We start from the raw sequence: 124,927 nt of genomic DNA on the forward strand, positions 1-124,927 counted from the left end.
CCCCTACTCTTCCGCTGGCTCTGATGATGTTTACAAGCATATAAAGGAAGCAGGTGAGGAGTTCTCCTGTGCTCGCCTGTCCACCGCAGCATGACCATCAGGTTTCCTAAGAGACACCTGCCCTAGGCTTGTAGTGTATACATACAGGGCATGGGAACTTCAGATGTCTCCCAAGTAGTCTCCACGAGCCTCTGTTGACATGTGCTAAGGCTCAGGGATGGCACAGTCACCATTTAGGTATTTATATAGGAATCAACCTGAGCACCAAAGTACCCAACTTCTGGTTTGAGGCTCGATTTTAAGACTCATCCGACTGAAATCACAGGACCTTATTGTTTAAAGGGCACTCGTTTTCCTCATTCACAATTAAGTCTTCACAGTGAAATTATTTTCTACTTCCAAGAAAGTTACTTGCAGAAGAAGACAGACAGCTGGCTAATTAATGGTCTTGACTCCTTGTCTCCAAAGTCAGTCATGCCATATGTCATCCCATCACATGATAGTAATATCCTCAGGTAGCACGTCAGAAGCAAAAAAAACAGGATAAATATTTGTGGAATCAGGTACAATATTTCTTCCCCAAACTGTTAACTGATGTCGTGGAGGGCAGACATGGTGCTGGACCTTTGGAAGTTGTCCCATTTGTTACTAAGCATTTCTGTTAAGGTCAGAGACTCTGCTCAGCCCCAGGGAGTTATTGGGGGGCTGGAAAGAGGCGGGTTTCCTTCCACTGCAGGCTCCCTGGAGTTAATTCCTTCATCAAATTCTCTATTCCTACTCCTGTGCCGCTGACGACTCCAGGGAAGTCATGTCGGGGCATCGTAACAGATCTGTGGTTCCTAGCCTCAGCGGGATTCTTGGTGTTCTTGGTAGCATTTACCTTCTCGTCTTGCCCTTCCCACCCTAATTTACCCACAACTCCTTGCATCTTTGCCTCCTCTCCTGCGTCCTGAGGAAGAGGGGTATGTTTTCTGTCCCAGGCTAATTGCTTTATCTGAACCTACCTTCTCCCTTCTCCGGAGCCTGTTTTCTTTCTCTTCCTCTCCTTGTTATCCAAGGTTCTCACTCTCCAGTAGTTTCTCCTCAGCTTACAAGCATGTGGAAGACTACAAAAACAAAACAAACCCAGATCCTTCCTTCTGCCCTCCTTCCTGCCTCCTTCTTCAGTCACGTCCTGGCTCGGTCCTCCCCTTCCCAGCAACCTGCAGGCACACCTCCCTGTCATTCTTCGGCCACCTACACTCTGACTTCTGTCCCATCCTTCCTCAGTTCTGTGATGGCCTTCGAACCACCAAATCCAGCAGCGTCATTTCAGTCTTCCTCCAGACATAACAACCCTGCTGACCAAGCTCCTGTCTTAGCCGCTCTTGTCCTCCACTTCTAATTTCCCTTCAGTCTCTCTGACCACTCCTGGGTTTTGTCACTGGCTTCCTCTCCCTTGGCCCTGCCCAGCCTCTATCTCGCCAGCCTGGACTCTGTGCACTCCCTTCCACAGGCCCTACACTCCAGGCACACCAAGTCCACCCTGGTTCCCAGACATGCCCCCGCTTAGTGCCTTTGCTCGAGCTCTTCTCTGGGGCTGGATCGCCCTTCCTCTGAGCGTCTATGTATATTCCAGGCCCAGCTGAGGAGCTAGCCAGATGTGCCCGCTCTCCCTGGGGCATAATTCAGCACTGCTCCCCCCACCTCGGACCCTCTTTTCCCCTGGGCCTCCTTTCCAGCTCCCTTCTCATGGCATCCTCATTGTTTGTGTGTGTGTATCCCTAGCTAGAATGAAGTGCCACAGGCCATGGCTGTATCTCACCCATCTTGGCAACCCCAGCACAGTCCCTGGTACGTTTGTCATGCTCGTTAAATGCTGGCTGAACATGAGTGTGCTTTCATGGAGGACGATGGGAAGTTAGCTTAAGATGGGAGCCTGTTATCTGCAAAGGCTCTTGCCAGTGCACCAGGAATGGAGCCATTTACCTAGATAGTTTGCACACACACTGTGTCTTGTGGAATTTTTCAAATTATTTAGATATCCGATTTGTTTGCTTTCCATTGGTATCTTGGCTCTGAGTCCTTCACACGCCCCTTTATTGAAAGAGATGCTGACCACATGTACTAAATTACTCCAAACCATCACAGCCTCACAGCCCGAGAAAATCTCAGTGAAATATGTAAGGGCTTGCCATTTGACTTGCTTCAAAAATGGCTATGGTCCGAATGAAAGGTCTTTAAAATTATATCTGTGAATTTGCATTTTCTCGCTCTATCTTATAACAGGCAAGAGAATATAAATCACAAATTATAGGTGCTCTTTTGGGCAAATGTATAATGGAAAAATAGTTTCTGCTCTACACTTACCACCCAACACTTGTCATTTTCCTGAGCTGAGGTCTTCAGTCAATGTCACAGGGTTTCAAATAATCACCTAAGAATGAAAATAGTCATTGCCTGGATTTTTTAAGTACCCAGCCTCCCCAGATTATATCCATTTGGATTACTTAAAATGATAGGTGGGGCAAAGGTAATTACTTCTATCCTCTTATAGGGTCACATGGTTTTTCTTACCCTAAAAATGGAGGTGTCCAAGATGGAGGGGGGCAATATAGTAACCCGAATTACTTAGCTTCTCCATCCACCTTCCTTCATCAGACTACCTTCCATAAACCTCCCAGAAGCCTAATGCTGCCTGAGAATCTTGGAGCAAGGAAGAGTTTGAGGAAGGGATGGGCTGGAATTGGTGTTTTAGCTAAAGGTAGGTGCAGAAGTAGGTTTTTAATGGCTTGGTTTATTTTCTGCTATTTTACTTTCTCCCACACATCTCATCTATAGGCACTGTAGGTACATCCAGGCATACCTTCCTACATACGTTAAACCATTATCTGGCATGGCACAATACTCTGGTTTAATGAGTTAGCGTATGCTTTACTTAGGGATTTCAAGAAGTCTAAGGCACCCCACATTATACCCGAGCTGCCCCCATTGCTGACATCTGCCATCAAAGCCATCTTCCCCCATTCCTGGGGGGCACTAGGAACTCCTATGTTGGTCCCACTATCCCTCACTCTCAGCCTACTGCTGCTACAGCCTTTCCCTGGTACTCACGGACCTTCAGACTTTTGAGGCAGAACAAGCTCCCAAGGGTCACTAACCCAGTCTCCTATCTCTTTGGCATCACTGCCAGCTCCTGGTAGAACTGATGCTTGTACATCTTTCCGTCTTTGGATGGTTTTGACTCTTATTGCTTAACCCATGAATCCCCTGAGTGCATCCACAAGCCAGGAATTGTTGGAGGGAAAATGGGATGCAAATATGAATGAGACATAGCCCTCACCCTTGAGAGAGAGCAGAGACAGACATAAATAATTACACCAAAATATAAGTCTGTGATGGGGTATATAGAGCAGGCTGGGGAGGGTGTCCAGCGGTGGGAATATATGAAGAAGTGTAGCATATTTGCAGAAAATCAACAATGTTCATGTAGTATAGTGTGTGTTGAGGTGAGCACAGAGTGACACTGGCGGGATGGGGTGGGTTTAGACTTAATTCTGTAAGTCACATGGAGCCATATGCCACTCCGAGGCAGGGGAGTGCAGTGAGCAGGTCTCTTGTGGGAAAGGGCCAACTGGGGAGGGGGGCAAGAGTAATTTCTGTAGCAGAACTAACTTAGGAGCCCCCATTTCCACAGATGACAGGAAAAGACACGCTTGGCATTTGAAGTAATTCCGACTCTTCCAGGTTTGCACTTAGACTGTATGGAGTCAGCTTTTGGCCTTTTTCTCCTGGGGTGATCTAAGTATTGGCCTGGCATGGGGTGGGGGTCTGGTTCTTGCTGATCTTTCATTCTGGGGTATCAAGACCTGCTTGGCCATCATCCCTGGCTCCCAGCCCCCATCACAGCCCTCTGGCACTCAGCCACCACCCCCTCTGCTGGACTCCCTTCCCTGAACTACACATGTGCCACCCAGCAGTCACGCTCATCTTAAATCTCAGCTACCTTCAGTATTCCTCCAGAAGGTCCCCGGGAACTTTAAAAATGTCCTCCTTAATCTACTGGAGGGCAGTGGGAGGGAGCCATGTCAGGCCCTGTCTGACCTGCTTACCATAGGAATGCTCTATGGAGGCCTCCCCATGTTGGCAGGAGGCCTCTGTGAGACCATGTCCTCCCAAAGCTCCTGGAGGTAAACAGCGTGCCACCCTCTCTGCTCTGGGCTTTCTAAGGGGGTCTCTTCCCTACCCTTGTCCCTGGGGTTTGAACCTGAGTATGGGCAAGAGACATGCCCTGCTCACATTCTCTCGCTTCCGTTGCTCCCCTCCTGATCCCTCTCTGCCTCTTTCCCTCAAGCCCAGGAGGGGCTTTTCTTCTTCCTGGAGGGCAGGAGACGCCCCGTTGTTAATTTCATGTCTTCCCCACTCCCGGCTTACAGTAAAACCTTCTGTACCCTGAGTCCACTCAGCCTCTGCTTTTTAATAATTAAACGGACGCCTCTGGGATTTAGAAACTCCTTTTGTACTCCTCAAAGCCTGGCTCTTTCACGTGAAAGCCTTACCTTTCCTCACTGTTCTTTTTGAAATGAGCCTGCAAAAGAGCCTGTTTTAGAAGTCGAAAACTGAACATAATCTCCTGTATTCTCAGCTACATCTCCTTTCCCCCTCGGTGATGGGGTCTCAGCATAGGTGGAAACAGGGCCTCAGGACAGACATCATCCCCACAAATGAAAATGACATTGGATAGTATTTCAGAGGATTATTCTGCTACGTATAATGTACTTAGTCTCCCCGATGGTTCACACCCTTTTGGGGCTTGCTGGGGAAGCTCCATGCCACCCCGCCGCAGGCCTGGTGGTCAGGTCTGTACCATCCTCTTAGAAGGGGCTTCCTCGGTGGTCAGGAGCATTGGGTAAGAACAGGAAGTGTGATATTCTCAAACCCCAGTCTTGTTTGTAAGGAGTTCTAAGAAAGGAAACCCCATACACTTAAGACTTGGAAGGCTGCTGAGGAACATGGTGGGGGTGGGGGTGGGGGTGGGAGGGGAGGGAGGAGTGGGAGAGAAACTGGTTGATGCATCATTCACATGATGATGGGTTATGGCATGGGGTAATTATTACCTTTTTAAGTCCTCTAAGATCTGAGCTGTGAGCCAGCTGCTCTTTCCCTAAAATGACCGTGAAGGACTTGGTATAGACCAGTGCTTGTTAAGCGTAAATGTGCCTACAGATCCCTACAGGATCTTTTTGAAATGCAGATTTGGGTTCGGTAGGTCTGGTGGGCCCTGAGACCACCATTTCTAATGAGCTCCCGGGTTGTTAGACACTGCAAGTCCACAGACCTCACTTAGAGTAGCAAGAATCTAGACCCAGGGTTCTGGTTCACTCAGAAGTACCCCCAGGGCTAACGGAATCAGAGTTTCCTGGGGGATATTCCGCAGCTACCTTGTAGAGGAGAAACAAGCATTTGGTGGTGGTTTTATTTCTGGGTGAGTGGCCTCTACCGAGCTAAGAGAAATTTGCCTTCCTGACTGTAGGGAGTAAAACCTCAAGTTCCAGTTATTTAGGTGTAGAAACAGGTCCAGCATTTTTCGAACTCTAAGCAATTCAGCACCCTATTGTTGCATAACAAATTATTCCCTCCGTTACTGGCTTAAAACGGCCACTTTATTTCGCTCAGGATTTGGTGGGGCAGGATTTCAGCAAGGGCTCGGCTGCATGGTTCTTGCTTGGGGTCTCCCAAACGGTCATAGTCAGATGGTGGCCAGGGCTGCAGTGCTCTGAGGCCCAGCTAGGCTGGAGGTCCTGGGCGGTGCACTTATGTGGCTGGCAGTGGATGCTCTTTGTCAACACGGAGCTCAGTTGGGGTTGACACTGAAGCACCTACATGTGGCCTCTCCATGTCGTGTAGGCTTCTCACAGCATGGCGACTGGGTTTCAAGAGTGTGCGTTCTAAGAGGCACCCAGAGAGCTAGCAATCTTGACAGGAGCCACAAGCTTCTTCTGACTTAGCCTTGGAAGTCACCTATTGTCACTTATACCACATTCTATGTTACAAGCAAGTCACTAAGGCCAGCCCAGGTTCCAGGGGATGGGAATTGTGCCCATCTTTAATTCATCACAATTCCCATCTCCAAATTAAATACCCAAGTGGAGTTTTACTTGCCCTGGGAGGACAGACGTAAGACTGTGTGTGACTTGTCACATGCACAAGGACTCTTCCTTGTGGTCCGTTGATCTGCTCTGTTGATTCCTCCCCAAGGGAGCGCCACGGTAGAGATCTGTTCGGGGCTCAGGTAGAGGAGGCCAGAGTTTTCTTTGTGGGAGAAAGATGCTCAGAAATGACCTAAGCATCCACATTTGGCTTTTATACTCTAATCAAGGTTTATTTTGAAAGTCAAAAATCACTTTAAATGAAGCCAGAGATATGAAGGGCATGAATTAAACTTTACAGCACTCTGCTCTGCCTGTCAGAACCACATGTCAAAATCCTCCCGCAAAGCTGGATGAAAAGATGGAACTTAAACGGAGTAGACTGTAAGGTCCACATTACTCATCATCATTCTAATATTGCCTACTACTGTTGAAAGTTTCCTTCATTAACATATGCTTCGCTGCTTCTTAAAATAGCTCCATAACCAAACGCTGCAATTCTGAAAAGCATAATAAAAAAGGTTCTCTGATCATGCTCATTACTGAATATTTTTAGCAGAGCAATAATTAGGACTTGGAGGAAGCCGAGTGCCTCATTATGTCAGCAGAGGGCTTGGCTTCTTTCAGAGAACTACCTCCCAACCAGCCAAAGCAAATCTCTCCCCAACCCCAGCCTTCAGTTACTCAGCCACAGAGACCTCACCCTGTGGCTTCAAAGAAAGGGTGAGCTCATGTCACCAGTGTCGAAGTGACTTGCTAAACTCCGTTAGTAGCTAGAGAATCTTCTTAACATTTCAGCAGGCAGGGGCATGGGCGAAATATCTGCCTGCTGAAAGATGGAACATACCCCTCACCAGAAAGTTCCCTGCTGCTTCCACCAAGGTGAGGATGTTTTCTTAGGCTCTCCACCTTGGGACCACCCCGGCTTCCGCGCCCACCAGAGCCCCCTGCACAGCTGGGTCATTTGGGTGCTATTTACATCCATGCGTTTAGATGCTGGCATCCTCTGCCTTCCATTTGGTTTTCTATGTTTGAGTCCACCTTCTTATAAGGTGATACAAGAAGTTTTTGCTTAGTGGCAAACCCCAACTCTGCTCTCTGAGCCACAGAATATTAGAATATTAGAAACTGGGTGCTTTGTCTCTAACATCAGTAGCACCACCCTGCTGCTGACACTGAGAATGTGCAGGTGATATCAAAAGAAAGCTCCAAAGGGACACCCTAATAGGGGCCAGAAGACTGAAAATTTCACCAGTGTCAATAGAATCAGAGAGAACTGGATTTGGAGATAAATATTCATTGAGTCAGTCATTCAGCAAATATTCCTCTGGTGCTTGCTTGTCAGCCTTGCTGAGAATATGGAAGAGAATAAGAAGGGAACAGTTCTTCCCTCATGTAGCTTATAGTCAAGTGGGGAAGGCAGTTATTGAACAAATTGCTTTATAAAGACCTTGGAATATTTGATGAAAAAGAGCAGTAGACCATGGGAGAGAATAACAAGCAGGAAGACCCAGTCTGGGGGTTGAGAGATTTCCTTGAGAATGTGACACTAAAGGTGAAACCCAGTGGATGACTAGGAGTTAACCAAGTGGAGAGTATGTTGTGGCAGAGTAAGGGGAGGGGGCCAGCCGTTTCAGGACACTGTGGCTGGGCTGAGGCAGGGTCAGTCTGTTGCCCAGCTCCATAGAATACAAGGAGAACAGTGCCCCCTGCAGCTGTGCAGCACAGGGGCCTTGGCTCAGGGAGTGAAGGGAGGCAGGGAGAGGATCTGAGATGCAACTGGAGAGAAGCACAGGGAAGAGATAATGCAAGCTGCTGCAGAGCCAAAGCAAGGCTTTGAATCTAAATACAGAGGACAGTAGAAAGCCAGTGAAGGATGTTGAGCAGGCATCTAACTTGCATTTTGAAAGACTGCTCTGTGGATGTTGCTATGTGGAGAGTAGATTGAGGCGACAAAAAATGACATCACTGGGGACTGGTTTTGAAGCTCTTGCTGTAATCTTTGAACAAGATGGTGTTAGATTGGTTTATATGGAGGATGGAGAAAAGTGGGCGAATTGGGGAGACATTTAGGAAGTAGATGGGTGAGTGGAAGGAAATTGATTGGACGTAGAGAGTGTGGGAGAAGGAAGTGGCATGGGTGAGCCCAAGGTCATCTTGTCCAGCCACCTCATTTCTCAGCTTTGGAGACTGAAGTTAAGTAACTTGCCTTTTGAGGCTTGAGTGACTTGCCCAAGTCTGCAAACCGAGAACCCATCACCTTTGTCCTAGGCTCTGTCCATCATGTCATCCATGCCTGATGTCTCTGACTGAGTGGCCGTAATCATATTGGGTAGAGAGATCTCAACTGCCAACACGTCATTTCGGTTGACAGCAGAAATGTAAGCATAAACCAGATTCTTGTCATTGATAACATTTGTGACCTCTTTATAGCTGTATTGGTACACCCAAATATATCTCTGAAGACTTAGGAAGTTCTATTACAACTTGGCATCCTCTGTGCTTGTTTATTTTTTACTCAGTCCCACGTATTCTAGATAAAAGGGCCTTCGAGTGGTGAAACAACCATCCAGAGTAGACTGTTCTTAGGGTGATAAAATCATCTAGCACCCCACAGGCATGTCTTCAGATCAGAGACAACAAAAATAGTACACTTTTTCCTCCTTTCCTTTGGTATAAGGTGACACAGACTTCCTCGGGAAAGAAGGGGAGTTGCCATAATCTGACTAATTCATTGACTCAGTTGTTATTCTCCATTCACTTATTCATTTAGTTTGCAATTATTGAGCACCTTCCATGTGCTAGACACAGGGGCACTGAGCTGGGGTGCTGGGGATGCAAAGACGAGGCATAATCTGTGCTTTCAGAATGTTCCCTTTCTACGAGGAGACAGATATTTAAAATACTTTTGTTAATGGAAGACAAGTTTATGTCCTAAGTGTTAAGGATTCTGCCTGGTGATGTTGGGAAAGACTTCCCAGAGGAATAACCTTGAAGTGGACCCTGCAGAATGAGGAGGAACTCTGTAGCTAATGTGGGCAAGGAAGGGGGAGCCAGGGCAGAAAAGGAGAGCTTGGTAGGAGCAAATGCCAGGAGCCGGGCGAGTGTGTGGTACATCCAGGAACCAGATCCAGGATGACGAACACACAGTCTTCACAGCAGGGAGGGAGTGTATGGAACTGAACCTGGAAGAGACCGCTGGGGCCAGATGCGAAAGCCTCACTGACACCCCCAGGAGCTGCAACTTTGTCCTGGAAAGGAGGGCCATTAAAGAAAATGGGTCAGCCAAGGCCATCTTCGTTTTTTCTCTTTATCTCCTCTTTCCTATTTGAACAGGAATGTTTGTTCCAACGCAGAGAACGGAAGGCATCTCAACATCAGATATCATCACCAGAATTGTCCGTGACTATGATGTTTATGCCCGACGTAACCTCCAGAGAGGGTACACAGCCAAGGAACTGAATGTCAGCTTTATAAATGTAAGTGTGCCACTTGGTGCCCTCTGAGGACCACCACATCACACCACTACTACCACCATTTATTGAGTGCTTACTATATGCCACGCAGTGTTCTTGATGTTTTACATTTATTGTCTTTTTCAAATCACGTAACAACTCAATGATGTATTATATCCCCATTTTACAGACGGAGAAACCAATGTCCAAAGGGGTTACCTAAGTTAACCAAGGCACATAGGTCGTGAGCTTTGCATTTTACAAAGGAGCTGCCTTGCTTCCCTTGCCTCGCCCCATCTCCCTCTGTAGAGCTCTCAGACTTGAGTGAAGCCTTTCTGGGAGGTCTGCCTTCATGACAGGCAAGAGTTGTCTTCTGCTCAAGGGGAAGGAAGGAGGGCAGAGGCCATGAAAGCTAAAGCCAGAGAGAGTGCTTTCCTGTTTTAACATTTTTAAATGTTCATTTTAGTAAGGCCTTACAGATGCTCATTAGAAACTTTAACAGCCATTTTTTACTGTGCAGAGAAATTACAGCTGCTTAAATAAAAGCTAAAGTCTTTGGCTTCCTTTTGTATTTCTGCCGTATTGTTCCCACAGAGCTGCTGTTAGTTTAATAATAGAGCAACTGTTAAAACAATCTTTAAAACAAGTAAAACAAGCTGTTAAGAAGCAAAGAGGGGAGCCCAGTTGCTGGAGGTGATGTTAGCGAGTCTGGACTCCCAGGAGCTGAGATAGTTGATTGAAACAAGAACTCTCCATAGATACAGACTTTCAGCCCCTAAAAACAGATACGGTATTTGCAAAGAGTGATTTTTCTACAAAACTAGAGGCTTATAATTATGTGCAGCCATAATTATCGAGCAGCTTACACAAATCGATCATTGGTACCTTCAAAATGAGGAGGGGGTTCATTCGCTGTTAATCAGCAATGATTAGTTGTCCTCACTAATAGGCAGGGATGTTGGGGTCCAGGCTCTGTGGCTTTGTACAAGCCCGGCAACAAAACGGAAGATGTCGGGTTCAAGTGGCACCAGAACAAGTGGCTGAAAAGAATTCAGTCAAAGTGATTATTTGGTATCTTATAGAGACAAAGCCCTGGTTATTTCAATAAATTAAACTGTCTGTTCTTTTAAATTGAATTCAGTCACCCATCCAAGCATGTTAAGCCATTTCCAAAAGTTATTGCTCACTCTCTTTAAACAGCCTTTAGATAAGCCACTTAGCTCAAGGAACCGTGTAGTCAGTGTGGATGCGCTCGTTGTCTTTCTGTGATAACAAACCTGGCCGCAGCCCAGAGGTGAAATCAAATGCATGAGATGGGCATGTAGATGAATCACAGAACCTCAGAGGTGGCAGGGACCTGACCAGGGTCAGTCACCCAGTCCAAGTCCCTCCATTTAGAAATGAGGAAAGCTGAGCTCAGAGAGGGGACCTGGCCAAGGTCCCTCAAGCAAAGTAGAGGTGGTGGCAACAGCAGCCTCCCAGCCTCATGACTCCCAGTCCAGTGCTCATTCTACTATTCCATGCTGCCCCTGAGAGCTGCGCATAATAACCATATACTATATATAGCCGAGGGGCAGCACGTATAGCTCACAGCCTACCCTGAGGCTGTAGTAAGGTTTGGAAGGCCTAATTCAGGGAATCCTCACCCAGTTTTGCAATATTCCAGGTGTCTCAAAAAATTCTGAAATATGAAATAAAATTCAGTCCCATATAGTGAAGAAAAATGAAAAACCTTACTACCCCTTTAGGAGAAAACGTATCATGATTTTACGGAGGGGAAGACCCTTTATTTCGTGTTATTTTCATGGTTTTGATACCACTGTCATCAAGTAACACGATTAAATGCCTATACCACTTAATAGTAATGAAACAGCCAACATACACTGAGCTTTTACTAAATGCTAGGCTTTGTGCCAAGCATTTTATGTGCATTATCTTATCTAGTTGTTACAGCAAGCTTGTAGTGTAGGGATCATAATTATCCTCATTTTACAGATGAGGAAACTGAAGTTTAGAGGTGATATGTGACTTGGCCAACATACAGTGCCTTCCTGGCACACAGGTATAGCCTTGCTGCATAAAGACTATAAGAAGGACAGAATTCCAGTCCAGAGAAGTTACCAGAACAAAAGCTTTCTTCATCACCAAGGAAATCGATGCAGTTCAATTAGCTTAATAGAAAATATTGTTACAATGAAAATTTTAGTCTAACACGTGGGTCCTAAGACCCAGCCAATGGCCCACTTATTTCAATCAATATTGGTTTTAACAATGTCCCAGTAAAACAGAGAACTCAGGCAGCCTCTGAGTGGCCATTCTATGTACAATTCATACTTTTGTCTAAGTCCCAGCAGAACTGAAGGGGTATAGTTGCCCACTATTGGCATATAATAAAGAGCAACTATATTTTTTTGGTTCTTCTCTTACATAAGTGAATCCAACTCAGATGTTTACAAAGAAAGAGAATATTAAAAACACTTGTTCTTCACCTTACTATCCAAGTGGACTAATGACAAATGACGTTTCTTACAAGAGATGTGCCTTGTTGTCAATCTAGCCCTTGGGAAATAGCAGCATCCTGACTCTTCGGGTTAAGAAAAAACACAGTTGAAAACAATCTGACCATTAGTGTGAATAATTGATCTCTCCCTTGCCCTCTCGGATAAATCCATTTCTTTCTCCTTTAATTTTTGACCAGGAGAAGAAGTACCGCTTCCAAAACCAGGTGGACAAAATGAAGGAAAAGGTCAAGAACGTGGAGGAAAGATCAAAGGAATTTGTTAACAGAGTAGAAGAAAAGAGTCATGATCTCATTCAAAAATGGGAAGAGAAGTCGAGGGAATTCATTGGCAACTTCCTAGAACTTTTTGGGCCTGATGGAGCATGGGTATGTAATTATTTCACTCGGCCCCACAATGACAGGTGTTTTCAGTTTATCCTGCTTTTCACGGAACCACTCAAGAGTGTCCCTTATCTCAGTCCAATATGTGGCCTCCGCTTTGGGCATCAACCCAAGTGATTTCAAGTCCATGTCACTTCCTTATTCAGTTTCTGCTTTATCCCTCAGTATGGCACCCAGTAGCACCCAAAGCCAGCTCTGGTCTATGTTTTTATTTCTTGTCCAGAGCTTGATGCCATTTGGTAATTGTTGAATGTCTATTACTGCAGAGGTTGGTTTCATAGCTCATCCCAGTCTCCCATTTGGAGATGATGCAAAACTTGGGGGTAAGGGTGAAGTGGGTCAGTGGCATCATGGGCCTTGTAAGGCTCTTGGATCAGCCAGGGGAGGAGGATGCAAAAGAAATGTGGTTGCCTTGGTCAGCTTTTGTTGTCAGGAACCCTCCTCTTTCATTGGTTGGAAGAGAGAGAGAAGGGATAGGATTCTGCCTTGAATCTGCCCACATGCCCTGATTTTCCCGTTTTTCTGTGGCATGTGTGTGTTGGAATAAGGTACAAAAGTCTTAGGGGACTTAGGCCATGATCTGCATCTTAAAGCTGAGAGAGAAAAAGGGAGAGGATCTCTTGCCTAAATTCCACAGACAATTCTGGGTGAAAACTATGGAAAGGAGAAAGAAAATTCTGGAAACCACCTTGTACGCCATTGGTATTTCTATTGTGCATGCACTTCCAGAGTAAATAACCAGTATTGTCAGCAGAGTTAATGAGGGTTCTATGAAAGATTTTTTTAAAGGTAACTTTCCTTTTAAAACAAAAAGAAATGATTGATTCCCCTGATTTTAAGTAGCCTAGATTTCCTATTATGACATGAGAAGTCTCTAACAAAATCCACTTTGGCTTAATTATTTTATTGATGGGTTGTCACTGCTGCGTCTCTGCTCATTTGAGCTGGTTCATTATAGGATTATCTAAAAGTAAAACACTCAATTAGTAACAGAAAAAGAATAATGTTTGAGAAGTTGGAAGAGATGCCTTGGTTAAAGTCTAGAGGCCTCTAAGTAATTATAGTGGTCGGTGTTGTAGGCCAACCATGTCCTATTGGCTGAGTCTGAGAGGAATGGAGGGTTTGCAAAGGGCTGCTTGAGCCCTCGATGACTTCTAGAAAGAGCTAGCAAGAGCGGAGGAGCCAAGGGCTTGGTCCCTTTTCATTTTCCCTGGGCCTCTTAAAATTTTCAGCTCAGATCAATTTAATTCACGGGACATTTATTAATGTCCTTGTATATGCCCAGTACTAAGGAAGAACGTGAAGATAAAGTACAGACCCGTTCTCTGGGATTCCGTGGCCTCTATAACAAAATCTGAAATTCCCCATTAATCTAGTGTGTACTTTAATAGTTCACATTTTCACAACTAATTTTTGGGCTCTGAAGCAGCAGCTAGCGGCTTTTGAATGAAACCATGTAGGAATTCATTTGCTTACAGGGATTCAGAAATGTCTCTGTTGAGAAACCCTGGTGCTGTAACTCAAGGGAGCGGATGTTGTCTCCACCTGGGGTGAGCAAAGGCGGGGAAGGAATGTAATTTCATAGAAAAGCGGTACACCCCAGTCGTTTCAGGCTCCCAATGAAGGTGAAATAGTAGCTGAAATTGTTCTAGGGGGAGTCTGGTGACAGCGAGCTGAGGTGATTTTTAAGAAACGAAACCTAGCTTAGAGACTGGAGGTTTTTCTTTTCAAAACTTGCTATTAGTGTCAAAACTGTTATTAACATTAATTTACCATATCAGCCAGACTTAGACATTGCTTTTTTTCTGTTGACATTAAAAGTACAGGAATAGTTACAAGGATGTTAAACGCCAAGATAAGTAATTTGCTTTTCATGAATATGCTATTATTATAATAATTCTTTATTTGTGCATTTGGGACTGGAACTCATTTCTTAAAATAGAGGATCTGCATTGCCTGCAAATACAGTACTGATACAAATAACCCAAACTTGGAAAGGCACAAAATAGAGGGTTTAAGGTACGAAATTTGGTACAACAGGATTGATATTTTATATCTACTGTACCCATTTTAACCACACAAGAAGGTAGTACGGTAGTATTATAGCTGTGTTATAAAGAAGCAAAGGCCTAGAACAATTATAGGAGTTTGGAGGTACTGGGATGGATGTGGAACCTGGGGCGAAGGCTCTTTCTCCCGGCGATCACTGCATCCTTCATGATAGGAACGTCCACGGGCTGCAGTCACTTTGCTCCCTCTTCTTTGGCATTGTGGAGAAACTAAGGTCTACCAAAACCCCTCTAAAGCTTTGTGACAAAGCTGGTTGCCAAAAAGGTACTTTAAACCAGGTCATCTAGATTCAGGAGAGGTACTGTCAGCCTTCTTACTAAGCAAGCAGAAATCATGGTGTCCATGGCTGTATTATCTGTGTAACTGTATTTGATGTATTTGATGACTGTATTTGATGTGTAACAAATTACTCCAAAACGTAGTGACTTAAAAACAACAAACATTATCTCACACAGTTTCCCAGGGTCAGGAACCAGGAAGCAGCTCAGCTGGATGGTTATGACTCGGGGTCTCTCATGAAGTTGCAGTCAAGATGTCAGCTGGAGGATCCTCTTCCACGTTCACTCACGTGACTGTTAACTGGCTACCTCAGTTCCTCACTATGTGGGCCTTTCCACAAGGCTGCCCAAGTGTCCTTATGACATGGCAGCTGGCTTCCCCCAGAGTGAGTGAGAGAAAGGATAAGCCAAAAACTAGTCTTTTATGACCTAATATTAGAAGTGACAAACCATCACTTCTGCCATAATAGACTAACCCTGGTGTATTTTAGGAGGACACTACACAAGGATGTGAATAACACGTGGTGGGGCCACTGGGGGCCATTTTGGCAGCTGGCTACTGCACTTGCTTTTGAGAATTTGAAACAAGCAATCTACTTCTTGATCGTTATAATAGGTTATTTGTTCCCATTTATTCAGTCTGATTGGTGGATTGTCAGAGCCCAAGATGTTATTTTTCAATCTCATTACCTACAACTCTACTTATTTAACTACTTGTTTGATTCTTGTAACTCGTCTTGACTTATACTCAGAAGATAGCCTGTAACCCCAACAGAGACTTGATAGTACCTCTCTTTGGAGGGTGTCTCTCTGAAAGGGAGGGACTTTAAATTTTGAAGCTTTGTTGCCATGTTGGAGGTGACACTATTCATTTCCAAGGTCTTGAGGGTCAAGGAGCCAGGATTGGGGGATGCTGAATCAGCTTTCAGAGTTTTGTTTTGCGGTAGGGTCTTCCTAGTGAAACTTTGTTATTTTTGTTTAAAGGGCCTGAATTCCCAGAGCAGACACATGTTTTTAAAGAATAGCATAAGTGGGGTTGGGGTACTAATGTTTAAATAGAATGTATCATTTTGAATCATCTGCCACTATATTCCTTCACTGACTCTGAAAGCAGGGAGTCATTTCCTGTTTGAAATGAAAGTGGGTCTATTCTATTTTACCATGTGGACATGGACCCTTTCCTGGAGTACCAGGAGAGAATGGCCTTAGGTCAGGTACAAGGTTTTAGTTCATCCTGGACCGTGAACCCCCTCTGCTCCAATCCAAATAGGCATTTGCCATCTGATATGAGATTATCTTTTTTAAAAAAACCTTAAAGATGAATACATTTTTTAGAAAGAACAGATTTATGTGATGTGATGTGAGGACCATTGCTAATTTTTTCAAACTGTGGTGAAATATCATAACATAAAAATGGTTAAAATGGTAAATTTTAAGTGTACAGTTCAGTGGCATTAAATAACATTCACATTCTTGTGCAACCATCACCACTATCCATCTCCAGAACTTTTTCATCATCTCATATTCAAACTCTGTACCCATTAAATAATAACTTTGCATTTCCCCCTCTCCCACCAGTCCCTGGGAACCACCCTTCTACTTTCTGTCTCTATGAATTTGACTACTAAGGTTCCTCATGTAAGTGGAATCATAGTCTTTGTCCCTTTGTGTCTGGCTTATTTCAGTTACCATAATGTCCTCAAAGTTCAACCAATGTTGTAGCATGTGTCAGAATGTTATTCCTTTGTAAAGCTGAGTGACATCCCGTTGTGAAAGACTTTAAGATAAGCAAATAAGCCTCTTTCACATAAAGCATTGGCCCAAGGGGCAGCCATCTAATTTAACACACATCTAGGGGCCTGCTGGGTTATTCTCTGGGTTGGAGGCTGGTGGGCATCATCTTTGGGCTCTCCTTCTGCCTTGCTCCAGCTCACTGGTGTCTCCCAGAAAGAAGCTTGTACTCTTCCTCTGGCATCCCGATTTTTGTGGCTGCCACCTAGGGGACACCTCTGGATTGGACCTGGTGGCCAGTGGGGCTTATGCTCCAGGGTCCAATGGAGAAAGAGTTCTCAACCAGCTACCACCCCCCAGGCACAGCAAGAGGCAACAGACTCAGGAGCCCAGTCTTTCTGTGAAAGAAGCCTATTAGTTTATCTTCAAGCTGAGGGGCAGACTTCTAATTAAACATCTAAGGGCTGACTGTAATCCTCTCCAGAGACCTCTGAGGGCAGGTGCTATCTTCACACTCTCCCTCTGCCATGCTTCAGAGCACCAGTATCTCCCAGAGAGGAGCTTGTACACATGTCTGGTGCCCTGGTTTTTTGGCTGCCACCCAGAGGATGCCCCTTGATTGCCTAGCTCTGGTGGCCAGCAGGGCTCATGTTCCAGGGTCCCATAGGACTGTAACAAATGGAGAGACAGTTCTTGGCTGGCTGCCACCCCCAGGGCACTGTGTAGACAAAAAGACTAGGGTGTGTCTCAATGAAAGTGAGCTATTTGCTTGTCCTGGAGCTTTGGCCTGAGGGGCAGGCATCTGGTTTTTCACACATGTTGGGACCTACTGAGGTGGACTCTGAGGACAGAGGCCAGTGGATGCCATCTTTGTGCTCTCCCCTCTGCCTTGGTCCAGGTCATCAGTATCTATAGGAAAAGAACTTGTACACTGGTCTGGCACCCTGAGTTTTACAACTGCCACCCAGGGGACACCTCTAGATCACCTGGCTCTGGTGGCCAATAGGACTTATACTTGCAGTCCCATAGGACTGTATATATTTGCATTCTTTAAAAGCTGCTGGCTGAAGGTCTGGCTTCCAATCAGCTTGAATCTAAGTGCTGACTGAGATCCTACCCTTTGGGACACTGACAGGTCTTGGAATACCCTCAACTACTGGGAGCCACTAAATATAGAATAGGCTGCTTGGACAAACACAAAGGTCTGAGAGACAACCAAGAGCTAGGGCAGGGTTGAACGATAAGGTTGATTTCCTACATAAGGCCACTCCTTCAAGACTGGGAGAGGTGGCTGTTTATCTAATGCACAGAAATAAACAGGGAATCAAGAAAAATAAAGAAACTGAGGAATATGTTCCAAAAGAAAGAACAAGATAAAACCTCAGAAAAAGACCCTAATGAAATGGGGATAAGCAGTTTACCTGATAAAGAGTTCAAAATAATGGTCATAAAGATGCTCACCAAACTTGGGAGAAGAATGAATCAACACAGTGAGAACTTCAACAAAGAGAAAATATAAGAAAGTATCACATAGAAGTCACAGAGCTGAAGAATACAATAACTGAACTGAAAAATACAGAGGGGTTCAACAGAAGACTAGATAAAGCAGAAGAAAGGATCAGTGAACTCAGACAGGGCAATGGAACCCACCCAATCAGAGCAACAAAAAGAAAAATGAAAAAAGTGAAGATAGCATAAGGGACTTATGGGACATCAAGTGGACCAACATTTGAATTACGGGGGTCTCAGAAGAAGAGAGAGAAAAAGGGGTAGAAAACTTATTGGAAGAAATAATGACTGAAAACTTCTTAAACCTGGGGAAGGAAAAAGATCTAGATCCAGGAAGCCAAGAGAGTTCCAAACAAGATGAACACAAAAAGACCCACACCAATCACATCATAATTAAAATGTCAAAAGTTAAAGACAAAGATAATCTTAAAAGCAGCAAGAGAAAAACAACTTGTTATATACAAGGGACCTCCATAAGACTATCAGCAGATTTTTCAGCAGAAACTTTGCAGGCCAGAAGGGAGTGGCATGATATATTCAGTGTTGAAAGAAAAAACTTGCAACCAAGAATACTCTACTAGGTGAACTTGTCATTCAGAATTGGAGGAGAGAGAGAGTTTTTCAGACAAGCAAAAGCTACAGGAGTTCACCACCACTAAACCAGCCTTAGAAAAAATGTTAGAGGGACTTCTTCAAGCTGAAAAGAAAAAGTGCTAATTAGTAACAGGAAAACATGAAAGTATAAATCTCCCTGGTAAAGGTAAATATATAGTAAAATTTAGAATAATCTAATGTAGTTTTTTTTTGAGGAAGATTAGCCCTGAGCTAATTGTTGCCAATCCTCCTCTTTTCGCTGATGAAGACTGGTCCTGAGCTAACATCCATGCCTATCTTCCTCTACTTTCTATGTGGGACGCCTGCCACAGCATGGTGTGCCAAGTGGTGCCATGTCTGCACCCAGGATCCGAACCAGCGAACCCCGGGCTGCCGAAGTGGAACTTGCACACTTAACCGCTGCGCCACTGGGCCGGCCCCTAATCTAATGTTTTAAAGGTGGTGAATTAATCACTTATAAAGCTAAAATGAAGGGTAAAAGGCAAAAATAGTAAAAATAACTATAACTACAATAATTAGTTAAGGGATATACAAGATACAAAGATATAAAAGGTGGCATCAAAAACAAAACATTGGGGTGGAGGGAAGAGTAAAAATGTAGAGCTTTAGAATGTGTTGAAACTTAAGTTGTTATCAACTTAAAACAGACTGTTATAAATATACATTGTTACATGTAAGCCTCATGGTAACCACAAAGCAAAAACCTATAATAGATACACAAAACATAAAGAGAAAGGAATCTAAGTATACCACTAAAGAAAATCGTCAAATCACAAAGGAAGAGAGCTAGAGAAGAAAGGAACCAGAGGAACTACAAAACAGCCTGAAAACATTGCTATTTTGTTAATTAAGTACATACCTATCAATAACTACTTTAAATGTAAATGGATTAAATTCTCCAATCAAAAGACACAATGGCTGAGTGGATAAAAAGAAATAACAAGACCAATCTATATGCTGCTTACAAGAAACTCACTTCAGATGTAAGGCCACACAGAGACTGAAAGTGAAGGGATGGGAAAAGATATTCCATGCAAATGGAAACCAAAATAAAGCTGAGGTAGCTATACTTATATTGGACAAAAAAGACTTTAAAATAAAGACTGGGGGCTGGCCTGGTGGCACAGTGGTTAAGTTCATACATTCCTCTTCAGCCCAGGGTTCACCGGTTCGGATCCCAGGTGTGGACATGGCACCACTTGGCAGGCCATGCTGTGGCAGGCATCCCACATATAAAGTAGAGGAAGATGGGCATGGATGTTAGCTCAGGGCCAGTTTTCCTCAGCAAAAAGAGGATGATTGGCAGCAGATCTTAGCTCAGGGCTAATCTTCCTCAAAAAAAAAAAAAAAGAATAAAGACTGTAATAAGGGACAAAGGCATTACATAATGATGAAGGGATCAATCCAACAAGCAAATGTAACATTTGTAAATATTTATGCACCTAACATAGGAGCACATAAATATATAAAGCAATCATTAACAGACCTAAAGGGAGAAATAGACAGCAATACAATAATAGTAGTGGACTTTCATACCCACCCTCCTTCATCAATGGATAGGTCATCCAAACAGAAAATCAATAAGAAAACTTTGGCCTTAAATGACACATTAGACCAGATGGACTTAACAGATATATGCAAAACATTCCATCCAAAAGCAACAGAATACACATTCTTCTCAAGTGCACATGGAACACTCTCCAGGATAGATCATATGTTAGGCCACAAAACAAGTATTAATAAATTTAAGAAGACTGAAATCATATCAAGCATCTTTTCCGACCACATTGGTATGAAACTAGAAATCAATTACAAGAAGAAAATTGGAAAATTCACAAATATGTGGAGATTAATCAATATTCTACTGAACAACCAATAGGTCCAAGAAGAAATCAAAAGAAGTATAAAAATACCTTGAGAAATGAAAATGGAATTACAACATATCAAAACTTATGGGATGCAGCAAAAACAGTTCTAAGCAGGAAATTCATAGCAATAAATGCCTATATGAAGAAACAAGAAAAATCTCAAATCATCTAACTTTACACTTTAAGGAACTAGAAAAAGAAGAACAAATGAAGCCCAAAGTTAGTAGAAGGAAGAAAATAACAAAGATCAGAGCAGAAATAAATGAAATAACAACTAAAAAGACAATAGAAAAGAAAGAGCTTGTTCTTTGAAAAGATAAACATAATTGATCACCAAGAAAAGAGAGAGGACTCAAAATCAGAAATGAAAAAGGAGATGTTACAACTGATACTACAGAAATACAAAGGATCATAAGAGACTACTATGAGCAATTTTATGCCAACAAATCTGACAATCTAGAAGAAATGGCTCAATTACTAGAAACATATAACCTACCCAGACTGAATAATGAAGAAATGGAAAATCTGAACAGACCAATTACTAGTAAGGAGATTAAATCAGTAACCAAAAACCTCCCAACAAACAAAAGTCCAGGACCAAATGGTTTTATTGGTGAATTCTACCAAATACTTAAAGAAGAATTAATACCAATTCTTCTCAAACTCTTCCAAAAATAATAGAAGAGGAGGGAACACTTTCAAATTCATTTTACAAGGCCAGCATTACCCTGATATCAAAACCAGACAAGGACACCACAAGAAAAGAAAATTACAGGCCAAGATCCCTGATGAACATAGATGCAAAAATTCTCAACAGAATATTAGCAAACCAAATTCAACAATACATTAAAAGGATCATAAACTATGGTCACGTGGGATTTATTCCAGGAATACAAGGATGGTTCAACACTCACAAACCAAGGTGATAGACCACATTAACAAAATGAAGGGTATAAGTCATATGCTTATCTCAATAGATGGAGAAAAAGCATTTGACAAAATTCAACATCTATTTATGATAAAAACTCTCAAAGTGGGTAGAGAGCAGAACATGCCTCAACATAATATAAGGCCGTATATGACAAGCCCACAGCTAACATTATACTCAATAGTAAAAAGCTGAAATCTTTTCCTCTAAGATTGGGAACAAGACAAGATACCCACTCTTGCCACTTTTATTCAACATAGTATTGGAAGTCCTAGCCAGAGCAAGTAGGCAAGAAAAAGAAATAAAAGGCATCCAAATTGGAAAGGAAGGAGTAAAGCTGTCACTGTTCATAGATAACATGATATTACATGTAGGAACCTAAAGACTCCACCAAAAAACTGTTAGAGCTAAAACAACATCAGTAAAGTTGCAGGATACAAAAATCAATATAAAAAATCTGTTGTTTCTATACACTAATAAAAATTACCAAAAAGAGAAATTAAGAAAACAATCCTATTTACAACTGCATCAAAAAGAATAAAATACTTAGGAATAAATTTAACCAAGGAGGTGAAAGATTTGTACACTGAAAACTGTATGAAGAAGCCACAAATAAATGGAAAGATATTTTATGCTTAAGGATTTGAAGAATTACTATTGTTAAAATGTCCATACTACCCAAAGCAGTTTTTAGATTCAATGCAACCCTATTGAAATGTGAATGGCATTTTTCACAAAAATAGAACACTCTTGAGATTTGTATGGGACTACAGAAGACCCCAAATAGCCAAAGCAATCTTGAGAAACAACTACAAAGCTGGAGGCATTACGCTCCTTGATTTCGAACTATATTACAAAGTTATAGTAATCAAAACAATGTGGTATTGTCATAAAAGCAGACACATGGATCAATGGAACAGAACAAGAGAGCCCAGAAATGAACCCACACATATATGGTGAATTAATTTATGACATAGGAGCCAAGAATATACAAGGGGGAAAAGATAGTCTCTTCAATAAATGGTGCTGGGAAAACTTGATAGCCCCATGCAAAAGAATGAAACAGGACCACTATCTTACACCATACACAAAAATTATCTCAAAATGGATTAAAGACTTGAATGTAAGACTCCTAGAATAAAACATTAAACTCCTAGAAGAAAACATAGGCAGTAAGCTCCTTGACATTGGTCTTGGTGATGATTTTTTGGATTTGACTCTAAAAGCAAAGGCAACAAAATAAAAAACAAACAAGTGGGACCACGTCCAACTAAAAAGCTTCTGCTCAGCAAAGGAAACCATCAACAAAAGAAAATCTGATAAGGGATTAATTTCCAAAATAAAGAACTCATCCAACCCAATAGAAAAAAACCCAATCTAATTAAAAAATGGGCAGAGATCTGAATAGACATTTTTCCAAAGATGACATACAGATGGCCAACAGTACATGAAAAGATGCTCAACATAAGTAATCATCAGGGCAATGCAAATCAAAACCACAATGAGATACCACCTCACACTTGTTAGAATGGCTAGTATCAAAAAGACAAGAAACAAGTGTTGGCAAGGATATGGAGAAAAGGGAACCCTTGTGCACTGTTGGTGGGAATGTAAATTGGTGCAGCCACTATGGAGAAGAGTATGGAGGTTCCTCAAAAAATTTAAAATAGAACTACCATATGATCCAGCAATTCCACTTCTGGGTATTTGTCTGAAAAAAATGAAAACACTAACTCAAAAAGATGTCTACACCTCCATGTTCACTGAAGCATTATTTACAATAGCCACAATATGGAAATGACCTAAGTGTCCATCGATGGATGAATGGATAAAGAAGATGTGGTATATATATATAATGGAATATTATTCAGCCATAAAAAGAGGAAATCTTGTCATTTGTCACAACATGGATGGACCTTGAGGGCATTATGCCAATTAAATAAGTCAGATAGGGGAAGACAAATACTGTATGATCTCAGTTATATGTGGAATCTAAAAAAAAAAAAAAAAAAAAAAGAAGAAAACCACAACAGAGCTCATAGATACAGAGAACAGATTGGTGGTTGCTAGAGGCAGGGCGTGGCGGGTGGGCAAAATGGGTAAAGGGGGTCAAAAGTAACAAACTACCAGTTATAAAATAAATAAGTCATAGGGATGTAGTGTACAGCATGGTGACTATAATAATACTGTATTACATATTTGAAACATGCTAAGAGAGTAAATCTTAAAAGTTCTCATCACACAAAAAAATTGTAGCTATGTGTGATGACGGATGTTAACTAGACTTATTTATTGTGGTGATCATTTCCCAATATATACAAATATTGAATCATTATGTTGTACACCTGAAACTAACATGTCAATTATACCTCAAAAAAATAAACGTGAGTGTAGACTTTTTTTTCTCTATTGTTTACTGCTGTATCCTCAGGGCTTAAATTAATGCCTGAACCCTACTTAGTGTGCTGTCAGTAAATGTTTGTTGAAGGAGTGAATCATTGGTCAACTTTCAGATTCTCCATGCCCGGAAAACCCTCCACGATACTTTGTAATAGACAAAATGTTTCTTTTCAACATCCATAATGGAAATACTCTAGCCCCTGCTACCAAACCACCCCCCCCCATTGTGTGTGTATATACATACACATATACATATATAGACACACACATATACATACAGATACAATGTGATATTTACACATACCACATTTTGTTTATCCATCCATCCATCCATCCATCCATTAATGGACATTTGGATTGTTTCCACCTTTTGCCTATTGTGAATAATGCTGCTTTGAACATTGCTATACAAATATCTGTTTGTCTGCTTTCAGTTCTTTTGGGTGTATACCCAGAAGTGAAATTGCTAAATCATACGGTAATTCTATTTTTAATTTTTTTGAGGAACTGCCATACTGCTTTCCACAGCAGCTGTACCATTTTACGTTCCCGCTGCAGCACACAAGGGTTCTAATTTCTCCACATCCTCTCCAGCACTTCTTGTTTTCTGTCTGTCTTTTTTATAATAGCCATCCTAATGGCACTGCTAATTTTTAAGACTGTTTTGATTTTAAGAAATACAAAATTCAGTCTGTGGATCTGAATTAGATTTCCCATTTGAGTCTTTCTGACAGTTGGTTTCAAAAATTTGTCTTCCAACAAATGCACAAGTAAAACATAAGTAAACATGAGAAGCTTCTGACTGTGGAAGTGGCTAATTACAGAGAGTTGGCCATGAGCAGGGGCTCACTGCCTCGCTGGGTGGCCTTGGGCAAGTGCCTTTGCCTCTCAGCTGCCTCCTAGGGTTGCTGGGAGGGTTAAATCATTTCACACTTTCAAGTCCTTTAACAGCACCTGGCACCCAGGCGAGGGGCAGGCACTGTGTAAGGGTGGTTGTTGTTTCTTGATTTAGCCAGAACTGAAACACTCTCCTTGAGTTCCTTCTTGCTTACCAGAGGCCCAAGCCAGATCTAACTAGGATATTTCTGTCCCTTTTTTGGCAGATATGCCAGAATGTATCTGAAATACTGAAACCTTTCAAGGCATTTCTCAAGACATTTACTGCCTCACTAGTTGTTAGAACTTCTTAAAAGGGCAAACTTTGTAGGAGGGAAAATAGAAAATTACCTTCATGTGGACAGGACTATAAATGGGATTATTTTCTCAGAAGAAAAGTTTATACATGGAAACCTCTTAATACAGTGAAAGACTGAATTTAAATACCTTTTCTTTTTGAAAATGCCATGCCATGGTCTTCATTATTTGTTATATTTCTAAAGTGCTTTTCTTCCCAGGAAGCTCATTACAAACTGTCTTCTGACCTGATTCAATTCAGCTCCTTTGCCAGGGAACCATCCTTCAAAATGCAGCAGGAATAGATCAGAGAGTTGCAAATCAAGACCCAGAGTTGTTTTGCATGGATATTGCATTTTATGAAGTGCGACACCATGGTTTGTCATTAAGGATTCAAATTATTTCACCCCCTTAGGCAGAATATTCTCCGTCATGAGCTTGAGGCAGACTCTAGTAGACATGTTGTAGATTCCTTAGAAAGTGGGCTTCTAATGGAAATGCTGACAATCCATTAACAGCAGGAGGGCTAATGGCTGCCACTAAAAATATACTTAAAGATTACAGTAATAAAAACACATATTTTAAAGTGCCTGCTAGAAGTTCAAGGATTTTTTTTTAATGTTGCTGTTAATAATAGGCCACCCTATCCTTTTGGCATTTGATTTTGTCTCATAAATGGGCTTAATCTAAGGTAATGCTCTTGTACTACAGCATTTTTTTCTGTTTGATTGAGTGGAATTGGATGTCTTTTGGCAGAGTTGTCAATGCCTTTAATGGAAGGTCAATAATTGGTGTATTTGTAGAATTGTGGAATTTTGAATCTGGAAAGGATCTGAGCGATCAGCAAGTCTTCTGTGTTATATCTGCTAGAGGACAATTGAGATTCTAAAAAGTAATGGGCTAGAACTTATAAAGGAGAAATTAGTACCAGGGGAGAAATGATGGTGTCTGAGGCCTTAATGTTTTCTCACCTATGTCATTATTGCACTTCAGCCTAAACTCCTTGCCTCGGTTATCTTTCTCTCCATGATATTACTTTTTTATGGTGATAAAAGTAATCTATGTTCATTACAGAATTATTAGAAAGTAAGGAAAAAAATTTTAAAAAGACTAAAAATCACCTACAGTCTCATCTCCCAGAGTAGTCACTGTTAATATTTTGGGGGTATTGCCCCAATTTTTTTCCATCTACATGTATTTCCTTTTACAAAATTGAGATTATGCAGAACATACTGTTCTAAAATCTAAAATTATGCAGAACATACTGTTGAAATAGCTACATGCTAACCACATTGCCCCTCCCCCAGGCTGGCACAGCACCACACTGCCAAGAGGTCTCTCCCCAGCCTACAGTTCCTCTAATGGGACAAGAGAACCCTGGGTGGACATCCAGCTCCACCAGCATTGTAGGTCACTTTTTGGAGGAGGGGGGAGGGGCTTGAAACACCCAGCACTCGGATCTTGGCAGACGAATTTGCTACCCGCAACACCCAAGTAGTAGTCCCAACCAGCAGCTTTGCTCCTTTGCAGAACCAAGTCATGGTGCAGTCTGACCAGGGAACTTAGCAGGGTGCAGGTCTGCCTGATTCAGGTCCTGAAACAAAGAGATTTTCTAGCCTTGGAGCCTGGTATGCCTCTGCCCTGGCAGGGGAGCTGAGTCATAGCCCCATCCACTGCTGAGTGAAGTTCCCAGCCCCACCTGACCAAAAAGGCTGGCAAGTACACCTGGAAGCTGCATAACCCAGCAACACTCGATCAAAGAGTACAGCAGGCAGAGCTCATTGCCTGCAATGCCAGTGCCAAGTGTGGAGGGTTCCCCAGCTCTGCCCAGGCAGGGGAGCTAATTCATAGGCTACCCACTGCTGAGTATAGTTCCTAGTCCCTTCTGACCATAGAAAAACTGGAAGGCTGCTTGGAGCTGGCCCTCCTGACCTGCCCAGGCAAGGGAGCTGAGTTATGGCCCTATCCACTGCTGAAGGAAGCTCCCAGTGCCACCCAACCAGAAAGGCTGGCCATAAAACCTAGAAAGCTGCATAGCCAGCAGCACTAGAGCAGAGTCTGGCAGAGTCTGCAGAGCAAAGCCAGTGGCTGTGTTCAGGCAGGGAGTTTGGGGCATGGGTAGGCTTGAGTCAAGACTGTAAACAAAGAGCCTTTCCAGCCTTGGATCTAGTTCTTCCACTGTGCTCGGGCATGGAAACTAATTCATAGCCCCACCCATGGCTGAACACAGCTTTCAGCCTGTCTGATCAGGGAACCTAACCAGAGCACACAGGAAGCTGCATAGCCCATCCAACAGTCCTGCTACAGTAGCACTTGAACAGAGAGCACAGCCCATGGCTCTCCCCATCTGCAGAGCAAAACCAGTGGCCCCATCTGGCTGGGGAATTGAGTACACAGTCTTGCCTGATTTAGATCCCCAAATAATGAGGACCAGTCCTGACCATCTAGTAAGTCTGACCAGAGGACCCAGGCAACCACAGAGCCTGTTTTATAGCTGGCTGATGAAGAACTCTCTCTGTCCAAGTGAGCCTGTAAAGTCTGGAAGAGAAGATCACTTACTCAAATGCACAGATACCAATTTAAGGAATCAAGGATCATGAAAAATCTGGTAAACATGACACCACCAAAGGAAACTAATAAAGCTCTAATAACTGACCCTAAAGAAATGGACACCGATGAACTGTCAAAGAATTCACAATAATCCTCTTAAAGAAGTTCAGTGAACTACAAGAACACACAGATGACTGAACACAATTAGGAAAACAATTCACGAATGAAATGAGAAGTTCAACAAAGAAATAGAAACCATAAAAAAAAAAAAACAAATTCTAGAACTGAAAAATATGATGACTGGACTAAAGAATTCAACAGAGCTTCAAAAGCAAACTCAACCTTGTAGAAGAAAGAATAAGTGACTGGAGAAGACAGGATATTTGAAATTATCCAGTCAGAGGAGCAAAATGAAAAATGAATGAAAAAGAGTGAAGAAAGCCTAAAGACTTATAGGATACAATCAAAAGAAACAATGTCTGCATTATGGGAATTCCAGAAGGAGAAGAGAAAGAGAAAGGGATAGAAAGTATATTGAAAGCAATAATGGCTGAAAACATCCCAAACCTGGGGAGAGAAATAGACATCCAGATCCATGAGGCACAAAGGACCTCAAATAGGTTGAACCTAAAGACAAAAGCTGAGGAAGTTCATCACCACTAGACTTGCCTTACAAGAAATGCTAAAGGGAGTTCTTTGAGTCCAAGGACACTAATTAACGTTGTGAAAACATAAGAAGGTAGTATAAAATTCACTGGTAATGATAAATATATAGTCAAAGTTAGCTTCTGTAATGTGGTGCTTAATTTACTTACAACTCTAGTTTAAAAGTTAGAAAACAAAGGTAGTAAAAATAACCATAGCTACAATAATCTGTGGATTGGTTACACAATATAAAAAATATATTAACTTGTAACATCAGTAACTTAAAACGTGAAGGGGAGGAGAAGTAAAAGTGTAAGGTTTAGAAATTCTATTGAAGTTATCAGTTTTAAATAGGGTTTTATAATTTTAAGATATTCTATGTAAGCCTCACAGTAACCACAAGGGAAAAACCTGTAGTAATTAGACAAAAGAACATGATAAGAAGTCAAAGTATAATGATACCAAAAGACATCAAAACACAAAAGAAGATAGCAAGATACAAAACAAGGAATAATGGACAAACAAAACAGGCAGAAAACAATTGACAAAATGGCAATAGTTAAGTCCTTACCTATTAATAGTTACTTTAAATGTAAATGGATTAAATTCTACAATCAAAAGACAAAATGACTGAATGGATAAAAAAACAAGATCCAATTATATGCTGCCCACAAGAGATTCACTTCAGCCTTAAAGACATACGTAGACTGAGAGTGAAGGGATGGAAAACGATATTTCAAGCAAATGGCATCCAAAGAAAAGCAGAGGTAGCTATACTTATATCAGACAAAATAGACTTTAAAACAGTAAAAAGAAAGAAAGGTATTATATAATGATAACAAGGTCAATCCATTGAGAAGATATAATAATTGTAAATATTTATGCACCCAGTACTGGAGCACCCAAATATATAAAGCAAAAACTAACAGCTAAAAAAGAATAAACAGTAATACAATAATAGTTGGGGACTTTAATAGTCATGCACTGCATAATGATGTTTCATTCAACAATGGACCGCATATACAATGATGATCCCAAAAAATAATGGAGCTGAAAAATTCCTATTGCCTAGTGATGTCATAGCTGTTGTAACATCCTAGCACAATGCATTACTCATGTGTCTGTGATGATGCTGTTGTAAACAAACCTACTGCGCTGCCAGTTGTATAAAAGTATAGCAATACAATTATGTACAATACATACTTGATAATGATAATAAACAACTACATTACTGGTTTATGTATTTACTATACTCTTATTATTTTAGAGTGTACTCTACTTATAAAAAAATGTTTACTGTGAAACATTATGTCATGTTACACTGGCAGCAGCCTCATATATCTTGTGTTTACTGCAGCTCTTGATTGCATCAGTTTCTCTTGTGTTTGATTTAATCTTGTGTTGTCTTGTTCATCATGGCCCCTAAGTATACAAAATCCACTGCTAATGTCACCAATAAGAAGCAATGTTAAATGATTGACCTGGAAACAAAATTAAAAGTGATTAAGGATTACAAAGGTGGAAAATCAGTGACAGCGATTGCTCACCAGTCAGGCATGTCCCATTCTACCATAGCTAAAATCTTGAAGAAGAATGAAGTGATGGAAGCTGTTAGAAAGGATCTGCTTCATTAAAAAGCAACAAGACTAACAAAAATTTGAGAAGGACCTATGTCAGACATGGAGAAACTTCTAATGACCTGGATTGAAGACCAGACACAGAAGCATATCCTTCTCAGCACCATGATGATCATGGCCAAAGCAAAATGTTTGCAATGTTGAAGGAAAAGGCTGGACCCGACTACAATGTTGACTTTACTACTAGCTCTGGGTGTTGTAAACAATTCAAGAATCGTTATTCATTACATAACGTGAAAGTGAGTGGTGAGTCTGCAAGTGCTGACATGAAGGCAGCTGAAGAATTTTTGGAAACTCTAGATAAAGCTGATTGTTGAGAAAAATTACTTGCCAGAGCAAATATTCAATATGGATGAATACTCCTTATTCTGGAAACAGATCCCTGAAAAGACTTTCATCCATAAGGAGGCCATGTCAGTGCCAGGTTTCAAGGCCTTTAAGGACAGGATAACAGTCTTGCAGGCTACAGGCAATGTTGCAGGCTACAAATCGAAACCCTTTGTGATCTGGCACAGTGAGAACCCCAGGGCCTTCAAGCATAGCAATAAGCATACTCTGCCAGCACACTACAGGAGCAATAAGAAGTCATGGATGATGCAGCCCCTTTTCCAAGATGCCCTCCTGAATTGCTGTGCCAGCAAAATGGAGAACTACTATTTGGAGAATAACATGCTTTTCAAGATTTTGCTTATTGTTGATAATGCTCCTGGACATCCTCTTTTTAATTTGTGATCTTCATCCCAATATCAAAACAGCATTTCTTCCTCCAAACACCACCTCTTTGATCCAACCAATGGACCAAGGAGTTATAGCAGATTTTAAGGCCTACTGCCTGAGGAGGACTTTTGCCCAGGCTATACCCGAAACTGAGGATAACACTAAGAAGACACTGCTGCAATTCTGGAAGGATTACAACATCTATGACTGCATCAAAACCTTGCTTGGGCTTGGGGTGATGTCACCAAGAAATGTATGAATGGCATCTGGAAGAAGATACTCCAGAGGTCTGTCCATGACTTCAAAGGATTTACCAAGGATGAGGAGCTTGCAAAAATCAACAAGTTGTGGCTGGAGCTGGCAAACAACTTTAACCTGGGTATGCATGAGGGTGACATTGAGTTGCTCCTAGAGGTGGTTCCTGAGGAAGTGACTAACGAGGAGTTGTTGGAACTGGAACAGGAACCCACAGCTGAAGAAGAGGCAAGAGAAAAGAAAACTGCAGGAGAATAAAAAGAACCCCCAAGAAAATTCACAGTGAAGGGTTTAGCAGAAGCTGTTTCAGACCTCAGTAAGCTCCTTAAAAAGTTTGAAAACATGGACCTCAACACCAGAAGGTTTTCATTAATAGAGAGGAATGTTCATGGTGCATTATCTGCTTGCAAGCAAGTCTACGATGAAAAGAAGAAACAAACTAAGCAAATCACCATGGACATATTTCTGAAAAGAGTGACACCTCCTCAGGAAGAGCCTCAGGCAGGTCCTTCAGGAGGTATTCCAGAAGAAAGCATTGTTATCATAGGAGATGACAGCTCCATGCATGTTATTGCCCCTGAAGACTTTCCAGTGGGACAAGATGTGGAAGTGGAAGACAGTGATATTGATGATCCCAACTCTGTGTAGGGCTAGGTTAATGTGTGTGTGTCTTAGTTTTTTTTTTTTTTTTTTTTAAAGATTGGTACCTGAGCTAACTACTGTTGCCAGTCTTCCTTATTTTTTTTTGTTCCTTCTTCTTCTCCCCAAAGCCCCCTAGTACATAGTTGTATACAGTAGTTGTGAGTGCCTCTGGTTGTGCTATGTGGGACACCGCCTGAGCATGGCCTGATGAGCGGTGCCATGTCCACACCCAGGATCTGAACCGGCGAAACCATGGGCTGCCGAAGCGGAGTGTGTGAACTTAACCACTTGGCCACAGGGCTGGCCCCTTTGTCTTAGTTTTTAACAAAAAAGTTTAAAAAGTTAAAAAATTTTTCAAAAGTAGAAAAGAGCTTATAGACTAAGGATATACAAACAATATTTTTGTACAGCTATACAATATGTTTTAAGCTAAGTGTTATTACAGGAGTCAAAAAAATTTTTAAAATTTATAAAGTAAAAAATTTACAGTAAGTTGGGGGTAATTTATTATTGAAGAAAATTTTTTATGAATTTAGTGTAGCCTAAGTGGACAGTGTTTGTAAAGTCTACAGTAGTGTACAGTAATGTCCTAGGCCTTCACATCCACTCACACTCACTCACTCACCCAGAGAAACTTCCAGTCCTGCAAGTTCCATTCATGGTAAGTGCCTTATACAAGTGTACCATTTTTAAAATCTTTTATGCCATATTTTTACTGTACCTTTTCTATGTTTAGGTATGTTTGGATACACAAATACTTACCTTTGTGTTACAATTGCATACAGTAACATGCCCTAGAGGTTTGTAGCCTGGGAGCAATAAGCCATAGTATATAGCCTAGGTGTATAGTAGGCTATACCATGTAGGTTTGTGAAGGTACACTGTATGATGTTCGCACAATGAGGAAATCACCTAATGATACATTTCTCAGAACATATCCCCATTATTAAGTGATGCATGACTGTACTCCTCTCAACAATGGATAGGTCATCCAGACAGAGAATCAATAAGGAAATAGCACATTTGAACAATACTATAGGCCAAATGGACCTAACAGACATATACAGAACATTCTGTCTAACAACAGAATACACATTCTTCTCAAGCGCACACGTAACATTTTCTAAGATAGACCATATGTTAGCCACATAACAAGTCTTAGGAAATTCAAGAAGATTTAAATCATACCAAGTATCTTCTCTGACCACAATGGTATGAAACTAGAAATCAATAACAGGAGGTAAACTGGAAAATTCATGAATACCTGGAAATTAAACATTCTCTTGAACAACCAATGGATCAAAGAAGAAAGTAAAGGAAAAATTAAAAAGTATCTTGAGACAAACACAAATGGAAACATAACATACCAAAACTTATGGGTTGTAGCAAAAGCAGTTAAAGGAGGAATTTCATTGCAATAAATGGCTACATTAATAAACAAGAGGGACCGACCCAGTGGCGCAGCGGTTAAGTTCACACATTCCACTTCTCGGTGGCCCGGGGTTCGCTGGTTCGGATCCTGGGTGCGGACATGGCACTGCTTGGCACACCATGCTGTGGTAGGTGTCCCACATATAAAGTAGAGGAAGATGGGCACAGATGTTAGCTCAGGGCCAGGCTTCCTCAGCAAAAAGAGGAGGATTGGCAGTAGTTAGCTCAGGGCTAGCTAATCTCCCTCAAAAAAAAAATAAAATAAAATAAAATAAACAAGAAAGGTCTCAAACAACATTATGCCTTAATAAACCAGAAAAAGAACTAACTGAGCCCAAAGTTAGCAGAAGAAAGGAGATAATAAAATTAGAGCAGAAATAAATGAAATAGAGAACAGGAAAACAATAGAAAAGATTTTAAAAAGTAAGAGTGATTCTTTGAAAAGATAAAAAATTGACAAAACTTTAGCTAGACTAACCAAGGAAAAAAGAGAGAAGATCCAAATCAACAAAATTACAAATAAAAAAGGAGACATTACAACTGATACCACAGAAATACAAAGCATCATAAGAGGCTTCTATGAACAACTATATGCCAACAAACTGAACAACCTAGAAGGAATGGAAAAATTCTTAGAAACCTACAACCTACTAAGAATGAATCAGGAAGAAATAGAAAGTCTGAATAGACTAATTACTAGTGAGGAGATTGAATCAGTAATCAAAAATCTCCCAGTGAATAAAAGCCCAGGACCAGATGGCTTCAGTGGTGAATTTTACCAAACATTTAAAGAAGAATTGATGCCAATCCTTCTCAAACTCTTCCGAAAAAATTGAGGAGGAGAGAACACTCTCAGACTCATTTTATGAAGCAAGCATTACCCTGATCCCAAAGCCAGAAAAGGACACTATCAGAAAAGAAAACTACAGGCCAATATCCCTGATGAATATAGACACAAAAATTCTCAATAAAATACTAGTAAACGAAATTCAGAAGCACATTAAAAAGATCATTCACCATGATCAATGGGATTTATCCCTGGGATGCAAGGATGTGTCAACATATACAAATCAATCAATGTGATACATCACATTAATAGAATGAAAGAAAAAACTCATAGGGTCATCTCAATAGATACAGAAAAAGTCTTTGACAAAATTCAACATCCATTTATGATAAAACTCTTAACAAGCAGGTATAGAGGGAACATACTTCAGCATAATAAAGGCCATATATTGCAAGCCCACAGCTAACATACTCAATGGTGAAAGGTTGAAAGCTTTTCCTCTAAGATCAAGATCAAGAACAAGATAAGGGTGCCCACTCTCTCCACTCCTATTCAAATTCTATTTGAAGTATTACTATTGAATTCTATTACTAGAAGTCCTAGCCTAGAGCAACCAGGCAAGACTAAATAAAAGGCATCAGAATTGGAAAGTAAGAAGTAAAATTGTATCTGTTTGCAGATGACATGATTTTATATATAGAAAATTCTAAAAACTCTGCCAAAAAAACTGTTAGATCTAATCTATGAATTCAGAAAAGTTGAAGGATACAAAATTAACATACAAAATCAGTAGCATTTCTATGTACTAATAATAAATTATCTGAAAAGGAAATAAAATGATCCAATTTATGATAGCATCAAAAATAATAAAATATCTAAGAATAAATTTAACCAAGGAAGTGAAAGATCCTCTACACTGCAAACTATAAGACATTGATGAAAGAAATTGAAGAAGACACAAATAACTGGAAAGATATCCTGTGTTCATGGATTAGAAGAATTAATATTGTTAAAATGTCCATACTACCCAAAGCCATCTATAAATTCAATGCAATCCCTATCAAGATTCCAATGGCATTTTTTTACAGATATACCAAAAACAATCCTAAAATTTACATGGAACCACAAAAGACCCCAAATAGCCAAAGCAATCCTGAGAAAGAACAAAGCGGGAGGCATCACATTTCCTGATTTTAAGCTGTATTATAAAGCTATAGTAATCAAAACAGTATGGTACTGGCATAAAAACAGACACATAGACCAACGGAACGGAATTAAGAGCCCAGAAATAAACCCACACAAGGGAACCAAGAATACTCAATGGAGAAAAGATCTTTTCAATAAATGATGCTGGGAAAATTGGATATTCACATGTAAAGGAATGAAACTAGACCACTATCTTACACCACTCACAAAAATTAACTCAAAATGGATTAAAGACTTCAATCTAAGACCAGAAACCATAAAACTCCCAGAAGAAAACATAGGAGAAAAGCTCCTTGACATAGGTCTTGGCAATGAGTTTTTGGATATGACACTAAAAGCACAAGCAACAAGAGCAAAAACAAGTGGGACTGTGTCAAACTAAAAAGCTGCTGCATAGCAAAAGAAACTATCCACAAAATGAAAAGACAACCTACAGAATGGGAAAAATATTTGCAAAACACATATCTGATAAGGGGCAATATCCACAATATACAAAGAACTCATACAATTCAATAGCAAAAAGACAACCCAATTTAAAAATGGGCAAAGGACCCTAATAGACATTTTTCCAAAGAAGATACACAAACGGCCAACAGGTATATGAAAAAATGCTCAACGTCACTAATCAATAGGGAAATACCAATCAAAACCACAATGAGCTATCCCCTCATGCCTGTTACAATGGCTAGCATCAAAAATATGAGAAATAATAACTGCTGGTGAGGATGTGGAGCAAAGGGAACCCTTGTGCGTTATTGGTGGGATTGTAAATTGGTACAGCCATATGGAAAACAGTATGGAGAGTCCTCAAAAAATTAAAAATAGTACTACCATATGATCCAGCAATTTCACTTCTGGAAATACATCCAAAGGAAATGAAAACTCACAGAGATATCTGCACCCCCATGTTCACAGCAGCATTATTTAAATAGGTAAGACATAGAAACAACCTAAGTGTCCATCAATGGATGAAGAGATAAAGAAAATGTGGTCTATACATACAACTGAATATTATTCAGCCATAAAAAAGGAGGAAATCCTGCCATTTGCAACAACATAGATGGATCTTGAGAGCATGATGCTAAGTGAAGTAAGTCAGACACAGAAGACAAATACTGTATGATCTCACATGTGGAATCTTAAAGGAAAAAAACAACTCATGGAAAAAGAGATCAGATTTGTGGTTACCAGAGGCAGGGGGTTTGGGGGGATTGGGTGAAGGTGATCAAAAGGTACAAATTTCCAGTTACAAGATAAGTAAGTATAGGGATGTGATGAACAGCATGGTGACTATAGCTAACACTGCGGCGTGGTATATATGAGAGTTGTTAAGACAGTAGATCCTAAGAGTTCCCATCACAAGGAAAGGAAAATTTTATATCTATATGAGATCATGACGTTAAATTATTGTGGTAATTATTTCATGATATGTAAGTCAAATTATTATGCTGTACACCTTAAACTTACACAGTACTGTATGTCAATTATATGTCAATAAAACTGGAAAAAAATTTTTAAAGTTGGGAAGAAAAAATCTTTAGCAATCTGATATATAAAAAGGTATCTCACTTTATCATTTTGCATTTGTTTGATTTCTAGTGATGCTGAACATTTTTTATAGTCTTCTATAAGTCTGTGAATTGCCAGTACATGCCATATGCTCATTTTTCTATGAAGGTTTTTACCTTCCTTTTGATTTGTAAGCTCTGTTTATGTACTAAGACCCATAATTTGTAGTTAAATGTTGCAAAGATTTCCCCCTATTTTTCCTTTGCTTTTTACCTTATTTCATGGTGGGTTTTTTTGAGATACAGAAGTTTAAAATTTTTATGTAGCCAAACATCCTCTCTTCCTTTATGGTTTCTCTCTTTGCTTTTATGCTCACAGCCAAAGATATTTCTAAAACACAAATCTGATCATACTCATCCCTTAAAATCTTCCAGGGGCTCTTGGGGAAAAAATCTGGCCTCCTTCTGGTGCTTAGCCCCAGGCTCCTGTCACCCAATAGGCACTCAGGCTTCTAGTTCCGCCAAGGGATTGTACCGAATATCCTCTACTTGGAAAGAGAGCCCTCCACCAGCCCCACAGCCTCACTCTCCACCTCGACCCCTCTTCCCATGCATCACTGAAGCCCCAGCTTGGACATGACCACCTCCTGTACAGCAGCTGGTCCCCAGGGGGCTCAGTAGTTGTCTGTAAAATGAACTCAAACGACAAGCAAAGTCCAAAATGGCTAAGAGGAGAATTGGCTCTCAGGGCCGGTTTAGGATCAAAAGATTGGACCAAACTGCTAGGGTCTGAGGCTCAGCGATGAGCAATGGAGAGAAACAAGGGTAGAGAGCCCAGGCGGCATGGGCAGGGTGCTCAGAAGTGGGTGGAACTGAGTGTGTGGGGGCCGAACTGCAGGCAAAGAGCAGAAGGTCAAATCGTTGGCCGCACCAGGATGCCTGGGGCGCAGGGGCTCGGGGCCAGGACTGGGCTTTCCAGAAGGCTGAAGAACAGCATCAGGGAAGGGCTCAATTCTGAAAGCACTGGGCAACAGTCACCTGAGGTCCCAAACTGGGAAACCCATGTTACCACTCAAACCTTCTCCACCCCCATAGTCCCTCACACCAGCAAGTGGCATCACCAGCTTTCCAGTTTCACAGGCCAGAAACTGGAGTCACTAGATTCCTCTTCCTCTCACACCCCACATCCCATCTGTCAGCAAGTCCTGTTAGCGCTACCCTCAAAATGTAGCCAGACCCCACACTGCATGGTTTCGTTCAGATGACATTCTGGAAGAGGCAAAACTGTAGGGACAGAAAACGGATCTGTTGCCAGAGGCTGGGGGAGTGGGTGACTACAAAGGGTCCCGAGGGAATTGGGTGGGTGCTGGAACTCTCCTATACTTTGATCATGAGCAGACGGGTCGGTGGGGGAAGGGTCACACGACTAGGCATTTAGCCAAACTCACAGAACTGTGCACTCAAAGGGTGAGTTTTAAGTAAATTATACCTTAATAAAAACTATGGGAAAAATATACTGTGATTCCAACCAGTTCTCACCATCCTCACGGCCACCACCCTGGCCCAGAGCACCATCATCCTCTTGGATTCTTATCACAGTTGGCTCTTATCTGTTCACCTGGCTCCTGTTCCGCTGTAGTCTGTTCCCAGCACAGCGGCCAGAGTCGTCCTTTTAAAACAAAAGTCAGTTCGTCACTCTTGTGCTCAGAACTCCAGAGGTAAAGGAACTCTCCAGAGGTTTCTCTTCTCAGAGTAAAGCCCAAAGTTCTCACATGGCCACCAAGAGCCTACTCTGTCACTCCTCTGGTGACCTCCTCCTAATTGCCACCCCCAGGTGACTCTGCTCCAGCCACCACGGCCTCCTCACTCCTCCTCAGACGCACCGTGTGCTCCCTTCTTGGGGTTCTCTGTCTGGAATGCGCTTCCCCCTGATTTCCATTCACATGGTCCTTCCCTCGTCTCTTTCGGGGCTTCTCCATGAGGCCTTCCCTGGGCACCCTATTTACAACTGCAGCCCGGCTGCCCCCACACCCTTTGCTATCCTCTCTAGTTTTATTTTTCTCACAGACCATAGTTCCACGTATTTTGTTCATTTTGTTCCTTGTGTGATTCCTCCTCACATCCATGAGGACAGGGCTTTTGGTTTTATTTCCTGCTACCCTTCCAGTACCTAGGACATTAGCGTTTGCCTGGCAAATCACAGACAGGTAAATTTGTAGGTGGAGGGAAAGAAGACAGGAAGGAAAGCGCCCTGAGAACCAGCAGCGATGGGAATCTTATGTGTCAGCATCTCACTGACCTCGAATTTCACTCAGCTCCTCCCCAGAGACAGTCTTGGACAACACGGACTGTGGTACGAGTCTGTGTCTGTGGGCACAGGTGTTTCAGGGTAGCGGCTCTCCTTCCTGCCTTTCCCCTTTGTTTTGCCGCCCCTCAGACGGCTCCCTTAACCGACACCTTCTCTCAACTTTCTCTCTAGAAACAGATGTTCCAGGAGAGGAGTAGCCGGATGCTGCAGGCCTTGTCCCCGAAGCAGAGCCCCGTGAGCAGCCCTACCCGGAGCCGGTCCCCTTCCCGTTCCCCGTCGCCCACCTTCTCATGGCTCCCGATCAAAACCTCACCCCCCTCCTCGCCCAAAGCAGCCTCAGCCTCCATCAGCAGCATGAGCGAGGGGGATGAGGATGAGAAGTAAAGGCTGCTGGCAGACGACAAGAGCTACACCACGCAGGCTAGGGAGGAGGGCGGGGACACTGGGGATGCCTGGGTGGTGTTTGCAGGGTAATAGTCACAGGAGCTGTAGCTCGGCAGGGAGACCCTGAGCTCTGCTAAGGGAAGGCCTTGGGACCAGCTCTCCCTCAGTCTCCACTCAGCCCAAGACTTGGGCTCTGCATGGAGGTTTCCAGCCGGACAACCTATACACACCTTAGCATCATCTAGAATCACTCTACTTTAACCTTGCTAAGGAAAGACGCAGAGCACCCCTGGGAGACTTGCACCGAGTGGGGTGTCTTCTGCCTTGGTCCTTACACCCACCCTTACCAAGTACACCACCTGTGGAAGCGGCTGTTCCCTCAACCTGCTACTTCTGGCTCGTAAGGGCCCTGCACGTCGCCTCCTGCCATCCCAGCTCTGCCAGAATAAAGTTGTTTCCAATAGAGGTGGCAAAGTGCTTCTGAAATAGTCGAGTTAAAGACAAATTTCAACTTTCTCAGTTTAGCCACTGAGACCTGATGTTGCAACGCATCAATTCTTTCCGGCTCCAGGAATGTGGCACCTAGATGAAGCCTTGCTTTAGGCCACATATACAAAAGGTCATCTAGTGTGAACCTTAACTTCTTCTTCAAAGGGCAATTTTGTCAAGGAGAACTCCACATAAGGCCTAATGTGCTCCTGGTTGTACTTTTTCATCATTGGTTTGACTTCATTGTTTTCTAGAAATTACCTTAATCTGTGGGAAATGCAACAAAGAAAAATATCCTATATATATATATATATATATATAAAAGAGGAGCTGCTTTCTTTGGCTCCAAGTTTAGTAGATGGTAAATGTCTCTTGAAGCTTCTCCTTAAAGGATGCTTTTATGGAATGGCTTTTCCCATTTCTGACCAGTTAACAGTTTCATAGACCTCAAGTAACAGTTTGATGTACCAAACCACATAGTATACCAATAGGGGGTGCTACCTGCACGTGTCTGTTCTATGTATGCTCCAACGATGCCATCCAGGGTGTATACCATATGCAATATGAATATATATGGTGATGGCATTTTACGATCTCCTCCTCTCCCCTGCCCTCGCCCTAATACCCTGCTGAAATCCTTGGTCTACAGAACTACCTGGTTCCTTGCGACTTGGGCACTTTGTCAAAAGCTCATCCTGGATTCTTGTGGAAATGTCTCGTCCCAACCAGGAAATTGGCATGTTGTTCTCGTGGCCTCACAATAGTTTCGGGTGGAGGGAGGCTCTGGAGAGTTTCACAGAGCACTGTGGGAACCTCAGTCTGATCTCAGCATCTGAATGGTCTAGGCAGTATTGTAGTTATCCTCCGCCCTTGGTTTGATGAATGGGATGAAGACTCTAAGCATTCCTGCTGAGTTGTTTGAAGTTACTTCCCCTAATCGCAGGTCGGGAGAGAGCAGGTGATCAAGGTGCACAGCCACACTCTTGAGTAGGAGGCTTTGCCTGCTGTCCCAGTAAAGCCAGAGACAGAGCTGGGCCTGAATGAGCAGAGGTCCAAACCAGCAACTGTGGGCAGAGCTCAGCATCTTTTGTGACAGAAACACCCCTTTTCAGAGGCCTTGGGACCAGCCTTCTGGGTGACCAGTGGGGCAGCCAGTGAAGGAAGGTGGCATGTCTTTCCCCTTTGTATTGGGGTTGAACTACCTCCCTGCCCACCTGGAGATGAGTAGTGTTTGTTGGGAAGCAAAACCATGAGGCTAAGCTGGCTTAGAACCCCGGTTGTTGCTGGCACTTTCTCCAGAACTCTGTCAGGCCCTCATGCGGGATAGAGAGCTGGTGGGAACATGGCATATGAGAGGAAAACTCCTTTTTATAGTCAAGGCCCAGAGCATTGCTCTGCAGAGAGAGGCAAAGGCCCCATTCTTCCATGGTATCCATTTGGTCTCTCTCTTTCATCACGCACCTAGGGCAAACTAGGCACATATACCTACCATTTCAGTTAGTGACATTTACAGCAGCAAAAGGAGGAGGAGACCAGTGGGCAAGGCAAGGTGGTGAGAACAAGGGAAGAGAAAAGGAAAAGAGAGGTGCCTGGAGAGAGGAAAGGAGGTTAACAAAAACCTGTGCTCTCAACCATTTCAAGACTCACTTTGCAGGGGAAACTCTTGGGAAGGCCTTTTATGCACTTACTCCATGGCCCAGGGCAGATAGATCCACTTTTACCTGAATCCTGCTCTGAGGCAAACAGCGTGGGGTTGATGTATCAGGCTGATTATAAGTTTGCAGGCCTTACACACCATACTGACAGGTGCCACTTATGTGACTCATCAGATTCAGTGCCATCATAGCTGCCAATTATGGGAAGTGACCAATGCCTGGGATATTCCAAGGATGGGCCAAAACAACCCACAAGTGGGTTCTAAACCCAGCCTACTTCCCCCTCCTGACCTCTAACAATACCCCCCACCCACCTAAGGCTACAAAACTACTGAGAGGAGTGGGGAGCATTCTACCACACAACTTTCTCGATGCTTCCTGGCTATCGATTTCTCCCAGCCCCTCCTCCCTCCTAGGAAGAGATGGTGACTCTTTGTGAGGGCCAGCCAGTCAACAGTAATGACCAAGGGTGAGGTAGGATTGGAGAGATGTAGAAAGTATGATGCAAGCTTGGAGAGGTAAGCAGAAATGACAGAAAGCCAGGAAAGACTTCTTTCTGCCCTAGAAAGAGACAGCCAGTAGGGTTGTGGAAGGGGGCAGGTTATGGAGATAGGCAAAATTAGGGCTGAAGGAGGGTGGGAGTGGGAGAGAAATTACTTTCCACTCCCTTTCAAAGTGTCCCTCACCCGCTAACAGGTGAGGAAGGCAGACTGCCTTTCACAGACACCGGGGCTAGCAGGTCCCCATGCGGGATGTGGCTTCCCTGCCCCCAAGCTTCCCCATTTCAGCACTTCTCCATTAGCTGCCACATCCTCCTTCCGGGAGAACCTGAAATCACACATTCACCCTTCCACCAGCTAAAAGCACGGGGGAATTGTAACGTCATAGTCACATTGAATGGCCCGTTTCTGGCAAGCCAGCTCCCGTGTGCCAGGACCTTACCAAGGTAAAGGAAACTAACCTTAAGAGGAAGGATCCTGAGACTGAACTCTGCCTTCTGCCCTGCTCCCGGGGGAAGAGCCACAGCTGTGGGATTGCAAGCTCGCTCCACGCCTTAGGCTGCCGTTACTGTGAGTCCATCCTTTGAGGGAGGGCTAGGAAGAGTATCGATTTGTTTTCTCGCCATCTTCAGGACTGACTAGCACCCAGGCATACCCCGGGGAGACATGTGAGATGGCCTGACAGACTCAGCTGAATCAGATGAGCCTGCACGGAGCAGAGCTGTTCCTGTTCCACAGGCATCCATTCAGCACTGGTGTTGGCCATCAGGTTTTTTAAAAAAGAATAAGCTCATGAGGCATTTGCAACTTCTACTTCTCTCTAGACCTGAGTTTTTTTGTTGTGTCCCTGCAATGTGTCCCGGGACAAAGCCATAAGAAGAGCATACATACTTAAGACGATGCTGTATATACACAACAACAACTTGTCTGGGTTAAAGCACGACCCTGCGCCCAAGCATTTGCTCTGGTGCTGAATACCGCGAACCACCGGAATCAGCCCCCACCTATCCCGCCCCTTCCTGCTCCATACCCACTCCTGCTCCCAAACGGAATACGGCATTCTCAATTTGTTTATAAATAAAGGGATGCAGAGTTGCACTTTTGCTGGTTGTGTTTCTTAAAAGTGTATTGCTGTGTGTTCTATTTATGAGCTCTAGCCCAATGTGGAAAAATAGAGGTGTAGCAGCTGTCCTCTCTCTGCCCAGCTGTGGCCCCAGCACTTCAGAAAGATGGAACTCTGTGCAGTGCAGCATGAGGCAAAATCTTGCCATTGCCAACGGGCCCGCGCTTGACTTAAAAGCTGGTTAGGAATAGACTCACCTGGAGGGGAGGTCACATACCGAGCCCAGTCAGGACCCTGAGTTGTAGGCTCCACCACTAACTTGCTTTGAGACCTTGGCCAAACCACTTCACTTCTCTGGCCTCAGTGTCTGCTTTTGTAAAATGCGGGGTTGGGGGTGGGGAGGTTGAAGGAAATGGTTTCTGAGGTCTCGGTTGCCTGTAAAGGTCTCTGAATTTATGAGGCAACTTGCATTGTCCCTAAGCTTCTCCAGCTAGGATGCTGTCACTGAGCGGCCATGAGAAAGGACTTACCTCTCACTGAGTTGCAAGCTGGAGAAGTACCCTCAGGCCCCTGGGGCCCCCCCCGTAATGGACAGCATCGGTGGCCAGTTTCCCACCACAGCCTCTACAGGCTCTCGGCTTCCACCCACCTTTCTCATCTTGCCACCTGACTGGAATGCTTTTCACCTGCACCTAAACACTGGGGCGTGGCCATTTCGACCACTTCTCCCTCTTTGGGTAAAAGCTCCTTTGATCAGCTGGAAGCAGATAGATGGGGGTGGAGGCGCTAAATCAGGATCCCAAATGTCAACAATTAAGGCAGATGTCGATGTTCTGAGAATTTTGCTCGTGCCCTCCACTAGCCAAATTTAGGAGCCTCTATTAACTCCATCTGGCAAGGTTTAGCTCTTTGAAATGACAACAGTTCTAACATTAGCTTAGACTCTAGAAGAAATAAAGCCAGGCCTACAGTCAGCAAGGGAATTCATTTGAAAGCAGAATACCTATGATTCATAGACCATATTACTTGGTTTTGCCACCCAGATCAAACACATTCTTGACAGGTTGTATTTACAGTAATAGTTACAGGTTTTTTCTTGACTCCCATGATACCTCAGAAATGTTCTCAAGGGAAAAATAATCCATTCTAAGGCATAATAAAATTCATGTTTGAGAACGCTGATATTTGCCCCAAAGAGAATTAGCCTTTGTTAAGAAATAGAACCCTTGGGATAAAAAGGTACACTATAAAAATGTTTACACAGACACACACACACACAGTCCTCTTGGATTGAGAGTCCTCATTGGCTGTTGGAGTTGAATGTTTAAGTGACTTCTCCAGGTACTCAGCAGATGTTAGACAAAAAGACTCCCACAGAGATGCTTTTCAGACAAAGCATGACAGTTCATGAGCACCAAAATATACCCAGTGATCAAATTCTTTAAGAAACCATCAAGTAAAAACCAATGCGTAACCAGTAAAATCTGAAGATATCATTGACAGCGTAAATATCTGTAGGTGCTAACTGATTTTTATGTTAAGCCCTTCTGCACTGCCATGACTTATATTGTAGAAAAAACACCATATGAACTGAATCTCAGCTGCAGGTCACCTAACGTGAGAAACTTGAGTGGAAATGTTCAGAGTAGGGTTGACTTGTGTTGTCTCCTATAAGCAATTTTTATTCTCCTTACCTTCATTGTCTTTCTCGGGGGTTGGAGAAACAAATTGATCTGCAAGATTACTGTATTCATAAAAGCACTTCTGATGCAGGGGTTAGACAACTAAAATGTTTGCTATGCAACCTTCCATTTTAAAAGAATTAATGAATCCATACCTGAAAGAGTTGGGTCCTTTACCCTCTCCACAGGGACCTTTTCAACTTATTCTACTTGCAAATGAACTTGTCACTCTGAAATTTCCAAGTTCAAAGAAAACCTGTCATCTTCTGCCATGCATGTGGCAGGACCTGACTCATTACATAGCTTGAGGAGATAACCAGTCTTTCTTGTCTGGTAATCATTCCACTGGACAGATATTGACAAGATGCCATTTACTAGCCTGACCACAGATTGACATTAACACAACTGAGTCATTGATTCTTTTCCCATTTGTTTCTGTATCTGGTACCCAGGGATTAATGACAGATGAAAAAAGTTGAAGAGGTGTGTATTGGTTTCCTATTGCTGTAACAAACTTAGTGACTTACAACAACACAGGTTTATCATTTTAAGTTCAGAAGTCCAAAATGGGTCTTTCTGGGCTAAAATTAAGGTGCTGGCAGGGCTGCGTTCCTGTCTGGAGGCTCTAGAGAAGAATTCATTTTCTGGCGTTTTCCAGCTTCTAGAAGCTGCCTGCATTCCTTGGCTTATGGCCCCCTTCCATCTTTAAGGCCATCAATGGCCGGTCCAGTCTTTCTCACGTCACATCACTCCGACATGCCTTCTGCCTCTCTCCTCTACTTATAAGGACCCTTGTGATTTCTTTGGACCCACCTAGATAATCCTGGAAAACTCCTTATTTTGAGGCCATTAGCAACCTGAATTCCTTCTTACCATGTAATAGAACATATTCCCAGCTTCTGAGGATTAGGATGTGGACATTTTGGGGGGCAGGGCATTATTCTGTCTACCACGAGGTGACTGAAGACAGTGGTCATAAACCCTTGAAGCTTTTTCCAGGTCCTGACAGAGTTGAGGAACAGTAACCCTCATGCAGATAGAGAGATTCACGTTCCTCTTTTTAACATTCCTACGTCTACTTTGATGAACCTGCTTAAATGTTTCTCTTGAGTCCTGACATCTGGAATAGGTATAATGGGAGATGTCTGACCCAAATGAACATGCTAATTGGTCCATGAGGAGAGGAAGTTTTGAGCCTCAACTCACAAGCATGCAGCCATGACTGGTAGAGAAGGAGGTTTAAGAGCTCCCCTCCCCCTGTTCTCCGTACATATCTTCCAATTCGTGCTTGGCTATACCAAGAAGACAAGAAGTGAAAGGGTAGCTAACCAAAGTCTTTGCTCATTGGACATGTTCCTGCTGAAACAAGCCCAGGAATAGTTTCTGGCTATCAGGCAGAATCTCGCTGTTTCCTGCCTAGTCTCCCCATTTTTTTTCTTTTTGTTTTTCTGGTCCTTGGATGTTGACCACAGCCAGTTTAAGCTGGGATTCACTTCCAGCCATCAGGTACTCCATAGTCCTTTCTAGAGTAACAGTTTCCTCTTGTGGCCTTTGATCTGCATTTTAACTTAAGGTCTACAGTACATTCCTGTCTGAAGCATTCAATAAACATTCAATAAACATCCCCAGTAAAACCAGGGATAAAAGATTAAAGAGGACACAATCCTTACCCCTCCCCACCAAGCCCCCAATTTCAGTTCGGTAGCTTGACTCTCAACTCTGGCCTCTCCTGACTAGCCCTACCTTTGACTTTACTGAGCTCTTGAGGAATAGTCCATGGTTCTGATTCTGACAAATAAAATTTTACAAACTTACTACTTTCACATTATTTGACTAATCTCTTTGGGTTAGGGTGCTCTAACTTTCCCAGAGTTACTCAGAGTGGGAGAAAATAGGAAAAGTAGATTTGGAAAGTAGATTTTCTATTTGTTAGAAACCACTCTGAGACTGCTGAGTAGACGAGACTTGACGAGGTCACCCCTTCGCTGGGCCCGGGAACGGCAAGGCTCCGGGTGAGTTCACAAAGCCATGCGGTGTCAGCACACACTCTTTCCAGAAGGCCTCAACAAACAGGCACAAGGCCTTGCCTGGGATGGTTTCGACTCCGCTATATTGGACGGAGCTGTTTTATGGATGAGACGGTCGTTCAAGGTCTCACTCTAGATTCTTCGATTGCAGGTGGCTGACAGGCTCCCCTCACCTGAATAATGGGGCATTATTTGCCCTCAGAAATTGCTATTGTGTTACTAGTCGGAGCCCTAGGAAAAGAGCAGTTTTCATATAGGAAGCTCCGTTCCAATTATTGTGCTAAGGTGACAATGATTATCTCTAACTTTAGAAATAATTACACTATTATATGAAGCTGTTCCTAAGGAACTGTCAAAAGCTTCTGCATCCATCACTGTTGTTGAAATCATTAACATGTTTATTTTGTTTGAGGACTGGCAAATTCTGTTTGGACAAGAATGCCAGAGAACAATGGAGCATTAGCTTAGCTTAGAGTCTCTTGCACAGAAGGAAACAACAAGGCTGCTTAGTTGCTCCAAATCCAAACCGACAAGGCCTTTTCTCTCTTTTAAGTATTTGCCAATCTCTTTTAAGTATTTGCCAATTACCCGTTAAACAGAACATCGATAAAATTGCAAGGGCCCCAGGCCTGCTCTGCGCCAGGGAGACAGGACTCGCTGCTGCCAGAATTCTAGCTGCTCTCAAAGGCTGGTCTGTAGTTCGGACTTTACTGGTGGTTTTCAACCCTGTCACACATTAGAATCTCCTAGGGAACTCTTAAAAAAATACTTCTCAGAGACCGTCTGACGAAATGGATCTGAAGTGGGGCCCAGGACTCAGAGTTTCTGACGTTGCCAGGTAGAGAGACCCTCTGGGCCATAGTTAATACTTCAACTCAGAGAACAAAGTGAGTCTCTGAGAGAATTGGATTCAAAGAGGTTGATGATCAATGCCTTTAACAGCAAAGATGAGAATTAATCTGCCATGCAGCTATGACAGGAAAGGGTCTAAATATCATTTTGTTATTTTCTTATTCAAAGAGAAACTATTATGTTGATGAAAGTGTCATCAATGGGCAGAGGGCAAAGGATCCATTTTAAGACCAACATTTAGAAATGACAAGGGTACTGTTAAGCACCCAGCCCAATGACTGGTGAAACGGGCGCTCAATGTTAATAAAAAAAAATTTAGGGGCTGGCCCAGTGGCATAGTGGTTAAGTTCATATGCTCCACTTCAGCAGCCTGGGGTTCATGGGTTCAGATCCCAGGCGCAGACCTACACACTGCTCATCAAGCTGTGCTGTGGCAGCATCCCACATACAAAATAGAGGAAGACTGGCAAGATGTTAGTTCAGCAACAATCTTCCTCAAGCAAAAAAAGGAAGATTGGCAACACATGTTAGCTCAGGGCCAAACTTCCTCACCAAAAAAAAAAAAAAAAAAAAAAAAATTCAACAGTGTGTAATGCCTGTATATAGCTGCACTGTCCAGTATGGTAGCCACTAGCTATAGGTGGCTATTTAAATTTAAACTAATACAAATTAAAAATTCAGTTCCTCACTTGAGCTGGCCACATTTTAAGTGTTCAGGTGGCTGCTGGCAACCATATCAGACAGCACAGACAGAGAACATTCCCATCATCAGAGTTCTAGCAGTGAGCGGTGATCCACAGAAACCCGTCCCAGAGGCAAGCCCTCCTACGTGCTGCCTTATGAATTATTCATGTGATCAAAGAGTACATCTATGTGATATTAGGAAGTGAACATCTGCAAATATCAGCAGATAATCATTTGCAAGCATGCATTGTTAAGTCATTGGAAAGAATTTTGAAATGAAGGGCAAGGAAGTAAAAACATACACTAAAGCGCAATGCTCTGCAGCAGCTGCACGAAACCACAGACTCTTGAGTTGGAGGGTCTCTTTGTGAGTCTAAACCATACTTTATGGATTTCAAAACACGGCAGGAGTGGCTGCTACAAGGATGTTATTCCCCAGTCATGAATGGTGTGTTAGCACAGTGGCTGACTTTTGATAAAATACAGATGGATAATTTTAAAATTCTAACTAAAGCCACTGTCACTTTCAAGAGTCACTGGTTTTGTGTTCTTGGCACAAAATGTATCACAACATGAAAGCAGTTGATCAGCAATTGCTTCCCATTTTAGGTTTTAAAGAGTGCCAGAAAACACCAGACCTGGAAAGAACCTTGGAACCATGCAGTCCAGCTCCGTAATCTATAGACGACGAAACTAAGGCGCAGTGAACAGCTAGCTGGTAGCAGAACCAAGGCAAACGTGCTGACTTCCTGACATTAACACTCCCCAAGAATCATTCAAACCCATGTTTTTTGCCTCAACATTTCAAGTTTTGCTTTTTAGGGATAAATACACAAGATAGCAGTTATGTGGCTCTCAAATTAAAAAATGACACCCGTTCCCTATTGAATGTTTAGTAAAAGGAGGACACATTGGTAAATAACATGAAGGCTACACCTCCTAGTTATCCAGGAAGTACATAATTGCAGCCAAATGTCTTTGGAGGCCCTGGATTCTGGTGTCGGCCTGCTTCAGTTCCTCAGAAGAGACCATGGACCCAATAGCCCTTTCAATGAAAATGTCAAGTTGTTTATCGTCTGCATATTCCAGATGGCAGCAGTTCACAGCTTACACTTTTTAAAGAATTCCCCTGGGGTATTTGTTAAGATATAGATTCCTAGGCCTCCACCCCAGAGAATCTCAATCACCAGAACCGAAGCAGAGCCCAGGAATCTGCACTTAACCAGCATTTCAGGTAATTCCGGTGTAGGTGGTCCATGACCAGGCAAGCCCAATTCGCCCAGGACAGTCCTGGCTTACACATGTTCACATGGTTTACAGCATAATTATTAAGTTCTCTTTCTCACTGTCAAAAGTGTCCTGGCTTGGACAATATATGGTCCCCTTTCCGTGATTCATAGATTATATTTTGAAAAATACTGCTATAATAGTTTACTATTAAGCAGCTCCTTTATTTTGCCAATAGGACGCCCCCCCAAAAAGGTGAGCTCAATGTTTCCTGCTACAGAGAATCCAAATAACCTATTTTTCCTTCAACCGATGATAAGAATTTAAGTAAATATCGCGGTCCATTCTCAGCATCTTGCAAAGACGCTTGGTGCTGCTCACATATTGAATTTCAGAAACCAAGTGAGTAGAAGACGAAGCTTACAGGTGGGAGGGCTGAGCCTACAGACCAGAGCTCAGGAAAAGACCACACTGACGCGCAGCGAAATCACCACGACCATTTTATTGTTCGATGATTGTGGTACAGAATTGTCTGCGTGACCCAGGGCTAGTTTGGCTATGACGAGCACAGATGGCTCCGCAACTTATGAGGAACATTATCTGAGCCACACACTTCTCTGGTCATGTTTTTCCAACAATCACAAGAACTACTTTTTCCCACAGAACATGGAGTGACAAATTACCTTAAACCAAAGTCATCCTTCATTCATGACAGCATGTACCAGCCAGGCCACAGAACACGCAGGGGCTGGCTTCATTCTATGAACCACAAGGCAGCTCGTGAACACTGAACACGTGTGTACATTTATCGCTGTAACTAAGCTGACAGATGCATAAAGTGAGGCAGGTAAGATTTGGACTTACAGGTACAAACACTGTAACGAACTTTTATTTCATATATAAGTCAATATTCTTCTCTTGTCAATTCGGCTACAGTTCCCAGTTTAGACACTGCTTTTATGAGTTAAGGAGTTATGATGAAAAATCAGCCAAGCAAGTCACTTTACATTTAAACACAGTATTAGATCTGTTCACAATGGTCTATTTCACTCTGCATTGACTTTTCTCATTTGGTTCAAGCATTTCTTCAGTATCCACAACTTGTCTTCTAAAACTGGGGAGTATTTAAGTTGCAAGCACTTGTGTACTTTTGTGAGGATGAGAACTTAAAGCAACAGATGGTGTGACGTGTATATACACCTGAAGCAGCAATTACAACCCCAAATGACTTGAACACCAGGGACCGCTGCCGAGATTAGGTTAGCCAGAACGCTAAACGGTATGTTCCAGTCCTTGAAAGCGCGCGTCATGGCGTCCAGGACAGACTCAAGCACAAACCAGGTTTTTAATCCGAGTGTGGCATTCAGTTCTAGTGCAGTGTAGCATGAGAAGAGAGAAGAATTGTAATGATGAATGTAACAGAAACAAAAGAGGCAATATAACTCCATTCCTCCAACATTGAATAAAGTCAACTTAAATTTTTTAAATACTCAATAATTTCTATTTTCTGGGTAACCTTGCCTTGGCCGTCCACTCAGAGTCAAGATACATTTAGTTTGGTCTAGTGTAAAAGAGAACTTTAAGTATATGAGCAATTTATTGGTCAAATTCACAAGCTAGCTCTAACAGGAATTTTTTAAGTGAAAAGCAAGATACCAAAGGACTTGATGTGATGCTTTCCCGGGAAGAGTTACACAGGCAGCTAGAGAACAAGGGAGCAGCTACGGGACCTCGGCCATCCCCTGCTGGTTTACGCTTTATGCTGGTTCTGCCAGCAGGTGAGCACTGCGAGGCTGCGAAGCCTGGGAATCAGCCCGGCCCCTCTCCACCGGCAGGTGGTCTCCAGCGCTCTGATCCCCGCAGTCGCAGGGTGAGCTGTAATGATTCTCAAACGTTTGTTCAAATTAAGCATGTGGGACAGAACCTCAGCAGTCTCTTAGATAAGGCACAAGCCAGCTCTTAATGTAAATACAGTGCCTTTTAAAATACTGACCGAGGTTTCCCGTGGTTATAAAGGAATGCAATTTATAAGAAAGGGGTGCCATATTATAAACAACATGACATTTTATACTCATCCTGTTTTCGCAAACTCCTCTTGCCACACTACATTTCGCATGGCTAAATGGCGAATGCCTTTGACTTCCAATCAGATTTAACTTTTGTAAGTGCCTTTTTAATGCCTACTATCTATGAAGAGCCAAGACAGAGTTAGAACTGAGTGTGAAGATGTTTTATTTTCTCTCAAAAAGAATCTCAAGGTAAGAATATTTTAAAACATTAAGCAGTTCTGTTAGTAATATGCATTCCGTTCTAAGTTTGCCATTTTCAACCAATTTGGAAGGCAAAGATGAACTAAAGGGCCAGTCCTAAGTGCCAGAGTGAGGCATCACTTTTTTAAGATTGGCCCTGAGCTAACATCTGTTGCCAATCATTTTTTTCCTCCTCCTTCTTCTTTTCCCCAAAGCCTCCCAGTACATGGTTGTATACTCTAGTTGTGGGTCCTTCTGGTTGTGTTATGTGGGACACCGCCTCAGCATGGCCTGATGAGTGGTGCCAAACTGACGAAATCCTGGGTCACCAAAGCAGAGAGCTCGAACTTAACCACTCGGCGATGGGGTCAGCCCCATTTCTTTCCTTTCTAACTGTAGGACAAACATATTGCTTTGAGTACATAGGATGTTTGACATTTGCGCTGTTTTGGCCCATGTGCAAAAGTTATGCACATAATTCAAATTAGCAGGCCACTTTGAGGTTGACAAAAGTAAGAAGTATTTACGAGAATGTTCTTTTAAGTGAAATTTTATTATCCCCAAAGGATTCAATTCCAATGAAAACAGAATCCTCACTGAAAAACCAAGAAGTAAAATTATCAAACAAAATCAAATTGCAGGGTTTTTCTATGAAAATCTCAGATCAGCGTGATAAAAAGATCTTTGTAGATCTACTGAAAAAAAGGACATTTGAGTGTCATTTATCATGAAAAGGCCTAAAGCACATAGAATCTGAGTGGTGATAAGGCGAGGTTCAAGCTTCCTGGGTAATCTCGTGTTCCTGAGATGACAATACTTTTGAAACTGTAGCTCTAGGAATATAGACAAGAACTGCCAAATCTGAACACACCATGACACAGTTCCAGAGATTTCCATGGAGATTCTTATCAAAGGCTATTCCCTGAGACATGCAAGGGCAGTGAAATGGAATTCTCTGAGTACAAAAAAAAAATCACACATAAAATCAATTTGATCTCTTTACTTCTCCCTTTAAAGAAACTTCTAAACTAAAAAGATTTATCATTATAGTCTAAACTCTCATATTTTACCTTCCGAAAAAAATTTCGTTTATTGAGAGGCCAGGCACGGTGGGATGCTTTCACATACGGTCTCTCTCCCTCACGTACATTCTCTCTCCTAATACTTCTCTTAAAAAGATCACCTCTTTAAAGTTACAGAAACAAAAATATAGTTTTTATGCTTGAAACAAACTTAGTGGAATCCTAAAATAATTAGTCACACTTTAAAGAACGCACATGTAATTCTTTACTTTTTGAAACTACCACATGAAAAAGTTACGCAAACTTAATGGAATCCTAAAGTGATTAGAACTTTTAAAGAATACAATTGCAACTCAGTACTTCTGGAAAATATAATGTGAAAAGCAAATCCAAAATATCTATGTAAATTAAAGCTCAAGCCACGGTATTCAAAATTAAAATGATTTACACAATCCACTATACTTTGTGTTTTTTAGTAATTAACCTTCCTGAGGCTGATTTCGTTCTCCTTAGTGTTTGCTTAACTAAAGTGCTTAATAAAATTTCTACAGAATATATTACCCTCTCCATAGATGAGTATTATTTTGAACTACTATCTGACAAAAATCTAACTACACTTAATTATGCTTGATTAATCCAAATGTCACTGAGGGATTTATAGAACAGAGGAATATTTTTCAGGTTAAGTTCACACTCCTCACTGTAAGCTTCCTGGATCCGGTATTACCACAAATCTACTCCCCGGCTCTCCAACATTTAAAAAATCCCACAAAAAATAGTCCCGATAATCCAAACTGAACCATAGGACTCCAGACATCATCTCTGTTCCTTATCATTTTCAAGAGACATGCAGATTCCATCCAAGACTGAAGTCACCACTTCAAATTGGGAGGCGTGCTGCACTGCAGAGTCGACGACACAGGAGGGAGAAGGATGCAGGGACGGGAAGTCAAACGCTGGTATAGATTTATCAAACACCGCGAGGATATCCACGTGAGATAAGGGGTGGGCTTGCTTGTCATGCAGGCCTGTAACTGAACCAGATGTTCGTTTGGAGACTTTCAGGAGTGAGGTCCTAAGGTGCGACCAGTCAAGTGGGTGTCAAGAACTGAAGTGTCCACTGTGGCTCCGCTGTCGAACTGGGCTGCTGCAGAGTCACCCGTGTTACAACACAAGTAGCAGCCCGGGTGCCAGGCGCACTGACCCTATCTCTGGGATTATGGGCAATTCATGTCCCTGTTTTAGAGACAGACAGCAAGGCAGAAACAGCTAACACCAACCCACAGACTTGAGAGGGGAGCCTTCTCAGGCAATCCTTTCCTCTACTCCAAAACCAGTTTGGAAATGTTAAAGAGGGTGTCTCCTCCTGACAAGCAGCTATCTGACTCCAGAAGCATCATCCAGATGCTCTAAGCAGGAAGCTTTTATTTAAATAATGATTTCTGAAGTCCTAAAAAGACCTATCTGGAACCTGCTGCAATTGCACTTTCGTTAGGAGGAAACAGCAGCTCACGCCATCCAATGAAATGTGAGTGCAACAGCTGCGCCCTCCCACCTGACCATGGTCCCCTGTTGCTCAGCAAGACGATGAAATACAACAGGTTCAGTCCACTCTGTCTACCCAAAGCCACAGGCTGAGGCCCTCGGCAGGGTCCCTGCAGAGCCAGGCACGGAAGACGGACTCTCTAAATTCAGATGAGTAGATACAAAGGTGAAGAGAACTCAGGAATCACCCACCCTTCCTCATGTAAGGAACAGATCTGGCCACGATGAAAACCACATTTACAGGGTCTGGTGCCACCCATAAAGCACTCCCTGCATCCCCCTGCCTGGCTTTATTTTTCTCCATACAACTTACCTCCCAACTGTACTAGAAACTTTCCTTGTTCTGTGTCTCATCTATCTCCCCTTCTAGAACGTGAGCTTCGTGAGGCAGGGACTTCCACCTGCTTTGATCACGGCCACGTGCCCAGCACTTGGTCGAGTTTCTAGCACACCGTAGACACTAGCAGTTGCTTAAATGGAGGAATGAACATGACCTTCCTTCACATGACTCCTCTGTCTACCACTTTCACTTCATTCGTCCCTTACATGTGCGCACGTATTCAATTCTCCATTTCACACGAGGACAGAACCAGGTCAAAGACCGTTAGGGGAAGGCACTGCATGGGGGAGAGTTTGGTACATCACGCAAGGCTGTCCCTCATGCTCCTGATCATTCTGCTGGGCTCTGAGGGTGAGGAAAGCTTGCCTAGTGGAATCTGCTGGCCCCCGAGGAAAGGAGGCTTCAGTCTTACAGAGGCCAAATAAAGCCCACGACCCATGATCCACCTAGAAATGCACTTTCAAAACACTAACTCTTGTGCTTCTATACTAGGCACCAGACCTACAAACTATCTCAATGCAGGTTCATGCATAACAAGAGGAATCCTGATGAGGACCTAACTCCTTTCTATTGCTTAATGAACCAAAGTTTAAAATGGGTTGAATTGAAGAGACAGGTAAGAAAACCTGTGTCACAGTAAAGCTCTCCTGAGGGTCACCATCCTCAGTGGGGCAGCTTGACTAGCAACCTGTTAATAAAAAATAGTTTATACTTCACTTGATAGCTGATTATGCTAGTTTGAAATATTCTATCATATTTAATTAAGTAATAAGTAATTGTCAACGGCTGATAACTTCTTAAGTTCATTAAAATATCATGCGTGCCCTATTTTCAAACCAGAAGGTACGGATGTCTCTAATCAATGGCGCAGGAACCTGAGTTAAAAGTTACCTTTCCACAAAGAACAATAAACAAGAATCCTGTATTGATTAAGTTATTAGTGGTTCTTTCCTGCTAGCGATATTGGTTCCTTCTGTTTACTAACATATAGATTATGATTATGAAGGACATTATCTTCAAAGTCAATGTTTAAGCATCTGGACCACTGAGAAAGATGGCAGAATAAATGCATGTTTAAATAAGTGCTCCTGCCCCTTCAGTACACACATCCCCAAAACTGAACAGCAGCTGTCATAATGACTAATAAAAGCCACCACCCATACCAAGGACTCCAGGGAAGGTGTCTGACAGATACGACAAAGCTGAGGACTAATCAACAGAGGATTCTCGCATTTGCCAAGAAGGCCACAGTTGCTAGGCAGTTCACAAGAAGGTTCCAAAGGACTCTAGCAATCATTTCTTAACTTGGAGAAACAAGGACTGGCGGCAGTCAGGAGAAGCTGAGGGCACACTGCGTGCGCACGTTTCCAGAAACAAACCCAGGAGGGGAGGTTGAGATCTCAGGTGCACCATTTGTGTGCAGAGGAGAAAAAGAGTAACTTAGGAGCCAATCACACAGACGCTGATGACATATAACCCAGCACAGCGGAAGTAGGAACCCACCACACTCCTGCTAGGGCGCTGCCTTGTAGAAATGGGGAAACTCAAGGGGAATCCCTCCCCCTCAGTGGGACCCAGCCACCCCAGGGCAGAGGATTCAATAGTGTCCATGGAAGACGCTCAGAGACAACATGTCCCAAGGAGGCTTTGCTTCACTCCTTATTCCCCCGTCTCCAGATAGCAGAATGGAAAACAAAAACAGCCTCCACCTTTACAACCCATCCATGTCTAGCCTTACAGTTCAAGTACTAAGGTCATCAATCAAACGCTTCTCATTTGAAAAAGGAGTCGTCAAGGGGGATTTATCCACACTCTTCTTGGGCAGAGAGAACGGGTCCCATGCAAAGGCAAATAAGAAGCAGAAACAGCCATCACGGTACTTGTGCAATAAAAAAGCAAAACGACGTAGAAGAAAAAGAATGGAAGAAGCAAAAGACAGATAAATACACTCTGAAAACAGAACAATTTCAGGAACCAGGAAAATCATAGACAACACAGTTCAGCCTTCCAAGAAACAAAATAAGGAACCAAAGAGGACAACACGACGAGAGAAAAAGCTGGCAGAGCTGAGGAAAGAAAGAGATAGAAAAGAAACTATAACATAAGTGAAAGCCACATTGCCAGCATCCAGGCCTAAAATCAACACGACAGAACACCAAGTCAGTGAAATGGGAGGATAAGCCCTGAGAGAGAAATCACACAGCAGGAAGACAGACAAGGAGACCACAGTGATCGAAGGAAAGATAAATGTGAAGGACAGATTAGAGAGAGCTGTACAGGGACAAACTGTCGAAGAAGAGAACAAATAAAGCAATAAGAAATGCAGCAAGGTCCGAATGTCAACACCTAATGTCACTGTATACCAGAAAAAGCCAACAGACAACTGTCAACTCAGATATACTCGAATGAAGCTCTTTATCAAGGATCAGCAGGAAATCACAAGTACCCAGGGCAAACAAGCAGGTCATCTACAAGAGGGGAAGAAAAATCTGTCTGGATGCAGCCCTCAGCTTCACCAGACACTAGAAAACAATGAAGTGATGTCTCCAAAGAATCAAGGGAAAAAGGATGTGATCCAAGAATCTGATAGCCAGCCAAGTTACTGTTTATAAGGAATGGCAATAGAAATACATCTTTAAATATGCATGAAAATCCAACTGAAGCTGTAATCCAGTCCACCAAAAGATAAAAGCATCAACTCTCACAAGTGGAGTCTTTGTATGAAAGGGCTGGCAGTGAGCGCTGAGTTCATTCAAACACAGAATTAAGTCTAAATAACTCTAGTAATTATCCCAGCTTTACACTTTAAGTTGCCTGTCTTTCTAGGTAAAAGCTGCCAAATCCATTCGATTGTCTCCTCTAACTATGCCAAAATGAAAACACACAAAAGAAAACCTCTCCTGAATGGAATTCTCCTGCAGTGTAGAAAAATTTTGGTTTACCCTTGAGGGTTAATATACCCAAGAAATTCCTCAAAAGAGATAATGCTAATTACCTGGCGCATCGTTGAGAGCACAGGCCTAGGAACAAAAACTACTCACTTTGGTTCTTCCATTCACTTACCATGCCACCTTGGCAAACCACTCAACTGCTTTGGAACTCATATGAAAACCCAAGATAATGCGTGCATGGTCCACCTCATGACACTGTAAGGATCGAATGGGATGCTGTATGTGAAAGTTCTCTGGAATCTATAAGCAAGGCTGTAAAACCATGTCACTTGATTGGATGGAAAGAACCCACTATGTGAAGGAGCCAAAATCAGATATTCGGAGACAAAGAAAGGATCAGACGGCTCCTGTGGATCCATCTCTACCTCCTTCCTTTCATTTCTCTACATTCTAAAGTCATCTCTTAGCCCTATAAAAAGGAAATTCAGTACTTCAACAGCTCCTGACCTGAATTATTTTTAATTTGGAAAGCAAGATAGTTTAAGCACTTAGAAAGATTTTGCCCACCACCCAAGGTAAATGTCTGTCAATTTCCATTCATTGATTCAACTAGTATGTATTACATATTAGTTGTATTCACCTACTATGTGCCAAGCACTATTTCAAATGGTAGATACTGTTCCCAAATACTTGAAATCAAGTAAATGAGAGAGAAACAGAGGAATTGGGTGAACTAAACGGATTTAGCTGAAAAAGGGCCAGTGTCTATTTATATTACAACTTATATGTAGAAATTTGACCATTCGCTTAGAGATAAAACCCAGCAAACAGCCAGAGGGATATACCTAAGTTCAGAGAATCATGGAGAGCTGACAAAAAAGATAAATGAATCCCTGGGGCCACTAAACTATGAGAATGCAAGATGTTCCTGAAACTCTTCTGATGGCTGCTTTGGGAGCAAAGTTAAATTCTTAATGTAGAAAACAAACACAGGAGAGATGAGACTGTACTGGAGTCAGGTGGATATGAGTAAGCCAGAAAGTATATTAGTAGAGGACTACCAATTAAGTCATTGAAACACTGAAAGAAATCTTTACTTTTGAAAAAGACCTGTAAAGGAAGGAATACGATAGATTTTTCCAAGCCATCTTTTCCATCTTTAATCTTTATATGGAGCTTATTGTGAAGGCATAACCATCAATGGGCGTTGCTCAACCACACAGTAAAACAATGCCAGAACAAGGCAGGAGAGAACACTCCTGAATCTGTTGCCTCCTTCCCCCTACAGTGTATCACCTTGGAAAGTGTAAAGGGCTGTGGTTGGAAATGGAGGCCTAGTAAGATACCAAGGTACTATCTAACGTTTATAAGGAAGCTGGGGTCTTTAAATGTAAAGGGCTGTTATTTTTACATCTTTCACACCACAAGGAAATAACCATATGGAATAGCCCCATCCCCAAGACACGGACTCAGTCCTCAAAAACCAGGCCTCCAAATGGACCATCTTGTCACCCGTATCTTGGAAGTACATCGGTCTTTCTTTCACCTGACTGATTATGAGTTCCCTAATGAGATCCTTCTAAGGGTGGAAGAGATGAGATCTTCCTAAAGATGAAGGGAACGACCATGAGCTGGTTACGTAATAAAATGAAAGAATGAGATTGAGTGGAACTAAGAAAACAAAGCTGCCATCAACTCACGTGTAGCTGGTCAGAGCACCACTCCTCCCAGGGGAAAAGTCCCCACTGTGACAGCAGTGGGGACAACTTCATTAATACTGTTGTATGACTAATGGAGGACTACTTTACAAGTCTGAAGCCACAACTTTTAAATCAGCAGACTCTATACTTGAAAATTGGATGGAAACATTTATACAGACGTTGAAAGGGGCTGAAGTCAAAGTATACATGAAAAATTATAGTGAAGAGAAACACACCCTGTAGAGCTGTAAAAATGCGGGTTTTAATCTGGACTCTCAGATAGCTTCCATTTCTAAGGGTAAATATAACACGGTTCCTCTTTCCTCACCCCAAGTCCTCTGCCAATTCCAACTTTGAGCAAAAAAGAAAAGGACTGTGAAAATCAGAGCAACAATTCCAAAACTGGCTAAAATTCATGAAAATGAAAATTATGAAGACCTAGGCATTTATCAAAATAAACTAGAAAGAATTTTTCCCTTTAATATTCTATCTTACAGCTAGTAAAGTGCATCACACAGGGATTTCCAATTCTTTAGAAAACTACAAAGAAACATAACAACAAAGGTACAGTAACATTTTTACATAAGCATAAAAACTCCATTTCCCACTCTTTACAAACCTGATAATGACCAGAAGGTAGTTTTTCACTTAAGATCTTTGAAACCAAGCAGTTAAGTGAAAAATTCCAAGACAACTTTTGGAACGCTTTAATCGGCAGAATGAAAGTGTACAAACTAATTTTAAAATAAAATCAATGCATCAAAGAGTAAGATCTAACGCGAAAGCACCCACACCTCACAATGAGAGTACGATCGGATGGAAGAAGGCAAAAGTCTAAATCAGAGAGTAAAGAGGGATGCATATGGGACAGGAAGGGCCCTGGGACTGAATTATCAACATACGCTGAGCTGATGTCTTCAACTTCCTGATTCCCCAGGCCTTAGTCGGTGGTTTAGGACAAACATGGTATTTGGTCACAAAGAGCAACAGTAGAGATCTGCTGTGTCTGGAATGAGGAGGGAGCTTAGAATCCTGGGGAGGTTGTAGACACTCGATTCTATGATGATGAGGAGAGAGGTATGAGTACACGAGAGCGCTAACGAGGCTCTGTGCTCTCTCACAACAGGCGCCAACCAAATCACGGCAACATACTATGAAAAATGACTCAAGTTACTACTTTAGTGGAAGATCTGGAGTAGCTACAGGAAGGTTTCTGTGGAAGAGGTCCAGTTTGTGTGGAGAAAATGCACTTTCAAGCACTGGAATGACTATGGTGCCACGCTCAGAGTTGGTGGAGGAAAGGAGTTCTCTTTTGTTGACTTGTGGAAGACAATCTTTCTTCAGAGAGAGGATTGAAGCATTCAGTTCTCTAGAAAGTTCTATTAGTCTTGATCTTGTCCCTACAAAGAAAATAACGGGAATATCCAGAATGAGTTTATGAGTACAACCTTCTCTATTTTAACCAAGACTAACTCAGAGCATTTAGTTATAGTGATAATTCAAAAACTCTTGCTTTATTTCTCAATTATTTTCTATGGTTACCTCAGAAAAAGACTTACCATTTAATTACTTATATCTACTTTAAAATAGTTCTTTACTCTCAGTTAAAAATCTGATTAGAAATGAGGAATGACTGCTAATGGGCGCGAGGTTTCTTTTTGGGGTGGTGAAAATGTTCTAAAATTAAATAGTAGTGAGGGTCACACAACTCTGTGAATATTATAAAAACCACTGAATTGTATACTTTCAAAGGGTGAATTTTATGGTATGTGAATTATCTCTCAATAAAGCTTATTAAAAACCTGATTCGAGAATAAATTTTCTTAGAATTTCTCATTCACCTAATGAATTTACCATACCTACTAAATACTTCCCCAAGATCACCACCAATTAGTCTATTTGTATAATTTAACAATTTCAATCATCAGGCTAACCACTTTAGGATTTTAAAGAGTGCTTTCAGCTAAAATGTGTTTGGTCTAATAATAATATTACAAATTAAGACATACTTTAATTAGTATACAACCTGCTAAACTATTTGGAGTTTTAAAATTGCCTTTAAAATAATATTCAATTAAAGCCATCTTTTTATAATCTGAATGGACTTTATTATTTACAAAGACCGCTTCTGTACTACCTAAATAATTCCTCCTGTCAAAGCAACAGTTTGAATTAATTGGTCACATTGATGCCCAACATGCTACTTACATACAGGCTGAAAATGCAATCAAGGGAAATTGATCCAGGTGTTTCAAGCTGATTCAGCTTAATCTTGGCTGAGGATGGCTGTGTGCGTGCACGTGTGCACACATGCATGCACGCACACCCATGTATACATTTGCACTCACATGCACACACCAAACTCCTGTAAATTTCATTGTTTGAGATGACTGACCAGTCCAGCAATATTGCACAGAGGTCCATCACAACATTTCCATAGAAAAAAATAAACATCAGTATAGCTACCCTTTATACCATTCATCAGAAAAGAACAATGCCCCTATAATGGTACCAAGTTTCAAAGCTATATAAACTATATTGCATAGCAATAGCTTTCTGTTATATTATGTTAAGAATCAAGGTTTTCAGGGTAAGGAGAAATACACACAATTAAAATATATTAGGGAGAAACATTGCAGTGTTAAAATCGAATAAAAAATATCAATATGAACTTATGATTTAAAGAAAAGATATATATATTTTATAGCTGTGTCCAGAAAAGGGACCTAGAAAAAGTACGATGTGCACTCTCAACTCCTAGATTAGGGTCTCTAATACCCATTAAAAGTAGACAGGACTCCTTGAGGAAAATGGCTGATTCTAGGATGGAGGCAGGGAAGTTATAAGATGAGCCTAGGACATCATCTTGGGCCAGAAAGCAAGGAAGCTTTCAAAGATTAATGGGATTTTATCAATGGAACACAGAGGATCCAGCCTGAAATAGCTCCCATTGGCCAAAGGCATGCCAATTTAAGCATCGAAAAGATGGCAGCTACATGCAGTAACATGGATGAACCTGACAAAAAGCCAGACACAAAAAGAGTACACTCTATACATTCCTTTTAAGTTCAAGAAGTGATAGAGGGGCTGGCCCGGTGGCATAGTGGTCAAGTTCGCACGCTCCGCTTCAGCGGCTCAGGGTTTGCCAGTTCAGATCCTGGGCATGGACCTAGCACTGCTCATCAGGCCATGCTGTGGTGGTGTCCCACATAGAAGAACTAGAATGACCTACAACTAGGATATAGAACTATGTACTGGGGCTTGGGGGAGAAAAAAAAAGGAGAGGAAGATTGGCAACAGATGTTAGGTCAGGGCCAATCTTAAAAAAAGAAAGATAGAGTCAGATATATTGATATATATTGATAGAGTCAGAATAATGGTTCCATGGTGGAAACTGGGAAGGGAGAAGAGTTTGACTGGAAAGAGGCCTTTTCGGGTACTAGAAGTATAGATATAAAAATTCCTCAAGCTATAAAACTTAAGATCTGTGTACTTTATATATATGTATACGCATACGCATATGTATATATGTGTGCGTGCATATATATAAGTACTGATTGAAACATATCAAAGCAATAAAAATCTATAATATCTATAATAATACTCAAAAAAGAGAAAGCCAGAAACTCAATTGTCATCATTTAAGGTGGCTTTTAACTCAACCTCTTAACTTGACAATTGGTAATTAAAGGGAAAGATTCAAACACTTATCCTGCCTAGCCAGGAGGAACTGTACTTCTAAAGGTACCTAAATGGCCTTAGTTGATGAGGAAGAACTTTATAGGAGAATGTCAGCTAATAATTGTCAAAGGAATGATATTTTTTAAAAAAACATCATTTTATAAACGTTAATGAAACCACTGATTCAGGCCAAAATTATCAATTGGCGTTAAAAACCATTAGGTGATGGTTGCATAGTGCCAAAATAACACCACAGAGAATACCTTCCAGCAGAGAAGGGGAAAATAACTGTATCATGGAGGAATCAGACAGCCATCATTGATTGAACTACGGTCAATCTTAACATCACTAACGGTGGGTCAACCAAATATTATGGGCCTCACAGTGCAATTCCGCAATAGCCCTTACGAAGTATTCTAGCGCAAGATGCTCCATTGAGCCTTTAGATGAATTTCCAGTTTACAGGAAACACAGGGAATGGGAGACAAGCTAAATGACATTTCAAAGAAAAAACCAAACAAATCAAGGTGGGACATTTTTGCAGGATAACTGGCATGGTCTCTCAATAACAAAAAACTGTTCTAGATGAAAAACAACTTGAGATCTACTCAGATGTGCTATGTGGTCCCAGCATCGATCCAGGTTTGGACAAATCAGGGGAATTTTCATGATGAAAACTTATTGACATGGAAAGGTGGAGATGGTTAAATGAAATAAAACAAGGTTGTAAAATAGTATGAATAGTATGATCTCATTCTGGGAAAAATACATATATATATATACAGATAGCAAAACAGCTGAAAGAACATACACAAAGCTCTAAGACTGATCAGCTCTGGGTTGTGGAAATACAGTGGTTTCTCTTTTCTTTTTTTGCTTATTTACATCTTTAAATTTTTTTACAATGTGCATATCCTCTTTTTCTATTAATAAAAAGTTACTTTAAATTAAACAAATAGAACCCTTACTGTTGCTAGTAGAGTTGGAGCTTAAGGGTAGTCAGAAGAAAAAAAAAACCGTAAGCCAAAAATTGGATTATTGTTCTTATTACCATAAAAGAGTGAAACTCATTATTCCGTGGTTGATCATTTTTCTCTTTCATTTTTTTATTGTGGTAAACTACACATAAAATTTACCAGCTGGTTAAGATGATAAAAAACGGTTATTTTTAAGTGTACATTTCAGTGGCATTAAGTACATTCACAGTGTTTTGCAAACATCATCATCATCCATCTTCAGGACCTTTTCATCTTCCCCAACTGAAACTCTGTCCCCATAAACACTAACTTCCCATTCCCCCTGCCCCCCAGCCTCCGGCAACCATCATTCTACTTTCTGTCTTTCCGAGTTTGACTTTTCTAGGTATCACATATAAGTGGAATCATGCAGTATTTGTCCTTTCGGCTCTGGTTTGTTTCACTCAGCACAATGACTTCAAGGTTCATCCATGTTGCAGCATGTGTCAAACTTTATTCCTTTTAAAGGCTGAATAATATTCTGTTGTATGGATAAACCATATTTTGTTTATCTTGATTGATAATTATAACTTTGTTATAACCCACCCACAGCCTTCCTCTAAATATTCTTCTGCTAATCTCTATGGATGATGACAAACTGCAAACTTAATTACCTTTTAAATAATATTCATGGCAGGATTAGCCCTGCTCACTGCTGTTAATACTCCGCAGGGCAAGGACTCCTAGAATATCAGGGCCTCTATTGGAATGGCGACTCTGGCTACCCAATTTTTGCTCTCCTTCCTGTCTGGGGTGAAAAAGCTGCGCCAACCTTTTTCTTTAGGGATCACTTCACTTTTCCAGTGAAAAACCCACAAAGAAGATTTGGCTGAAAGTACCAATCGTCTGGCTGGTACATTCTGGGGAAAAATCAGACACTTTATAATAGAAAGCAAAGTGGTAAATTACTGTTTCGCCTTATATTTTGAAGCATCTCTGGGTTCTCTGCTGGGATTGCTCCAATCGTCGGCTTCAGGTGTGGTCTTGTAATGGCGCCATGCGGACTTATTAAAAACCGGAAGTCTCTCAAATGATTCACTTGAAAGAGCCTAATGAAAAAACAAGAATACGCACCAAAGGTCCACAGTGTCATTTTTCTCACGTGAAATATGAACCCAAATATTACTATTTAAAATAGTAGAAACTTTAATACATATTTTTGGAGTTATATTAAAGTTACATTTTAGTAGTTTATTTAGACTGGCCAGGATGAAATTAAAGCTTCTTTAAAGGAATAAAAACATTCACTCATTCAAAACCAGTTGTGAAATACATATGACCAGATAAACATAAGCCCATAAAGTGATCTCAAACATCACATCATTAGATGCACTGGCATGTAAGATAAACACTCCAAATAACTGGTTAAATTATGGTATAACACATTACACGTATGTGTTATAACATGTAACACATTATGCAGCTATTAAAAAGAATGAGCCAGTTCTATATGATATGGAAATCATATTTTTCCTGATATGGAAAGGTCTCCAGGATATATTAGAAAGCAAAAAAAAAAAAGTAAAGTGCTGAAATAATTATTTGGGTGAAAAAAATTTAGATTTTTCCCCCCTCTATGTTTATTAACACAGAATCAACTCTAGGAGGATTCACAAAGAAGTGGTACCCATGGTTACCTCTGGGAAAGAGCACCAGGCGGCTCAGGGCCACTGGTGGGAGAGATTTAGTGTTCCCTTTTGCAGCTTTTAAATTTTATACTCTTTCCTATATTACCTATTCAAAATATACTCCAAATATTCTAGAGTTTAGAAACACATAAGTCTGACAACATCAATGAATGAGAAAACCTGTGTAAGAGAATTTTGTTATTAGATCAGCCTCTTATATAACCATATGATGATTACTGAATTCTTATAACTCTGGGAAAGCTAGTAAGTTTTTAAAGAAAAAGACTAAAAGACTTCAGTTTATGAAAATCTGTCTCCTTTTAGACTAGTCCTTTCAATGGATATGCAATTTTTAAAAAAATCACAATTTAGAATTATGGTTTTAAAATCAGTATTTTAATTTTTACATCTCCATGTTTCATATTTTGCTATATCTGAGCATAAAACCAAGAGTAGGACATAATTGGTTTTCATGTAAAATTGAAGTAAATCTGAGCTGAATGTAAGAGATGATACAGTGCTCTTCTCCATTAGTTATTAGAACTTATAGCTTTAAAAAGTAAAGATGCCTTCATATAATAGAAATAAAATGTAGTACCTTCAAATAAATAACAGCATCAGTACCCACTCCTTCCATGGAATAGAGTTTTAGATCTCCTTGAAAATATCTAGCATACAGACGAGAAATTGGCAAACCATAACCAAATCCAGCCTATTGAGAAAAGAAAATTAATACACTGAGACAGGCACAAACGCTAACATGATTGGTATGAGGACTATTCAGAAGATTAAAATAAATTCTTGGTTCAGATTTAAAGTAAATAAATTATCAATCCAACCTTTAAATGATGTATATGCTCATCTATGGCAAACAATCTATTTTAACCTTCAAAACCACTTTTCATATGTTTGGAAAATAACAGCAAAATTCCAATTTTTGACTAATTTTTTTTTAGTATTTTAAGCAAACTTCTGGCAGTTTTAAAGCAAATCCTAAATCAAGTGGAATTTGACCTGGTAACAAAATTAAACCACATCATTCCAAAGTTTCATTATCAGATTTCCTTGCTCTTTGAAGTGAAAATTGAATCGACAGGGCAGGAGTTCAAATCTACCAGGCCCATGGCTAACACACTGGAAAAAAAACTCCTGAAAGGCTACTCCCTACGATTCTGAGAATGCCACAGTATTTTGATACATGGTAGTCCACATATTTTAAGAGACAAGAAAACAATTCCAGTACCCTCCTGTATCTCTGTGTCATAGAACCCTGTCACTAACAGGTTGTTGGGGAAAAAAAAGACAGATATTGACAAGAACAGTAAGAACAATAGAGACTAATTTCAATAACTCTGGGGTGACAGGGAAGATGCTGGACTGCAAGCTTGGGCCTCTCTGATTAAATCCACTGACAAGGTTAACAAAGGTGGCAGTGGGGAAATGCTCTCACAGACTAGAGGCTGCACAGGCTTTAGGCTCAGATAGATGAGTTGAAATCCACATTTTGCACAACTCTGAGCAGTTTACTGAACCTCTCCGAGACTGTTTTCTCATCGGAAAATGTAATAAAAAGCTGACCTCAGAGCGGCTATAAAGATTAAACGACATAATAGTACATGTAAAGCCTTGGCACAGAGCCTAAGACACAGGAAAATGAAATAAATGGAAGCTGTAATTATGGCTACTATAGAGTAGCAATTTTACCAAGTTACATGGATTTCTACCATTGTCTAACACCTTTCCTAGAGTCCTTCCTCAGGGTAGGGCCTAACTCACAGGGCTGGGTGTGACAGAGCGCACTGTCATTTAAGTGCTTTATAATTGGCGGAATATGGCCGGTAGTGAAGACAAGATATCCACAATGGTGACTGAGGTCACCACAGCAAGGAAACCAGCATACTCCAGGAAGAGGCCCAGGGAATCTGCTTCCTACATTCCAGCAAGGCCCAGAGCCTGCCCTCAGGCACACCAGGAACAACCGAGAAGGCCTGAGCCCAATGTAGTCATGAGTGTGAGGAGACAGGTGAGCTGAGAGTCCTGCGGAACACAGAGGAGGGGCCTGTAACTCGGATGCGATGAGGTTCAGCAAAGTTTTCCCAGGGTGTCAAGGGATCAATAGGAGAACTGGAGAACACTTCCGGAGAAGAAATGCATGTGTCAGGCACGGAGCTGTAACGTAGTAAGTAAGGAGTTTGGTGAGGAAACTGTTTTCTAGGACAGTTTACTAACTGGGAGAGATGCTAGTGGAAGCATTTCTTCAAAAGGTGAGGCCACATGCTACACTGCAGGGAGTACAGACACAGCCAGTGCCAACTGCGTCATAATGAGGTCAGTGACCTTGGACAAGGTACTAACCTATTTTCTCATCTATAAAATGGGAGGTTGGACAATTTTTTAAGGTCTCTTACTCTAATTGATCAGTTTCATTAAAAAGAACTAAGACATAACAGCTACCCTCAAGAAGCTATTTTGAGACCTGGAAGAGATGATTCGTGTTCCTTTTAAACAACTGAGGAAGGCTCTACATTTGCTTGGAGTGTTTTTTTTTTCCTTCTGACATTTATTTAAGTAGATCTCACAGCCTGGTCAAGGCAATGCTTTTCAAAATTGATCCTTCACGAATTTTCTTCAATCCTATACAAATGACTTCCTCTCTGTTTTCAACATGCTGCGTTAACAAACTCTGTCTTGAATAAATGATGCAAAGGGCTGAATTTTATTCATACAAATAAAATATAGTCTTACATGCTTATCAGTCAGGTAGGACTTGAAAATGAAACTTAATTTATACCCTGAACCATTCTGCAGACTGATAGGTGTGTTGCTGTGTTTAATGACAAAGGGTTCAATTGTTGTTTGTCAATTAGAAACACTCAGCAGGGGAAGAAAGTGTGGCCCTCCCAGGATCTAAACGCTGCCATGGTAACCAGAGGCTTTTCTCATTGCCTTAAAAGGGCTGAAGGTTATTTCCAGAGTGAGTCAGAAAGGACTCTGAAAATGCATGCGCCACCTATATGTTTCCTGCTTATGTTATTTAATATAAAATGTTTAATGTGTTCATAATTTGACATTTTAATTATATAAACAACTTTGGCAGGGGAAGTTCAAAGGCCCTGGGGGATTCGGGCCTCTATGGTATGCAGCACCGAAGAGCCCAGGACCACACTGCAGCTGTTCACGCTGCGCTGTTCCTGCGCGCACGCTCCAAGGGTAGGGCCAGGCAGTAAAGGGTGCTCTGGGAGCAGTCTAACCACAGGCAAATGCTGCTTCTCTGTATTTGGGAGTGAGGCACTCAGCTCTGAGTGTTCCTTGCACACAAATTAGAGAAGAAATCTAAGTCCAAAGGATTCACAAAGAAACTAGCAGCAGCATAAAACTCCCCCTCCTCCAAAGCACTTGGGAAACGTTGGACTTCAAGGAGGCTGGTGCAACAAGCCCGGGAGGCAGCCAGCTCTGTCGGAGGCCCTTCTCGGGTTAACAGTCTTTCCTTAAGCAGCAGGTTAAGATGCTTACCAAAGGGGCAGCTCTCGTAGGCTCCAGGCTAGGTCTAGGGGCAGTCGAATACATGTAGTTAAAAAGACGATCTATTTTTCGAAGTGGGACCCCACCACCTAAGTCACTTATCTGTAAGGTACAAATGTCAAAAAAAAAAAAGAGAGAAAGAAGAAGTAGTCACTCTATCCTTATAAGAGGCAACAAGTTCCTTAAATAAAGTATACACCAGATTACAACATACAAGGGCTCTGAAGCCCCAGTGAAACATGGTTCCCTGTGAACAGTGTACAACAGAGAAGGCAGGGAAGTGTGGTGGGACCCAACAGGCTTGGCTTTGCGATCCTGTTCGGCTCCCCGAAACACGGGGTTCTGATGAAGTATAATGAGGTAACTTAAGCCAGGGATCTGACGTAGTACTTACAAATAAGACATGCAATAAATGTCCCTTTGCTTCCCTTCCCTCTGATTCCTCAATGTCTAGATACTATTAAATTAACTGATAATTAAAGGCTACATGCAAATAAAGCAGTTACCTTAATGGACAAGTCTTCTTTACCCAGAGTAACAAGGGTTTTAACGGACGGGTAGCCCTCTTTTCGATCTTCATATAGTTCGACTGTTGCTCTCATTGAATTCTGAAATAATCAGACGTTTTTTAGTATACTGCTGACTCAATTTAAAAAATTTAAAATTTCAAAAAAGAAATTAGCACAAGATTACTTATACACAACAATTCTCTTGTGGGGCAAAAATAATAGTTGCATTTATATGGCATGTTTTTTTCCTCTAAAGAACTTAGCTAAATGTGTGTTCAGATCAAGGCAAAATTTCCTGATGCTTTATTTTGCTTTTCACCTACTTTTAGTTCCATCTGCCATACTAAATGCTTTTTTTCCTTCCTTCTTTTTTTCTTTTTGTTTTTGCTTTAGGGTATTTATTCAGCTCTTAACCAAGAGGAATGTTTTTCTCACGTGTAACGCGGCCGCAGAGGCTCAGTGATGCACTTTACATGCTACTTATCAGTCTGCATTTACAGAGCACCTTTCCTCTAAAGGAGGAGGAAAACCTGAGAGGATTCATGCTTCCCACAAAAATTAATCATTTGGCTGAAAAAAACAGTGAAGAAATGTCAGTTAAGAAGAAATTCTGAAACAGCCACAGCTGTGGAGGAGAAGGTTCGCAACTGAATGCCCATCTCAACCTCCAATGTTACAGCAGTAACGTTATAATTTTTGGAAGCAAACCAGCATAACTGGTTTTTCTGGTGCTCAATTTCGGCTTTTAAACACTGGAAGAAAGGAAATTTTAGCTCGAATGCCTTGTGCCTGTAACACTGTTACTGTGGCCATTAGCTACTGGTTAACAAAAGCAACAGCTCATGCTGTACAGTCTAAAGAGTCTTTTTTTTTGGTCCTTTTTGGGCCAGCTCTTCCCCCTGCCTCTGTCAGATCTTCTGGATTGACTGAAACATGTAAAAGGGTTACAGCGTCTCCCAGGACTGCAACAGCTACTCAAGCATCAACACGGTTAATGTTCAGAGGCACAAATAGGCACAAACACGCTTTTATTTTGATCCAGCTACCACCAATAAAGCCTCTGCCAGGTTGGGAAACTAAAAAGCATCTCTAATCTCATAAGTGAAGAAAAAACAGTATGGATTTTACATCAAATCACTAAAGTACAATTAAGCTTCAAAATCAATATGTACTAATATTCACAAAAACTATACTGTACACAGCAATTTTTCACCTCACAGTGTACAAATTATAAAACCCACAGGATATCAGAAATAGAATTTTAAAAATGGTTATGCAAAACCTTTTTCTTATGCTAATCTAATGAATCCATTATGCCCTGAATCACAGTAATTTAAAATGAAGACTCCTTTCCCTGTTTTTAAATTCCACTTACCTTGAACAACTCAAACAGCATGTGAAACAGATGGGAGGGCACATACACGACCTGGATAGGCTTGTCTGGAGCTTTGGCTGAAAACGGAGACAAAACCGTCAATGAATAAGGACCAAAACTAGGAAAAAGTCAAGAATGTTGTTTGTATCCTATTTTCCAAGTACATAAAAGAGAGTCTACAAAAGGCTAATTTAGGTTTCCACCTCTAAAGGCCAGGCTGAGCAAAAGCATAAGGTTTGAAGTCCAGCAAACTTGGGGTGAAATCTAGTTCCTTCACTTACCAGCTATGTGACCTCGGGCAAATTACTCAATTTCTTTGAAACTTAGTCGAGTTAAATCAGAATATTATCACTTATGTCAGGATGTTCTGAGCATTACATAAGGTCATCCAAATATCGCTCCATGTTTTTCAAACTGGGGGACACCCACCCCCGCCAGTGGTCAGCAGGGGGAATGTGAAGCCACACAGGAAAAGGGCACATCTTCTTGGTGAATTTGACTAAACAGCAATGTTAAATTCTGTTAAATTTTGACTAACAAGGCATATTATAGAGAATAATAAGGGTCACAGAACTCTTTTCTACTAGCAGCTAGCAGACAACCCCCCCTCAAGACCTACAGTCCTTTCTCCTGGCATCAGGGATGTTTTGAGGAAAATATAAGAAACACTGATTCCACGTCAGGCACTAAGAACAGAGTGGGCTATAGAGGAGATGCTGGAAAATTGAGTCCTTCCTCCTCCTCGTGACCCCAAATCACTTAAGAGACTGAAACTATATGAACATACTGAACTATGTGAGCACAGACATACTCACTCATGTTCTAACTTCAACCTAACTACTTCTTCCAATCAAGCAAGTAATTCACAGTAATATAAAGTAGAGCGAACATTCGTTTGGTTCTTAGCAGTTTACAGAGCTTGCACATACATTATCCAATGAAATCCTCACGACAATACTGTGTGGCTCATGGGATGGGAGGCGTTATTGTGGGTGATGACAGAGGCTTTGCAGAGGCTATGTGACTTGCCCACCAAAACAGAAGAGGCCTGAAAATGGAAGCCTGAACCCAGAGCTTTTGATTCGAAATCCCGAAGCCTTTGATGTTATTTTTTAAGTAGTATATACAAATGACTTAAAATTTTTTTCACAAAGAAGTAAAGGTTCCTCCACCCTCTCCTATCTCGCTCCCCAGTTGGTATGCAGAGGCAGCCACTCCTTAACTACTTCTGCTTTAGTCTTTCGGTTGATAATATTTACGTTCTGTTCTGTAACCCTAATTAACTCTTCTGTGCTTCGCCTATCGGTTCTTCTTTAAAACACTGAAAATCGATAGTGTTGGTAACATCCTAACTTGGTAAATACTGATCATTGTGGAGCGGCCACAACAGTGTGCCAGGGCAACGTTTCCTTCCCTATGAGTCCAAAGACACGATTCATGTGCCACCTGAAGGAAAATGTTCTCAGTCTTAAGGTAAAATGGATTCTCTTTATCCTTCTCCAATGGCTCAAAATCATGCTTCCCCTTTTAGGTCACCAGGTATGTGGACTGTATCTTTCTTATACAGTTTCATATACTTCCTGGAGCTTCTAACTACTCTTCCTCTTGGGTAATGGGACCAAAAACACATGCTTTCCTCACCACATCACTAAGATCTTCCAGTTTCTTATTCTGTTACATGGTATCCATTCTATTCTTTAAGATTTTGTCAAATTAGAATCGACTGCTTTCCAAATGTGCTGCATAACCATCATCCTCAAAGTGTTTTTGATTGAAGTTCTAGAATGTTCTTCACTATTTCTTATATCTTTATTATACACACCATCAAGTCAGTCAGGTAACCTCTGCAGAAAGGTATGCATGGGAGATACATTTCTCGATCCATATACCTCTGATTCACTTGACTGAAGGTTTGGCCAGGTACAGAGTTCTGGGTTCAAAATTATTTCCTCTCAGAATTTAGAAAGGGGGAGTGAGTGGTCTTCTGGCCACGACAGTGCAGTTGATAAGTTTAATGTGAGTCAGGTTTTCGTTCATGCTGCTGGTTTTTACCCGAGGTCTGACACACCTTGGCTGTCATATTCTTCTTGAAGAATGAGGAACTGAATTAATCACTTGTGGTAGTTGGTGTTCATTTCCCCATGGGGCTCTGCCTTGAGTGAGAAGGCTGACTTGGAGGTCTGTGGACCTGGTAGGACCTTTCAACTGGCTTTAGGATGAGCAGATAGTAAGCTGGCCTCTGACCACGAAGAGCTTTACTTTGGGCTATCAACACTCACATGAACGGCCCTAGTTTTTCCCAGGTGGTAGTGGTTGTTTTTTAAAGATTCACCCTGAGGGGCTGGCCTGGTAGTGTAGTGGTTTAGCGCTCTGCTTCAGCAGCCTAGGGTTCACGAGTCCAGATCCCAGGTGCAGACCTAGCACCACTTGTCAAGCCATGCTGTGGCAGCATCCCACATAAAATAGAGGAAGACAGGCACAGATGTTAGCTCAGTGACAATCTTCCTCAAGCAAAAAGAGGAAAACTGGCAACAGATGTTAGCTTAGGGCCAGTCTCTCTCTCTCTCTCTCTCTCACACACACACAAAATGATTTACCCTGAGCTAACATCTGTTGCCATTCTCCCTCTTTTTTTTCTCCCCAAAGCCCCAGTACATGGCTGTATATCCTAGTTGTAAGTCCTTCTAGTTCTTCATTGTGAGCTGCCACCACAGCAGGGCAACGGACAGGTGGTTGGTTCTGCGACTGGTGACTGGGAAGTGAACCTGGGGCTGCCAAAGCGGTAGGCGCCAAACTTTAACCACTGGGCCATCAGGGCTGGCTCTCCTAGGTTGTTCTTGAAGAAAGTATTCTGATTTTGATTTTTGCCCAGGGGAAAACGCTTGTGGCTATCTGTAGGCAGAGCACAGCCAGAGTCAAGCTCCTCCCCATCACCCATCCACGCTCTACCTTAAACCAGCTTTCAATCAACCTCTACCTTTTGGCTTCCCATTCCAGTCCTTTGTACCTCCCGGCTCTGCTTCCAGAGTCCCTCCAGGATAACCTCTGGCAAAACGGGGGCCATCTCTGCTGCAGCCTCCTCTTTTGTGGCTTCTTCCTCTCTGTCCCATTAACCAGCATACTTCCATCTGGTTACCCTCTGGCAGGAGGTGGGACCAGTGGTCCACTGAGGAGCCCTAGTTTCTTTGCAGTTTTTCTTTGTATTCCTTTATTGTCATTTTAATGGAGCCCAGGAGCACACTGAATGCTTAGTTTATCTTGTACCAAAAGGCATGATAAGTTATATAAACAGCCTTGTGAACTTAACATTTCACTCCAAATCTCAGGGAAGTTAAAATCCCTTGGATAGTTTATTTTGTTTTTTCAGTTTAACCAACATTCTCTAGGAGCCATCTGAAGGGTTGCTCAATTACTTGTACTTTTCTTTGGGAACCTTATAGTTTAGGTGTTTTTCCTTCCTTTAAACACCATGTCAAGTGTTTTTGTCCGCGACTCTTCCCTAATCCTGAGTCCAGTGGCTTTTATGTAGTCGACCCTTAATAGAGATGTGTGTTGACTTTCTAAAATAAGACGCAAATGGAATACGCATTTTCTATCTAATGGCACATCTTTAAAAGGCAATGGAAAAAACAGTCCAGGTTTTTTATGTTCAAGACTCAAGAAATAATAAAGTCTCTATTTTGCACAGTCGTTGCTCCAAATACCATTAGTTGACATGACATTTAAGAAATACCAACAGAATTCTACATAGAATATAAAGCATTTTATTTTCAGATAGTTCTCCTATAAGAATGAAAAAGAAACTGGAAGCTAAGCAGAAAAAATGCATTTAAGAGAAAAAGTAGCTAGGCACTTAGAGATGGTTAACTAATTCCCAAAGTCCATGTACAAAGCTATTAAAAACAGTATGACAAATAAAAATGGCAAGCAATAGGATATATTGGAGTATATGAGGAAGCCATTTGGTATAAACCTAATTCGGCCAGACTTTTTTTTTTTCAAAAGGGCCTGACTGTGGCTATTGAGCACGCATTGCATATCTACTTAGACATTTCCTATGGCCAGAACAAAGGCCCTTGAGATAAAGGTGCAACTTTCCCCCACATTAGCATTTCCTTAGGGATAAGCATTTTTCCTTAGGCTAGGAACTGATTGCTGCACTCACCTCCCAGCTCACCTGTGACCACCCAGCTGGAGACAACAGACTGCCACCCTGCTGTGTTCACAGAGACAGAAGACCTACCTGCTATTTCCATCAATCGCTGTGCCCACAGAGCAGTCTCGCGACTATTGTAAAAGGGACATTTCAATCCTATGTGAAACATCCTCTTTGAGGGTATATAACCACCCTTATACCCCCACTTCTTTGGAGTGCTCTGTTCCTTTGTGGAAAGACTCTCCCGGGTTATAATCCTCAGATTTAAGCTCAGAATAAACTCACCCAAATTTTCATTTATAGATTGGTTATGGATTATTTTCGTCGACAAGTATGTAGTGTGGTTCAAAGTCACACTGGGCTCAATTCCTGACTCGTATTTAATAGATACAGTAATAGGTATTTAACCCACCTGGGCCTTGGTGTTCCATTTCTGAAATGGACACAGTACATATCTCACGGGGTTAATATAAGGATTAAATGAGATAATAGTGATAAACTAGTTTACACAGAGCCTGCCACATAGTAAGCAGTCAATAAATGTTGGCTATTATCATTACTAAAAAATTAATCTCTACACTGTTAACAGAGCTACCAGTAATGGCTTTTTGACTGATGTATAGAACCACTTGACTGAAAATATCCACAACAGTATCCAATGTGGGAAAACCAGAGGTCAAAGATCCCAGGATAGACATGCGCCTTTTCTATGAACCCTCTTATAACAAAATAGACATTGAATGAATTGAAAATTTTATGTTTCCCACCAAACCCAAAGTTATGAATCAACCTCTTCACAGGAAAGACTAATCTAGAAATATGAGAACATGCAAGTGGTGACCATAAGTCTAATCTTTCCCAAGTCGACCCTGACTTCCAGTAGCCATCCTTTATTAAATATCTAGTATATGCCCAGGGCTATAATTGAAGCCCTAGAAACATCCCTTTTATCGCCCCAGTAGGTGAGCTTACAGATGAGGAAGCAGAGCGTCAGAGGAGAAGTGACTTGTCTAAGGCCCACGTCTCCTAAGTGTCAGAATCTGGATTTCCACCGCCTGGCGAGCTACAAAGCTCACATCTTTTCCCTAAGCCATGCTGCCTTACTATGGATGTAAAAAAGGTAAAGTAAAAATGTTTATTTACTTAATGTTTTGGCAACTGATTTCTCAAGAGAATGAGAATGCTGAAATGAGAACAAGAATGATGATGTGGCGACTTGTCTTTGGAGAAACCCACATGGGTTGCCACAGGGCGCTAGTCAGAAATATTTGAAACCAGACATAAGGAAGATAAAATTCTGTTATTTCTAATGTCTCTCTTAAATGCGTTACAGAAAGGATAATAAAGAAGGTTGACTATAGCTGGCCCCCAATATTCAGAATTCTGGTGATGACCGGTAAATACTGATGGTGTTTACACAGCATGTTCTACACAATCCCATTTATTACTTTCTTAGGGGTCTACATTAGGAAAGAAAAAAATCAAACATTCAGAAAAAAAGATGGCACCTGGGAGTCAGCAAGAACAGGCTCACTGCTCTGGCCTCCAGAGTAAGTGACGCTGCCACTCAAGCAAAAGAGCAAGTGGTTACTACCTGTGCATTCAAGCTCCATGTTTGACAAAAGAAACCTGGACAGTGAGGTCAGGCCTCGCCTAGCCAGTAGGAAAAAACAGAGAGAATATTAAGATGCTTCTACTCAGGAATACTCAAGCAAAGTCCTACAGGCACTGGTAGCGTATTTATTCAATAGGGGTACAACTCTTCCTAGAGAACCCAGTAGACTTTGAAAGCAGCTTTGATTCCATACCTTTCAGTAGAACGTAGGGTCATTGTCCTACAACAGCAGCCTGAAGTCTTTCCACACTTTGATCTTATTATAAGAGAAATATATTTTTGGAATACTTTTGAGAGGCAATTTGGTTTATCTTTAATGTAAATGCCCGTAATCTAAGGTCCACTCATTCCACTTCTAGGAATCTAACCTACAGAAATACTTCCACACCTTCACAATTTCCCACCCTCCAAACACGCAAACACACAAACACACACACACACACAAACCCCCCTTCACTGCTCATTACATGGAATATGGAAAATCATAAATGCTAAATGTCCACCGAATGGGAAATGATTAATAAAAATTAATAACCTAAGTATGGAATAAATATAATATAAATTAATATATGGTAAAAATATAATAAATATGGAATAATATAAAAATAAATTATGGTAATCTACACTGTGGATAATCTCTAAATGACATTACTACATGCAAAGATCTTCAAGGTGAGGTGAAAAACACAAGTTATAGATCATGTTTAGTTTCAACCTCATTTACATAAAAACAGATCCGTGTGGGCCTGAGAGAGCAGTGGGGCCTTTCACTTTTTACTCTATATTTCTGCACTTTTACAGTGAGCATGTGTCTTTTGCATCTTACAAATTAAAAAAAAGTAACAAATATAGAATCATATGAATAATATAAAAATCAGCTGTAACCCCAATATCCAGAGAGCTGTTATTTCTATTTTGGTGGTATAAATGCTTCAACATACTTTCCAATGAACTTGCACTATGACAAACATTTTTTGGGGGCGCAGGGGTTGAAGAAGATTGGCCCTGAGCCAACACGTGTCACCAATCTTCCTCTTTTTGCTTGAGGAAGATTGCCGCTGAGCTAACATCTGTGCTAATCTTCCTCCATTCTATGTGGGACGCTGCCAAAGCGGGGCCTGACAAACGGCGCCAGGTCCACACTGGGGACCCAAACCTGCAAACCCTGGGCCGCTGAAGCAGAGCACAGGAACCCAATCACTACGCCACCGGGCCGGCCCCCACATTATTACAAAATTTTATAGCCTGTGTTAAAAAAACTCAACTTTTCCCCCACATTAAATATTCTTTTAAAGCATTAGTGTGAATGGCTGCATAGTATTCTATCTTATGGGTATACCACAATTTAACAAATCCTCTATTAGGGAAAACTTGGGTTGTTTTCTAATTTTTCTCTATAAGAAAACCACTGTGCTCATCATTCTTATACATACATCTGTGCACGTCTCTATTTTCTTATTTCCTGAAGTTTAATTTACTAAACCAAAGAATATGACCACTATTAATTTAATTTACTGGGCCAAAGAGAAAGAACATTGTTAGCACTTTTTTGGAAAGGCTGCATCAATTTAAACCTACATCAGAAATGTGTAAGTGTTGGAGGCTGGCCCAGTGGTAAAGTTCACGCGCTCTGCTGCAGGTGGCCCAGTGTTTTGTTTTGTTGGTTCGGATCCTGGGCGCAGACATGGCACTGCTCATCAAACCACGCTGAGGCAGCGTCCCACATGCCACAACTAGAAGGACCCACAACGAAGAATATACAACTATGTACTGGGGGGCTTTGCGGAGAAAAAGGAAAAAAAATCTTTAAATTAAAAAAAAAAAGAAATGTATAAGTGTTGGGGAGAGAGTATTTTCCTGGGCACCAATTCAAAGAATTAAAATATTTTAATGGTTGCCATTTTCAAAGACAAAAACGGCATTTTTCTGTGTTTTTGTCTGTACTCCTTTTGAGTAGTACAGTTAAACACTTTTCCACATTTTTATTGACTGTGTTTGTTATTTTGAGAACTGTCTATTTATATCTTTGTGCGTTTTCTACCTTGATGACTTCTGTTCCAAGAACTCTGATTTCTAATATATTCCACATTCCTGTAAAAAAAGCTCCTTACAATAATATACCTAGCTTACCAAAGATTTAGAAAAGGCTTGAAAAAGACGTAAAAGATGAAAAAGCAGCATAATTTTAGGATCTCACTGAAATACAGCTCAGGTATAAGCCGAATTTTAGTTTACTTCTTTGCATGTAAGGTTAACATTACTTTTCTTTTACCGTTAAATTCCTCAACTTCCAGCTCTGGAGCCACCAGGTAGTACTGCTCGCACAGCATCTTGGCGGTCTCATACGCATCTGCAAAGACAGACAAACCTTCAGCTGGGGCAAGCAGAACGCAGGCGCAGAGAGATGGACCGACTTAACAGAGGAAACAAACACAGACAATTTCTAACCTGATGGATTCCGAATTAATCCACTACTGCCTTTTAAAAAAAAATAGCCTTTTTAGGTTACAAGAGAATTACTATAACTGAACCGAAATTTCTCTTTAAGTTTTAATGACCACGATGACATCAAGAGTGCACTAATGACAATATGGCCAGCTGTACACTAAGTACACATTTGTTTAACTTTTAAATATTCCTAAATGCATTTTTCATGAAAAGCTATAAGCTGAAGACTATACTTCCAAACACCATGCCGCCTGACTAAACTGTACCAAAAAGATATTTGTCGTTAATTAAAAAAGATAATAATGCCAACAGTCTTAAGATTTGCCAATGATTTGTAAATGAAACATCAATAAGTATTTGCTGAATGAATAGGTTCCCATGAGCCATACAATTAAGGTACTGGAGATGTTACTATTGATTTAAAAAGTCCTTTAAGTTAGTTGAAGGTAACAGGTTGGGCCTGATATTTATTAGCGCCTGAGAAGCAACAGTTTGCTTTGGAAAGGAAAAAAGAAAGACACAGGGTAAGAAGGTCAGGGCCATTACAGAGACAGCTGGCAGAGGGAATTCAGGAGGTTACATCCCAAAAGGTGGGGAACACAGTCAGAAAGCAAACGGCGTTATTATGTACTGCACGCGTGCCTTTGCTCCTAAACTGTAAGCAATCTGAGGAAGGGTTTGTCTTACATTTGTCTTGTAACTCGCACAGAACTTAGTACTGGCCCATGTAGATGGTCAATGAATATTCCTTGGTTTGACAAAGTTTAAATCTTTTGATAATTTACTTTTTAAAAAACAGCTTTACTGAGATATAATTCTCATACCATACAATTTAGCCATTTAAAGGGTACGTACAATTCTCTGATTTTTAGTGTAGTTGCAGAACTGTGCTTCCATCACCACATCAACTTTATATTTCATCACCCCAAAAAGAAACTCTGGAACTATTAGCAGTCATTTCCCCCACTACCCAGCCCTGGACCACCAGAGATCTACTTTGTCTTTATAGATTTGTTCTTCCAGACATTTCATATAAATGCAATCATACAATATGTGGCCTTTTGTGACCAGCTTCTTTCACTTAGCATGTTTTCCAAGGTCATCCATGTTGAAGCATGCATCAGTACCTCACTCCTCTTCATTGCTGAATAATATTGCATTGTATAAATAGACCACATTTTCTTTGTCCATTCATCTGTTGACGGACAGTTGGATTGTTTCCACTTTTTGGCTATTACAAATGCTGCTGCTATGAACATTCACTGTCTAAGTTTTTTTGTGAAGCTGTGTTTTCATTTCTCTTGGGTATATATCTGGGCAAGGAAAATTGCTTGATCATATGGTAGCTCTATGTCTAAACATTTGAGGAACAGCCAGACTGTTTTCCAAAGTGAGATTTATTTTTTTAAAGTTTCACCTGTACAATTTCTAAAGATCAGATATTCCAATTACTTTAAAATGCTTCATGGGTGTATTTGCAATGTTCTCAACTGGGTATCAGCTCTTCGGAGACAGGCTCATACTTCTTTTATATTCCTCACATCAATACCGTGCTGAGAGTAGATGCTTGTTTAAGATTCAAGAGGGAAGAGAAAGAGGGAAGGAAGGAAAAGAAGATGAGCCTGACAGATTTTAAATTTAAATATTAAAATTTGACACTGTCAACCTAAAATAACACAAAGATAAGATTAAGGTATGTTCACACTATGAGTTTTGGTTCATTTACTTCATATTGACACCAAATTAAAATTTTACATAATATTTGACCTCAGAATAAAAATTCTGATAATTTTGTTAAACTTTCAGAATTAAACTGCTGTAAAGAATCACAGATAGAGACATTAGAATAACTCTGACAAGAAGAAATAATAAGGGATAGCCCAAGGAAGCGTTAGTAAGAGGAGAAAAATATAAAAAAAGAGTTAATCAGTGTGAAAATAGCCATTAAAGTAGGATCGGATTTAAACCCTAAAAAAAGAAAATTAAAATTTAGAATTATATTAAATTTATAAGTTTTCCTAGGGTATAATAAACCTCATCAAATATCTGTCAAGTACATTTGTAAAAAGAAAAGAAATCAAGACTCCCTCTTTTTGCTCTGGCTACACCACCAAACAATGCTACATCTCCACCTAGTGACACAACAGCACAGAGCTGACCAAGAACTTCTAAGGCCACTTTACTTAAACCAACAAATACTGAAATCTAAAATGATGCTTCATTATCGTTATCCATATACAAGGCCAATGCATCTCAAGAAAACAACTTCTCCAAGTATGTAACACCTTCAAAGATGTTTAAACATCGCTCTTCCATTTACTATAAAACAGAAAAAGAACCCAAACCCACTAAATGTGCTAGTTCCTCACAGTATTAGCTTGCCCAATAGCATGAGATTCTAATAGCATTATTAAAAACAAGTATTACAAAAATGTAACATGTGGAGGATGGTGGAGCCCAGACAGAAGCAGCCAACTTGAAACTCAAAGACCCAGTGTGGTTCCTAAAATCACATGTGAATAAGAATTTTTTAAATATCAGTACAAATTATAGTGTGTCAATGCTGTAATTAAGAATTACATTATAATCCTTGAAAAACTCAAGATATCACGAGACTCACATACACCAGCCTGCCAAAAGTATTCTGGGGCGGTAATGGTAAGATCTATATTCACACGCATCTTTATAAATTCCCCTAGCACATTATAACACCTTGGACACAATGCACACCTAGTAAGCATTTGTTAAATGGAACAATCCTCCTGCCCATGAGAAAGTTCTCGAGGTGTCAATTGTCCTGATGAGAGATGTTCTTTTTGGTCAGACTGGGAACTAGAGGCGTAGAGTGTGGTTCCCAAACCTGGCTGTATGTAGAATTCATTACCAAGTTTAAAGAACCATACAAATTATAAAATGAACCCCTGGAGATTCTGATGCAGTAGCTCTGTGTTGAGGCCTGGGACTCCATATTTTTAAAACCTTAGCGAGTAATTCTGAAAAGAGGCTAGATTTGGGGACCACTTGCCTGGAAAGTCAAGGCTGGGTCATGCTAATTCTGTCACTGTCTCTCCCAGGACATGACTAATCATGGGGTATTAGGGTGTATAACAGTACATATATACTCAAACAGGACACTTCTGTTTAAGTAAAATAATATAAAAATGAAAAGCTTTAAAATATCACCACCAAAATTCAACTACTGGCTTATAAATCCACTTTCTTTATCCTAGAGTAAAATGCAACTTCTACTTGTAATAAGCTAATAAGACGTTTCTATTTTTTAATTAGAAGCCAAAAATTCAAAATACAGTAATTTACCAAAACACTTTTTTTTTAAGATTAAAAAAATTTTTTTTTCCTTTTTCTCCCCAAAGCCCCCCAGTACATAGTCGTGTATTTTCAGTTGTGGGTCCTTCTAGTTGTGGCATGCGGGATGCCGCCTCAGCATGGCTTGATGAGTGGTGCCATGTCCACGCCCAGGATCCCAACCGGTAAAACTCTGGGCCCCCGAAGCAGAGTGCGCGAACTTAACCACTCGGCCACGGGGCTGGCCCCTACCAAAAGACTTTTATGTGCAATATATTGGAGTCAGTATTTACCACCAATCTTTAAAAGGAAATATTAGGAAATGATTATTATTACCACTGAATATAAGTGATTTTCATTACATTAAGAATCTGTTCTCGGGGCGGCCTGGTGGTATAGTGGTTAAGTTCACGCACTCTGCTTCGGCGACATGGGGTTTGCAGGTTCGGATCCCGGGTATGGACGTAGCACTGCTCATCAAGTCACGCTGTGGCAGCATCCCACATAAAACAGAGGAAGATTGGCATAGATGTTAGCTCAGTGACAATCTTCCTCACAAAGAACAAAAAAAGAATCTGTTTTCAAGGAAACTGAGGTATTGATCATACAGTAACTAACAAAACTGTGGGTGTGGCACACATATACTTCCCCAGGCTAGAATACCCAAACTGTAAACACATAAGACTAAAAATAAAAAAGGCCAAACCAGAAAGAGTAGGGTGAAGGTTCACATAGTAACCAGCCCAACAGATCCAACCTGGCCACGAATCAGTTTTAAGAAAAAGCACACAGGAAAATGTAATGGATTACAGAGATTATTTCATCAGATTTTTTTATTAGAAGATTTCTCTATTCAAAATTCACCATAGAACTCTGCAATCAAATATTAGCCTCTATTGCAAACACATGCAATCAATTGTTGACAAATATCCTAAGAGGCTGGACTAGGATGAATTTCAGTGAGCGGTGGACAAAAATGAAGCTCCCTAACTGGTCCAAGGTCCCTAACTGTGTCTAACAGGATGCAGAAAACCACCAAGCTCAAGTTTAAGAAGCACGGCCAGAACAAGGTAAGCATAAATGACCACAAAGCATTACAAAGCCACAGATACGCTGCTTTTTAGAAACCCTTTTAAGTTACAAAGCAATTCCAATAAGGTGTGCCTATCATTCTTCTGTCCAAAACTCACCCCAAGTGGGAACCACCAGGGTTTTTTAAGCACTGGATCCTCTCCCACCCCCCAAACTACAGCAAACTGGAGAAGTAGGGGCAGAACATCTAATGTAAGGGCAGCCAACCTATTGGCTGACCAGAATCCTGAAACCTGCGGTTGTGGGCAAAAAGATGGGCTGAGCCAATCAAATCCACCTTTTGGGAATTGAGGATTGAGACACTCAGGGAGGACAGAAGCCAACAGGATACACTGAGAGTTGTCATGATCTAGAAGGCCTGGAGTGCCCGTCATTGCCCTAAACAAGTCGATCAGTCTACGGACAAGAGAGAAAAGTGCAGGGGCTATGAATACAACCCCAGTTGCAAAGATACACAGAAAACCACCTTGTTTTCTGCTTTTCCCACTTCCAATTTTTTTTTTTTTTGAGGAAGATTAGTCCTGAGCTAACATCTGCGCCAATTCTCCTCTTTTTGCTGAGGAAGACTGGCCCTGAGCTAATATCCATGCTCATCTTCCTCAACTTTATATGTGGGAAGCCTGCCACAGCATGGCTTGCCAAGCGGTGCCATGTCTGCACCAGGATCTGAACCGGCAAACCACGGGCTGCCGAAGCAGAACGTGCAAACTTCACCACTGCGCCACTGGGCCGGCCCCCCCAGTTCCAATTTCTATAGGTGCAACTGTAAAGTGTTTCCTGCCTTTGGACTACCATGGGACCTAGCAGGTTCTTGTCATAAATCTGTTTCTTGAGCTAACGTGAGTGGGTCTCTGTTACTTATAACCTGAAGAGCCCAAAGTGAGAGCACAAGACATTATTTCTGAACCAGAATAATGACACGCTTTCAGGATACCATTTTTAGGCTATTATGCCGCGCAATAATAGCGTAGAGGAACAACACACGCAAGCTAACGTCGCCGTGAGAGCTGACTTTTGTACCAAGTATTTAAGTCTGTACCTTTAAAATGATCTTACCACAGGATTTTCCATTTTATTTCCTGGTTTCTTACAAAGAAAGGAGGAAAAAGGGCCACAATGGAAGGCACCTCCCAGAGGATAACAGGAACTGCTTTACAACACTAATTCTAGCATTTGCTACCATGAGTCTATAATTTGCAGGTGTGTAAAGGTAGATATTAAGGTGCTAAATAAGCAGTGAGGAGGCATGCTTCAGTGTTCTGCACATTCAACTAACATTATGCAAGATGCACCCCACATTCACACATTTATACAACTGTCTAGTCAAAAATAAAAATATTGTCCCTACCCTGCTACATAAGTTTTCCATAGTCTGTCTCGAGAGATCTAAGTATGGAATCACTGTTAGCTCATTAAGGCTTCCTAAGGCTATAAAGCACACACGTGCATATGCATAGGCGTGCACACGGGCATGCACACACACATACACACGGGGTCATTTGGGCTGGATATCTGACTACCCTTCCACCATGCAGGATCTTCACAGCTGAGAAAATCAAAGTAGAGCTATAATTAAAATGCAGAACCCTGACTCCCTCTAGACCAAGCTTCCTAAAACAAAAGGAAGGGAAAAATATTAGAGATAGAGATGCCACGTTAGAAGATTAACTGAGAAATCTCAGAGGATATGAGGAGAAGGTAAAAAGGCAGTGAAAAAATACCAACTACTCTAAAAAGAGGAAGGGAGCAGGAAGACCTCACTAAGAGTCAAGGGAAACCGACAGGGGTTTCTTCCTCTCCTTGACAGCACTTGGGTATGGCAAGAAGAGCTAACTGGTGAGGCCTGGGCCCTTTGAGACCTTCTGATTGTCATTCCTGGGACACTTAGGGGTGCCTTTTTGCTAGAAGACACGGAAGGATTTCTGGGGCTTCTTGACCGTTGGTGTTCTCTGCCATGCCTGCTCTCTCTCAGTCTTATTTTGAGCCAGAAAGAGTGTCTGTTTGGCTATTCTGGCACTCAGAGAATTAAGAGTAGGGCCTGCAGGCAATGAAACGGAAAACTGTTAAAATTTGCTTTAGTCTACAGGGACAAGAGAGACCTTCAGGTTTCCACCTAGGCTGCCCGGCCCATTTTGCCATGGCAGGAAAGGTAACTGATTTAAGGCTAATACCCCACCGAGGAATAAAGATTATAGACACCTAGCTGGAAAAACCATTTGAATATAGAGATTATGAGTATAGCAGATCAGACACAGGAAGGACTCCAACAACACTGAAACTGAGGGCAGAACAGAGGCTATTCCTGTCAGGTACTGAATTCATCCAAGAAGGTCATGCATGATGGGCATTAGTGCTGCAGATGGGGAAATACGTAAATACTATGGTTTGTAGAGACAAAGATTACTCTCATTATTCATGGTTGCACACCGATCTGGAAATTTGGTATGAATTGAAATGTATAAAAGTTCTCACTGGGTTATAAAAACAGGTAATTTTTATTCTCTTTTCTCACATTTTCTAACTTTTCTTCAATGAGTACTTTTTAAAAATAATTTTTTGAGGTCATAATAGTTTATAACATTGTGAGATTTTAGTTGTACATTATTATTTGTCAGTCACCATATCTATATGCCCTTTACCCCTTTTGCCCACCCCCCCCCAACCCCCTTCCCCTCTGGTAACCACTAAACTGTTCTCTTTGTCTGTGTGTTTGTTTATCTTCCACATACAAGTGAAATCCCACGGTGTTTATCTTTCTCCGTCTGGCTTATTTCACTTAACATGATATCCTCAAGGTCCATCCATGTTGTTGTGAATGGGACAATTCTGTCTTTTTCATGGCTGAGTGGTATTCCCAATGAGCACTTTTTATTATTTTGGTAGTATGGTTATTAGTCCCCTTAACTGACCCAAGTGGAAACAAGAGTTGGATGACTGACAAAAATGTTGGATAAAATGGGAAACCATAAAATATGACTACTATTGTAAACATTAACTTAAAATGCACACTTGAATATACCATTAATTCCTCTGCCAATCTTTTCATATAAGGCCAAAGCCTCTTCTTTGAATATGGATCGGTTTGGGGTTCCAAGCCATCTTTCTTAGTAAACAATACCACATACACCTATGAACTCCAATTCCTATTTCTTTAAAGTGTAAGATACTTGTGAAGCGATCAGTGCAGATTCCTTCCAAGATTTTTACTTTGCCCTGTAACCTAATAGTTATCTTATTCACAGTCATTTCATTACATTTTTAAGAGACTTGTTTATCAAGTCTTTCCAAAGAATTCAACTCAATTTAATGGAAATAAGTCTCTTTTCTGCACTCAAATTTCTTTAGTTTATATAACATTTAAATAATGTAGTCACAACAGGTGGCATAACCTATACCAATGGTTTGAGAACAACCAAGTGACCCTTAGTAAGCATACACTTCAGGAGGTGGGAGCAGCACAGCAGCATTCTAGAAAGTATGTACAAGCCAAGCGTGCTTAATGTGCTGTGGGTATCAGTAGGTGTGATTTATGATGGGAATGAGGGGTGGCAGAAGACTTGATCATGTGGATGTTGCTTTCCATGTTTCTACACTTTCAGAATCTAAAACCACCCTCCACTGCTGTTTTCCATAAAGGGAGAGGCTGTTGAGAAATGAAAAACATGGTTCAAAAGATACGGTGGGGAGCAGGCAGCACGCCAGTCCTTCCTCCTTACCCCATGGGGGGGGGGGGGGGGGGTAGGAGTGTGCGTGCATGCATGCATCTTGGGGGAAGTGGCATTCCAAGTGGCAGAGGGGCATGAGGGGTGATTCTGACTGGATACAGCTTCACCAGGATTCCAGGCTTTAAGTTATGCCAAGCAAGAGGTAGGAATGCTTAAATGAGAGGATGGAGCAAACTTTGTTCAAGGTACAATAGTGGTCTCACTGGGTAAAAAGTAAAAAAGGGCAGGAGAAAGAACAAAGATAAAGCTGTGAGTGAGCACAGGAAGAGGGCGGAAAGAGGAGGAGATCTGGCCTGTGGTCAAAAGCGTGACTAAAAAGAACAAAGAAAGCAGGAAGCCACGAGGCAGACTGTAAGCATAAACTTCCAGTTTCTTTCCTTTAAATATCGGCTGAATTGTTTTGCACATAATCTTCAGCTTGTTTTTGGTACAAAACCTCAGTCCCTAAGAGGGGTGATGCAAAAGGGAGTAAGAGTCATTCCGCACCTTTAGAAATTTACACCCTGTTGGAGAGATGAACAGAAGCAGAAACAGCACCAAGACCAGGTAGGGGGTAATAAGGCCAGTAAGAGCAGTACAGTGAAGGCTGCCAAACGAGTTCTTTTCGCCTTCAGCGTCAAGTCGCAGCAGGTTCCTCCTCATCCTCTCCCACGAGGCCTCCGACTCCCTCCAGCTCGGCTTCACCTCTCTGCTCCACAGCAGTGCTAACAGCGGCCCAGAACCCCCTTACTTATCTAGCTGTCCTGATTCGTGGTTAAAAACTCGAAAAACTAATGAATGACTTTGTGAAGAAACAATGAGATGATGAAAATGAGTCTGCTTTTACAACTTTACTATGAAGAACTGCAAACATGTGCAAAAGTACGGAGTACAGTGTAACGAATCCTCACGAAGCCATCACTAGCCTCAGCAGGGTTCAACACACGTCCGATCTTTTTCACCCCCCTCCCTGTGCATCATTTTGAAGCAAATCACATATGTCATTTTATATCATGCATAATATTTCAAGATACCTCTCTTCAAGCTAGGACTCCTTTAAAAAAACATAACCACAATACCAATATCACATCTGAAAACTTAACAATATTTCCTGAATGTCAAATATCCAATTGTCTTATAAACGTCCTGACTTTTAAAGATACTTTATAATTTATGCCACAAACAAAAGTAAAGGCAGCAGTCTATTATATAAGTAACGGTAAAAATAAGAAGCCAAACGACTTCTATGATGCCCAAGGATGACTGCCTGTGGACTTGTCCACAGCCCTCACTGGGGGCTAGCACTGCTTTAGGGGCTCTATAAAGTTTAACTCATTTAACCTCATGATATAGGTGAATTCCCAATAGCACCATTTTATAGATGAAGAAACTGAGGCCCAAAGAGGTTACATAACATGTCCAAGGTTGTCCAGCTAACCCAAATGTCCATCAGCTGATGCAGAAACAAAATGTCGTAATCCATACTGGAGTATTATCCAGCTACAAAAAGGAATGAAGCACTGATGCATGTGACAACGTGGACGACCCTCAAAAACATTAGGCTAAGTGAAAGAAGGCACACACAAAAGACCACATATTGTATGATTCCATTTATATTAAATGCCCAGAAGAGGAAAATCTATAGAGACAGAAAGTAGATTAGTGGTTGCCTGGTGCTGGGGAGAGGGGTAGTGGGGAGCGACTGCTAACGGGTATGGGGGTTTCTTTTCGAGGTGATAAAAATGTTCTAAAACTGGATTGTGGCAATGGCTATACAACTCTGTGAATATTCTAAAAACCACCGAATTGTACACTTTAAATGGGTGAATTGTATAGTACGTATATGAATTATATCTCAAGCAGTTTTTTAAAAAAGTAAGTTATCAAAAGGTTTAAAATTTATCAAACCAAGGAATATTCATTGACCATCTACACAGGCATGTACTAAGTTTTATGTGAGTTACAAAACAAGTGTAAGACATAAACCTTGACCTCAAATTGCTTACAATGCAAGAGAAAATGTACACGTGCAGTATATAATAATGCAATTTGCTTTCTGAATGTGTGCCTTTTTCCCTAAGGTCAGTCAACCATCTGAACCAGGTTTTCTGATTCATAAAAGCCATCGGGCCTGGGGCTAATGAACACATAAGCTATGACAAGACCAATCCTGCTTCCCTTTCCCTCTGGGGGCCTGCAGAGGTCATGATCAACCACAGGGTCATCTGTGAGAGAGCAACCCACAGGGTTCTTAGGGAGCTGAGGCGGGGCCTAGTCACCTTAGAACTGAAATAATTTGAGTAAATGTTTCCTAATTAAACAGAGGCCAGAACAGCTCGACAATCTTAGGCTGAGCAAAGGCCCATGCCTGGGTCCTCATCCCCGGATTTAGGAATTCCCTGGATAAACAAATAGCACAGGTTTTGCTTAACTATGGCTGCTAAAGGTCTGGTCTGTTCCCCTACTGGGGAGGCTGCACACACTGGGCCACCTCCCTTGGCCCTCTAAGCTCCAACAGCAGGGGTCACTCTGCTTGGGCAACAAGCACTTATCCTAAACGAATAACAAGGAAACCGCTGTTCAAAACCAAAGTGCCTGGGTCCTAGGGACTTATGGCTCAAGGGCTCTGTTCTACCCTAAGGCTACTGAAACAGTGTCTAGCCCCATGTCCAGTGAACCCCTGAAGCCCATATGTCATGTACATTCTAAAACCTGGAGTGCACATCAGAAGGATGTTTAAATTTTACAAGCATGTGAATTCAGTCATATTTTATAATAAGGATTTGCATTCTCTGAAATTTTCAGATAATGGTGGCAACGAAAACTTAGAATCTTAAGCTAACAAGTGTTTACTCTTTAAGATAGAACTACAAGTAAAACCCTAGTCAACGTAGGAGAAACTCCCATTTTGAGCATTAACTAATTATGCATCTTTCCTGAACTGCCTAGAAAGAACATTTCATATTTGGATCAAGTGGCTTGACCCTAGAATCAGTAAACAACTTAGCAACATAACCTGATGAATAACCCGATAGTCAAGCTGCCTCAGTTAAGCCACAATCTTATTTGAACTACAATAACTAACATTACGATGGTCTCCTTACCTTTCACCACGTCAGCCACATTGCAGGTGGGATCAATACTTCCTATGTGCTTCGGATGAGCAGGGTTAGTGTCGCCACCAAAGAGCAGTGCTAAACAAATACAAAAGGGAAGGGAGAGATTAAACACAAAGCAGGCCGGGATGGTCAAGCAGAGAAGCATAGAGGTTTCTAAGTTCTGAAAGATTCTTTTATTTGTAAGAATCATTTTAGCAGCCACAGTGACTTAAAGCAATAGAATGAGTACAATGATGGGTGATCGACTCTACTGGACAATGAAGGAGGCAGGACATGCTTTAAGACCTGCCAGTTCCAGTTAGCAGGTCCTAAAGCAATGACATGCGCCAGGTGTCCAACCCTTTTTCCCCGACCCAATGTGACCTGGATGAAAAAACTTACTTTCAGCCTTAGCCAAGTTTACCAACCTTCTCAGTACTACGCCACATATTTATTCCAACATCCACTAAATATTTAGAAAATGTAGTCTGCACCATTAGCCCAGGCTTGCAAAGTGTCTTCACTGTCAACATTTCAAATGCCTCCATCATGGAGATTATTTTTCAACGTAGTATACACAAACAATATTTGTTCAAGTATTTTTAAAAGTACATTCAAATACTTGCACAAACACACAAGATTTGCAAAACTTTACTTCTGAGTAAAAGCCAAAAGGAGCCCCAAAGAAAAAAGTCATCTGAATCCATATATGTATAGGTGTACTTATTTTTAAGTCAAACAAAAATCGAAAATAACTTAGGTTCCACAAAAGAAGAATGCTTAAATAGGGCATATTTTAAACTACGAAAAATGACAAATATGGGCATTAGGCCAATACATAAAATTGCAACTAAGTGAAAGAAAAACAGAGGTGTACAAGCTTAACCGCTCATCTAAAAACATGTACATATATATGGAAACACACATGTTTAAGTCAGAAAGAAATTGTAGTTATCTAAGTAGTTTAGTTGAATAGTATCTAGGTTTTTCTCCCTTTAAAATTTCCTGTAAATTGTCATACATTTCTATTTTTAAAAGATATACATTTAGGACCAACCCACATTTAATAGCTGTATAACATTCATTTATCCAAACAAATTAAATTTATACAATAAAATGCTCTGTTCATTTTCTGATTCAGCAAAGAGGATGATTTAGATTCTAGACATGTGGATGCTTCTTCATAAGAATTATGAAATCAGGCAAAGACATAACGCTGAAAATGAGCCAAAAAGTTTTCTGTGAAGAGAATTTGAGGTGTTTTTCTCTTATCTGCATATCAGCCTGGAGAGTAAACTAAAACTCTCAATACGAGATTATGGTTTGACATTCACTTAACTTTACTGATCACTGTGAAATAAAAGATCGATTGCTCTTATTGTCAACATGCCAACTCAATATTCCCAGTATCAATGTTTTTAAAACCAAAAAGGAAGACATGTAACATCCTGGATAAAGACTAGAACATGCTCTCAGAGCCACGTGAAAGTATTCAGAGATGAACGCCCGGCTGCCCTTAAAGCCGGTCGGTCCCCGCCTCCACCAGGAATGTAACGGTAGAGGCTTCAAAAGCAGGCAGTGGTCCTGTCTCTAACAGGAGCATCATCAAGGTCTTTCAAGGATCTCTTTCAACAAAGAATACTAATGAATAGCTTTTTAATAGATAAGCTCTACGAAGGAAAAACAGAACTGGAAATGACATTTCTAAAGACAAAAATGCAGATCAGTAAATTAAAAGTGAAGCAACAGGAAAACATGTGGGAGAAATCACTCCAGTTACCATTTCAAAACTGGACCAAAACCCCAACTTACTGTGCTGGTTAATAAGCATGCGGAAAGAGATGCGGTTGGTATAAAATCGATCTAGAAAATACTGGATGTTACTGCTAATGAACGGATCAAACCCAAACTTCTCCTTGTATTCAATCACTCCTTGAGCCATTGTAGGAACCACATCATTGTGTCTATTTCTGACTTTAATCAGAACTTGCAGAAAGCTGTGTGGGAGAGAAACAAAAAGTGGTCAGTCTTTACATCTCATGGGCTAAGACATAAACTTCCCAGCTTCATGTCCGGACTATTTCTCTGCCGGTATTTTTATAGGTAGAGACATCATTATCACTACAGACTACAAGGAAGTACTCACAAGAAGCCAAAGTATTAGCGAAGTTTTTGCTTGGAACTTTCTACAGAAATTCTTTCAGAGACACAAAAAGTAAAAGGTTCTAGTAAAGAAAAAAATGCTCAAATACCTTTTTAGAAATTGACTGACTTTGGATAAGTGATTACATATAAGTTTTATAAATGTTTGCTGAATAATTGCAGAACATATTAATCCTTCTTCTGACAACATAAGGACAACCCAAAAAAACCTTCAAGGATTTATTAGAGGCTCAAAGCAATAGCTTCCATGAATAAATAATTCTTCAACTTCAAATATTTTAAGACTAAGATTTTGAAATAAATTTCTCACAGCAGTAAAATATAATGATAAAGTGTAGACAGAACTAAGGCAATTTCTAGTATATTACTGTAAAGATGCAAAGGGGAAAATACATTAAAAATGGCAACGAAGAATAGAAAGACAAGTCAATGGAACCAAATAAAAAGCTCGGAGCCAGGCCCAAGGGTGAGTATGTGTGTATGAAAATTTAGCATATTGATAAAGTGACACTGCAGGTCAGCAGAGAAACAAGCAAATTAGTTGGGACAGCTGGCTAACTATTTAAGTCACCTCTCAATTTCAAGCCTTCAGCCAAAAAAAATGGGTTAAAAGATTTAAATGTAAAAGAATGAAATCACACAAAAGATAAGAGAAAATCAAGTGAATAAGTATATAACCTCAGGGTAAGGAAGGCTGTTCCAGACTTAATATCGAAGGCAGAAACCATGAAGAATTCAATGATACAACTATGTGGAATTTCAGCAATTCTATAAGGACATACATTATAAAGCCAAAAAAACAAAGTGAAAACTGGGAAAAATATATTTGCACCAGACAAAAGAAAAGATGAGTAGCCTAACAGAAAACCAGGCGAGAGAGCTGGCATCAGTGGAAAATGTACCACAGAGGAAACACAAGTGCCAGTAACTTCACTTTCAAGATAATAAAAGAAAAGCAAATTAAAACAACGTAATGCTAGTTTCCACATATCAGACTGGCAAAGAATAACCAGCGCCAGCTGGAGTACGGGAGCCTCACTGACACATTTGTAGGGACAATTTAGCAACATATATCAAAAGCCAAAGAAAGTCATTCCACTCCCAGGAACTGATCCTAGGAAACTCACAGGACAAGGCCAACAGCTACATTTAGAGCTGTTCTTTAGAGCGCTGCTTATACCAGCCAGAAAGCTACAAACTATTCTAAAAGCCTATGATCAGAGGTCAAATCACATGACTTATCTTTAGATGGAGCATTATGAAGCTCTTAACAATGGTGCAGATCTGTCTACATTGTTATTTTTGAAAAAATATTTTGCACATATAGAAATATGAATGCCTAGGAAAAAGTATGGATGGAAGAAAAATGTTAACAATGATTGTCCCCTGGCAGTGGAAATTTCGACTTTCTTTTTACTTATCTGAATAGTCTTATTCTCAATGATGAAATATTTCTGTAACAAACACAAATGTACAAAGACAGTAAAGATGAATAAATCAACTCCGAAATTAGGTCATAATTTTTCACAAGAAATTTTATAATGGACAATTTGTCCTTTACGTAATGCTCTTTCCAACATGTTTACAAATATTACTAAAATGAAACATTTCATCATCGTGGAGAAGTGCCTCAATTTATCTGAAGGGAGGGGACTTGCCCCAATGGTTCAATTCTCAGAACACTTCACCAGTCTTCTGGGGCTCTTCTAAACTTTATCGTTACGATAAACAGGCTTGTCCTCTAAGCGACTTTTACTTTGCTAAGATGACTTCCCTGCCTGTGACTCCTGTACAACCGCTCACGGAACAGAAAAGGCTGTTACTCTGATAAAACGACTCCCTCACTTCCCACTCCTTCCTTCACCAGGAGCGCCAGGCTTCTCAACTCCCAACTCTTTTAACAAGCCGCATGAACCTAGGCAGGTTACCGAAATTCACAGAGTGAGAGCTATTACCATTATGACCTCGCACACACTGGATCCAGCACTCGGCAGCTGACAAAGCAGGCTCACGTCCATAAATCGCATCTGACTGATAACCTGTTCCAGAAACTGAGACTGGCCTCTGGGAAACACACAGCAAAAATCTGATATTGGATACCACCCCAAATCTATAGCCTAAAATTTGGAGCCAGAGAGGTCAGTCCTTCAGTCTTAATTTTTAGGATATCAGCCAAACTATTAGTAGCTAATGACCTGAGAAAACAAAGCTTCTGACTTCGATTCATTTAGTTTCAATACCTTAACTGACAGCAAGGAAAACACTGCCTTTGGGGCTCTAACCCAAAGCCTCCTTTCCACAGTTCACAGCTCCATGCAACAAACGCCTAGCAAAGTATAAAACGGGTCAAGAGTTTTTTCCCTTTGTATTTTCATTTACAACTAAACTTGAGCTAGTGACTCATGGCTCAAATCAGCAGTTCTGGCAGTCCAGCACATTGTAAAGAACAATGTGCTAAGGAAAAGAAAACCTGATTTACAGATCCAGCTCTGCTACTAACTGATGTCACAATCTTAGGCAAGACACTTCACATCCGTGACCTCAGAAACCTTATCTATGAATTGAGAGGGCTGGGTTAAATGCCCTGAGCTAACGTCTTGTATCATGGGGTGTTTCTCTAGTTCTTTTTATGGAACACCTGGATGTGAGGTGTTCAGTCTCACAGTTGTGTGGACCAGGTTTCTACTTAGAAAGAAATTCCTTAGCACAACAGGTCTGCCATCGGCATCGCCCATGTGTACATGCAACAGGAGGAAAGTAATGTGAAGGGGCTACTTAATTTCTCTTGGGGGAACAAACCACACTAAGAGCTAGGGTTAGTGTTTTCTAGTTAAAAGAAAACGAAAAACAAACATTTTCCATCAGCATGAGAATTTAGCAGTTTTTGTGCATAATAGCAATAGAATTCAGTATGTTACGCATCTTTTATGCGGCTCCAAAATAAAAGCATTACAGTTTTCCTGTAATGTAATATCACATTGAAAATTTTTTTAAAAAATTGTAAAGGATTGAGTAGATAAACTCACGCATATGCAGAGACCACTGCATTCTTAAAACTGCCACTAGGTGGAACATCTACTGCAATATTCACAGTGAGTGCCCCGCACCAGTTCACTACGAGTAAAAGGTATTAGGAAATGGATCATGAAGCATAATTTGAAGTGTCACTATTCCTCTTGTACTATGTTAAATTCTTAGCTCAAATCTTTAAAAAATGCAATGTTGAGTCATTACCCATTAAGAAACCTAACGCTTTCTTGGTTCTTAATGACCTGAGTTCCATTTACCAAAACACTTTTTGCCTAGATATTTTTACTTTCAGGTAAATTTGGCGCCATACTTACTTATCCAAGACCTGTGGATCCTCAGGGCTTTTGTTTTCATATTCTAAAAGCTCAAGAAAGCTCTGCATGTACCTGAAAAAGAAGAGTTATTGTGTTAGTTACCTACCTGACATCATTCCTCCTTTCCCTCTTCCTAAGAGTACCCCAAACTTTCACTCAAGTATCCATCCTATTTCCTTCCCCTCATGTAGCCCAAGTGCTTCAGGGAAAGCTGATGCCACGCAATCTCCTGGGTGGCCCAATGTTTCTCTGGGTAATCCTATTTCTCTTGTCACTAATTCCTAATTAGTCCGATAGTCCAGGTCTAAGCCTGTCACTGTGTCGCATTCCCCTGAAGACAGAGATTGGCTCAGGAATGAGCATACTGCCTCAATTCAGGCCCGTAAAATAAGAGAGAAGACTTTGTGAAGGTCTTTGAGAGAGAAATCAACCTACTCTGCTTCTGTACAGTGTGCTATGTGGATGTGAAGCCTGGAAATGCTGCAGCTATTCTGTCACCAGGAGGAAATCCAGCCTGAAAATGAAGCTGACACCACGGAAAGCAGGACCCTGATAATTGCATGAATCTCTGAATCAAACCAACACCAAAAGCTCATCCTACGGCTGGATCTTATAGGTACATGAGCCAATTTATTGTTTTAAGTCAGGTTGAGTTGGATTTCCTATTTACAAACAAACATATCCTAACTGATACACTAAGTCTATAGTTTGATTATCCAAAAAAAGTGCATATAAATTGTAAGAAGCACATGGGTGGCACTGAAGTGCATGCTAAGAACTTAGAAACGAAGGTTCCTTCTCAGAGTTAGACTAATTTCATCAACATGTAATGGAGGAGAAGGAATGCCTCTTAGGCTCTCAGAAACAGTTTCTGCATTAAGAATAGCTACACATCTCAGTCAGGGTCAGTACAAGAAATGTGTCCCACAGAAAGATCTGGAGAACAGAGAAAAATGGGCTTCAGAGAGGCACATTACTGTGGCAGCTACGTCCAGATCTAGTGAGGATTCAGAAACTCCAGTCACTCAGAGGCGTGTGATCTCCGCTTTGGGTCTTAAGATGCCCTGAAAGAATTACCCTTATTCTAATGACTTCTAACAATTAATCAGCACTAGTCCTACTATCCAGCTCTGGATAGAGGATGAGGGCACTCCAGTAACTAGAAATGCCTGTTAAGCATATAAATACATAAACAGGAATGACGCTTTATTAATAAGCCTCACTTGAACTTTGTGACAACGCATGATACTAAAGTAGGTTCACCCCTGGGGATATTTCTTTAAAAGCCTCTGGGCATATAAGGCTATGGATTAGATCTTGTTGAAATCATCGGGTCAAACCTCCCTGAGAGGCCAAAGTCAGCCATCGGGAGTGATGCCCTCTGTCCTGTCACACGCCAGCAGAACCTTAGGGAGGCATCCCATCCTTTCGGAAGGGGAGAGTTCACTTAAAGAACAAAATCATAAATGGAGAGGAGTCAAAGATCATGCTGAGCTTCCCAGCCTCAAAGTCAAGAGAGCAAGGAGAACACACGCTGACTGAGCTGGCATTCACGGCCCGTTGTACGGAAGAAATACCCCTTTTAAGAGGAAAAGGAAATGACAACGAAGCACAGTGCATGATCCTGAACTGGATTCCTAAATCGAGGGAGGCAGGATTGCTTAAAAAAAGACAGCATTATTAGGACAATTAACGAAATGACAACAAGTTCTACATATTAGAAAATATTACTGGATCAATGTTAAATTCCCAAGTTTGATAATCATACTGTGGTTTTCTAAGAGCTGTTTTAAGGAGATGCATACTAAAGTATTTAGGGGTAAAGGGGACTGATGTCTACCGTTAATCTAAAGGGTTCAGAAAAAAAATAACGTGTATGTATCATATATGTGTGTGTGCCGTATATACATGTATGGTCCATACGTATAGACAGATACACACACACACACACATATATTTATGGAAAAAGAGAGAGAGAATATGAATGAGAATGATAGAACAAATGTTGCCAAATGTTAACAACTAATGAAGCCGGGTGAAGGTATATGGGAATTCTTGCTACTAGCCTTGGAATCCTTCTGTTAAGTAGGAAATTATTTCAAAATTGAATGTTTAAAAAAGAAAGGAAGAAATGACATGCATGTGTTTGGAACAGCTAAGGAAGAGGAATGGTGAGGAGAGAAAAAGTTGACCCAGTAATTTGTTTGAATCTATACTTGTCAGCAATTCACTCGGAAGCCCCTGAAGTAACTTTTATATAAGCAATAGCAGGTGTCTGTCACCGCCACCAGGACCAGGGACTTGAAAGTCATCTAGTCTACCTAGAATCCCCACCAAGGTGACCTCTAAGAGTTAATGTATTTTCTGCTGAAAAGTTTCTAATGATGGTCTTGAAGCAATAAAGAGGTCTCATGCAAACAAGTACTTTCTGCTCCTTCGGAAACAAGCTACGAATTTAGGGTAGAACGCAAGTGACTGAGATCAAAGCCACCGTCCTCATCTCTCTGACCTCTCCTGGGTTCTAGGGTCCCTGCACCTGCCAAAGCGAGCAGCTGCTGCCTGTCTGGGCCAGGGACTGGACACTGTATCTCTAAGACCACCCAACACAGTGTTTCTCAGACAACCCATTCTCAGCCCTAAGAATTTATGAGAATTAATGTAATTGACAAATGACTGTTGAATGTCCATTCTGTTTCAGTAGCCTGGCCTCCATTAACCCTTTAAATGCAAACTAATTTATAGTTCCATTCTCCTTATATGTGTCCACTTCATTCCCTTCCCCTAAAAGCTTCTCCCTGCCCCTGCCAATCCCACCCTCCCACCAAGGGGCAGTGCAAAGCCACAGCCAGCACTCCCCCTCCTCGCTCCCACAGCACTTCCTCTGTACTGGCTTGAGAGCACTTTTTGCGTCTGGCCTCCCAAACTCCTCCAGCTTTCTCCACAGTGACGTCTACCTTGCTTTTATAATACAGAGGAGACATGCAAGTGTTTCTCCAATCTATGCAAATCCCTTTATAAAAATACACTGCCTGCTCTTACATCCTACACCACTCACCAACCTCACCCTGCTTACCTAGTGAGTAGTCACAAATACAACTTCCTCAATTAAATAACACACGCTTTAAGCAAGAGAGCCATACCCGATTGAGCTTTAAGTTAGACCGTTAAGAGTTTTCATACTTTCCCAGGGCAACTGAAGCGCAGCAGGCACTGATATTCTTCCAATCTGAGGTTCCCCTTTAAATGACTTAATTTGTTCTAACAGAAGTACTGCCTCCAAGGAACTTCTTTCCAAGGAAAACGAAAGGAACATGGCTGGGACTTGATCAAAGCGACAACATCCCCCTAACCAAAGGACTGCAGACCTGCTCGTGCAAGTCACTGCATTGCTATTCCTGTATATTGTTCTGCACTTTCCAATTTTTTTGATAAGCAATCACATTTATAACCAGAAAAAAAACCTTTGAAAAGTCAAGAAAGTGTCTAGTAGAGTTTAGAAGTATTTTCAGTAAGACAATTTAAATTGCCAGTTAAAAAAAACCAAACAAACTTAATTGTCTGGAAAGCCCGGCTTTACCGAATTACTCATTCCCACACAGGCAGGATGTGTACTTTTAGGGAGAATGGTCCCAGTGCCAGAAGTTCAGAGCATTATGGGAAACCCCACCTGAAGCCACATTATTTACTTACCAACTCTGAACCAATCCCACTGAAGGGCGGTTAAGCAAATTATCCGGCAGAAGATTAACTTCTCTCATTGTGTTAGCCAGTCGTACAGGAAGCTCCTTTCGTAGAAACATATACGAAGTTTTCTCGCACGCATTATCTCTCCCTATTAAGAGATGAAAAATGTTCCCTGATTTTACAGTCTAACAGATGGAATAATAAAGTGCTCTCATGGTAGCACAGTTATGGGTTAGGAAGAGAAAATTAAATAATCCTACAGTCTCTAAATTTTTATCCTTTGAAATAGCAAGTTTAAGAAAATAATTTAATTAGAATAGAAAAAGAACATTTATTACAAGAGGCAACCTTGAAAGCAGTTTTTTTTTTCCTTAACACAAATACGTTCCTAGTGCTACCAGAAGCAATATAAAAGTGACCTGGGATCTCATCTGAATTTGTTTTCAAATAAACACCATTGTAAAACTGCCAAGGACAAAAGTAGGAGAGCATGTAAATCCACTCCTGTTCATAGGGGTTTCCAGAAGGCAACAGATCCACTCATTCCACAAATATTCACCGATTGTGTGCCAACTGTTTCCTAAGATTTTCTTCAAATGTGTTTCTTCAGGGACCAGAGCTCTGTCACGCTGGGAAGCAGCCACAGACCCCAGCTCTGACCCAGATACAGGACTCGGGAGGAGCCAGAGAAACCAGCTCCTGGGGGTGCTCAAAAGTGGAGTGATCTACTATGGCACGTCCAAGAAGAAAAGACCCAGTGTTGTCAGGGAGTCTTCTGTCGATTGCCCTGAGCTGGTTGTGCATAAAATTTACATAACTAGGACACAGTGAGAGAAAAGGCACCTGGACACCTGAAAGAGGAACCCCCAGCCACTTCCCTGGCTGCCATGTGACCAGAGTAGTTCCATGACTGGTCTTGCCCCCAATCCCCAGCCCTGCTGTAAACTCAATGACGGCTGGGGGATGGAGGACATGATAGAAAGGACATGAGCTTTGGGACAGAAATGTGCTTCGGTCCCAACTCCTCCATTTTGGGTGTGGGAAACCTCTGGTAAGCTTCTTAACCTCTCTGAGTCCCAGCTGCCTTAATCTGTAAAATGGGGATGAAACCAGGTTTTGTGGAGATTAAATATGATAATGTGTACTGGAGCCTGACACAGAGCAAGTATTCAATAAACATTAGTCCCCCTTCTGTCCTCTGTGATACTTATGGGTCCATCCCAACTCCCTCACACTCAATAGGCCTTCCCGTGGCTCCATAGTCCCTGGAGGCTGTTGGGAGAGGGCAAGCTTGGGCCCAGGCCCAGAGAGAGAAGCAGAGCTCATCTAACAATTTTCCCCTCCAAACTCTCCTCATTCTTCCAAATGTGATAAAGGCAGCAAATTACGAGTTTCAGAAGTAAATCTGATTTTCTAACACTTCCAGCCAAGTTCTGGTTTATTCCTTTCCTCGCTCCACCTAATAAGACTGGAAATAATCCACTTTTGAAAATCATTGGCAGAACCTTTCTCCCCCACCACTGACCCCCCTTCTCCATTTTTCAAAATAGCCAGAATAAAAGATTAGTCTTAAACAATCCATTCCTTACTTCCCTCATTCTGAGTGAGCATACCGAAGGCCTTCATTAAATCTTTCACTAACTGATAATTCTTTCACTTTTCCCCAAAGGGAAATACTCACTACAAGTAAGGGGTGTAACATCCCAGCAAAGACCTTCCGACATCTATTCTGCGCACAATTATTTGGTCTTAGACAATTAACATTTAAAATGACTCTGGTTGTTTTGTTTCAGATAACATATATCATTCCTAAAATGTTCTGTATAAATGTAATTTTTAAAATGAATCATTTTAAGTGCACTAAAAATGCTGATATTTAAAACAAATCATAGTGAATCTCATTATAAAATGAAGGATTTATTATCCAAGTTTAAACGTACATCTACAGTTTCACATACCAGGAGAAATACTTTGCATCCTGGTTAAATAGAAAGGAATTTTTTTACAGCACAAAGGAAATGCTGACGTTCTCCCTGAAGGAGAAGGGAGTCAGGGAACGGAGGAAGAACCCTGGGGTACTACTGAGCTGGAACGGGGAGTATCGGTATGAACTCGAGATTTTAAAAAATCATCTGAGTTTTCTGGGTAGTGAAAGTTTACATGCTTAAACTTCCATGTCCACAGCACAGTAGGAGCAGCAAATTAGAAATGGGGGGCAGGGTGAAGAGGGAGGGCCGGGAGAAGGGAGATTGGGCCGGCAGGCGCAGGAGGCAAGGGGCGGTCGGGTTCACATCTGTTCTCAAGACCCACGGGGCTAGATGGTTTCAAAATTCAAAGGTTTTCAGATTTTAGCAAGGTAAAAAGGAGTACGTACATCTATTGTATAATATGGTCTATTATACAGACACAATATAGCTGCAATGAAATCTGTGAACGTTTACACCGAGCAGGATAAAGACCATGGCCTCAGGTCAGGTTTTGTCACGGAATGAATTCTGGCACCAAAAGTATAAAAAAGGAACTTCAATTTTTAGAGCTTTTTGGACTTCAGAATTCAGATAAAAGACTAAAGTCCTGCAGAACAGTAATGCCACAATCAGGTGCCAGAGTTAGACTTGGGTCTGAATCCTGACTCGAGTAGCCAAAAGCTTCACGAACGTGGGCAAGAGTCATTACACTTCTAAGCCTCAGTGTCTATAAAACAGTACCTATTTCGTAGAGACTGTGGTGAGGGTCAAAAAGTGCTTAACATTAAGAAGTTCTTAAAATTGAGAAAAGGGGCTCATTAAACAGCAGTCACTAACGATGCTCATGATGACCAAGCGGAACAGCCTGAGACCATGGGGTGCAGACGAAACAGTCTGATACTTGCTAAGCCCCGAGAGCGTGACTGCACTCTGGCTCAGTGTGGTCGCCTGTGCTCGTTTGATGATTCTACATAATTAAAAAAGGATTAAAAAAGATTAAAGTCGGTTCCGTGTCCCTACCATCCACTTTTATTTATTTTAAAATAAAGGGCCTTGCTGCTTACATTGGTCAACTCTGCCCTAACCAGAAAACTTAGGCACTAGGCATGGTCTAAGATAACCAAATTTCAGGAAGCATTTATTCTAGCCTTCTCAGATTACCAGCCTTTTATAAACTGGTGTAGAAAGAAACTTTATTTTATCTCTACAGCCCCCATGGCACCGATGAGAGTGCATCGCCTACGACAGCTTCTCAATGATTTATTAGAAGAACAGACAATCCTTTCAGAAGTTTGTATTTTTAAAAAAGAGTACCTGAAAAGTCTCAGATTTTGCCTCCTACATTCTAATTTAGCTTTAGGGATAAATTCTTTGTACTCAGATACCTTAATTATACAGCAGCTTAAACAGGGGGTAAGTCTTCTTTAGTTAATTAGCGAACCTAAAAATAAATACGAGATGCCTGATTTTTTTAACCTTTCTGCAGTTTTCCTCATATAAGTTGAAAGTATTTTATTCTACGTGTTAATGCTGGATACTCAGTTTCAATCAAACAATTTCAACAATCGTTTTTTTAGTAAACTTACCAGAAAGAAACTTTTGGTTTAATTGAATGTCCTCTCAAAAGAGTTCTGTTCTTAGAAGTCTTCTGGCATATCGAGTATTTTCCAGTTCTTCTTCCCAGTTATTTGGCTTCATTTTTTCCCCCACTCACGTGGCTTCTCTACATTCCTTAATGTTGATTTTCTATTTTTATTCTGCATTGTCTATATACGTCATATCAAATTTATTAATTAAATTTTTCCCTAGTATCAGTTTAGAAGATGACAAGGAGTGGGTGAGGGGCATGGGAAATTCTGACTGAACGCAAATAAGTCATTAGCTGAAATGCACTCGTGTGTATTTCTTCAGTTTTTCTTCCTCATTTGATGGCCCTGTCATTCTCTTCTGTTTTCTGTTTGTTTTTCATACTTCGCCCTTTCATTCAGAAGTTGGAGACAATCACTACATTTGCAAAAGGTCTGATTTGCTTTGCGCAGAAGGTTCCAAATAGCATTCCATTCACCAAAATATAGGATGGATAGACACAGAAACACAAACGACTTTCGATTAGTGCAGGGAGCTCTCTCAGTGATAGGTCACCGATAGGAAAGGAGCATTGGACTAGCCTTTTGAGAGCAAGAAATTCAGACCCACTCTTCTTTACACTTGGTTTCTGTAGTGGCCTGTATTTCTGGTGAATCTTTAATCTTCTTTTCAACTAATTTATGGGAAGCAGAAAAAATAATTATTTCTTCGGTGAATCAATTGACTTGATAATATATCTTATAATTAAAGCAGAGGGCTAAGGACACGCCCCTCTAAAATGTAGGGTCTCCTGTCCGGATTACTTGCAGGCTATCTTTGCACACATCTTTCAGCTTTAGCACTTGGTAGGGGATTGTCTGGAGCAGTAGTAATGGAATCAGGGAGTGGAAAAGGAGAGCAACATATGGAAAAATTACTAGCAAGACACCAAAAACCAACAGAATGATCAGCTCATTCTAATAATGCTGCTTTTTCTAAATACTGTCAATTAAATGCTTGAGTTTGCAATGTATTTTTACCATTGAGCATGTTAAAGTGGGTAAAATATAACTGAGAAAATAATATTTTAGGGGCAGCTCTTTGATTTTTCTCCAGTTACATTTATAAGATTTCAATCTTTTGAAAATACTGAATTTTAGAAACATACGCAATTAATTCTTGGACTTGCCAGGTTAAACAATGATTAATTGAATAGTCCTTCAAAAATAACCTGAAGCGTAAATGGAGGGCTACCAAATGATTGTGAATATCCTTCAAAACAATCCCTTATTTTTTCCTAGCTTCATTTATACTTCCAAAATGTTTGTTTTACTCCATGTCCAGAAGTACAATTATTTCACTGCCTGAGAAGTTTAACAGTTTTCCTTTGTTTGGGAAAACTTATTCCTGAATTTTAAAAGAGATCAAAATAAGTAGTGGATTTGGGGTCTACCGAGCTGGAGGCTGCCTCTGCTCTAGGCCAGACCATGTTTTGGTTATTATTACTAACAGTGAGTCAGAAACTTCAGAGCCAAAGAGCCACAGAGCCAGAGACTGCGGATTTCACACACACCTAATTCCCTACCAAATTCAATCCCCAATGACATCCAGATTTTACACTACTTCTTTCAGCCCAATGTCTATTATATTACACTCACAGGTGCTGTGGGTCAGGAATTCAGACCGGACACAGGAGGGACGGCTTGTGGGACCTCAGCTGGGAAAACTCAAAGGCTAGGGGAGTGACTAGACCGTGGGGGGCTGGAAGTATCTGAAGGCTTCCCATTCATAAGTCTGACCCTTGGGCCCACTGCTTGCTGACTGCTAAGTAACTGGCCGCCAAGTGCCCCTCCCTGGGCTTCCTCACAGGGTGGTGGCCTTCGGCTAGTTGGACTCTTACATGTGTTCAGTAAACAATGTGGAAGCTGCATGCCCTTTAGGACCCAGCCTCGGAAGTCACACAGCTAGGCCTCTTCTGCCATACTAAATTGGTCTAAGCAGCCAGAGCCTTTCCAGACTCCAGGGGAGGGGACCAGACACCCCTGCTTGATGGAGGGCTGGCAAGGGCACACTGCAGAAAAGCATCATCATGGCCATCTTTGGAAAACACAATCTGCATTCATATATTCGTGAGTAGGTACAGAAGATGATTTATTTCTCAAATTATATTTTAAAGTACTCTTCCACTGCCTCAATCTGTTTCCTCTGTGGTCACTTTTTTGGCCATTTATTTACCTTGGTTGCTCTCTTTCTCACTGTGGGCTTCCCTCAGATGTCTGGTGATCCTTGTCCAGCAATGACTGAGAGTAAAGCAGCCTAAAGACCAACTAAGTGAGGACCCCAAATACCTGATTACATAGGGCTTTTTGGTGGAGTCCTATCACCACACCAGCTTCCCTAATTCTCCTTGAACAGTCATTCAGCATCTTTGGAGAAGAACTCCCTTTTTGCCCTTTACTTTGGCCTGGGGGTAACTGTCTGCCCGCTAACGTTCTGAAGGTCAGGGTGGAGGGTGACCCTACTGTTTGCAGACTTCCAGTTCTTTCTCTAGTTCTCACCCAGCCAGCCCTACCTGTGACTCCTGCCCTCTATCCGTGGTACCACCTTACTGAGGGGGGAGCCCCTCATGGGCTCCGCTGCGCCTAGTTCAGCAGCCCCCTTGGCCACAGCGCCTTCCGAGTATGTTCTAGACCTGAGCTGTCTAACACAGGAACCATCAGCCATTAGGGGAAATTTGGATATTCAATTTTATTGTATCATTGATAAATTCCCCAAGTGTCATAACTGTATCATGGTTATTAGGAGAACACTCTGATGCTTAGGACATACATACTTAAGTATCTAGGGGTAGTTATGAAGTCTGCAACTTAATCTCAAATGGTTCAGCCAAAAAAGCACGTGCAGAGAGAGGGGAGAGAAGGAGACACGGATAGGAATGGATGGAGGGGGGAGAGAGAACAAGCAAGTATGGCACAGTAGTTGGTGAATCTAGGTGCCAGACATGGGTGTTAACTGTATTTTTCTTACAACTTTTCCTCAGGTCTGAAATTTTTCCAAATAAAAGGATTGGGAGGGACATTGTAAAGAACCTAAACATCCAACAATAAAGGAACAGTGTAATAAATTACAAAATTGTATAATTACATGAGGAGATATGCAGTTACTAAAAAGAGTGTTTTTAAAGAAAAAACATTCTTCTAGAAAAGGTCTTCCTATAACTAGAGCCATTCTATTTAAAAAAAAACCTTACTAGACCCATTCTATTCTTAAAAAATATATAAAAATCTCAGACAGAACATGCGACAATATGCAGATCTTCCTCATAGGGTCTGAAGCCCACGGTACCTTCATGTAATGATTTTTGTTGTTGTTATAGGAAAAGAGGGTACAAGGCGATGGTGACAGAGTTCTTAATTAAGGCAGGTGAGGGTCACCGGATCCTTCCCCGAAGCTCATCTGCGTCTGCACTGAGGGAAACTGAGTAACATCCAGCAGCAGCTTGATCCTCTCTCTTTAGAAATCCTCTTTGTTCACTCTTTTGAAATACTATCTATGGCCATAAACACATTAGCAGGAAACCTGCCCCTCTGTATGCCAGACAGAGCCAAAGCAAATTGTAAATGAATTTCACTGTGGGCCCACAATTTGTGCCCTCCGCCTGGGCAACCCCTCTGCCATTGCCCCCAGTCACTGAGTTCTATGTCCTGTGGGTCCCAGGATTCCTCAGAAAACCGAAGACTCTATTAGCACAATACCCGGCACACTGTAGGTGTTTAATAAATATCTCCTGATTAGAACTGAAAATTAAAATACCTAGTAAGTTTCCAAATAAACTTAGTATAGCAAATAAATTCAGGGGTACAAGATAACATTTGCTGGTAATGGTAAATTCCTCTTACAGTTAGATCACTTCGTTTTATATATTTGGTTAGGGGTATTCAAATCCCTAAAGCTAGGGGGAAGAGGAGCCAAAAGATGGATAGGAAGGGGATAATAAAGTGGCAGTAACTGTCAATGTGGTGTGTCGGGCCAGAGAGTGGAGAGAAGGGCACGGATGTGTTTGGAATTGATATCACAAATAGAGCTTTGACTGGCTAGAGCATGTGACTAACGATCACAGCCAAGCCACCACACAGATCCATATCAACCTGATTCCAGAAGGGGGTTTAGGATCTAGTCCTAGCCGTGGGTTGGTGAGTTACAGGATGTCTTGTTGTCAAGGAAGCAGGAATAGTTAAGTAAAGGTCACACTGCACTCACCTTTGAGGTTAACTGAGGCAAAATGTTAACCATTACAGTGAATGAAGAGGATCCAAAGCCAATCACGCTCAAAGCACAAAAGAACTGAAAGTGCTATGTTTCTTGGAAAATGATCAGTTTATAGAGCTGAGACCTTTAGCCAACAAACTTTAAGATAATTAATATTCAAAGTTAAGAACTCCCTATGCAGCTTTTATTCTCAGCAGGAAGCTGATTTCATCCAGGAAGTGCTGTGTCACTAACTTCCCATAATAAAGGCATAGCCAACGTCTACTAAGCACCTACCGCCAGGCATTGTGCTGTATGTTGTCACTTTCACCAATGCCACCAGCCTAGGATGAGATGCCATCATCTCTATTTTACAGATAAAGACACTGAAGCATAGTGGGATTAAGTGATTTGCCCAAGTTTGCACTACTGGTAAGCACCAGAAATTAAGGCTTGAGTACAAGTCTACATAGACTGCTTCTCATACTCCCAGAGAGGCAGGCTAACACGTAGTGGTGGTCCTCAGAATATGAAGAACTGTTTCAGTGTAAGTAAATGAAGTCGGTATCAATCTGATAGTTTGGAAATTATAAGACTAGGGAAGCATGAGATTATGCAATTTTCTGATTGTCTAACAGAATGAATTCAGACAAAACCTCAGCACTACTAATAGACACTCTGTTTGGTAGAAAGAATTGCTTTGGGGCAATGGTATATTATGTTGAATGAAATGGGATACTATGTTAAATTGAAAAAAAGCGTAGGTTTAAAAGCTCAGCCTACCTGAATTTTAACAGTGGTTTTGCCCCGACTTTGTTTAGACAAGATACTTACTTAAATCATCTAAGCTTTATCATCTTCAAGCAAGAAATGGAAACATGTACTTCACATGGACATTGTGAGAATTATAGCTACAGCTGCCTACTATTGTGTCTGGCAGAGAGTGGTACCTAAATGCAAGTTCCCTTTGCCTCCTAGAAAGAATAATTTCTGGTTCACTTTGAAAGAGGTGGCCAAGATGTGATGTCAACAACTAGCTGATGGTTTGGGTAGTCTCTCTGTCACTCAGGGCTTCCACTTTCCCATGTGTAAAATCAGAGAGGTTGCAAAGATGATCTCTAAGCACAAGCTCCCACTGAATGAATCCAAGAGGATAGTATTTGTATCTCTACACTTTACAGTTATTTATCCTACCCCAACCGTGCCTAATAATGTAAATTCTGGGACAACTCTGGAGAAAGCACTGCTAGGAGTAAGCAGCCAAGGAAGGAAAGGAGCGAGAAATCAAGGAAAAGAGTACCCACATTCACATTTGTTCTTCTATTTGTGTTCTCCATCAAAAAAGCCTCCAAGGATACTTCGGATAAAGGACAATTGGGTTGACACCTCATATATTCCCAGAAACCACCCCTATTATACAAACCTTCAAGGGAGAGATAGGGACAGCAGGAAAACTCATAGGATTCATAAATTTTGGCTGCGACATAAAAATTTCTGTATTTGTCCCAACATTTATCTATAAGCTCCTCAAAGGCAGTGACTCTGCCTTGACAATTTCCCAACAATTCTCAGTGTTTCCACTTCATTCCAAATCCAGGGTGTTCAACTGATGCTGCTGCACTCCTAAACTACTTAAGTGTTAACCTTCAGCATCTCACCGATTCTGCCCCTAAAGCGGTTCACAGCTCTTAGGCTTAGGCAAAAATTGTACTGGATCTAACACAGTGGTTCTTAACTCTGGAAGCACAGTACAACCACCTGGGTACCTCAGAAATACCAGCGCCTAGCCCCAACCTCCAGAGACTGATTTAACTGGCTTCTAGGAGGGGCAGGTACCACTAGTTTTAGGAGCTCCCCAGATGATTCTCATGAGCAGCCAGGACTGAGAACCACTGACCAGCATCTAATCACAAAAAGTTCAAGGAGGGAAAACAAATCACAGAACTCCTCAGGCTCAGACAGAGGCTATGAAACATCCCAAACTTGTCTATTTACCCATCTATTTTTAGTCTCTATTTTCATGTTTGAGTTTTGTTTCAGCCTAAATGGGGAAGATAAAAACTGCTGAACACACTCACGAAGGAAATGGCTGTACTCCAGGATGTGGTGACTCTTGACAAGCGGCACTAGCGCACTTGTCCATCCTTTCCTCCAGTGTGTTTTGTTCCCAAAGGAGTCCCACACCCAACCCTTACTGACCTTCTCAGCTACAGCGGGGCAGTAAGACGAGCAGGTGTTAGCACCCCTGGCTCTACCAGCCACTGTGTGTGCAACTTTCTCACCTGCCCTGAACCTCAGTTTCCCAATTTGTAAAATGGACATGACTGTTGTAGAATTCCATAATACCGTATTTCATGCCAAGTGTTGGTAAGCACTCGGTAAATGCTGCTTCAATCCATTGAGTCTTTTCCAGTTTCCAGACAGTCCATTTTAGTCTCCTCCTCAAACAGCTTTAGTGAAGCCAAGCTCAGGTTAAAGAAGCAGGAATATGAGTACGCAGACCAGAGATGACATGGTGGAGAACGTGTAAAGAACACTAACCAAAGAAGCAGCCCCCCTGTGTACAAAGGGCGGTTTGGAGAGATGGGGAGATCGCTGTGAGCAATCAGCTTAAGGGTTTATCAGAAATAAAGTGCTCACTTGAGCACGTTATGTGACCAGCATACGAGCGTAATCTAGCAATTATCACTTTGCTTTCTATTTAATCTCAGAAACAGGAGGAGAAATTAACCAAATTTATACAAAGTCCACAGTCGCATATTAAGGACTAACTGCTACCAAGCTTAAGGAAACACTGTACCCTACTAGAACAGATCAAAGAGAAGGTTCTGATAAAAGTACTGAGTATGCTCTGGTCTATGAAAATGTAACAATTTGTTGAGAAAAGATTTATATGTTACAAATTTCAATTTGCTGTAATTTTTGTGCCATTCCTTACGGCAGAAAGTATAATCTCAGTAAAGATGAGACACTGACCAGGAATGGGGTTCTCCTTGACGGATACGAAGGACACCGCCCTGGGTCACACTCAAACCCAGCTCTGCCACGAGGGGAAGCACGGAGGTACATGGGCCCTCTCTGCCATAAAAGCAAAATGGGCTAACTGAAGACGCTTCCAGGCTAGTTTCAATGAACGCCAATTAACCCAACCACAGTCCCCTTAGCACATGTTCTTAAGTTAAATTTATCAGGAAGAATAAGTGGGCAAGAACAGCAAGAATTTCTAAAAACCTAAGGTAATAAACAAGGAACTGCTCTCACCAAATTTCAGCACACATTACAAGGCAAAAGTCAGCATATGATATTTAGTTAAAATCAGAAAAGTTGTCCTACTGAATAGAACCCACAAACATAGTCTGTGAACTTAGTATGTGATTAAATAGAAACAACAACAGAGAGATTTGAGGTCTTAACAATTGTTGCTGTACAACCAGACAGCAGAACAGAGCAAAAGTGAGTGAGCTACAAAAGTCTCATCAGAAATGGCAATAACGGGGCCGGCCCAGTGGCACAATGGTTAAGTTCACATGCTCCACTTTGGCAGCCTGGGGTTCACCGGTTCGGATCCCAGGTGCCAACCTACACACTGCTCATCAAGCCACACTGTGGTGGCATCTCACATACATAACAGAGGAAGATTAGTTAGCTCAGGGACAATCTTCCCCACCAAGAAAAGAAAAGAAATGGCAATAAATTCCAGAGAGATTTAGTAACAATTTACAAAATGCTATGGTGATAAACCTGACCACGAGAAAAGCACTGTGAATGACCCAGTGTAAAAAAACTCAGCCTGTAAGGAAGGAAACCGGACACCCAGTGTCAACGTATGTAAATACATGGGCAAAAGCTGGAAGGCTGTCACAAAAACTGCATGGAAGAATGAGAGGTGATATTCCTTCCAAATGCCTTTAATTGTATATTTTGACAATTACTTTGCCAAAGAAGGGAACACAGTGGGAAACGTTTATACAGCACAATAGCTTACTATGCCAAATAGACACAAGGAATTCATGCAAATGATTAAAACTCCAGATTCCCAGTTACTAAATGGTCAAGGGCACTTTACACACAACAATATGCAGAGAACAAACCCACATGGGCGGGGGGGGGGGGGGGGGAGAAGAAAACTTTCAGCTTCTATGTTACCGATCATACAATTAAAATCATCAAACCTCATTTTGGCAGGGCTGTGGAGAAAGTGGCATACTTAAACTTTGCCGACAGCCCTGCAGATTAAAGCCGTAAAACCACGTATAGCCTTTCCCCTGGTAATTCCACTCTGGGGCACACCCCCCCCAGGCAAACCACCAATTACCGGCAAAGTTCCCCTCCAGATAGCCAATGTTTACTGTTTATTACCAGCAAACAGGAGAAACTGAGCTTTACCATTTAAACGCAAATTAACAGCAATCACCGCAGGCTTCTTTAACTGGGAGCCAAGTTGTCTTAGAGAAGAATTCTCTTAGACTAGAGGTCACAAACTTTGTGTAAGGGGCCAGATGGTAAACATTTTTGGCTTTGTGGCTCACATAGTCTCTGTGGCAACTACTCAACTCCACTGTGGTAGAGGGACAGAAGCCACAGACAATGTGTAATCAACGGGCATGGCTGTGTTCCAGTAAAACTTTATTCACAAAAACAAGTGTTGTCAAAACCCTAGAGTATGCAACACAAAGAGTGACCCCTAATGTAAACTATGGACTTTGGGTGATAGTGATGGTCAACGCTGCTTCATCAGCTGTAACAAATGTCGCACGGGTAAAGGATGTAGATGGTAGGGGAGGCTGTATTTGTGGAGAGGTGCGCATGTGGGAGCTCCCTGTACTTTCTGCTCAATTTTGCTGTGAACCGAAAACTACTCTTAAAAATAAAGCCTATTAATTAAAAAACAAAACAAAACAGGTGGCTGGCCCTCTGACTGTAGTTCAACAACCTCTTTTAGACTACGGTATTCCTAAAACAAAAGGATTTGCCCAACTCTGAAATCAGATTATTACAGAAGTCAAATAACTGAATGCCCATACAATATAAAGGAAAAGTGGTGCTATTTTCTGATTCCATCCAGTAACAATAAATCCAAGGTATCTCAAATCTTGCCAAAAGTCTGATCAATTTCCCAAAGCTTAATGGGAGGAAAACACCCAACCATCAACATGCCAGGCAGTGTGGCCACGTCTCCCCTTCAAAAAGCACACAAAACTGCAACATCAATGAAGCTTGAGCTACACTTTTGGTGCCCAGAGCCTGATAAACCAGGTTATGCTGAAAGCCAGCCCTACCAGATCAGTAAGGCCCCAAAGGCCAATTTGTCCTTTAAATTTAAATATTGATCAAGATGCATTAAGCCAAGTTAGAGATCATTCCCCTAAATGAAACTGTTCTCTTCTCCCTTAATTCTGAATAGTTGGCTTCTGTCTCCCAACAGGTTAGTCCAATTCTTGGCAACTCCTCACAGTAGAAAACCTTCCTGCCTACAGAAAGGTGTGTCCTGTATATATATGTAAAGGCACAAAATAAACACTCGGAAACAGAATGCAATTGTTTTCCCCTTTTCCTAACACAATTAAACACCCAAACAAAACCTTTTTATCTCCTCCAGAAACAAAATCACTGTTCTCTCCAGTGGTAATCAGGCTTCAAGGAGCCAAACAACTTAAAAAACTAAGACTTTCTGAAGATCAGCCATTTGGAACCAAAGTCAACTTCTCACTGGGTGTAGGAGTCTTAAAATACTTTTTTTTCCTTTTCAGTGAGGAAGATTGTCCCTGAGCTAACATCTATGCCAATTTTCCTCTATTTTGTATGTGGGACACCACCACAGCATGGCTTGTTGAGCAGTGTGTAGGTCTGCGACCAGGATAAGAACCCCCAAGCCCCAGACCACCAAAGTGGAGCTTGTGAACTTAACCACTACGCCACCAGCCCGCCTCCTTAAAGTACTTTCTAAAGGAACACAGAAGGCGGCTGGGCTCTTAAACCTCAAGAACTGTAGGAACAGGGAAACTGGCTGCTGCCTTCTAAGAGCTAAAGGCTCCGAGGTTCACAGAACCAGTGTGATTACGGGAGAAATCTTTTCTGTGAAAAGAAGGCAGAGTTGTCAGACAACCTGCTTTCTGGTGGTTTTCTTTGGGAGATGCTATATTTAAATGTGGGGACATTATAAAAGTTGAAACATATATAACAACCACTAAATTAAGTGACAATAATGTTTCCTAACCTTTATGCAGTCAGTAATCACCATTTATGGAATGCCCACTCTGTACAGAGCAAAAAGCTGAGGCAGCTGTGAGAGGTTACAAAGAAGAGGCAAGTGCCCACCCTCTGCAAAGAGACTGTTTAGAATCAAATAAAATACCAGGAGCCAGGAGCAAGACCTTTAATACATGTGCAGCTGTGCAGAAGAGCAGTGCAAAAGAACTGGGAAATAAAACAAATGGGAAGTCAGTCTGCGGGAGGGCACAAAAGTGATTAACGAAGGAACCAGAGTGGACGGGGTGAGGCTGAAAGATGAAAAGGACATCCAAAAGAAAATGTGAATCATTTCCTAAGGGCTCATTCAAGATTCAGAATGTTCTATCTTTATGTAATAAGTCCAAGTTCTCCTTTTCTTATAGCACTAAGAGAACTTTGAATTCATAACAACTACTTAATAGAAAGACAGCCCTCAAACTTTGGCAAATATAACAAAGAACCACCATAGCATGAACTGCCACTCAAAGACAATAAATCGGCCCCCAAATCCTGAGAGTAATAGTTTTACAGGGAAAAAAATGTAAAAGTTATATCGAGAAATAAAACCAACAAATTTTATTCTGCACATTAAAATAGGATGTTTCTATTACTAATAGGAAATTAATATATACTCTCTGAAGCCTCACTGTCCAATAGAAATATAATGTGTGCCACATACATAATTTAAAATTTCCTAGCAGCCACGTTAACATAAAAACAGGTGAAATTTTTGATATTTAATCCAACATACCCAAAATATTATCATTTCAACACAGAATCAATACAAAAATGTATTGACATGTTTTGCTATTTTTTATACAGTCTTTGAAATCCAGTGTGTATCTTACAGCACATCTTGATTCAAAACCTAAATTTCTATCAGAAATAATTGACCTATAATTACATTTCATCAAATTTACAGTTAAAGTAGAGTCACATATCCAAATTGTTCTAAATATACTTAGAAGTTTTCCAATTAACTGAATCAAGCGTCAAGGTTTTTTCGGTTTTTTTCTTTTAATACTTTTTGGTGAGGCAGATTGGCCCTGAGCTAACATCTACCACCAATCCTCCTCTTTTTTTTTTCTCCCCAAAGCCCCAGTACACAGCTGTATATCCTAGCTGTAAGTCCTTCTAGTTCTTCTATGGGATGCCACCATAGCATGGCTTGATGAGCGGTGTGTAGGTGTGAGCCCAGGATCTGAACTGGTGAACCCTGGGCTGCCGAAGCGGAGTGCACGAACTTAACCTGTATGCCACCAGGCTCGCCCCTCAAGTATCGGTTTTAAATTTAAATTAAACCAATTCAGTTTCTCAGTCACACGTTTCAACTGCTCCAGAGGCTCATGTGGCTAGTGGTAACTGTACTGGACAAAGAAGGTCTAAAGAAATAAAGAAATAATTATAAAGACAATCACTGGAGCCAAAAATTCAAACCTAATTATTAAAAGAAATATAATAAAACAAAGCTAGATAGATAACATGGTCAAAAAAATTAAGGTATTAAAATAGAAAGCAAAAGAAAATTACAGATGTTTATCATTACAGATGACAGATCTGTCACATCAATAAACATAAATTGGTTATACTTAACCACATAAAAGAAAAAGTTTGATTCTCAAAGCAAAACCCAACTTTATACTACATTTCAAGACAATATTTAAAGCAAAGTAATTCAGGAAGACTGAAAACAAAAGGATGACAATGCTCTACCAGAAATGTAAGCAAGAGGAAAACAGAGATCTGAATCTCAGTGTCAACTAAGGTTGGGGCCAGGCCAAACAGCATTAAACTAGTAAGATGGCAGCACTCTATCGCTAAAGGGTACATCTCAGAATGACGACATGACAGTTAAGAATAAGCAGCAAACATAACATTAACAGGCACAAAGAAAAACTACAGGAGAAATATAGAGAAATAGAATCATATTATAAGGAGATCTGAACTTCTTTTGGGCCATGATAGATCAAGTAGATAAAAAAGAAGTAAAGTATAGAAAACTTAACATAATACGGTATATCTAATATTTCAAATTCTGTAACCTGAAAAGAGCATGACCTTTTTGCTGCCCAAGGAACGTTCACAGGAAATAACCACGTATTGGGCTACAAAGTAAACATCAATAAATCAGAGAAATAATGACTCAGCTAACATTCTCTGATCACAATGCAACAAAACCAAACATAAAGAAAATTAAAATACAGGATGCACTTACACTGGAAATTTAAAAACTCAAACAACTCTTAGCTCATAGAAGAATAAAAATCTGAAGATGCAGAGGAGCTGGGAGGAAGGATGAAATACAATACACATCAGCTGCTAAAGTAGCACTCGGAGGAGTTAACTATAGCCTTAAATACTGAAATCAACAACAAAACAGAAAACAAACGAAGTATCCAATCAAAAAGAAAAAAGTATAACAAAATAAACCCAGGGAGATGATCTGAGGGAATTAAAAAAGTCAAAGTAGACATTAACGAACTAGAAAACAAAAGTCATAAAACTAATAGAGGAGTCCTACCAAATAAATCACCACACCATCTGATCTAATCAAGAAAGGGGGGAGGGGAGAACAAATATACAAGAAATAATAGAGGAATAGCCACAGGGAAAATTAAGGCTGATAAGAGACTACCTTCTCAGCTATGCAAATTGACTTAACCTCAATGACTAGGATAATTTTCTAGGGAAACAGATCAAAATGAACTCTAGAAGAAACAGAAAATCTATACTGATCATTACCACAGAGCAGAGAAAGTTGTCAGAGGGCAATGGTCCCCCAAACACATTAGATTTAAAAGTTTCATAGGAAGATTCTACCAAGTCTTTAAAGAACAGACAATTTGAAAGATAAATTGGTCTTAGTATAGAAAAAGAAAAAATTTATGTTTTCTGAAACAAGCATGCCATTGATAGGAAACTAACAGACTACGCATACACACATCTACAAACAGTACTTGGATATCAATATAAAGGAGTTCATCATACTATTCTCAACTTCTGTATATGCTTAAAATTCTCCATAACAAAAAGTTAAAATAGGGGGCCGGCCCCATGGCCGAGTGGTTAAGTTCTCGCGCTCCGCTTCTGTGGCCTGGGGTTTCACCAGTTTGGATCCTGGGCGTGGACATGGCACCACTCGTCAGGCCACACTGAGGCAGCGTCTCACATGCCACAACTGGAAGGACCCAAAACTAAAAAATGTATAACTATGTACTGGGGGGATTTGGGGAGAAAAAGCAGGAAAAAAAAAAAAAAGATTGACAACAGTTGTTAGCTCAGGCGCCAATCTTAAAAAAAAAAAAAAGTTAAAAAAATGTTTACTGGGGGAGAAAAAGATTCTATTTAGATACCATTTTTCACTTATCAAAAGTTTGATAATGTGGTGAAAGCGTAGGAACATAGGTACTCTCAAACTTCTAGTGAGAGAATAAACAGACATCCTCTGACAATGCTTATCAAAATTTCAAATACACATCTCCTTTGATGTACTAATCCCATGTTTAGGAATTTGTCCTATATACACACTCGTTCATGCACGAAATGACGCATGCAGTAACTCACTGCAGCACCGGCTGTCACAGAAAAGACTGGAAACGATCTACTAGCCATCAACAGAGAGTTGGCTAATGAATTATAGTATGCTCATATAAACAAAATCTCAGGAGCCATATAAAAGGGAAATTCTGCAGATATGGATATGGAAAGTTAAGGCATTAAGTTGAAAAAACAAGGTATAGACAAAAATATAACAAGCTGCCACGTGTGCAACAAGAGGGAGGCTAGTGGACAGAAGTAGGAAGCTGACTTTTCTACGTCCTTTTGCACGTCTGAATTTGGAACCACGTGACCATAATCTCAGATCAAAAAGAAAATCTCATTTTTAAAAATCTCACTCTTTAGAAGGCACTCTTGCCATTACAAATTCATAATCCACTTAGAACACTTGCTATTCTTCCTACAGTTGCTATTCTTGCTACACTTGCTAACTATGTGGAAGGCCAAATTTCAAATAAAGACTGAATTCAAGAAACTTTTATTATTTTAAAGGGCAAAGAGAAATACGATACACAGATGAAAGGGAGACAGTAGTCTAGATCCAGAAGCTCATCTAATTAGTGGCTCTCAACCCTGGTTACGCTTCAGAATAACCTGGGAATCTTCTAAAAATACCAACGCTTGCACACCACCCCAGTTCTTTTACATTAGAAGTCTGGGGGATGGGCCCAGGCACGAAAACCACTGATCTAAGTGCTTTATGGCTGAGGTCCTCAACAGAGGGGCAGCGGAGGATTTTGCTCCCCCAGGGGCCATGGTGATGTCTGGAGACATGTTTGGTTGTCCCAATTGGGGGGAGAGGGTGCTACGGGCATCCAGTGGGTAGAGGCCAGGGAGGCTGCTTTAGGACACCTCCCACAATGCCCAGGAGAGCCCCCCCGACACAATGACCTGTCCCAAAATGTCAAGAGCGCTGAGACTGAGAAATCCTCCTTTAAAATAAAATCACTGCTTCTGAAGTAACAACCAATTCTAGTCCCCACTCTTAAGGAAGATCATCTCCTTGTTTACTAGTGTGGATATATTAGTATAATGAAGCTATTTCAGTAGCCATAGAAACTGCAATTTATTTGTTGGCATGGTTATAACAAATACTGTAAACATAAAATTCCTTGTATATCCTTTCTCTGGTCCCTCTTATGTCCCATTTATACAGCAGCCAGGGAGAAAGTCAAAGTTCACAAAGTGGCAGCCTGTGGGCCAACATGGGCCATGCATCTATTTTGTTTGAGTCCCGGGTCTTTTAAAATATACTGAATTGGTGGCAACCAGCTGCCCCTTCTGGAGCGATCATATCCCCAGGAGCTTGCCACAGTCCCCATCTGGCTAGCTTCATGGAGTCATCTGCAGCTCCCCACCTGGTGATTTACGCATTTGAGGTGGCCCTCCCCTGCAGTTTTCTCCAATCATACAGGACCATAAAGCTTCTTTCTCCTTCTTCCTCCTCACCTTAAAAACATCCCCACACCCATTCTAAATTCTCAAACTCCCACATCACTTGCCAAAAGAGAACTTCTATCAAGAGCTAGAAGAACTAAGAGAAAGGTAGCAGTCGAGATGGCCTTTGTGTGACAACACTCTTTTTCTAGTTGTTGTCATTAACGATAGGCTGCCTGTCACCTGATTCATCTCTGGATATTACAACCTAGGCTTGTAGTTTCTAGCATATTCCACTACAATTATATATAGCTCTTTCGTGAGCTTCCTTATAAGGAAAAGACTTCAATTATTAGGTTTCTTCCATTATCCCAGATTAGTGTATCCCTCCGCCCCTCCTAAAATAGGTCAGAAGCCTTTTATGGGAAATATCTATCAAAAGATTTGGGGATTTTCTTTCAAAAAGTTCATCCCTTTTCCTTTGAAATTATAATCACAAAGTTTTGGAGCCGTGCTTTACAGATGACCTGATACAATCCACACATTTAATTAACGAGGCAAATGAACCCCAGTGAGGTTCAGTCACTTAGCCAAGGCCACATTCTTCAGTTGGTGGCAGAGCAAGAATTAGAACATTTGTTCCAAGATACTAGTGCCGTGGATTTTCCATGATAACACTATCCCTCACTGTGGTTTTCCTACTCAAATGACATCCTTGCCAAGACATCTATGAATACGGGTAGCTACTAGCTGCCACAGAAATAAATCAACTGAAATTTCAACAAGCTATTAGGGCTATTACTTCAACCTCGAGGGTGGAAGGAAGGAACTGGGGGCTTCTGGATTCCTTTTGTTCCTTTTATTGTGAATTAACCTAGCTCGGTTTATCCCAATGAAAGGCTAATACCTCCACAATCTTCTCTAAACCATAAATTAGAGATGGAAAACATACTATTCATAGCAACAGTGACATTTTCTTTCTAAACTCTGAAATTAAGAGCTGCCTCAAACCTCTAAAATTCTCACAAGTGGCCAGAGATGATAGAGTAAAACTACTGAAACGCTTGGGGAGTGAAGTTTAAGATGCAACACAGATCAACATCTCATTGAACTTTGACATTCCTCAGCATTCTCTGGCAAATTGGTTGTTCAAAATTTAATTTGGTCTCAACTTTAACCTATTCCTCTCTTCCTATCCCAACTTTTTTTAAGTATGGACAACATCACATTTTGCATATCGGGTCTTCCCTGAATGTTCCAGCTACTCTGCATAGTTTTTATGCCCACCTGATACTATCCCTTGATATTTACATAAAGTTCATTAAACGAACAGACGCCTCATTATTTTCCCTTGAGAGCTTAGAACATATTTGCTGTTCCATTTTATTTTCCCCCAAGGACGCTGAGTTCCGTTCTGATACCTGGGTGCGCACTTTTTTACTTTCAGGTGTTTCACAACCAGCTCCCTCGCATTCAGCAATTGCGAGTCATTCGCTCCGCAGCTGAAACTGCACCACTCTGGGGAAACACGATCCAGTTAACATAAGGCGGTGGAATCTATTCCCCTCTCAGTTAGGCCTCAGGCAGGTTGGGGGCCAGGTCTCCTGCGCTGCCATCTCAACTGGGGCAAGTTGCCTACCAGCCCACTCGAGAGGGGAGAAGGGGGGTGGGACACAAAAAGAGAGAAGCGACGAAAGGTGCTGACACCGCGGCCAGGGTTATGTCACACCCTGCTCTGACGCTAGGAGCCCAAACATCCGCTCCTCCCCAGCATCTAAAGCACTTGCAGTCCAGGCCTCTAACTGCTTTAACATAATACGAAGAAAACAACAGTTCGAGTCCTGCTGCCCCGGCCACACGGGATCACCTTAGAGCAGAAAAGGAACAAAATGCCATTGCATAATTTATTCGACCTCAAGGTGTTTCTAAACAGCTCTTACCCAGGCAAAAAAAAAGAATCTAAAAATAAAAACGTTAAAAAGCCACCCACATTCCGCTCCGAAGTTTTAAGGGCGGTGAGGTCTGTGTCAAGTAGATTTGAAGCTAACGACACAGGCTTGGGGAGTCCCGCCAGGGGTGAGGGTCCTCGCACGCCGTTTCTGTGTCTCCGGATAAGCCCCCGGCCCGTGTCTGGGTGCCAGGCCCTGCCCTCCGAGCCCCCGGGAGAGGCTCCGGACATCCTGGAACCCCGCCTGTGGTTCCCACGGACTTTGCCCCGAGGCTGCGGAGCCCTGCGGCGGAGATGGTGGGCCCAGAAGGCAGGAGCCCCACGCCCCGGCGCCTTGGGGGCCCGTGGCCCCGCACTCACCGAAGTCCAGGAACTGCTTGATGGAGAGCGGCGACGGCGAGAAGCGCGAGTAGCGCTCGATCTGCTTGGGCACCGGCTGCTTCAGCAGCCACCGGAACAGCCGCATCCTCGCCGGGGCAGCGCACAGATCAGCCGAGACGCTCAGGCAGCCGCAAGGACCGGTGCAGCCGAGCCGCGCGGATCCGGCACGTTCGCCAAGCGCGCACCTCGGCCTCCGCCTCGGCCTCGGCACCGCGGGTGCAGCCGCCGCAGCAGCAGCAGCAGCTCCCGGGCCGCAGCCGGCCGCCCGCGGCTTGCCCAGGCCCCGCCCACGGGGGCGGAGCCGGCCGCCGCACGTACGCGGCGCGCGAGGTGCGCGGCGGGGCACGAGGGGCGCGCGGCCGCACGCGCCGGCCGCTGATTGGCCGCCGTCGCCCTCGCTTTCTTTTGCGGGCGGGCGGCGGGCGGTGGCGCCTGCCTCCCTGGCTCCTCGGACCATGCAGGCTGGCAAGTGCCGCCGCCCCCGGCTAGGTCCTACGCTGCCGAAAGGTGACGGAGATGCCAGGGCACTGGGTGGAGGCCCGGAGCCCACCCCCAAGAGCTCCGATCTTAGGCGCCGCTCAAAGCCCTTCTTCCGGGAGGCCTTTCCTGGATGGGCTGAAGGTTGCACTTGAGGGTGTTCCTTACATCTTCGTACTTTGATTTTCCTGTTCTGTTTACCGCTTAATTATAGTGGCTGTTCCGTGCCCTCCACCACTGCCACCACATTTGGGCAAAATTAAATGTAAACTCACTGGCTCTGTGTCATGCCAGCCCCTGATCTTGGGAGAGGATTAATTGTAACGCCGCTGGCTCTGTGTTTCGTGGGTCACTACCCCCCCCCGCCCCCACCTCTCCACCCTCCCACCTCCTCTCTTTTGAACACCCTTGGGCAGGATTGTTAGGTCACTGACTGTTTCATGGTCCGCCGCCCCTCGTTCCCCACTCGGACCAACACCTTTGGACAAGATTAGTTAAATCACTGTTTCATACCACTACCACCACCATCGGAAAGGATCAAATTGAAGGTCACTGGCACTTTCATAACCCGTTACCTCCAGCGCCACCATAGGACAGCTCCCTGACTGTTTCATGCTTTGCCAACACCAGCACCGCTATTTTTGGACAGGAGTCTAGGCTTACGCTATGTGTTGGCTATTTTGTCTGCATAAGAGTGAATTTGAACTGAAGGCTCGGTATATGAAATCACTATTTCCTAATGTGAGGTATGAAGTACTACTTGCTTAACCATTTCCACCAAACCTTGCTTTATTTTTGGCAATGTGGAAACATCAACTAAAATGAAAGGTAGAATGTTCTCTAAGGAAAGGTAAAAATGTAGCTGGAAACCACTCCTTTGGGCTGATTGACCTGGGTTTCTCACTAAATAGAATTATTGGTGTGTAGCTATTTAGCTTTTGTGCCTTCATTGGGTGTTTATGCACCCAACTCTTTGCTTAATAGCTGCATCTCTACTCTGAAGTTAAAAGTAATACATACACTCAAAGGCATCCAGTGGTCTTCCCACACTTCTAGATTTTCAAGTACATTTTGAACATCTTGGTGGTGGTATGGTATGTAGACTACCGTGTCTTTTCCATTCAAACCAAAGCCTAAAAGAGACATACTAACAACCTCTGTAACCGGGAGCTTTGCCGGCAGAGCTAAGCAGTCCTGTTGGTGTGCATGGGCAGACAAAGGAAGACCTGTGGCCTGTGGTTCCTCCAGTGACTGTCTCAGGTGCTACCTGCACGCAGAGTGTACTTGGTGGCAGTTGTGGTAGTCAGTGAGCAAGAAGTTGAATATCAGTGGAGAGGGAGGTTTTCCCAGCATAAACTGCAAATCACTGCAGATCTTTCTGAGTTGGCAAATCACCTGTTTCACTCCTCTTCCACTGAACAAAATGCTGCTTTAAATCCATGTATTCTGTTGATTTGATTACTTGAACTGTCATGTGCCTAGTTTTATTACTGCTTCTCCAAAAGGTAGCAAAGTCTTAGAAGTTGGGAACAATAAGAAAGAGCCTGGTTTAATACAAACTGTGCTGGTCCAGGGCTCAAACGACCTAGCTCCAAGCTTGGTTCCATCATTAACTAGCTGTATGACCTTAGACAAATCACTTAACTTTTATGTGTTTCAGTTACTTCTTATGTCAGATGGAGATGCCTGATTTCTCCCCCTGGTATTTGTGACGATCAAATGAAACAAATCATATTTAATATAAGCACAAGATGTTGTACCTATTTATACAGCAATACACATATTTTTAGCTAATAGTTTCATATTAACTGGCAAAATCCAGAAGCTAAACCAGTGGGTTGATTTCAGTGCTAGTTGTAGTTATAAGATAAGATAAGTAAATAGATCTTAAGATAAATAAATAGATCTTGATGAACTTTTTTCATTTCTTTGTACACACCAAGATCTTGCGGAGGCCCTGCTCCCTGTGGCTCTCAAAGTAAGATCGGTGGACTGCAGCAGGAGTGTCACCTGGGAACTTGTTAGAAATGCGAACTCTTGGACCCCACCCCAGAGCTACTGAATCAGAAACTCTGGAGGTGGGGCCCGGCCATGTGTATTGTAACAAGCTCTGGGGGTCTTAAAGATATGGCCACAAATTCTTTGATATTCCTCCCCTCGAGAGATGGAGTTTAATTCTCCTCCCCTGGAGTGTGGGCTAGATTTAGTATTCGCTTCTAACAAATAGAGGATGCCAGGAGAGATGAGATCTCACTTCAAAGATTAGCTTATAAAACAACTTCAATCCTACAAATACCCTCCCAGTACTCCTCAAAGCTATCAAGGTCATTAAAAACAAGGAAAACCGGAGAAACTATCACAGCCAAGAGAAGCCTAAGGAGACATGACAACTAAACATAATGTCATATCCCACTTGGGATTCTGGAACACATGAAAGGACGTTAGGTAAAAACAAAGGAAAGCAAAGTAAAAGATGGACTTTGGACCAAATTTGTGTAGTAATAATGTATCAATATTTGTTCGTGAATTGTAATAAATGTACCATACTAATGCAAGATGTTAACAGTAGGGGAAACTGGGTATGGGGTGCATGGGAACTCTATGTACTATCTTCTCAATTTTGCTGTAAATCTGAAACTGTTCTAAAAAACAGTCAATTATACAATACAGTATTGTTAACTATACTCATCAAGTTATATGTTACAGCCCCAGAACTTATTTGTCTTATAACTGGGAGTTTTAAAAGTGGCTAAGAGAGCAGATCTTAAAAGTTCTCATCACTAGGAAAACAAAATTTGTAACTGTGTGAGTTGATGATGTTAACTAAATTTATTGTGGCAATCATTTCGCAATATATCCCTACATCAAATCATTATGTTGTACACCTGAAATTTATACAATATGGCAATTATATCTCAACAAACTGGAAAAGAGCAGTACAAAATGTAAAATAAAATATGTTTCCGGGCCGGCCCCGTGGCCGAGTCGTTAAATTCACACACTCCTCTTCGGCAGCCCAGGGTTTCACCGGTTTGGATCCTGGGCGCGGACATGGCACCGCCCATCAGGCAACGCTGAGGCGGCATCCCACATGCCACAACTAGAAGGACCCACAACTAAAATATGCAACTATGTACGGGGGGGATTTGTGGAGAAAAAGCAGAAAAAGAGAAGACTGGCAACAGTTCTTAGCTCAGGTGCCAATCTTTAAATATATATATATATATATATATATATGTTTCAAAGTGTAAAATAAAATATATTCTAATAATATAAAGAAAATATGTAAGATATTAATAAAAATATTTTTTAACCATAGAACTACTGAACATTTAAAGGACATGTATTACAAATAAAATAATAAGTCAACATTTGGATTCCATCTTGGCGTTTTCCCTCTCTTGCTCCCTGTCTGTCTCTCCGTCTCTGTCTCTGTCTCTCTCTCAGCAGCCACCAGCCGTGCTGTGAGGCAGCTCTGTGGAGAAGCCCACAAGAGTGAGCTTGGAAGCAGAACTCTTAGGAAGCAGAGCCTTGCCCCGTCCGGCACCTTGATTGGAACTTCATGAGAGACCGTGAGCCACAGCCGCTCAGCTAAGCGGCTCCTGGACTCCTGACCCCATAGAAACTCTCATAGTTTGTTGTGATAAATGTTTGTTGTTTGCAGCTGCTAAGTGTTGGGATCGTTTGTTATACAGTAATAGTTAACTAATCTCCAAGCCCTCCAGGTGATCCTGCCACGTGCTCAAGGGTGAACTCACTGTCCTCCCCTGTGCTCTCTAA

General features: G+C 41.5%; 2 protein-coding genes across 8 annotated transcripts in view; one reads left to right on the forward strand and one right to left on the reverse strand.

Annotated features, from left to right (window-relative positions):
- PCYT1B (phosphate cytidylyltransferase 1B, choline) overlaps window positions 1–42,861 on the forward strand; it is a 123,772-nt gene extending 80,911 nt beyond the window's left edge. For 4 of the 5 annotated variants that reach the window (XM_046674162.1, XM_046674161.1, XM_046674165.1 and 1 more), the window contains 4 exons: window positions 1–53; window positions 9,465–9,607; window positions 12,282–12,470; window positions 38,915–42,861. The exon at window positions 1–53 is cut by the window's left edge and continues 26 nt beyond it. In XM_046674162.1, coding sequence (XP_046530118.1) covers window positions 1–53; window positions 9,465–9,607; window positions 12,282–12,470; window positions 38,915–39,127 — 598 coding nt within the window. In that variant the 3' untranslated portion in view covers window positions 39,128–42,861. Of the gene's footprint in view, window positions 54–9,464; window positions 9,608–12,281; window positions 12,471–15,010; window positions 15,158–38,914 lie in introns of those variants that run through there. The other variant, XM_046674164.1, reaches the window with a different exon arrangement.
- A 16,432-nt stretch (window positions 42,862–59,293) lies between these two features.
- On the reverse strand, window positions 59,294–120,949 carry PDK3 (pyruvate dehydrogenase kinase 3). 3 transcript variants are annotated; one of them, XM_046673082.1, is made up of 13 exons: window positions 120,650–120,949; window positions 102,948–103,621; window positions 99,401–99,542; window positions 95,711–95,782; window positions 92,016–92,200; window positions 90,210–90,299; window positions 78,828–78,905; window positions 70,785–70,861; window positions 69,407–69,508; window positions 68,892–69,002; window positions 65,977–66,090; window positions 64,660–64,799; window positions 59,294–60,453 (listed from the first exon to the last, which is right to left on the reverse strand). In XM_046673082.1, the coding sequence occupies exons 3-13, from the start codon at window positions 99,508–99,510 to the stop codon at window positions 60,423–60,425; spliced, it is 1,110 nt and encodes a 369-aa protein (XP_046529038.1). In that variant the 5' UTR covers window positions 99,511–99,542; window positions 102,948–103,621; window positions 120,650–120,949; the 3' UTR covers window positions 59,294–60,422. The 3 variants fall into 3 exon arrangements, with proteins under 3 accessions (XP_046529038.1, XP_046529037.1, XP_046529036.1); XM_046673081.1 differs by lacking the exon at window positions 102,948–103,621 and having other exon boundaries at window positions 64,668–64,799; XM_046673080.1 differs by lacking the exon at window positions 102,948–103,621.
- Between the last annotated feature and the right edge of the window lie 3,978 nt (window positions 120,950–124,927).

Source organism: Equus quagga, chromosome 10, assembly GCF_021613505.1.
Source record: "Equus quagga isolate Etosha38 chromosome 10, UCLA_HA_Equagga_1.0, whole genome shotgun sequence".
In the NCBI taxonomy this organism is placed as follows: domain Eukaryota; kingdom Metazoa; phylum Chordata; class Mammalia; order Perissodactyla; family Equidae; genus Equus; species Equus quagga.

Bases quoted from the DNA above. Each gene is read 5' to 3' on its own strand.
- PDK3 (XM_046673080.1), bottom strand. From the start codon at position 120,755: ATGCGGCTGTTCCGGTGGCTGCTGAAGCAGCCGGTGCCCAAGCAGATC. The intron at 66,091-68,891 runs GTAAGCATCTTA...TTTTCTCAATAG, and splicing joins CTACGAGAGCTGCCCCTTTG to GCTGGATTTGGTTATGGTTT. The intron at 60,454-64,659 runs GTAATTTACCAC...TTTTCTTTGTAG, and splicing joins TCAAAATATAAGGCGAAACA to GGACAAGATCAAGACTAATA.